This window comes from Gymnoscopelus microlampas, assembly GCF_963454915.1.
Source record: "Gymnoscopelus microlampas genome assembly, chromosome: 24".
NCBI lineage: Eukaryota > Metazoa > Chordata > Actinopteri > Myctophiformes > Myctophidae > Gymnoscopelus > Gymnoscopelus microlampas.
This window is the reverse complement of record NC_139961.1, coordinates 9117780-9261958: the sequence shown is the minus strand read 5'-3', so window position 1 is coordinate 9261958 and position 144179 is coordinate 9117780. Positions and strand designations below refer to the sequence as shown.

Below are 144179 nucleotides of genomic sequence, written 5' to 3'. Positions count from 1 at the left end.
CCTGGCATGCCAACGACTTGGCAACCCGACTTGTTTGTTTTTGTGTTTGGGATGAACATGGCACGTGAAGGACGGACATAGTGTGATCGAGACATGAGTGAAGTGAAAGTAACGGCCTGGGTGGAACAAAGGAGGTACGTAAGAAGGGGGGGGGGGGGGGGGGGGGTTGAAGCAAAGGAGCTGCGTGTGTGTTGGTGTGGAGGAGATGGGCAGAGTGCAATGGCGGCGCAAGCCAGCGCATACGTTACACCAGAAATGGTATCTGGAGAAAATGGTGACCAAAAAAAAAGTTTTGAAAAAAAGGAAAAAACCCCCGCAGCGGCTGGCAGCTGTTGTGGTGATGAGGTCGTGCGCAGGGTAAACGGTACGAAGCTGCCTCCCCTTCCGTTTTGTCCGACATTTGGTGAGTAGAATTAATTATGTTGCGCGGTGGAAAAGCTGTAGTGAGCAGTGAGATGTCCCCTACGCGAGGCGTAAATTCAGCGCGGCCGCCGTGGCGAGTCAGTTGCCGACATGTGGTCTGGCGGTGCGTTGTTTATTCGATAACAGAGCTGTGGGGTGTCGCACCCAGGGTGCGGAAGTTGCTCGCCATTTATATAGTTAGATAATCACTGAACATGATCCTGTACATATTATAATCAATGTAAAAACATCATTGAAGAGTTCAAACACAACTTGGAACTCACACGATTTAATTCCATCAAATGTTGCACACGTAACAAAATCACTCACAGAAAAGTGTTTCTGCCCTAAAAAGAAAAAAAAAACATTAAAACATTTCGGGGGGAAATGTCACAGCAGGTCATCAAAGTCCAACATAACATAACACACCAAATATTATAATATTTTAAGGCAGGGGTCTTCAACGTTTTTCAGGCGCAAGAACCCCTTAGCTGAGAGAGAATGAAGCAGGGACCCCCACTACGTATAGGATTCATGTTAAATGTGTGTTTTCAGACATTTAACCACTTCAACCCTCAATACTTCGTAAACGTGACATTTGGTACTTGGTCTGCTCTTTTTCCCCTCTACATCAAACCTCTTGTGTCACAGGCGCGTTGTGAGCTTATAGATCTGCTATTTTCCCCCCAGAATATGGATGCGAGGGTTCAAGTGGTTAATGTAAAATTAAAAAAATAAAGACCCTATCACACAAATAGTTGAAAACCATTAAATCATCTCTATAGTTACTGAGAAATATCCACTTGAAGCTTGTTAGCATTTTGTTGCAATGCTAGTGGAAATTAATGGGTTCAGCTAGCCAGTAGATAGTGTCAAGTTGGCTGCTGTGTCAGTCATTCTGTATAGTAATTTAAAGATGCGATGTATGTGGCAGCCGGGTATGGTCTTGGTCAGTGGTTCCCAAACTGGGGGTTGGGACCCACAGGGGGGTCCCCAAATTATTTTGGGGGGACCGGGGGGGTCCACAGATGATTAGCTTAATGTGCAACATTGTTTTCTCACTCAACAGTAAACAAACCAACACATAGTATACTGTACGTGTAAACACAGGGTATCTGCACACTTCTTTACAAGTTACAATTTAAGGACTTTTAAAAGCTTTTTAAAACCAAATTGGCCAAATTGTCAAATATTACGTAAGAAAGAGGCAAACATTGTGCCGAATATTTATCTGTGGAAATGAGTCAAACTAAATGTAATGCCTCAACTCCTACAATTCCAAGTGCTTGTCAGGGTGGGGGGGTCCCCAGTTCAAATATGATTATTTTGGGGGGGTCACAGCCTGAAAAGTTTGTGAACCCTTGGTCTAGGGGCCATCTGTGAGCGGGGGAGGCAGGGTGTCTGCAGCAGATCAGGTGATGATGTCACAGGGTCAGGTTATACTGTATATACTATTTATTGTGTGTTCTAGCCGTGTCTGTCTGTTGTACTGAGACTGAGGTTCTGGATCAGAACGCAGTAGCAGAGAGCTTTGGCATCATATTTAACCTGCACACTGACACAATGACCACTGAAAGGTCTTTAAGTCCACAGCAATGTGGTGTGGATGGACAGAAGAGCTAAAGGCCGTGCGCCTGTTACCTCTGCTATCTGAAGAGTTAGCAGAGCCTATACCAGCAGGCTTCACTGTGCCCTCTCCTGGTCCAGAAGGGGTACTGCAGCATACTACATACTGGTACTGTATGCAAGGGAGTAGGCCTACACACCAAGCTCTGATGGACATGGACTGTATGCAGACCATGATCCACCAGCGCTTGGTTTGTCCAGAGGCTTTATTGGAGGCTCATCAGGTAAAGTTAAGGTGCATGCACAGCACAGTGATACTCATGAGTATCCTTTGGTGACCTTAATAAAATATTTTGGTGGTGAAAAAGCATAGAAAAAGCGTGCGTGTGTATCTGACTGCAGTGTGTGTTGCTCACCTGTTGAGTGTGTGTTTTCATGACAGTGTGTGTGTGTGTGTGTGTGTGTGTGTGTGTGTGTGTGTGTGTGTGTGTGTGTGTGTGTGTGTGTGTGTGTGTGTGTGTGTAGAGAGCTGCTGAGAAGCCTCCTCTCTGTGCAGATGTCAGCAGACGGGTGATGACATGAAGACAAGATGGAAGGATCTGACACATGGAAGAACAACATGAGAGAGAGAGAGAGACAGAGAGGGATTAAAAACCTGTGACGTTACCATGAGTTGTTGTGTGTCTACATGGTACGCTCACTAGATCAGCCACCAGGACACGGTCACAAGCTCAAAGGAGCAGTTCAGTGAACATAGGAAGTGAATAGAAACAGTGAGAGGCATGCAGATGTCTGTAGGACAGCTGGTGACAACATGTACGTCATATGACTCTAGTCTAGTGTACCCTACTCAGGCCTATCTCATTACAACAGGAAGCATTGCAGATAAGTTGATGATGTCTAAAAAGACAAATCCGATCTGATCGCTCGCAAATAACAGTGTGGACAGTCAGTCCTAAAGACCAGAGTTGAGAAACAAATCAGATGCGGCAAACATGGGGATCATATTTAAGAGAGGAATAAAAGTCAACGTGTCGCTAGCTTAGCCGTTGAAACGGCGTGATGTATTATTAAATAACTGTGCTCTGTTTGTCACATGAACACAAATCGAGCAACACCACGCAACACCACATAGTTACTCATTTGGCAGCTGCAATGTACACACACACACACACACACACACACACACACACACACACACACACACACACACACACACACACACACACACACACACACACACACACACACACTCACATGCACGCACGCATGCATGCACAAAAAAATGAAATCAAGGCTTAATAAATGTCACAGGATGAAAAATAGTGCATTTCTGATGAACCATTAATCTGGGTTTACAGTAGAATCATTTCATAACTCATCAAGGCTAAACGTGCATTAATTCATCCACAGAACCCACAGGAGAACACAGACATTGTGACATTGCTCCTACTGCTGTAGATGCTTGGAATATGAACAAACACCAAGAAAGTTCAAAAGTGTGTGTGGTTGACTTCCATGTTTTTGTGTTGCTTTCTCTGCCTTCATCCAAAGCCACATCACCTCCGGCCCCTGGAAATTACAACGATGCGGCTTGTGCCTAGCCTGATTATCAGACAGAAGCTGAAGAGGAGCTCACTCAGAGAGTGGGCGGGATCTATGGTCTGGAACCAGGCTAGCTTGTGCCCGTAGTGTTGGAACCATGACCTGTAGGCTACAGAGAGGGCCTCCTACTGTCAAACCGTGCTTGGGAACTTATGAATGAAGGGTGCCAAAATAAAATGCTAACACAATGGTCAACACCAAGTGGTCTGGGACCCCTCAATAACAATGTCCTACATTGGCCTTTGCCCAAGTCTTTGATGGCACACCACTCACTCACTCTGCATGGGAGCTGACTGTCCAGGACGCGTGACTCCATAGTCTAAACCAGTTGTGCATGATTGGCCAATACGCTTGTGCAAGGACGCGCTGTGATTGGCCAGTAGCCACTTTGAGTGACAGTTGGGGCAAACGCTCTCACCAAAACATTATTATGGGGCCAGGCTTCCAGCATGGACCCATATTGTTATTCGCATTATTCCATTTCTTCTTCTTCTGCCACTTTTGGCAGTTCTGGCTGAACCGTGCAGTCGCTTTTTATGAAACTCGGCCATATGATAGATGGTCATGAAAAACGATCAAGAAATAATTCTCACAATCTTTCGTCAAAAGGTGGCGCTATAGCACTCAATTGAAAAATGCCAACTTTGAACAGGTACAACTCATGCCGTGTTTGACCTACAGCCATGAAACTTCGATGCACACATGCGTCTCCTCATGCTGAACAACTTTCACACTCTGACTTTTGACCTCTGACCTTTAGATCTCCCACCATTTGGAATTATATGAAAAACAGTTAAAACCTATCTCCTCCTGGGATTTTTGAGTAATCTGCACGAAACTTTTTACACATGAACTTTGGACCTATACCAAAAAACGTTTGCAAAATATCTTCCATAAGTGAAAAAATGAAGCTTTAATGAGCCAATGAATATTGCAGTTTTATGACAATTATTCATCTGCCCCTAACACATACATGCAGACTTACCATTCTTTGAAACTTTGCAGAAATGTAAAGGGCCATTCCAAATATCACTGAAACCAATCTTACTCCAATTGGTCAAACGGGGGCGCTATAGCAATTTTTTGAAAATTGAAACTTTAAACAGGCAAAAGTCATGCCTCGTTTGGCCGACAGCCATTAGACCTGCTTACACATGTGCCTTGACTAATGAGGAACACATCTATCACGTTGACCAGTAAGCACCGCCCTTAGATTGTCCGCAATCTTGAGCAGTTTGAAAAACACTTAAACCCAGGATTTTTCAGCTATTTGCGTGAAACTGTATGATCTGTGTGATCTCCTTTTTCACAGGTTCTTGTCTGTTGGTGGCTTCTCGCTTAAATGTGTGCCCCACAACCTGAAGGTCACCAGTTCAAGCCTCACTTGGTGCAGACTTCATCTGAGTTGCATTTCACACAACATGACTATCAATGAATACATCTGCAATTGTTAAAGATAACATGAAATACTTAATTGAGTGTTTTTTACATACAGCTGATCTACAATCTCACAACTTTTCAGATAGCAATGAGAGTATGTTTTTTCAATGTATAACATACTTCATTGTGAAAATAGCCAATGTACAATCTGACAACTTTTAATGGTTTGTGAGCTTGTAGATCGGGTACTTTCACTAATTTTGGTTCTGAGGAGATGTACAATTTCTTCATTGGTAAATGGTTTGTGAACGAGTGATCTTAGTGTTAGTGAAACAGGGGCTTGGGTCATGACAGAAGGCAAGAGTTTGTGATCCTCAACAGACAATATCAGCCTGGACAAAGATATAGCACTATAGGTAGTGTTGCAGCTACCTAAGAGTGCTTCATGACCGTAAGGTTGCCGGTTCAAGCCTCACTTGATGCAGACTCATTTAAGTTGAAATGCAAAAAACATGACTCAATCTATTCCGTTTCCATGGCGCTCTCTCTCTCTCTCTTCAATCTATTCCATTTCCATGTCTTTCTCTTCAATCTATTCCGTTTCCATGTCTCTCTCTCTGTCTCTTCAATCTATTCCGTTTCCATGTCTCTCTCTCTGTCTCTTCAATCTATTCCATTTGTCTCTCTCTCTGTCTCTTCAATCTATTCCGTATCTATCTATCTCTTCAATCTATTCCGTATCTATCTATCTCTTCAATCTATTCCGTCTCTCTCTCTCTCTCTCTCTCTCTCTCTCTCTCTCTCTCTCTCTCTCTCTCTCTCTCTCTCTCTCTCTCTCTCTCTCTCTCTCTCTCTCTCTCTCTCTCTCTCTCTCTCTCTCTCTCTCTCTCTCTCTCTCTCTCTCTCTCTCTCTCTCTCTCTCTCTCTCTCTCTCTCTCTCTCTCTCTCTCTCTCTCTCTCTCTCTCTCTCTCTCTCTCTGGCCATAGCTGAGTGGTTAGTGAGCCCGCCTAGGGAGCCAGAGACTCTGGTTGCCCCAGGTACGATTCCAGGCCAGGTCAGCAAATGTGTCGATGAAATGAAATTTGTCCCTGAGCAAGACTCTTAACCCCTAATTGCTCACAGGCACTCATTGGAAACAAGACCGCAAGGACTTTCATGAACTGACCTGTTAAAGGAATTATCATTTCTCTCTCCTGGCCCCATATTATCGCTGCTTGCAGCTATATTTTACTATTCTGTCCCTATCGGTACATAACTCGAACGGCGCTGAGTCGACTAGCAGACCATTGGCCGGTCGACGCGGGCACTCGCGCCTGGAGGCGCTCGGGCGCGTCTCCTCGGCCTCAAGGTCTGCTGAGTCGGCGCGCCTCCGTCATGGTCCAAAACTATACTTTATCGGCGAAAAGAAATAGTCTGCGGTTGTTTGAAAAAGGCACTTCCGCGTTGGCCACAGAAGGGGGCGTGTTTATAGCACAACTGGTTTAGACTTTGTAATGTCGCGTCCAGCACCACACCAAGGCCATTGGAACCGAAGCCACCAGGGAGTTATATGTCTCTGGAAATGTTTAAATCCTCCATGGGGGAGGACTTACCTGGGTCAGAAGAGAAGCTCAGTCTGGGCTTGGTTCATCTTGAGGTGGTGAGAAGATCCACTGTGAGGATGTCAGCCAGACGTGCAGCGATGTGCTCTTCCACCTGAGTGGCAGAGGGGGGGGGGGGGGGGGGCAGCCATAGAGTGGTTAGTGAGCCCGTCTGGGAAGCCAGAGCCCCTGGTTGTCCCAGGTTTGATTACAGGCCAAGGGCCAGCAACGTGTGTCCCTGAGCAAGACTCTTAACCCCTAATTGTTCCCTGAGCGCCGTAGAAGTGGCTGCTCACTGCTCCTAGTGCAGTGGTTCTCAAACTTTTTCATCTCAAAAGGACCCCCAAATTGACACTTATTAGCCCGCGGACCCCCATTTCAAAATGTATGCCAGGGACCCCCATAAGAGAAGATTTTTCACTGCCAGCTACCAGTGATTCTCAACCATTTTAATTTCAAGAGGACCCCCAGTTTACATGCATTAGGCTACGGACACCCATTTAATGGCATTTATATCCCTGGGACCCCAATTTATATTGTAAAATCAATGTTAATTTAACTCTGAGTGTACAAATGGAACCAAATGGACCCTAACGGGTCCATTTGGTTCCATTTGTACACTCTCAGAGTTACAGACACACAAGGGTCCATTTGGTTCCTAACTATCCTCCATTTAGCTGGGGACCCCCTGGAACCCCCTCAGGTACCCCTGGGGGTCCCCAGACCCCACTTTGAGAACCAATGTCCTAGTGGTTATAGGATGGGTAACTGCAGGGGGAAAATTTCATGAAAAAGTGCAAAAAGTGACAAAAGAAACCCCAAGGAGAGGGGACTATAATTCTCTCTATACGATAGCTTGTGAACAGAGATGATGAAAAGTACAGATCCCTGGGGGACCCCGGTTAGGGAGGATGAAAGCAAACATTCTCAAGAAACCTGGTACTGTAGGTCGAGTCAGTCAGGTAGGAGGAGAACCACTTTAGTGCCGTCCCAGCGATGCCGAGGTCAGCAAGGGTGTCCAGGAGCAGCTGGTGATAGATCTTGAACCCCAGCATCCATATTAAAAGAATGGCTGATCTACAAGCTCACAATGCTTCGCATTGTGAGCTTGTAGATCGGCAATTTTTGGCAACAGCATGTGGTGTACATGGGGGGGAAAAAGCTGTCCAATTACAGAGCATTGTGAGCTTGTAGATCGGCTATTTTTGGCAATATTTGGTGTAGATGGGGAGGGGGGGTCCAATTACAGTGTAGTTTACCAAGTCTGGACTAGAAGGTTTAAGTGGTTATGTTTTGTGTCAACCTATTACAAGTTGGGAGTGAGTAACAGGGAATGTTGGAAACGCAATAGGCCTACAAACAGGGTTCCTGAAGCATCAAATGTCTGACACCACTGCAACTTGCATGTATAAACAAGGACATACTCAACCTCACAAACAGACAGTCCAGTAAATAGCTGTGAGGACACACAATTAACTCAAAAGGTCACAGCTGGGAACCCCAGGTGGAATCACTAGTCCTTCAATCAAGGCACAGAGAGTGCAGAGGTGGAGCAGGAGAAGGCCAGGGAGGGGAGATATACATTGTATGGGGCTCTGTGGCTAATGCATCATACATTTTGGAAATTGAAAAAGGCTGAGATATAAATGAATGAATTAGTTTATTCAAACATAAATTGATTGGGTAAGGCACATACCACTCATTGGCTCTGATGCAGCCTGACAGTGAGTCGTGGGTTCGATTCCCAAGCCCAATGGCCTTTGCTGTGTGTTACTCACTGCCTCTCTCTCCCCCCTTGTTTCCTGTCCTATCTTCACTGTACTATCCTAAATAAAGGCAGAAAAGCCCCCCCCCCAACATAAATGAAAATACATGAACAGAAGCATAAAAAAACAACAGAGACACTTTCATTTACCTCAGGATGTGGACATGAGCAGAGCAGCCATGGTCCAAAAACAGTTTACACAGCTTTGAAGAGAGAAACAGTTCATACTCAACTATTTTAATCCTTCTCATATTACCCCCAATAACTATCACGGCAATGAGGAGAATTTACAGTACACTCATCACTCTTTGGGTTTGTTTCATTTGACTCTGTGTAAGTCAGTAACACTGAGAAATGCAAAGCCACACATGTATCAGTCACAGTATTTAAAGTGCCTGGTCGTTCAAACTATTTTCCTCCGAGGTGGAAAGACTGGTGATGCGAGGTTATTCAAACTCTACAGGATCACACAGATCATGTGACAAAATGGTAGGGTTTTCAGAGCCAGTAAGAAGAAATACAATCCAATGGTGCCCTCTAGTGGTTCATATTGTCCATGAACTTATTTAACCTGCCTGCACACATGACGACACACACACGCACAAACACACGCACACGCACACGCACACGCACACGCACATGCACACACACTATGTGCAATATTGTTTAGAAAAGGGAAATATCACCAAAATCATTTGGAAAGTAAAGCAGAGGTCAGTATTTAGTTGGTTTGGTATATATTAAAGCTGCACTATGTCACTTTCCTCTTCTACCCCGGATTTGAACCTGGTTTCCTGCACAAGTGCTGATATGTTTTACCACTGAGCTAATAGAGCCTTCCTGCTTGCTCAGGGGATAAATGTAATCTTTACCATCAGGTCAAAATTCATGTCAGATCCTGTGTCTAGGTGAGACATGACCTTTGACACGATCTAAACATCTCAATAGAAGAGCAGAGAGACAAAATACAACCACCCCAATTGTATAAGTCATACTATATTAACATACTCTACCATACAGACTGGACAAAATTACATTTTAATCATACTTTTTTTTTTTTACACGGTTCTGCTATACACTGTTGATACAAATGGACCCTTGTGCGTCTGTAACTCTGAGAGTGTACAAATGGAACCAATTTGGTTCCATTTGTACACTCTCAGAGTTAAATTAACATTGATTTTACAATATAAATTGGGGTCCCAGGGCCAGGGTTAAATTAACATTGATTTTACAATATAAATTGGGGTCCCAGGGCCATTAAATGGGTGTCCGTAGCCTAATGCATGTAAACTGGGGGTCCTCTTGAAATTAAAATGGTTGAGAATCACTGGTAGCTGGCAGTGAAAAATCTTCTCTTATGGGGGTCCCTGGCATACATTTTGAAATGGGGGTCCGCGGGCTAATAAGTGTCAATTTGGGGGTCCTTGAGATGAAAACGTTTGAGAACCACTGCACTATAGCACCTATGAGCTACAGTCCAACACCGGTCCTTCCCAAAAGTACACTGCTGCGGCCTTATGCTCCATCTACAGGAATTCAAGTCAAGTAGGAAATAAGGACATAATACAGCATAAAGGAACACAAGGAAATATTAAAGTAATATCAATTAAAGAGAACTAAGACACCAGGAAAGCACGATGAACCGTAGTCAAAACAGAACACATGCCATTTTGATGCATAGGCTAAATCTCTATTTTCTTTCTTTTTTTCTTCTTCCCTCAAGCAGGCGGCCAACCTGTACAGACATGCAGATGGACTAAAAATAATTAACCACGTCCTGTGTAGCATTTACCATTTCAGAAGGCACGTGAAGACGTTTAGCAGCATCCTGTCAACAAGAGAGAGGTGTGCATTTACTGTCAAATCACCTGATGATGATGAGATAAGACAACCGACACACACGTATGGGATGATAGCCGTGATAACAAGCCCATTCAATAGAATGAGAACGTGTGTATCGGCTGCATAAGGAGAGCTGACGTGACAAAAAAAACAACAACATTTGTTAGTCAGAAAGTGTCCAGTGGAGTTGTAGTTCAGACTAAAGTGTGACTGGATCCTCAGAGATGGTTCAAACACTGATGCTGTTCACCGTGTTGGTCTGGAGCTCAGGTACGACTCTGTTTTATTGACATAATTGTTGATTGATGTGGGTTTATTTTTTTTACATTTATTGGGAGGCCTCATACAGTGTGCCACCGATGTGACCTCAAGACATTATAAACATTACCAGTGGTGTAAAGCAGTGGTTCTCAACCTTTTCAGGCTGTCGACCCCCCACAAATAATCATATTTGAACTGGGGACCCCCCACCCTGACAAGCACTTGGAATTGTAGGAGTTCAGGCTTTACATTTAGTTTGACTCGGTTCGACAGATAGATACTGTATTGTGAAAATAGCCGATCTACAAGCTCACAGCGCCTCGTCGGCTATTTTTAAAATGTTTGCCTCTTTCTTATATAATTTGACTATTTGTCCAATATTGGCCAATCTTTATAGTATAGTTTGTTGATTACTTTTGATGCAGTCATGGTATTTTTCTTTTCTTTTTGAGGTATTAAAAAGGTCTTAAAAGTCCTTAAATTGTCACTTCACTGTCATCTGGGGACACCCCTCCAATGTACTTATTTTGAAATTATGAGCAGCAGGCGCTTGGAGCGAGTCAAAGGAAGGTCTCCTGAATCTCCTGTTGAGCTGTGAAAGTTTAAGTGGCGAAGAGAATGAGAAACTCCCCCCTCCTAGTAGTTACTGTTCAAGTGCCCTTGAGCAAGACCCTGTACCACCAAAATGTCTAGGCTACAGGTGCCTCCTGTTTCAGTAAATAAAAGACAGGTTGACGGCAGAAACCTCAGAGAACCATGACTTATATCACTTGTTTTCAACATCGGGTCTGGGGTCCTCCATCTGTCCAAATTAACCCTTACGGGTCTGTAACTCTGAGAGTGTACAGATGGAACCAAATGGGCCTGTGTACACTCTAGTTGAATTAAAACAGATACTTTTACAGTGTAGTTAGGGGTTCCAAAGAAAAAACAAAAACAAAAACATTCCATTTGTACACTCTCCATTGTGATTCATCCGTAAAATGAATACATTTCCTTATATTTACAGTAGAGGGAATATTGTGTATCACACAGGCGTTATGTTTTTGTGTTGTCCATCTGTCCGTCCGTCGCATTATTGTTAACACAATATGTCAGGAACGCCTGGAGGGAATTTCCTTACAATTGGACTCAAGGATGAATTAACTGATTAGAAATAGGTAATCAAATGTCAAAGGTCAAGGTCTCTGTGACCTAGACTGTATGATTCTGGACACACATGGGTGTAAACGGCAAATGGTTTGCGGAGGCATACAACTGCCATGCTTTCTATGTAAATGATGGTTCTGTCTTTGTAGTCAGAGCTAGCAACACTCTACCAAATACAATTATCACAAACTCTGGCTGTGTGACAAACAACAACATTTTCTCACTTTCAAGCCGTTTAAACTTAAAGGAATCACTTTGAACATTGAAACTCAGATAAAGGACATCTTCTCCCATATTTAAAGATATAAACTACCTGCTGTATTGATAGAGAGGATCCATATACTTCATGTTAGAGTGACACTGTTATTTTCTGATGTTACTCCCCAGCTCTCCAGGCTGAACAAACACAGAACTCAACAGGTAAACAACAATGACAGAAATTACTAAATATGTTACATATATTATATAAGATTTATTCTAATGAAAGCAATATTACTTTTGTACAGTTCACTCTCTTCTAGTGTCTGATGTTGTCAGGTTGGCGGGAGAAACCAACACTCTCTCTCTGTCTCTCTGTCTGTCTGTCTGTCTGTCTGTCTGTCTGTCTGTCTGTCTGTCTGTCTGTCTGTCTGTCTGTCTGTCTGTCTGTCTCTGTCTCTGTCTTTGTCTCTCTCTCTCTCTCTCTCTCTCTCTCTCTCTCACTCTCTCTCCCTCTCTCTTTTTTTTCTCTCTCTCTATCTTTTTCTCTGTCTGTCCGTCCCTCCCTCTCTCTCCCCAGACACTGTGAGGTTGGTGAATGGCACTAGTTTGTGTTCAGGCAGAGTGGAGGTGAAGTCTAATCAGTCGTGGGCCTCAGTGTGTGAAGGGGACTTTGACCAGCAGGACGCAGAGGTGGTCTGTCGGCAGCTAGGCTGTGGGGCTCCTTCAGTCCTCCAGGGGACGCTCTATGGAGAAGTGAGGGCTCCTTTCTGGACCAAAGAGTTCCAGTGTGAAGGCAATGAGTCTGTTCTCCTGGACTGTAGAACCTCAGGCTCAAATAGAAACATGAGCTTGCCTAACAAGGCGGTTGGACTCACATGCTCAGGTAAAAATACAAAACATTCTCTTGGTTTTAAATATTATTTCATAATGAGAGAACTTTTTGTTTTTACTGCTTACTCTCTTGTCTCTATACAGAGCCTGATGGTGTCAGGTTAGAGAGAGGATCCAGTAGCTGTAGAGGTATACTGGAAATGAAACACCAGGGAGAGCAGAGACCAGTGATTAGTTGGTCTGACTGGAACCTGAAGTCATCATCTGTTGTGTGTAGACAGCTGGACTGTGGCTCTGCTGTTTCAACAGAATGGTGGCTTGATGGGTCAACACATCGACCCGTGTGGTTGACTACAACTTCTTGTGTAGGGTCTGAGTCCTCACTGACAGATTGTGTAACGAAGGAGTCTGGTACATCCCATGCCAGCCTGGGGGTGGTTTGTTCAGGTAAGACAATTACTTCAACAATATCATTAATGTCTAAAGTCTGTTATTGCATCTATCTCTCGATCTATCTACTGAGTGAGCCATCGATGAATCATGATGGTGACAGTACTGTATCACTATCTTTTTTGTTTTTATAAAATATTTGTTGTAAAATTAATTTTTAACTTTGTTAAAAAGAGGAAGACACGCATGTACAACAATAGTAAAAACAGAGCTGCTAGTTCTATGCTGTATTAAAAATGTGTGTGTGTGTGTGTGTGTGTGTGTGTGTGTGTGTGTGTGTGTGTGTGTGTGTGTGTGTGTGTGTGTGTGTGTGTGTGTGTGTGTGTGTGTGTGTGTGTCTCTCTCTCTCTCTCTCTCTCTCTCTCTCTCTCTCTCTCTCTCTCTCTCTCTCTCTCTCTCTCTCTCTCTCTCTCTCTCTCTCTCTCCCCCTCCATCCCCAGACACTGTGAGGTTGGTGAATGGGACTAGTTTGTGTTCAGGCAGAGTGGAGGTGAAGTCTAATCAGTCGTGGGTCTCAGTGTGTGAAGGTGACTTGGACCAGCAGGATGCAGAGGTGGTCTGTAGGGAGCTTGGCTGTGGGGCTCCTTCAGTCCTCCAGGGGGCGCTCTATGGAGAAGTGGAGACTCCAATCTGGACCACAGAGTTCCAATGTGAAGGCACAGAGTCTGCTCTCATGGACTGTAGAACCTCAGGCTCAACTAGAAACACCAGCTCACCTGACACGGCTGTTGGACTCACCTGCTCAGGTAAAAGACACACTCTTGGTTTAAACATTTTTTTATAAAGAAAGTTTTATTATTTTTGTACTGCTGACTCTCGTCTCTATACAGAGCCTGATGATGTCAGGTTAGTGGGAGGAACCAGTAACTGTAATGGTAAACTGGAAGTGAAACACCAGGGAGAGTGGAGACCAGTGGACGGTTGGTCTGACTGGAACCTGAAGTCATCAGCTGTAGTGTGTAGACAGCTGGACTGTGGCTCTGCTGTTTCAACAGAAAGGATATCTGGTTCTACACGTAAACGTGGGTGGTGCATTATATCTTCCTGTGTTGGGTATGAGTCTTCGCTGAGGGAATGTGCGCTAAAGGATTTTGGTGATTTCACTGACAGACTGAAAGTTATCTGTTCAGGTAAAACAAATCTATCTATCTATCTATCTATCTATCTATCTATCTATCTATCTATCTATCTATCTATCTATCTATCTATCTATCTATCTATCTATCTATCTGTCTGTCTATCTGTCTGTCTATCTGTGCATGCATGCATGCGTGTGTGCGTGCTAACAGGACTTGTGGTTGCTGTTCTTACAGTGCAGTTATCATAGGTTGTCATCCTGATACCACAATGTCAGGCCATCTTTGCCATGTTTGAATCATGATAGTGTCACTTTAGCCCTGTATTAACCCTCTCTTTCTTTCTCTCTCTCTCTCTCTCTCTCCCCCTCTTTCTCTCTCCCCCTCTCCCCCCCCCCCCCCCCCCCCCCCCCCCCCCCCTAGTGAATGGGACTAGCTTGTGTTCAGGCAGGGTGGAGGTGAAGTCTAATCAGTCGTGGGTCTCAGTGTTTGAAGATGACTTTGACCAGCAGGATGCAGAGGTGGTCTGTAGGGAGCTTGGCTGTGGGGCTCCTTCAGTCCTCCAGGGGGCGCTCTATGGAGAAGTGGAGACTCCAATCTGGACCACAGAGTTCCAGTGTGAAGGCAACGAGACTGTTCTCCTGGACTGTATAATCTCAAACTCAACAAGAAACAGTTCCTCACTTAATATGACTATTGAACTCTCATGCTCAGGTAAAAGAAAAATGATGTATCTATCTATCTATTTTACAGTATATTTGAGAAAACAGTACATTTGAAAAATAAGTGCTTGTTTTGAGGCATGGGTTGCCGCCGCCGCCTGGACAGGGCTTACAGTCACAAAATGTCCCTCGGACAAAGAATCCTATTTATTTTTTATTTTACTTTTGTTCTCCCCCTCCCTCCTGGGGGGGTTCTAAGCTAAGGGAACTTTATAATGGAAGAAATATTTGGCCCAATGCACTAAGCTGGTCGTAAATAACGTGTAAATAAAGTGACTAGGAGGGTGTATTTTCTCTAAGCAAAAACCGACTGTTATGACCCCTAGTCTAGGGTTAGGGGAAGCAACTTAAATGCATAAGGACAATTGGAATGTAAAATTGAATATATATTTGTTACAAACAAATTCAGGAATAGTACCAAAAATAGACAATAAATTGCAAAGGAAACCTAATCTAACCCAAATAACTAGAGAACTGAGGTGGTCATGGCCCAGTCTTTCTCAAGGCTTCCAGAGGCAGGTTAGGAAAACACAGACTTTTGATTTGAGGTGAAAGGAGACAGAAGTGATTCTCTGCTGCCGAAGCTGACAGTCCTCTGATCAGCAATGTTTGAGAGCCAGGTTGTGTCAGCCAGCCAATCCACTGCCTGTGTCACAGGCCTGTGTCACAGGCAGTGCCTGTGTCACAGGACCAATTTCTCCACAGCAGCAGGCAGTCTCCAGCAATCAACAGTCTCATAACCCCACAGTCCATTATCTATTGCTCCACGCCCCATTTAAGACCATAAGGTGACCGGAAACAAACAAAAACCTACGCAACTCTCCAAAAGGGACATATCTACTGTACAAGCTTATAACGTGGATTAAACGTTTATAAATTAAAAAACCGACTCTCGCGTGAAATGACAAAGTTTGTTTACAAAGTTTAACTTCACGACCAAACACTTGAAATGGACATTATAAGCCTTTTCTACTGAACAATCGCTCACTCACCTTAGCCGAGGTAAAAAGATGATGCAGATGATGAAAGCCTAATTGCAAAAACGGTAAAAAAAAAAAAAAAAAAAAGGCAGAAGGAACTAATAATTCAGCTCTAAACGCATCATATCTATAATATGCATCCAAGCAATGGATCGTTGACATATTCTTCCTTTCTTTTTTATATGTGTTGACAAATGTTGGGCATATAAATATTTTATTTGAGGTTTGGCACTGTCGCAATAGATTTTTTCATGAAGATTAAGGCACAGTAATGACATATACGCAAGCTGTGTAAGTCAGCCTCGGAGCAGACTTAAGAAAGAGCAGACCTCCCACAAAATTATCAGACAAATAAAATTTGTGAATCAACTTGATTTTAGAACTTTTAATTTAGGAAATGCCGGTACATTCAAAATATGCTTAGTGAATCGGGCCAATTATGTTTTTGTCTCTGCACAGAGTCTGATGATGTCAGGTTGATAGGAGGAACCAATAACTGTACTGGTATACTGGAGATGAAACACCAGGGAGAGTGGAGACCAGCGGTTGGTTGGTCTGACTGGAACCTGAAGTCATCAGCTGTAGTGTGTAGACAGCTGGACTGTGGCTCTGCTGTTTCAACAGAAACTAGTTCTGGTTTTAAACTTCATCCTGTATGGTGGATAAGGTCTTATTGTGTTGGGTCTGAGTCTTCGTTGACAGAGTGTGGAATAAAGAAGTCTGCTACTTCCACTGTCAGACTAGAGGTGAACTGTTCAGGTAAAACAAGACATTGACAGTCTATGTATGTACAGTATACAGTGTATGTATACAGTGTATGTACAGTATGTATGTATGTATGTATGTATGTATGTATGTATGTATGTATGTATGTATGTATGTATGTATGTATGTATGTATGTATGTATGTATGTATGTATGTTGCACTGTCTGCTGTTTTTTTCTCTCTCTTTAAACTATGAATTATGCCTTTGGTATTTTATTTATACGTAGATTGTTATATATTTCTATCATTTATTTATTGGTACAAGCTTCAGAACCAGCAGTATAATACCCAAGATGCACTGTACCAACAGCCAGAGCTGAATGAAGCTAAATTGTTGGTTAAAATAGATGTGATAGACAATAGGTTAGAAATTGTCATGTTTAGTGTTATGTTGGACATGGCTAATTTATTTTCGAAGGCATATGGTCCTTTTTCAAGGCCATTTTGCCCCAAGACACTGTTCATTTTGAACCATGGTGTGAAGTTAGAAATGATTGTTGGACTCATTTGCTCAGGTAAAATACAAAATAAATTACTTTATAATGAAACTAATGTAATTACTAATTACTTACTGCAAACTCTCTTGTCTCTGTCCAGAGTCTGACGATGTCATGTTGGTAGGAGTAACTGATAACTGTACTGGTAAACTGGAGTTTGAACGCTTTGGAGCATGGATACTGCTGATTCGTTTGTCTGACTGGAACCTTAAGTCTTCATCTGTAGTGTGTAGACAGCTGGACTGTGGCTCTGATGTTTCAACAGAAACTAATTCTCCTTCTACACTTCAACCTGTATGGAGGATTACATCTTCCTGTGACAACTATAATAACAGTAATCTTTACAGTCTCTAATTTCATCTATCTATCTATCTATCTATCTATCTATCTATCTATCTATCTATCTATCTATCTATCTATCTATCTATCTATCTATCTATCTATCTATCTACAGTATCTATAGATAAAACCTCTCAGCTACTGCTGCCTACAGGCTGATTTCAGAGACTCTTATCTGGTTGCCTAGGTCGAGGGTTCCCTAACCTTTCAGGCCGAGATCCCCAAAATATTCGTATTTGAACTGGGGACCCTGACAAGCACTACAAGCTCACAACGCAACGTTGTGAGCTTGTAGATCGGCTATTTTAAAAAACAAATTCCCCTTTCTTATTTTACAATTTGGCCAATGTTTGACTGGTATTTATAGTATAGTGTGTTGATTACTTTTGATGCAGTTATGGTGTTTTTTCTTTTCTTTCTTTTTTTTTTTGAGGTATTAAAAAGGTCTTAAAAGTCCTTAAATTGCCACTTCACAAACATGTACTGTAGGGTCCCGACCCACAGGTTGAGAACCACTGACCTAGGTAAATGTGTAGGGGGAGTGCAGAAAACCTCTCAGCTGCTGCTGTCTACAGCCTAATTTCAGAGATTGTTATCTGGTTGCCTGGGTAACCGAGTAAACATGCCCTTATCTGGCACCGCTATCAACAGTACATCTGTTTTGATGCTCTTCAGCTTTTTGATGCAAGTCAGCAATTCTCAAATGCAGTGGTGGAAAAAGTACTCACATCTTTTACTTACGTGAAAGTATCAATATATATCAAAGATTCATGAAATCAAAATGCACTAACTATTGGCATTAAAATATACTTAGTACCAAAAGTAAAAAATACTCATTATGCAGAATGTCCCATTTTCACAAGTTATCATATGCCTACATTTTTACATTATTTTTTTTTTGAAAATAGCAGATCTACAAGCACACAACATGTCACATCACAACGTGTTGTGAGCTTGTATATCTGCTATTTTCAAATAGCCAAAGTTTAAGTAGGGCTGAAGTGGTTAATGCATGTTTTGTAATAATAATCAAAATCTAGTGACTAAAGTTTTCAAATAATTGTAGGCTAGTGGGGTAAAAGTATTTGTACATATATTGGCCTAACTCCCTAGTGTGACTTAGGCCAAATTATTTACTGATTTAGGCCATTTTGTAATTATTTTTGCTTTTTTTTTTGGTCTAAGTCAGATTTAATCCTATTTAAATCTATTTAAATCTCTTATGTTACATAACTGACAGACAGTGTTATTTCTATTTAAATAGTCATAATTTGTTATAAACATTTTGGGTGAAATGATTAATAAATATCATATAGTTTTGTTTTGGATCAGTTTTTTATTTTTCCTGAAAAACTTGAAAAACAATGACTTAGGCAATTAGTTTAGCAAGGCGACGATTTTATAATTGTCTTTCTACGTATATAGAGGTACAGTAAAACAACTTGTCTCTGATGAGTCCATACACATCTATAATGGATTCATCTAAACTTTGATACAATGTAATAAAGAGTGCAGACTAGCCAACACCAACTCGGGACTCCTGAATTGTTGCCCTCCAAACCCTCCTGTCTAGCATCAGGGACTTGAGCTCTGCCGTGTTGTTAGCTTTGCTGTCGCATAGTAGTTTTTATACGTAGGTGGTACGCCTCTTTCCTTTCCTGGCTTTGCCCTGGACACTGGAAGCCACCGAGTGTCAGTTTGCTTGCCACCAGTTCTGGGTGCCTAACGCACTACACAGTGTCCAGCCATCCTTCTCTCTCTGACCTTGTCTGTGACCCGTGGTAGGTCCCCATATAGTTCCACTTATCTGATGTGGTCCTCCCATGTGTCACCTAGTGCCATTCGCAGCATTCTTGTGTAGATTCCATCCAGGGCCCTTTCCTGCTGTGCTGTGAGTGTCCATATCTCGGGCCCATACGGCAGTGCTGACTCCACTGTAGCCATGAGCAGCCGCCGGGAGGTCTTCTCCCACATCATATTTCCACACTCTCTACAATTACAATTGTCTGTCTGTCTGTCTCTGTCTCTGTCTCTCTCTCCCCAGACACTGTGAGGTTGGTGAATGGGACTAGTTTGTGTTCAGGCAGAGTGGAGGTGAAGTCGAATGAGTCGTGGGTCTCAGTGTGTGAAGGTGACTTTGACCAGCAGGATGCCGAGGTGGTCTGTAGGGAGCTTGCCTGTGGGGCCCCTTCAGTCCTCCAGGGGGTGCTCTATGGAGAAGTGGAGACTCCAATCTGGACCACAGAGTTCCAGTGTGAAGGCAACGAGTCTGTTCTCCTGGACTGTGGAACCTCAAACTCAACTAGAAACACCAGCTCACCTGACAAGGCTGTTGAACTCACCTGCTCCGGTAAAAGACAAACTATTGTTTAGTGTGAGCGACATTGTATAAGAGACTGTAAGTGACTAGTTAGGGAGTACAGTTGTCACGCGACGTGAGGCTGCAGGCCAGGGCTTCTGCCCCTGGCTCTCTGCTGTTGCTATGATGCTGTTGATGATTGCTGAATAAACCGAATCATGATAGAACCTGGGAACCTGACGTCTTCTCTTCTCCTCCACTTCTTTATTACATCTACCAGCCTGCTAACCGCATTTTATGCCTCATCTGACACGACAGTTTGTATTATTTTATAATGAAATATTACTTTTTGTATGGCTTACTCCTTTGTTTCTTTACAGAGCCTGATGATGTCAGGCTGGTGGGAGAAACCAGTAACTGTACTGGTATGCTGGAGATAAAACACCAGGGAGAGTGGAGACCAGTGGTTGGTTGGTCTAACTGGAACCTGAAGTCATCAGCTGTAGTGTGTAGACAGCTGGACTGTGGCTCTGCTGTTTCAACAGAAATTAGCTCTGGTCCTACCCATGGATGGAGGATTACACCTTATTGCACTGGTTCTGAATCTTCACTGGGGGAGTGTGTCATAATGGAGACTTATAGTTTAACAAGGACACACTGGAATGCAGGTACACCAAGCGTGATCTGTTCAGGTAATGCAATCAACAATAACAGCATTTTTTACAATATGTTGGGCCTACTCCACAAGATCATATAACATGTAGATCATATATCATGAACGCAACATCCAGTCAAACCCAAATTGGAATGTCACGTGGAGGGGCTCCGGTAGAGAGCTTTCACTTCTGACAATTAGGGGCGCCAAGAATGTGCAAAGTTTAACCGTATGTCACAGAAATGCTATTTCTCCAGGCAGCTTCCTCAGGTCCTGATGGCTGCAACCCACAACTTGCACAGCTCTGATATATCCACTTCACTGAGCCCTAATTTCTTTATCTTTTATATTAATAATAATAATAATATCTCAAATGTATACAGTGCTTTTCTAAGCACCCAGAGACGTCTAATTGTTAATTTAGGAGTGCAGTAAAACTACCTGACAGTCACATGTGTTTAGAATTACATATACATGTACCTGTACATCCACAATGGATTCATGTATTCTCTATAGATTAATACAATAAACTTAAATTCTACCACCCCTCTCTCTCTCTCTCTCTCTCTCTCTCTCTCTCTCTCTCTCTCTCTCTCTCTCTCTCTCTCTCTCTCTCTCTCTCTCTCTCTCTCTCTCTCTCTAGACACTGTGAGGTTGGTGAATGGGACTAGCTTGTGTTCAGGCAGAGTGGAGGTGAAGTCTAATCAGTCGTGGGTCTCAGTGGATGAAGGTGACTTTGACCAGCAGGATGCAGAGGTGGTCTGTAGGGAGCTCGGCTGTGGGGCTCCTTCAGGTCTACAGGTGGCGCTTGAGGAGGAATTTTACGTTTGTAAGTTGACATTTCAATACAGACAAGTGGGGTGTCAAAGAACCCCCCACATGTTCTTTGATCATGGACAAATGGTAGCCTGTTGTCCCTCTATCTGATGTAAATGTAAATTAGACTTCACACGCACACACACACACACACACACACACACACACACACACACACACACACACACACACACACACACACACACACACACACACACACACACAAATCTATGATATCTTTCATCCTTGTCTTGATTAGTTTAACAGAGACTAGATGCTTCTTAATGTATTATATGATTGATAATACATTCTGCAATACCTTTGTTGGGATTATTCCCTCTGCTATTTGAGTGCAATTGTCAACCACATGTATTTGTTATATGATGCCATCTGTCATGTAGGTGTGAATTATCGGTCAACTCCCATTTAGGGGAGTAACCAAGCGGGTATAAATACTGTAACTTGCCATGACTCTGTATGTTGTCATTCTCGCATGTCAGCCTAGTGCTGACATGAGACTGCATCCGGCTATTATTGACCGTAATCAATAAACTTCTGATAGACCACTTTCGAGCTTGTCTGGTTCCTGAACATTCTCACATCATGCCTCCAAAAGTGCTTAAGAATTTCAGCCATATCATTTGGTGTCAGAAGTGCGTCCAGTGTTTGTGCGCTCAGGAGGACGAAACCGCATGGAACACTTCATCCTGTCTTTTGGTGACCCGAGCAGCCAGCGGATCTTCTGTCCTCCGAGTCCACAACGCCTGGAATTCAAAGAACCTGTGGCTACAGCACTAAAGCGGTGAGAATATTCTGTTTTCCAAACTTTTAAACAAGTTATGCTTATTTATCTTGATTTTCTTGAAATCTTCAGTACAATTGCAAGCCAGTTAATAGTGAATATATTCTAATATATCTACAAGATATTAAGTACAAGAAATTGACTGAGTATTTACAGAAAAGAAGATAATTAGCCTGGTTATCGTACCCGAAAGTGGTTTACTACGTTCCTCAATGGGAGTTATAAATAGTTCCTGCCAATTAAGAAGTTAAAAAAAAAAAAAAAAAAAAAAAAGGGGGAGGGTTAAGATGAGTGTATATATTTTTTGGGACAATGGTTATGTCCCTAACTATTGATTAGAGTTAACTATTGATTAGAGTGGCCTTTTGCAAATTAAATTTTTGATTTTTAGTTGGGCTAAAATAATAAGTTGGTGATCCTTATCACAGCTTTTAGGTCTGAATTTTTAGCTACCTGTATTTTGGTGTTCTCCCAGGCGCATGCATATACCGGTGTTGTGTGTGGGTGGGAGAATAATGAAATATAGAATACTTTTTAAATCTACATTAGTTAGGCCCCATTTGTTGTTTCACATGAATGGGGGCTCTGAACCATCACAGGTCGACAAACTGCAGTTGTTTATCTGTGATGTGAAGAGTTTTTATCATGTGCATACAATTTTAAGTGGAATTTGTTTTATTTTTATTTTTGAGTATTTAGACATAATTTAGAGATGAAGTGAGCGACTTTATAATGTTTTGTATATGGAGGGAAAATCTAAAAACACACACTCTCACAGGGCCCAGAGGGACAAAAGACTCTCCCTGAGTAACAGCCAGGAGTGGTGTAATTTTGTACTTGCAAGGGGAGAGGGATTTTTGTTTTGGACATTGATTACAGTACCTTCTTTCCTATACTTTTATTTTTTCAAAACATGTTTGTTTCATGTTTTGAAGGGGGGATGGTAATGTAAACTATGGATATATGTTATAGCAACAATATATCAAGTGGGTTTAAACAGTTATTTTGCTCATTTACACTTTGACAGAGAGTCAGCCGTCTAGTCTAAAAATCAGCAAATATACTCTGTTTGGACTTTTCAGTTCTGGTTGTGTCTTTGTCAGAGATAAATTAGTGATTTAATTTAGGATTTCTATTTTTCCCTTCTTTTCGGGCTACAAAACTAAATTTGGTATGAGAGTAAATGTGTTCTCGCTCTTTGGAAATTACTAAGAGTGGTTTAAAACATTAAGGAATTAGGGAAATTAAATTTATCCTTTTAATAATTAGGTTGTTCGACGATATTTTGGAAAACTCTTCCAAACAACAAGATCATTATTCAATTGATGTTAGGCTCACGTTTGTAAGAGCTGGATTCTTTCAATGGCCAGCCGTCACTGAGCATCTGCTTTTTTAGCTTAGTTATTATCTTGTTGTTTGTATTATAAGCACTTTAATTTGTGTGCTTGAAGTTTAAATTCAAGGTTTCTTTCTTTTAGACTAGAAATATAGTTTGTTTGAGCCATATCCTATGACAAAACAAACAGTCACTGGTGATTGTGAGTGTGTGTGAGACTGTGGGTGATTGTGTTAATTAGTGTGTGAGTGAGGGGAGTCAGGGGGGGGGTAGCTTTTGGCTTCTGCATATCTCTCTCTCTCTCTCTCTCTCTCTCTCTCTCTCTCTCTATAACTTTTCTCAGTCACTGGCTTTCACAAGGCCTTCTGCCTCCGATTTTAGCTGTGAAGCTTTACATCTTTTAAAAAACAGCATACAATTTCCTGGAGACCAGACTACAGGAGTACATTTTAGTAGCTTTTTTAACGTGACATTTTTCATTTTTGGACTCTCTCAGTATTCATGATGGGCCCGAAGAAAACTGCTTCCTTAGATAAGACACCAGTGGAATTTGTGAAGCAAAACAATCCAAATTTTAAAGATATTTCTGAAATTTCGAAGAAATTGTCCAAACATTGGCCTCATATTGATCAGCCATGGCCTCTGAATGGCACTTTTAATGAAGAAATTATTAGGACAATGAAGGTTCTGGTTGCTACATACAAAGCAGGACAAAAAGGACATGTTAGGAAAGAAAAGAGAGAAATAGAACTAGCAGTCTTCAGACTTGTTTTTTAAGGAAGGTCAGGTGCAGACAATTGGCTACTCAATGAGAGACAGGAGAAGATTATCGCAGCAACATTGTCCACAGCTATGCTTGACGAACTGGACGGCAGGAGTGAGACGGAGCAGCGGAAGGGGGCTGGAGCGTTACTCGACCTGCAGGGAACTTCTGGGATGACCACACCCCCACCCGGTGCCACAACTTTCACTCCGGGCACCTGCAAGCCGCACATCATGAGGATACTGGACGACCAGAGGGGACGGCCTGACCGGGACCATGATGCTGACAAACGGCGCCGAGGGGTGGAGGAGCAGACAAGCAGTACCATCTACTCTGAGTCGGACCCAGATGACTACAGCGGGGACTCGACAAGGTCTGCAGCAGGTTCTGATGACGACAATGGCATGAGGACATCATCCAAGAGACGTCGAGGACGTGGGCGTGACTCTACATCTAAACGACATGGACATCCCAGCCGTCTTGCTGACACCCTGCACTCAGTTAAGGACAGGTTGGAACGGGTCCGCAGCACAAAGGCCAATTTGGTCAGTGAATTGAAGAGAGCCGATCCTTCTTACAGGGAGTTTATACGCATCGTAAAGGAGCATTTGAGTGCCATATTTGTGGAAGAAGCACACCTGGTCATTGACTTGAGTGGCAGATCCTTCATTTCCGGAGCCACGGAAGGATGTGAAACAACAGGCTGATAATAGCCAGGATATAGACTATATTGAGCAAATGCCAGTGATTATCAGGGGAAGACATCTTGACTATGTGCCATGGTCTCATACAGACTTGTCTGATATGGCAGCCAAACTGCCCATGGATGGATTACTAGAACTTTCAGCGGGCACACAATTAGCCATGCTGGTGTATGTATGCCTTGGAGGACATTTTGAGTAGAGCGGGACTTCAGAGATACATCAACTCGAACTTATATGATGGACAACTTTTTGCTGCAAACCGAGATCTTCTGTGGCATACGTTGAGGAGCATTTATCCGACAAATGTCCACCCGGACAGTATTGTTATTGATTCATTGGCCAACACTGAAAATCCAATCTGTTTCCCTCCAGACAGGATTCCAGGTCATGTTTGTTAATGTGTTTAAAATATTCCTTTGTGGCAGAAGTTATAATTCTGCCATGGGGGGATGTGTGGAATATTTGTGTGTGGAATATTTGAACCATATCTCCCCTATTAAGTATTGTGTTTTGGATCACTGATGTTAGACTCGACCTCTCTCTACAGAGAGTCTAAAAGTTGACGTGTTTTCAGTCCCGTGGGCCAAGTAGATGAACGCCTTATTCCAACTCACATTCCTTATTGCTTTCAGCGATCTGGAGATATACACTCTCACAATGTGGGATCAAAAACTAATTGTAAAATGATTTTCAATGCTACTTACTCTTTAGAGTTCTTACAGGGGGGCCATCCTCTCCATAACAAGAACTCCCCATGTTTGCATGGTTATGTGGAGCAAATTCACCAATTGGAGTGGAATATGCACTCCTGTATTTCTCTGGCCCGCCCTAAATGATAGGTGCTGGCGACAAGTTTTTAGGGGGCCCGCTGCCATGAAAGCAGCCCGAATGATGATGGACCTTGACTTAATATTTGCATCTGAATCTGGTTGGTTAACTCACAGCTCTTGGTCTGCATGGTTGATAAGGCTTCTTGTTCCATTGGGAATGCTTTTAGTTATTTTAATAATTTTTGTTTGTTGCATTTTCCCATTGACTCACAAGTGTGTGAACAGTCTGATTCATGGCCAGCTACTCCAATACCAACTGATTCATGGCTACCGAGCCCAACTACGATCCATTTGAGAACACAAATGTGTAAACAATTTAGACGAACGAAAATTCTACACTTGTTGTTTGTTTAATTAAGATTGTTTAATTAACAAGAGGGTCGTTCTGAGGAGGAATTTTACGTTTGTAAGTTGACATTTCAATACAGACAAGTGGGGTGTCAAAGAACCCCCCACATGTTCTTTGATCATGGACAAATGGTAGCCTGTTGTCCCTCTATCTGATGTAAATGTAAATTAGACTTCACACGCACACACACACACACACACACACACACACACACACACACACACACACACACACACACACACACACACACACACACACACACACACACACACACACACACACACACACAAATCTATGATATCTTTCATCCTTGTCTTGATTAGTTTAACAGAGACTAGATGCTTCTTAATGTATTATATGATTGATAATACATTCTGCAATACCTTTGTTGGGATTATTCCCTCTGCTATTTGAGTGCAATTGTCAACCACATGTATTTGTTATATGATGCCATCTGTCATGTAGGTGTGAATTATCGGTCAACTCCCATTTAGGGGAGTAACCAAGCGGGTATAAATACTGTAACTTGCCATGACTCTGTATGTTGTCATTCTCGCATGTCAGCCTAGTGCTGACATGAGACTGCATCCGGCTATTATTGACCGTAATCAATAAACTTCTGATAGACCACTTTCGAGCTTGTCTGGTTCCTGAACATTCTCACATCATGCCTCCAAAAGTGCTTAAGAATTTCAGCCATATCACGCTCTATGGAGAAGTGGAGACTCCAATCTGGACCACAGAGTTCCAGTGTGAAGGCAACGAGTCTGTTCTCCTGGACTGTACAATCTCCAACTCAACAAGAAACAGCAGCTCACCTAACAATGCTGTTGGACTCACCTGCTCAGGTAAAAGACAAAACATTTGGAATATTATTGTCTCCGCCAGGCCGAAGGCATGGCGGAGACCCTCCGTCCGTCTGTCCGTGTGTGTGTTTGTCGGTCCGTGTGTTCACAGACGGACGGAATATTCCATCCTGATTGGCGAATTCCGAACATTGCTGGCCCACAATACCTGGCGGAGACCTGTGCTCCGATGACCACTTTTTCTAGTTGTCTCCGCCAGGCCGAAGCCATGGCGAGAGAGTATGTTTTACCCTCCGTCCGTCCGTCCGTCCGTGTGTGTGTGTGTGTGTGTCCGTCCGTCTGTGAACACCTAGACGCGCTGTGATTGGCTAGCGAGACGCATGATGAAATTAAAAAATATAAGCACCGTAAGCATGATGTAAGCATGATGAAATGAATAACTCATAAATAGCACCACTCATTTCACACCGGGTGTGATTTTTTATATTCCATCCTGATTGGCGAATTCCGAACATTGCTGGCCCACAATACCTGGCGGAGACCTGTGCTCCGAGGAGCACTTTTTCTAGTTTTATAATGAAATTAATAACTTTTTAATTGCTTACTAACTTGCCTCTAAACAGAGTCTGATTATGTCCGGCTGGTGGGAGGAACCAGCAACTGTATCGGTAGACTTGAGAAGAAACACCAAGGAGAGTGGACACCAGTGTTTGGTTGGTCTGACTGGAACCTGAAATCATCAGCTGTGGTGTGTAGACAGCTGGACTGTGGCTCTGCTGTTTCAACAGCAATTAATTCTGGTTTTAAACTTCAACCTGTATGGTGGATTAAATCTTCCTGTGTTGGGAGTGAGTCTTCACTGAAAGAGTGTGTCATCATAGCAGAGCAGACAACGTCCATTGGCAGACTGGAGGTGATCTGTTCAGGTACAGTAACAAACAATGACATCAATGACAGTGATGGCATTATCTATCTCACTCCCTCTCTAAATACTAAATGGTTTATGTACAACAACAACAACAATAATAATAATAATACTAATAGTAATAAGTGTAATAAGTGTAATAATAATAATAATAATAATAATAATAACTAGAAAATGTGCTCCTCGGAGCACAAGCCTCCGCCAGCAAATATTGGAATTTATTCCAAGATTGGAACTTTGATGATAGGCGCTGCGCCTTTGCTTCTTCATCAGTTTGCAGACAATGATTTGCTTCTTCAGTTTGCATAATAAGAGTTAGTTGCACTGTGTCATCAACTGTGACTGGAAAGTACTGTTCTTGATTAATCCTGTCTAAGCTATTTATATTACGTATTGTGATGACACCAGTGTGTCTACATAATGTATTGCTCCGCCATTTCTCAGCCATTTTGTGATTATTCCTGTCTTACCTCACTTTGAAAGAGGCTAAGACTCTTTCAAAGTGACACATCTATTTATAGGCCGGCTATACGTCATGCGTCTCACTAGCCAATCAGAGCACACTCTTTCAAAGTATTGTCACGTGTCACGTGAGGCTTGACCAATGTTAGCTTGGCCGAGGGGGGGGCGACGGAAAGTGAAAACATAGTCTTCTGGCGGAGACAATAATAACTAGAAAAAGTGCTCCTCGGAGCACAAGTCTCCGCCAGCAGACTTGTGTTGGGAATGTTGGGAATGTTCTAATTCTTATGTTCTAATTCTTACAAAAAATAGAACATGTTACTGTGTCATAGTAACATGACACAAGTGTCCTATCCGTCTGTATAACTGTCCTATCCGTCCTGTCTGTATAAGTGTCCTATCCGTCCTGTCTGTATAAGTGTCCTATCCGTCCTGTCTCCCTCCTGTCTGTATAAGTGTCCTATCCGTCCTGTCTGTATAAGTGTCCTATCCGTCCTGTCTATGTAAGTGTCCTATCCGTCCTGTCTGTGTAAGTGTCCTATCCAATTGTTACAGTATCCGCCATTTCTCAGCCATTTCGTGATTATTCCTGTCTTACCTCACTTTGAAAGAGGCTAAGACTCTTTCAAAGTGACACATGTATTTATAGGCCGCTATACGTCACTAGCCAATCAGATCACACTATTTCACCGTATTGTCACGTGTCACGTGAGGCTTGACCAATGTTAACTTGGCCGAGGGGGGGGGACGGAAAGTGAAAACAATGTCTCCTGGCGGAGACAATAATGATAATAAGGGTAATAATAATAATGATCATAATATACAACACACTTTACATTTGAGCAAATCTCAAAGTGCTACAGGTTTTAAAAACCAAAGACATACAAATAGCAAAGGCAAAAAAACATCGGTAACAAAGTTGATTTAAAACTAATTAATACATAGAAATAAATAAAGAAACTAAGCAAAAGCTCTGTTAAAAAGGGTAACTCTCTAAACTGTGGTTTGATCTCAGTCCCTCCCCGTAATTAGTTGTTTCACACGATCCCCTCTATCTTGTCACAGGTCTGCTTTTTAAGCCCAACATCACCTTTTCACCCTCCATCGACTGGGTTTCCGAGTACCAGCAGCAGGGGCTGCAGGTGTTCGAGGGATCCAACGTCACCATCAGCTGCTCCGCCCGGCCACAGTACCCAGGAGGCTCCTTCCACCTCGCCTTCACTGGATCCGCCGCCACGCAAAACCACACCCAGCCAGCTGTCAATCACTCGGCCAGCTTCCTGTTGTCTGCAGTGAACCACACCCACCAAGGGAAATACAGCTGTGTGTATCAGCTGCATGTCTTTTCTCACGACTTCTCCTCTGAGAGCGAGCTCTTCTCTCTCAGCGTCACAGGTATAACCTGAGTGAAATTAACTTTTCAAGGTCATGTGAAACTCAAACGACGCGTGAGCTTGTAGATCGGCTATTTTCAAGTAGCCTATTATATAGGGCTAAATTGGTTAATGTATTTTTTTATGTAATAATTGATATCTGCAAAGTAACTCAAATTTACAAATAATTGTACTGGAGAAAAAGTAAAATATTCGCCGATGTAGTGGAGTAGAAGTAAAAGTACAGAAAATTGGAAATACTCCAGTAAAGAAAAAAAACTACCTCAAAATTGTACTTAAGTACAGCACTTGAGTACATGTACTTAGTTACTTTGCACCACTGCAAATAAACATATTATGTTTTCAATGTATTTTCCTCACAGTCTATCATGTGACGTCCAACTTCATCAGAGTTACAGTTGCAGTGCTGGTGCTGCTGTTGATGCTGTTCATCAGAGTCCTCTATTGTACCTGGAAGGTAACGTATACATCTTTATTCAATAATAGAGTAGGGGTGCCTGCTTCTTCTCTCTCAGCGAGGGGATCCTTGGCCTGAAAACGTTGAAGACCCCCCAGGGGTCTTCAACGTTTTCAGGCCAAGGACCCCCTAGCTGAGAGAGAGATGAAGCAGGACCCCCTACTCTATATTGTATAAATTTGTGTTTCAGATTAAAGTTTTTTTTTACTTAGTCTGCTCTTTTTTCCCTCTACACCTATAGCCTCTTTGCCAAAAAATAGCAGACCTACAAGCTCTCAACGCCTCGCAGCGCTATTTTCGGCTAATGTTCCCCTCAGAAAAGGAATTCTAGGGTTCAAGTGGTTAATGTAAAAAAAACGAAATCCTATCACACAAAGATTTGGCGGACCCCCTGTAGTAGCGCTGAGGACCCCCTAGGGGTCCCGGACCCCCTGTTGAAGAACCCTGCTTTAACCCATTAAGACCTGAGGCCGATTCTACAAATGTCTACTAAATCCTAACAGTTTTCGGACAAAAAACTTTGGTCAGTGGTTCTGAAACTGTCAAATGTCAAGGACCCCCAAAATTATATGTATTTGGCCACGGACCCCCATCTAAAAAAATATATATGATGTTCCAGGGACCCCCAGAAGCAAAGATTTGAGTAAAAAAAAATAGCTTTAAAAAGTGTACATATTCAAAGATTTGCACACAATTTCACGATTTTTCAAAAATAGCAGATCTACATGATCACATGAACTCGTACGTCTGCTATTTTTGAATATCCAAAGTATAAAATAATGCTTTATAGCTACAATCTAAAATGCCACAGATGCTTAATGGGTTAAGAGAGCCAGATCAGATCCACTAAGTTAAATGTGGGTGTTGCTGTGTTTCTCCAGGCCACCACCAGAGGGAAGAAGAGTGCAGATGTGGAGAACATTGAGATGGATTACTATGACATCGTTGGTTCTGGTGCTGAAGTTGGGTCAAATGAAGAGGCGGGGGTCCAGGAAACAGAGCTGTAACTCCAAGTGGTTCCATTGCCACATAACTATTAATTGACCTAATAACCCCCCCCCCCCCCCCCCCCCCCCCTCCTCGAACTGTTTATTCTACATATTTCTTGTTTTTCGTACCAGTAACCTGTAAGCTGATTGTATGACATTCTGCAGTGTGCATAGCAGTGTATATCTGTCTGTTTTCTTATATGTCATCATGATTTGAGTGCGTGGGGATCTCATTTTAAATAAGCCATTGCCGGAGCCTGCCGGAGGCCCTGCAGGTCACCGAATCAGTTGACATTTTTAAAAGAAATCTTAAGACACACCTTTTTAGTGTTGCTTTTACCTAGGTGTCTGCATTAATCCAGCTTTATATACAAATACAGTATATATATATTTTTGCTTTGTTTTTATTGTTGTTTATTTTCTTGTTTTTCCTAGTCTTATTCTAAATGTTTTCTTTTCTATTGTGCTGTTATCCTCCAGGTTTTTTAATCTTTATTTTTAAACCTATTCTGTGAAGCACATTGAACTGTACTTGATGTATGAAACGTGCTATATAAATACACTTTGATTGATTGTGCTTTTATGAGCGATCCAGTTTAGAGGACCGTGTATTGTGAATTGTACTTGTACTGTTTCCATGTTTTTTCTAAATAAAGTATTCAATCGATCAATCAGTCAGTGGTGGAAAAAGTACTCACATTTTTTTTCTTAAGTAAAACTATCAATATTGCAATGTAGAAACACTCTGTTAAAAGTAAAAGTCCGGTATTCAACATTTTATTGAGTAAAAGTACAAAGGTATTGGCATCAAAATAAACTTTAAGTACCAAAAGTAAATACACTCATTATGCATAATGTCCCATTTCATAAGTTCATATGTATAAAATGTATAAACATCTTTTGAAAATAGCAGATCTACAAGCTCACAATGCCTCGCATTGCTGTCAGGAACTGGTGTTAGGACCCAAGTGCAGGGACTCAAACTCAGAACTCAAACAAAGGCAGGAGATGAAGATCACATAAACTTGACTTTACTTGGTGAATGACATAGGGCTCCCTCACACTTTTAAAGCATGCCACAACTCAGCGCATCAAAACCACATGACTTCCATAGGGAATTAATTGAAACGCCTTTACCCCCCCATGAGGCATGCGTAAAGCATGCGTGGCTTTAAATGTGTGGCGGAGCCCATGGGATAACAGTACATACTCGGAACATAGGAACTGACACTAACTTAAGATCCAGCACTAAATTAACACAAAGACAGAGTTTAAATAGTCACTGGAGCTCATCACCCAACGCGGCTCAGCTGGTCCTTACAGGTGACAGCGCTCAGGGCAATCAGAGTCTTGGCTGGAGATTGGCTGAGGGGAAATAGGAGCAGGGCAAGGAATAGTCCAGGGGCCAACACTGATATTTTCACAAATTGGTACCACCTAAGGTGACCGTAATTGTTTTGTATTTTTGTCTTCCTACATGTCTCTAGTTTATATTTGCATATGATAATCCTGCCAATCTAGTAGCTTAATGGCAGTTATCACTCTCTAAACAAACCTATACCCCCATATGAAACTGTGATGTGTGTGAATCATTTATATGACTTCTTGACAATACTTTTTGGATAGCAATGGTCTTATAAACAGTTGACCCTAATGTAATGTTACCAGTAGAATCAATTTCTGCTGAGGAATTGAGAGGTATTGTGCATATTTAATGAGACAATTGCATATTTGTGGAAATAATTACACGATAAATACAATTGCAGTTAGATATTTCAAAAAGTGTAAAACATGTGGGGGAAAATAGTGGAGATATGTCTGTGACCTACTGGCAATGTGCAAAAGCAATTTGGTGCTGATTGGCCCAACGGTTTGCGAGATTAGCCAGGACAAACTGAACATCGTAAAGGTTGTGCACTTAGTGACAACAAAAAAGGAAAAGTTGACATAGCTGGGAGGGAATATGTACAAACATCATAAAGATTGTGCACTTTGTGATAAGTGTTTGAATTTTGGCATGGTGTAGGCCACAGTAGTAGGCCTACAGTACATGGTTGTCCATATCTTCTGCAAAAGCAGCGGAGTGTCTTGTAGGCAGTGGAGAAGTTATTATGAATGACCTTGAATGAATATTAGTATAGACACCAAATCTAAGTTGAATAGTAAATAGTAAAGTGGCAAAACAGTCACATCATGTACACAACAGGGGCCGTGATTGTGACAATTGTGACACGTTGTGAGCTTGTAAATCAGCTATTTTCAAATGGTCAAAGTTTAAATAGGGCTGAAGTCGTTAACGTATGTTTTGTAATAATAATTCAAATCTACAAAGTAACTAGTAACTTAAGTTTTCAAATAATTGTAGTGGAGTAAAAAGTACAATATTTGCCTCTGAGATGTAATGAAGTAGAAGTAAAAGTATTGAAAATTGGAAATACTCCAGTAAAGTAAAAGTACCTAAAAAAAATGTACTGAAGTACAGTACTTGAGTAAATCTACTTAGTTACTTTACACCACTGACTATACGAGACCTATAATGGTAGACGATGCATTTATGTAGTGCCTTTATCCAAAGCCCTTTACAAACTGGATTGCTTTCACCCATTCAGTCACTGACGGCAGAGGAAACCATGCAAGGCTCCAACCTGCTCATCGGAAACAGTTAGGGGGTCAGTGCCTTGCTCAAAGACATGTGGACGCTAACCCAGTGGGACCCTTCTGATTCCCAAGTGGCCGCTCTACCACCTGAGCCACTGCCTCAGTCAAAACCTTAAAGGGATATTTCACTTTCAAATAAAATAAACATAAAACAAATATATTTGAAATTAAATGAAAAAAGTAACGGAAAAATCACGGCCCCCTCACGCATTAGAAGGACCTTAAACTCAGTCAAGGTTTTAACATTTAAACTGAACACATCTCGATAAAATCATACAGATTACAGGGGTCTTCAATGTTTTCAGGACCCCTTAGCTGGGAGATGAAGCAGGGACCCCCAGTACAAATTGTGTAAAATTGCGTTGCATATTCAACTTTTTCAAAGAGAGCCTCATAGATTAGCACTATCACCAGTGCTGTGAAATCTTTATGTTTGTTTGTTTATCCATCATCTTTTCTATTAATATGTTGGATTCATGTTAATGTGTATTTTCAGACATTTAACCACTTAAACCCTCAATACTTAGTAAACTTGACCTTTGGCTCTGTACTTGGTCTGCTCTTTTCCCCCTCTGTATCAAACCTCTTTGCCAAAAACAGCCATTCTACAATGGGCTATTTTCTGCAAATTTTCCCCTCAGAATAGGTAAGCTAGTGTTCAAGTGGTTAATGAAAAACAGGAGTATAGTTATTGATTGATTGATTGAATACTTTATTAGACAGAAATGTAAACAGCACGAGGTACAGTCAGACATTAGAGCTAAAAGTCATATGTCATATGAGTCATCCGAGTCAACATAGCATAACTCTGCCCGCCTACTCCCTCCTGACATAACATACCGATAGAAGAACCATAATCTTCTCCATTGTTTACTATGAGGATATTATTTATTGTGCAGTCAATGTAGACATTTGGTTGATTATCGGATGAAAACGTTTGGATGGCTGAATTAGAACCAGAATCGCTAGAACCAGACTCAGTCAAACATTTTTCCAAACCCTGTCACCACAAATATGGCGTTCCATAAAAGGCAAACTAAGAATGAAAATATGTACAGGTTTTGGTTGCAGAATGGTGTGTCTGTGTTGTTGTTGTTGTTGTTGTTGTTGTTGGTGGTGGTGGTGTTGGTGTTGGTGTTGTTGGTGGTGGTGGTGGTGGTGGTGGTTGATGTCGGGTAGTAGCTGGCTTTGTTGATTCCGAAGGTCAATCCATTTACTGTGGGGCAAAAGTTTTGAATTGTCACAAATGCTGAAATACAGTTTAGCATGCATACCGTATATAGCATTTATCATTTTGACATTTAGCTATATCATCTGGGTTTGGTCTTATCTGGGGTGTATATGAATGCCATCATATCCTCATCTCATTCGTTAATATGTGGGGTCCCTCAATGGAGCATTTTAGGTCCTCTTTTCTTCTTACTTATGACATGAGCAACAAGTAGGTACAATCCTGTGAAACATCCGTGAGAATAGTTCTCTTGAAAACATTCACGAATGCATAAGATTTCTTGGAGCACGGCTCCCAGGTCCAGCATTTAAATAGATAAAAGTACAACTGCGCTCTGGTGTCACAGTGGTAAAGTAGCCGCCCACCACCGTGGAGTATGGGGGTTTAAATCCACCGCGGTGCATCCGGCTTTGTCGAGCGTCTATACAGACACAAATGGCCTGTCTTCGGCCGGAGGGGGACCCTTCGGAGGAGGGATTGTCACAACGCGCATTCCTAGGGACTGGGGCAGCACCTGTCAGCGGGGATTGTTGGGCATGAGGAGTAGGAGGATGGCTCTAACTTCCAGTGGGGGCTCCTCACTGGCAGGTGACATTACACTGTTCTACTTCCAAATTACTACTAAACATAAACAGAACGCACGCACGCACGCACGCACGCACGCGCGCACACACACACACACACACACACACACACACACACACACACACACACACACACACACACACACACACACACACACACACACACACACACACACACTCACACACACACACACAGATGTGTGCAATCAATAACACTTACTAGAGGTGAGTACAGCAATTTCAATGGCAGCCACCACATACGTCGTGTATTTTACGCGGGAGCAGTTTGGGAAGCAGTGTTTCAGCCAAAGCACGATCATCATGGCCAACACAACAACTCCAAAGAAGCAATGCACGATGGGAAGGGCAGGCTGGGCAGTGCAGTCATTACTGTACTTTGCACCTGTATGGAAATATGAAATTGAAAATATGATCACCCTAAGCAGTGTTGATATTAAAAATAAAATGTTTCAAGACTTTGTAAAATTGTTTTATTATTTATTGTTACTTATATATAAGTTAGAGTACAATTCTTAGGTTTTGGATTCTCAACTTTGTAGCAGCAAATTGCTCTATATATTCTGGTAGCAATCATTGGTATATAGAGTTGCCTGTTATTCAGTAACAGGGGTCTCCCTGTCTCTCCAGCTCTTGAATATGGGATACCAATTATATCCAATCAGAAGAGTGAACTCTACAGGATACAGGATAAACAAGTGAAATTGTAAGTGATGACACAAAGAAATGAGCAGAAAAAAAACACCTAACTGTATTGTGTGTTTATTAAAGAGATGGAGAGAAGAAGAGACCCCTGTTACATAGTACCTCTCACATTAGTTAATTTCATTTGAGGTGGACACATTTTTGACCAAGAGAATACACTTTGACTCAAGTACTGGGGTTGTGTACTTCACCACTGGTTTTACTTGCCTACAAAACTGACTAACATGGAAGAACATCAAACATACTGTACGCAACTTCGCATATAAACAAAATCTGTAAAATGCACCAGCTTTAAACTATGGGTTAGTGGAGTTTATAATCAGGTCAGATTTTAAAACATGTTTTAAAAAGACTGACATGAAATGTAATTTACAGGTTGACCAACAATATAAAGAAAATGAGTGCATCTGTGTCGCTCTGTGTGTGCAGTGCAAGTGTGAAATCTGACATCGTTGTGCTCTGCCGTGTCCAGATCCCATGTTCTGAGAGGATGGCGAGCCCTCATTGGCTGGCCTCTTACCAAGGCCAGCCAATGATGAAAAAGTGACGAGAAAGCGATAGAAAGATGACTAGTGCAGGGTCTGTTCAAAGACAGGCTGGCTTTTCAAGCCAACCTGTAAAAAGGAGGGGAAGGATTTAGCCAGCACTTTGAACCTAGCCTGGAATTGGCCAGACTGATAACGTGGATTCACTCTCATGTTCCTCCCCGGTATCAGTCTGGACTTCGGCCCATAGGGAGCGCGTATGACAAATCAGAAAATGATCTGGCCAATCAGTGACTGCGTTTCAGCTGCTGTCCGTACAACAGTGAAAAGCATCAAAATCCTTTCCTGATTTCTCATACTTGCTCCCCATGGGCCGAAGTCCAGACTAGGGTTACCAACCGTCCTGTAAAATACGGAATCGTTCCTTAGTTGGAAATTAAAAGTGTTCCGTATTGAACTGTTATGGGACTCACTATGTTCCGTATTTTGGGGTTGTGGAATGACAGCGCGATTTTTTATGAGAGAGAGTATTTCTCACACACACACACACACACACACACACACACACACACACACACACACACACACACGCACCACCAGGCCAGGCAGTGCATCTGTCTGCCTGCCTATGTGTTTGTGTGCTGTATACGAAGGGCGCTACTCCGCGCTAGGACCCTGGGGGTGCCGCTCGTGCGTGTATGTGTGTGCCGGGGCCCACAAATACATGCGCTTGTATGTGTGGGCCCCGGCCCTTATAAAAAGAAAATACTTCTTGTTCTTAAAAACAAACAGTGGGAAGAACAACTACAGTATGTAAGCCTTTTGAATCTGCACCTTGTGTCAGACGGTCTGTAGCACCCGGTTAGAACTCCCTGCAACGCTCTGGACCAGAGCTACTGTATGTCAGAGGGAGGTTTCATAACATGCCGGCACAGACATGCTCAAGCGGGTGAAACAAAATAAAGGTGCATCTAACATTGCTCTACCGAAAATAAGTTGCTGCATCTGAGGTTACGTTAATATATCATACTAGCTTATAGTTAGTTAGACACGGACGGGGCTGCAGCATGGACTGCACTAACAAGCTGAACAGTCCAATGTTTAATGATTCAAATACTGCAAAGAAAATCCAATGCTGAGATGATAACAGCCCCAACACTGTGCTGGATATTCTGAAAGAGCAAAGTAAATGCACCCCCTGTGCGTGTGTGTGTGTGTGTGTGTGTGTGTGTGTGTGTGTGTGTGTGTGCGTGTGTGTGCGTGTGTGTGTGTGTGTGTGTGTGTGCGTGTGTGTGTGTGAGAGAGTCAGCTGATTAATGGGAAAATAGTGCTGGGAAAATGGTTGGTTGAACTGAAGGATAACATTAAGGCTAATAATGATGTACCGTGCATGTTCACATCATGTATCCTATAATACATTGCAGATAAGTCCCGTCTTCCGTCATCATTCACTCATTCACTGTCTGTGTTGCCAGATGTGCGCCAGAAACAAGCAACCACCTTCATGAAAAAAAAAAAAACTGCCGAAGGGGTCCGCGATGTTTCGCGGGGGTCCCCCAAATTACTATTTTTTAATTATTATTTTTTTTAACTTTTTTGGGGGAAATTTTTATCCCACGATTTTGGAACCCCAAAATAAGCGGGGCCTCGCTAGATCTCCGTGCGCGGCTAGGGGGACCTCTAGTACTTTACATTACTTAATACCATTTTTCAAATATTGTATTTTTTTACATTTTGGACAAAATAGCCAATTGTACATCGAGGTGCCCAGATGTCCCTAGTGCCCACCTATCCTGTATCCGATTTGAACATGCTGATGTACAATGTGATGTAGTAGCCTAATGCAGGTGTAAGACCATTGTGTTTGCATTTTGTTATAGGTATAATGCATAGTTTTGCAGACCGAGTGGGAGTGAGCGAGTGGCCGAGATTTTCGGTATTGGAATTTGGCTTATCTCACCCATGAGAAGATGGACCACACACATTGGACTGCTCCAGATGATCAGCAAAACTTTGGAATCACAGACAATAAACACAGAGTCAGCATATAAATCAGCATAAAGTGTGTTCAAGTTTGGCAACTTCTTAAAATGAATACAACTTTTCTACAACTAGGATGTCCACTGTTATTGTTCCTCACACAAGTAAAACTAGACTACTTATTCAAGTAAAAAAAAACGAATTAAAAAACTACAGAGGCTCTTGGGTGCTGCAGGGATAAAGTAACTGTCCACCACTGTGGAGTCTATAGGGGTTCGAATACATTATGGTGCATCCGGCTTGGCCAAGCCTCTATACAAACACAATTGGCTGTGTTCAGGGGAGGGAAGCTTTGAGGGAAGGGCAGGGCATTCTTTCTCTCGTACAATGTGTGGGGAGGGTTTATTGGCATACCAACTAGCTTGGGATAAATACGGGGGGAAAAAAAGAAAGAAACATTATACGTAGTACGTATAGCTATAGGCACTAGTGCACTTGTAACCATATATAACTATTTTTAATTGAACCAAATGAACCTTACCTTTGTTATATTTTTCAAATTTGGCACATTTTTCTACAAAGAGAAGATAAAAGAAGAATGAGATTAGTGTGTTCTATGTACATGTTACTGTATTTTACCAATACAGCATAAAATGAACTTCCTACTATCTAAAAAAAAGAACAATTTCAGATGTTTAAAAAAAACTCTTCTGTATTATGAATAAATAACAAAGAGAGAAACCCCCTAAATTATTTCACTTACACATTGCAACACACTGCAACACACGCGCGCGCGCACACACACACACACACACACACACACACACACACACACACACACACACACACACACACACACACACACACACACACACACACACACACACACACACACTTTTCATGCACTTTTACTTTTCATAGTGATAATAGCTAAAATTGTCAGTCTATCTGTCTGTCTATCGTGTCCTGTGATCAAAAAGAGGTTCAGAACAATTAGTCGCAAAACTGGCACAATGATGACATTCTGAAAGAACTTGGCAGTTTAAAGGGATAGTTCACCCCCCCCAAAAAACATGGGGTGACTAATCGATAGAAAAAAAGTCCTTTTGGGGGTGAACTATCCCTTTACGCTAATTTGTGTCATGATATTGAAAAGCTATTGCTTCAAAACATATCTTGTAAGATAAACCCAGTAGAACAGTATCGTCTTACCTCTGTCCATATTGCTTTTAGTTGCTGCACAAGTGTCACGGCTTTGTGAGAGAAATCGTCTAAACACACCCTGGTCCGCTGTGCTGATGTTATGCTCACCTGAAGCTCTTTCACTTTCACTGCAGCCTGCAGGTGAGAGTTCATTCTAATCTTGCCCCTACACACACACACACACACACACACACACACACACACACACACACACACACACACACACACACACACACACACACACACACACACACACACACGGTCACTTCTCTCTTATTTTATCTTTTTGTAATCAGTTTCCTCCCATACCGTGAAAAAAGGCAAGTAGTGTTAAAATATGAGATAGTTTCATGAGCCATGTGCAGTACAATACTGGTTTGTAAAACAGACCATAGAGGTCTTGCCCTATAGACGAATCCACGATGCACTGCCTGTAGGCAGCCATAGCTGCGGTGTCGCGGTGCGGACACAGGCACTATTACGATTATCATGCTGGGGCCCTTTATTTTTTTTTATTTTTTATTTTATTTGGATAGTATTTATTTGTATTTATTTGATTGACAGATGAGCTTTCACTACTACTTATTATTATTATTATTATTATTATTATTATTATTATTATTATTATTATTATTATTAAAAGAACTAATATGAGGGCCGCTGTAATTAATATTCCCAGGCTGACTTTTGTGCAGATGTGACTTATAAGCTTTCGGTCCACCCATGATGAAGTTGGTGATAAAATTGACCACTTCCGTAACTTAATCATATTTCTCTTTTTTTTCTCTTTTGTCTTCAGTTTTCTCCCATAAAGTGAAAAATTAAACAATGTTAAACAATTCTTTGTGTGTTTTTAATCAACCTCCAGGACTTTTTGGGCACCCCTTCAGCCAAAGGACACGTGTGCCAAATGTCATGGTATCCACCACGTAATGATTGTTCACATAATTCCCCCTAATGTCACTTATCTTTATTTTTTTTGCATTTGGAATCACACACCAGTTTGTTTACACAAGCCACCTGTCTGGCGCCGTGCCAATAAATGTTTTGCAGGCTGTATTTTAGTTGACAAAATGTTTTTATTTATTCTACACATTTGTAAAATATTTGAGAATGTAGGAATCATGTTTGGCCTACTACAGCAACGATAAAAATTAAGATGTGAAGAAAATAAATTGCTAATTTCCATATATTTTTTGTAAAGCTACTAGGGAGCCATGGGAGGGGCTAAAGAGGCACGTGCTGCTGACCCCTGGGTTAAACTGTGAAAAGATTCTTAGGGATTATCTATAAATCATTATCATTCATATTTTTAAGTACGATATAAACTATGTATTGTACACTTTTTTCTTGAATGGGTCTACATTGTTTATTTTCACTGTTTTCTAAATGTGCTACTGTCCTCCATGCAGTGTGGGTGGTTGTGTTGGGTAGTATTTGTTCTTTGCAAATAATATATCGGATTCATGCATATTTTCAGTCCAAATAAAGATATGAACAATATCTTGTGACTCTGAGGTCACGTCACGGACCCCCTGTTGAATACCCATGTATTAGGGCACACATGGGCAACATACGGCCCGGGGGCCGGACCCGAGTCACCGACCCTTTGACCATCTTAATCCGTCCCGCCAAGTCCTCAAAGAAAAACCAGATGACCCGCCCCCAAAAAATATACATTCTAAAAGGCTGCCGTATGTTAATGGTTTTGAGGAAAAAAAAAATTAACTCGAATCCAATTAATAGTAATTCATATTTACCATTTGAGTACCTGCATTCCTCCATCCGTATGTACTCAAATGTTTTATGTTGATAATGTAACAGTGGACCTATAGAGTCCATATTTATAACCTAATGCAATGTGTTTTATCAGTGACCTATGGAGTGGTGCATATCAGATAAGATAAGATGTATGTACTGTATACATTTATGGGCTCATTTAAAAGTTGACACGGAATTGACGTGGATTGTTTTATGCAAGTGATCTTTTTTATTGTAAGGCCAGGGTACACCAGAGTGATACAGTACAGTACAGCTGTAAAAAAATAAAAAAGTTTTAACTGAACAATTTTCAGTTTCATTTTGTAACTTAAACTAACAACTTTGTAAATTATTGGTGTGAAAGCAAGTACTTATTGTAAAGTAGACTGGCATGTCTACCAAATGTATGCAGTTTTATATCTATATAATTCTGCACAACAATGTGTTTCAAGTTTCAATTGTATGTGTGGCCCTTCACTCACTTTATCGAAGTCAGTTTGCCCCCCTGGAAATATATCTTAAGACCAATGCTCTTTATCAATGATAACTATCAGAATAAAGAGCTATTTAACATTTATGTTTACAAAAAAAATTAATAAAATAAAATAACACGAAAAGGTGAATAATTTCACAAATAACCAAAAAACATATTACTTAACTCCACATAACACCACGTAACAACACAACTTTGACACAAGGTTTGTCATAAGGCCAAGGGATAAGCACCTAAATTAAATAAAATCAGGCGTGGCCTATCCTATATTAAAATTGACGAATGCGTCAACGGTGGATGGTGAGTCGACGTCACAAACGTAATATCCGGTCTGGCGAGGCGCATCATTGCACCCCCTTTCAGAGGACCCCAACAGGTGACCTCACCAACACATTATGGAAGGGACCGCAATGGAAACAAGCTGTACGTTTTTTTGTGCGTTCTCCTTTTGATTATGGTGGGTCAGATCTATAGGTATCAAGAAGACTCACCCCAAAACCAACTCACCCCAGAGGTAGGAAAACTCACCCCGGAAGACTCACCCCAGAGGTAGGAAAACTCACCCCCAAGATTTTCGGGGGTAGGAACACTCACCCCAGGACCTGAGAAAACTCACCCCGGAAGACTCACCCCAACTTTGTGGAAAACTCACCCCAATGGTTTTTAACTTTGGAAAATGGTTTAAAAAAAGGTAGATCTACCGGCTTGTGAGCTTTCCATTTTCACAGAATGCTTTCATAATGTGAGCTTTCCATTTTCACAGAATGCTTTCATAATGATGTTTAATCCATATCTGGATTAAATTCTTTCTTTGAAGGTATAGAATTACCAAATTATGTTGTTCAATTACATTTAGCTAATTAAAGTGCTTTAAATACAAGGTAGATTTCATCAGAAAAGTGAACAAGGAATGCAAATAGCAAATAGCATCCACCTATTAGATATCAAACAATGAATCATTAAGTGGAATGGGATATTAGTGTTAAGTGGTCAACCCCCCTCCTCCCCTTCACTCCTGTGCCCCCCATCAAACAAATTTCAGTGCGTGTATGGCCAGGTAGGAACCCAGAGAAGTGAACATTCCAATGTCAAATTATGTTGTTAAATTACATTTAGCTAATTAAAGTGCTTTAAATACAAGGTAGATTTCATCAGAAAAGTGAACATTCCAATGTGTAGGCCTATAATGCAAACAAATACTTACTTAACAAAGAAAAATGAAGAAAAACTCCAGTGAAGGTAAAACACAGGTATAATGTTTTGTTTTCTGTGTGAACACATTTGTGAGAAAAGCTTTTGGTAAGCATTATTGAACTTTAGTTACTATTAGATATACATTTCACTATTGTAAGCATTATTGAACTTTAGTTACTATTAGATATACATTTCACTATTGTAAAACATGCATTAAACACTTTTCCCTATTTTTACCTAGGATATTTAGTTACCTACTACTTTGCTGGTATAAATGATAACATTATAGAACATTGCATTGCATACATACATTGTTTGAGAACTTTAGTTTTTAGAAATTGTAAAACATGCATTAAACACTTTTCCCTATTTTTACCTAGGATATTTAGTTACCTACTACTTTGCTGGTATAAATGATAACAGTATAGAACATTGCATTGCACACATGCATTGTTTGAGAACTTAAGTTTTTAGGGTTAGGTTAGGGTTAGTACAAAAGTATTGGCATCAAAATGTACTTAAAGTAACAAAAGTAAAAGTGGAAATTATGAAGTTGTTTTTTATTGCAATCCATGCAATCAAATACATGAACATTTGCTTCAGTAGAGCAGGGGGCAAACAGAAGCAGACTGAACCAGGAAAACTGGAATAGTTTAGAAGATTGTTTATTAAAAAAGGGTGGCAGGCAGATAAACAAAACAAATGCAGGGCAAGGCAGAAATTATGCCCCAAACAGGCAATAAATGATCATTAAACGTGTCATTTAAGAAAACATGCTGTTTGTAACTGAACGATTCATTAAAATCTATATTTTCAAATTATCTATCAAATCAAATATGCCGTTGATAACTTAATTGAGTAAATTGACATGGATGTGTGCAAGCAAATCAACATTTTATTGAGATATGATAGTTTATCTGCAAAATCAAAATGCATGAGACAAAAAAATAGGATGAAGAAATTCATCTATATATGTTGTAATTAATAGTTTAAACTATTTGGGCAGCACCTCTGCAGACCACTGGGTGGTGCTCTGAGGCTCAAAATGTTGAGAATGGCTGCCAAAACCAATGGTTCCCAAAATACTTAACTCAAGACAAGCGCGCACGTGCCCCCCCCCCCCAAAAAAAAAACATTTTTAATAAAAATGAATAAATACTTTTGACCCTTTAAAATTGGTCCACAGCCCAAACATGAGTCCCGACCCAGTGTTTGGGAAACACTGCTCTAAACCATAGTTACACAGTACATTATAAGTTTCATATCAAACAAGGCATTATGAACAATTAATCAAGGGCTTATTGTGGTTGTAAGTGAACCATTCATTTAAAAACAAAGATAAAAATGTATTTAAAAATGTTATCTATGCAATCTATATGAAATCCATTTCATAGGAGGAGAATATTCCTATGCATCCCTACTCTCAAGTGTGAATGATTTGGTGTTGTTTGAGGTTAGACGTTGTTGTGAAGCATTTCCCACATTGATCACAGCTGAAAGGCTTCTCTCCAGTGTGAGTTTTTTGGTGACTTAAGAGACGGCACGCTAAAACAAAGTCTTTTCCACAGACATTACAACAATAAGGTTTCTTTCCAGTGTGGAGGTACTGATGGGTTTTCAACGAGTCAAGACGAGCATAAACCTTCCCACATGTTTCACAGCTGAAAGGCTTCTCTCCAGTGTGTATTCTCATGTGTTTTACAAGGCGACTGCTGTCAATGAAGCTTTTCGCACACTGATCACAGCTGTAAGGCTTCTCTCCAGTGTGAATTCTCTTGTGGACTATAAGGCTAGATATAACACTGAAGTTTTTTTCACATTGGTCACAGCTGTATGGCTTTGCACCAGTGTGAATTCGTTGGTGTAATATGAGGCTACCACTTTGGGTGCATCTTTTCCCACACTGGTCACAACTATAAGGCTTCTCTCCACTGTGTATTCTTTTGTGTACTTTAAGATAGGACTTTGAAGTGAAACATTTCCCACACTGGTCACAGCAGTAAGGCTTCTCTTTAGTGTGAATTCTTTGGTGTATTTTGAGATGAGGCATTTGAGTGAAGCATGCATCACATAGGTCACAGCAGTAAGGCTTCTCTCTAGTATGGATTCTCTGGTGTGTTTGGAGATTCGACTTGTCAATGAACCTTTTCCCACATTGGTCACAGCAGTAAGGCTTCTGTCCAGTGTGAATTCTTTGATGTATTTTGAGATGTGTATTTTGGGTGAAGCTTTTCCCACATTGGTCACAACAATACGGTCTTTCTCCAGTATGTGTGTACTTATGCATTTTTAAACATGTAAGTGTAGAAAAACACTTCCCACATGTTTCACAGCTGAAAGGCTTCTCTCCGGTGTGAATGTTTTGGTGTTGTCTGAGACTACCAATTGTAGTGCATCTCTTCCCACACTGGTCACAGCTGTAAGGCTTCTCTCCAGTGTGAATTCTCTGGTGTGATTTGAGCTGATCACTTGTAGTGCACCTTTTCCCACATTGGTCACAGCAGTAAGGCTTCTCTCCAGTGTGAATTCTGTCGTGTATTTTGAGATGAGCAGGTGAAATGAAGCATTTCCCACACTGGTCGCAGCAGTGACGTCTTGGTTTAACCGAGGAAAGGGCAGGACAGGTATCTGAGATAGAAAATGCAGACAAGATAAAGTCGGCTTCATGCATACATTGGGCAATTCCAGGCAAAAATCCTTTTTTATTATTGGTAGTTGTTGGCAAATTTGGCAAAAACACATTATAGCCAATCATTAAACTCAACTCTTCCTTATTAGACAGCCTTTCCAAATATGAGTGTGTATACTGTCACTTTAACTCCTAGTTTATACCCCCAAAATAGCCTTAATTCACGAGCGTCATTACATAGCGTCACACCAAAACTCGTTGTGAGCTTGTAGATCGGCCATTTTCGCAAGCAAGTCACAAATTGAGGTGAGCCGTTGAGCTTAGTAATAACAATTCAAGCGGCACGTTGCGGTCAAAAATAATACAGCATTTAGAGTTATTATTAGCGCCATTGTTCCGTTAACGAGATTAGGAAACTCAAGACGTCAGTCATTTGTCATCAGACTGGAGTAGTACATTACATACCTATTCTGTACAACTTTACTACAGGTTGTAGCTTTGCATTAAGCAGTCCAGGTCCCTGGTCCATCTCTCGCTGTTCCTCTGACATCATTGAATATGTTTTGGAGGCCATCTCTCTTGTTACAGAAGATCTCTGGTCTGTGGAAAAAACAGTAGCAAATGTTTAATTAAGGCATCATTCAGCAACTTTGCATAAGATCACTAAACACATTAGCAGTGGTGGGAAAAGTACTCACATTTTTTACTTAAATGAAAGTATTAATACTGCAATGTAAAATGTAAAAAATATAGTAAGGTATTTAAAATGTACTTGAGTAAAAGTACAAAAGTAATGGTATCAAAATGTACTTAAAGTACCAAAGCGACGTGTTGTGAGCTTGTAGATCGGCTATTATCAAATAACCAAAGTATATATACTGTATATAAGTGGTGTTGTAATAATGATCAAAATCTGCAAAGTAACTAAAGATATCAAATAATTGTAGTGGAGTAAAAGTACCCTCAAAATTGTAATTAAGTACAGTACTTGAGTAAATGTACTTAAATGTTACTTTACACCACTGGTGTGTGTGTGTGTGTGTGTGTGTGTGCGTGCATGCGTGTCTCTACAGTATATAGCATGCTCTAGTTCATCATGGGAGAATCGGCAGATGTTAAAGCAGGTGACTTTACGGAGGAGTTTGTGTGCGTGTGTGCGTGTGTGTGTGTGTGTGTGTGTGTGTGTGTGTGTGTGTGTGAGTGAGTGAGTGACTATATATAGCTGATAGTGCTTTGCGGAGGAGTTAATCATTAACAGGGTTGGGGGGGGGGGTTCTAGCTGAGGTGAAATACAATAAGTACCTGTTTCACACTTTTATATGTGGTCATAATATTAATATGGAAAAAAGTCCCCAAAAAGATCACTTAATCACTTTGTGTATTAAGCAAAATGTGTGCTGTGTGATGATACAAGGAAGAACTTGTGATTACACATCAATCTCCCATGAGCAGCATGTTCTAGTTCATCATGGGAGAATCGGCAGATGTCAAGCGTTCTAGATAAGGTTTAACATAACATGGTTGTGTTTTTTGTTTGCTTTTTTAGCTGCTTATTCTGCAGTGGTGTAAAGTAACTAAGTACATTCACTCAAGTCCTGTACTTAAGTACAATTTTGAGGAACTTTTACTTTACTGGAGTATTTCCAATTGTCTATACTTTTACTTCTATTCCACTACATCTCAGAGGCAACTATCTTTTACTCCACTACAGTTATATGAAAACTTAAGTTACTAGTTACTTTGCAGATATAAATTACTACATTATAAAACATACGTTAAACACTTTGGCCTTCTTTTATACCTAGGCTATTTGAAAATAGCTGGTCTACAAGCTCACAACGCGTCGCATCGCGATCTTGTAGCTTGTAGATCTGCTATTTTCAAACATTTTCGTACCTTAACTTTTGGTACTTTAAGTACATTTTGATACCAATACTTTCGTACTTTTACTCAAGTACATTTTGAATTCCGTACTTTTACTTGTAACGGAGTCCTTCTACATTGCAGTATCGATATTGCTTAAGTAAAACAGTTGAGTACTTTTTCCACCACTGTTTATCTGTAACCGGATGATTCACTCTTGGCATACAAACTACACAACCTCGCTGGATGACGTTCAAAGGAACTAAACTGACCAACTATTAACCAACTTAATACACCAACTTATTAACCGCCTTTTTACAGTTTAACAAATAACCTAACCCAACTCACCAAGGGATGAAATAGCAGGCTAAAATATTAGGCTTACAATTCCTTCACAGCAAAATCCAGAGTGTTAATATAACTGTGAAAAGTGTTTCAGAGTCGTGTTAACACACTGGATGTGCATGTAATGTGTAACGTTACGTTACAAAGAATGAAGTGCTCCTTTACCTTTCAAATGAGAGTAGAGTTGTTTGATGAGGATGAATGTGTGTCAGATAGTTGATGTTGTCTGAGGGTGAATGACTCCTCTATTGAACAGAGGAGAGAAGAGAAGAGAAGAGAAGAGAAGAGAATGAGAGTGAGAGGAGTGGGCAAGAGGTGTGTGTGTGTGTGTGTGTGTGTGTGTGTGTGTGTGTGTGTGTGTGTGTGTGTGTGTGTGTGTGTGTGTGTGTGTGTGTGTGCATGCAACACACACACACACACACACACACACACACACACACACACACACACACACACACACACACACACACACACACACACACGTTGCAGGTCTCAGTTAGTCAGGAGTCTCAGGACAAGCAAGCAGATAATAATGTCCTGTTTAACGAAGCAAAAAGAAAGAAGCACACAGAATGTTTTAGTTGTTTTCTCATCAGAATGTATTCACAGAAATTACAAATTAACAATTCACTTCATTTCCCATTTCTTTTCTGACTTTGTATCATTCCAATGTCTTTTACTTTGTCTTCAACTCTGTTTTCACCAAAACACATCATTGAACCATAACTGTATCACTGGAGTTAATCACCATTACAATACTGCATGTTTTTCTCCTTTTTCTTTTCCATATATTGTCACATAGCAAACATGTTCACAACATCATCACTTCAAAACATACAATATAGTACCATCAGACCTTCATTAACTGTCTTGTCTTTCTCAGGAATATTCACCTTCAACTAAAAGCACTTTTTAGCAGTATTTATATAAGCAATTATACTTTTCTTCTTCTTAGTAATAGCAGCTTTAAGTTACTGTAGGCTACTCGATGTACATTGACCAATTCCTGAGAGTCTAACTCATATAACCATGCCAAACACAACAAAATAGCTTGTCAAACTTCTTACAGAACACACATAATATACGGGAGCTCTGGGAGACTGAATTAGGATCATACTTCCTATGTAAACATTGCGCACTCACATCACCATTTTTGCATTGATTGCTCCAGCCAATCTACTGTGTTCTGCACTGGATTCATTCACAAACAATCACCACATCTTGTACACTTTCAAGTTAGACTCCACCATCAGAACGTGTACTTAATGTTATAATGATCACATTGATATCATTCAATGAGTTGATGCACCACAACTAACCTGTTTAACAGGAGAAAGAGGAAGAACACACACAGAATGTTTTAGTTGTTTTCAGACTGGTTGCTCTCATTAGAATGACGTGAGCTTCCTGTCTGCAGGTAATAGTACCCCTTGAGGAAGAAATGATCTCACGTGGGCGTTGAGCTTGTAGATCAGCTATTTTCGGCAAAGAGGTTTGGTGCAGAGGGGAAAAAGAGCAGACCAAGGACAGAGCAAGTCAAGTTTACTAAGTATTGAGTGAGGGTGTATGTCTGAAATAAACAAAAACAAAACATTAATTTACACTGATACTCTATGAAGTTATCTATGAAAATTGTATTGTATAACACAATGTTATACAATATGTAGTGTGTGTGTGACGGGGGGTCCTTGCTTCGTCTCTCTCTCAGGCCTGAGAAACGTTGAAGGCCCCTGATGCAGACCATCCGTCCTCATCCTCAGCCAGCATTGTGTTACACTGACTTGTGTTTCTTTCCATGGTTCTGTCTGGGTTCAGTGCTTGCGTGACACTGTGGCATTTTCTGGCCAACTGCCCCCTCTTGTGGCAGCTGTGGCAAACTACATCTATGAATCTGTACTCAGCCCAGGCCTGTGATGATTGATTGAATACTTTATTTAAATACTTTATTTAGAAGTTTGCAGAAAAAAAGCACGTAAAAGTACAGTTCAAATATAAGGTCAACTAAATAGGATTAAAAAATGTCTTGTTTCAATTGGGGTCCTTTTGTACTCAATTCACAGTAACATTAATTGACAGACATATATACACTACTATGCAGAAGACCATATAAACCGTTTAAAAATGAAAAAGAAAAATGAAAATGTACAGTAGAAAAATAAAAAATAAAAAAAATGATGCGAGTCCACATGTGAAACATCCTGCAGCAGGTGATGCGACGCGTTGTGAGCTTGTAGATCTGCTATTTTCAAATGGCTGAAATGTATAGAGCTGAAGTGGTTTATGTATGTATGTATTGATAATCAAAATCTACAAAGCAACTAGTAAAGTACGTTTTCAAATAATTATAGTGGAGTAAAAGTACAATATTTGCCTCTGAGATGAGATCTACTTTTGGTACTCTAGGTACATTTTGATGCCAATACTTTTGTACTAAATTACATTGCAGTATATATACTTTTACTTAAAGGACGACTTCACCCATTTTCAACCTGTCTTCATATAATTGGTCCTCACTAATGTTCATGATAAAATGGTAAAAACATTTTCTACTCAGTCTGTGTCTCAGAGGAGGGCTGTGAGTGTGGACAGTTCAGAAACCCGTCTACCAGTGACATCATCGATGGGGGATCCAAGCTAATAAAAAACTGCAGGCTTTGTATTCCTGGAAAGTTGCTATGTAATAATAGAAGCCATTGTTCTCGGGTTAATACAAATCTAAACAAAAAAAATTGAAATCTTGTTGGGAAAAAAAAAAACCCTGCCTAACAATGATGTCACTGGTAGACTTTAAGTAAGAAATGTGAGTAGTTTATTTTCTAGTTTCTATCCAGGATAAAATTATAATAATCTTTGCTATTGTAGCCAGTTGCGCAAAGATAACGGCTATTCGTATACAATGGATAGATATATTGACTGAGTAGATACTAGGTTCGGTGGAGAGCTCAATGTGTGTAAAACCCAAGGAATTAGAAACAGACACAAAAGTTCAACTTAAAGATTGTATTAGAACAATATAATAGTTCAGAACAAACAGTTCATTTCATTTATAAAGAAAATAAAAAAATGGGGGCCCTTTAAAGTCTTAAGTGTCAGTGGATCTTTCAGGGGGGGTTTTCTCCTTTAGGGAGATAATTCAAGGGGAATGGAACCTTTCCTTTGTCCCTACCACACAGAGTGGAGGTAGGCAGTTAGGCCCCAGAGTCCGGGTCCGGTTGGGTCAGTTTGGGAGGCTTGCCATGCAGAGCTGGAGAAACGTCTGAACGAAACCAGTGACCTGCTTGACAGTAAGATAACGGAGATGTCTGCGTTGGAAGAGAACCACTCGATGGCCATGAAAACCCTTCAAGAACGTGTCATTCGAGTGTCTGCCCTATCAACTTTCGATGGTACGCTACGTGCTTACCATGGTGACCACGGGTAACGTGGAATAAGGGTTTTTGTAATTGCGTATAATGCATCCATATTATACGAGAGAGTCACTCGGGAGATGACGATTCTAACCAGGAGGAGTTGAACCGTCTGGCTCTGGAGAAACATCTGAATGAAACCAGTGACCTGCTTGACAGCAAGATAACGGAGATGTCTGCGTTGGAAGAGAACCACTCGATGGCCATGAAAACCCTTCAAGAACGTGTCATTCGAGTGTCTGCCCTATCAACTTTCGATGGTACGCTATATACGTGCTTACCATGGTGACCACGGGTAACGTGGAATAAGGGTTTTTGTAATTGCGTATAATGCATCCATATTATACGAGAGAGTCACTCGGGAGATGACGATTCTAACCAGGAGGAGTTGAACCGTCTGGCTCTGGAGAAACATCTGAATGAAACCAGTGACCTGCTTGACAGCAAGATAACGGAGATGTCTGCGTTGGAAGAGAACCACTCGATGGCCATGAAAACCCTTCAAGAACGTGTCATTCGAGTGTCTGCCCTATCAACTTTCGATGGTACGCTACGTGCTTACCATGGTGACCACGGGTAACGTGGAATAAGGGTTTTTGTAATTGCGTATAATGCATCCATATTATACGAGAGAGTCACTCGGGAGATGACGATTCTAACCAGGAGGAGTTGAACCGTCTGGCTCTGGAGAAACATCTGAATGAAACCAGTGACCTGCTACTCGGGAGATGACGATTCTAACCAGGAGGAGTTGAACCGTCTGGCTGGAGCTTACGCTAATCTTCTGGGACATCAGAATCACAGACAGAAGATAAAACACATGGTGAAGCTGAAGGACGAGAACCTCACGCTTAAACAGGAGGTGTCGAATCTGCGTTCCCAGGTGAGTCGGCAGAAGTCCCAGCTGGAACAGCTGAAGTCGGAGCTCCCTGTAGCCGCCCGCCGCAGGTTTGATCCCAGCAAAGCCTTTCAGCACAACACCAAAGAGAACACACAGCCAGAAACGCCGGTCGCCCTCCGAGGTGGAAATCATCATTTGTAGATGGGGTCTTCAACCAGTCAACATTTTTCATCAAACAGGAGGTGTCGAATCTGCGTTCCCAGGTGAGTCGGCAGAAGTCCCAGCTGGAACAGCTGAAGTCGGAGCTCCCTGTAGCCGCCCGCCGCAGGTTTGATCCCAGCAAAGCCTTTCAGCACAACACCAAAGAGAACACACAGCCAGAAACGCCGGTCGCCCTCCGAGGTGGAAATCATCATTTGTAGATGGGGTCTTCAACCAGTCAACATTTTTCATCAATGTTTTACAATTTTAATGTTACTTCATCTTTTAATTTAATTTTTGAAAATTATACCAATGTTTTTCAACGCAGGTTTGTAATTACTTTTTTTTTTTTTTATATATATATATATATATATATATTAAAAAAAAAAAAAAAAAAAATTATATATATATATATATATATATATATATATATATATATATATATATATATATATATATATATATATATATATATATATATATATATATATAATTATAAAAGTACTGAAAATTGGACATACTCCAGTAATATTATATACATTTATATATTAAAGGGGAATATAACTCATTTAAGTCAAGAGTGTTTTAAAAAATCTGTGAAATAAATGTGAAATAAAGGACACAACGTCAAATAAAGGACACAAATCTTTTCAGAAAAAAAAAACAATTCAATGGGTTTCACACTTATTGAGCTCCTATCTGGCTCGCCAAGCTGTAGCCAGTTGCACAACGATAACGGCTGTTAGATAGTAGATATAGATACTAGGTTCGGTGGAGAGCTCAATGTGTGTAAAACCCAAGGACTTAGAAACAGACACAAAAGTTCAACTTAAAGATTGTATTAGAACAATATAATAGTTCAGAACAAACAGTTAATTTCATTGCATTTATAAAGAAAATAAAAAATGGGGGCCCTTTAAAGTCTTAAGTGTCAGTGGATCTTTCAGGGGGGGTTTTCTCCTTTAGGGAGAGAATTCAAGGGGAATGGAATCTTTCCTTTGTCCCTACCACACAGAGTGGAGGTAGGCAGTTAGGCCCCAGAGTCCGGGTCCGGTTGGGTCAGTTTGGGAGGCTCGCCATCAACATCGGATCGGTTCTCCAGCCGAATCACTAAAACCTGACCTAAAAGGCCAGGTGAAATAAAGTAATCAGTAATCTATAGTTGTACAACAAGGTCAAGTTTAAACAAATTATTATTTCATGACTTTCATTAAATAATAAATTAGTGTCATTATTTCATGATTCATTAAATAATAAATTAGTGTCATTATTTCATGATTCATTAAATAATAAATTAGTGTCATTATTTCATGATTCATTAAATAATAAATTAGTGTCATTATTTCATGATTCATTAAATAATAAATTAGTGTCATTATTTCATGATTCATTAAATAATAAATTAGTGTCATTATTTCATGATTCATTAAATAATAAATTAGTGTCATTATTTCATGATTCATTAAATAATAAATTAGTGTCATTATTTCATGATTCATTAAATAATAAATTAGTGTCATTATTTCATGATTCATTAAATAATAAATTAGTGTCATTATTTCATGATTCATTAAATAATAAATTAGTGTCATTATTTCATGATTCATTAAATAATAAATTAGTGTCATTATTTCATGATTCATTAAATAATAAATTAGTGTCATTATTTCATGATTCACTAAATAAATTAGTGTCATTATTTCATGATTCATTAAATAAGTCATTTTATCATGATTTTCATTAAATAAATTCTCATAGAAAATAAAATACTAAAATTATACTCAAAACATGAAGTCATAACAAACTTCATCCAAATTAAACTCAAAATATTTCCAAGGCAAGTTCAGCCTTCAGTTCAGTTGATCTGCCATTTTTGTAGCTCCACTAGCCCAAGGCAGAAGCAGTTCAAATGGCAGACAACATGACAACATTGTACCACACAACATTTGTACCATGACCAAGCAACCAAACCATTGACACTGAACCAATGTACTTTAACTCACCGTTGAGTATGAAGCATAGGAGCATAAGATTAAACAGCACAGCAGACACACCATGCTGTAAACAACACTCAGGAGGGAATGGCAGGAAATGACACCAGGTAGCCAGACATTTATACTGATCTGACTGATTGAATGATTGTCTGGTTACCATGGTTACCTGGTCACCTTGGTTAGTTACCTGGGTTACACTATGCTGTGCTGTTGCCCCTGACAACTGATGAGCCAATCACAGCACGAGCGTCTCTCCCGGCTATAGGACGCAGAGAGGTGCACGTTGTGTTGATGTGATGTTTGTGGTGAGCAGTGTTGCCATGTCGGCTCATTATAAGCGACTTTGGGCTTTGTTTTTCTGTAAAGTTGCTTGTAAAAATTGTCAGTTGTGGGTTGCGGCTTTTGGGGCTTGTATAAAGTGTACTTGCTTATTTAGGCGTGTTTCACAATTTTTTTAACACTTTTTTAAACCATTGGTTTGTGCCCAGGGGAGCATTTTACATTTTAAAAAGGACACCAATGGAAACAAGCCATAGGCTTTCTTGGGTTTAAAATGAGCAGACCTTGTATTGAACTGTACTTTCCTGTGCTTTTTTTTTTTTTAGCAAACTGCCAATAAAGTATTCAATGAATCAATCAATCAATCAATATATATATATTGTTAGAATGTTTAAAAAAACTATTCCAAATATTCCACACATTTTTTGCAAGAGTTTTTGAAAATAGCAGAGCTCACCACATTGTGAGCTTGTAGATCTGCTGTTTCCAAATAGCCAATATACAGGTTTAAAGTGGCCATGTGGCCTATCATGGTTGCTTCTTTTGGGCTTGTTTTCATATACCCGGGTTGCTTGTTTCTCTCTGAAAGCTGGCAACACTGGTGGTCACGTGGTTGTAGTTTTGAAGAGGAGAGGATCAGCTGTGTGTCAGCAAGCTGACTGACCGACTGACTGGCTGACAAACTAACAACTAACTAAAAACAAACAAACAAACAAACAAACAAACAAACGGTAAAACAACTTTATACACAGGTATTGTGTTCATTTAATTACATTGAATACACTGATTGTGTTCATTTGTAGACATCATCATCACACTCACTGCTGCTGAAGATCATGCACATGCAGGTCGTTTTGTTATCATGATGATTGTTTGTGTTCAAGATGACTTCCAAACAGTGGTGGAAAAAGTACCCACGTTTTTTTACTTAAGTATAAGTGTCAATACTGCAATGTAGAAACACTCTTGTCTTTTGAAATCTGGAATTCAAACTTTACTTGAGTAAAAGTACAAAGGTATTGGTGTCAACATGTAAAGTACCAAAACTAGAAAGCACTCATTAAGCAGAATGTCCCATTTCACACGTTTTCAAAAGTATAACATTTTATAAAAAATAATTTGAAAATAGCCAATCTACAAGCTCACAATGCGTCACATTGTGAGCTTGTAGATCTGCTATTTTCAAATGGCCGAAATGTATATAGGGCTGAAGTGGTTAATGTATGTTTTGTGATAATAGTCAAAATCTACAAAGTAACTAGTAACTAAAGTATTCAAATAGTTGTAGTGGAGTAAAAGTACAAAAGTTGCCTCTGAGATGTAGTGGAGTAGAAGTAAAAGTACTGACAATTGGACATACTCCAGTAAAGCCTCAAAAGTGTACTCAGCAGTAAATGTCCTTAGTTACTTTACACTATTTTGTTTGTGTACAAAATGACTTCCAAAATATACCTGCATGATTCTCAGTCTTTTGGATGGACATGCTTGTATTTAGACCACCACATATCCCCGTTTGATATGTTTTATATCTGAGACCCCAACCTACACTAACATAGGTTTAATTGAACTCCAAGAGCCTGCAGTTGTGCAGATTGAACAAATGTGTGGATTGATGTGAATGTAACAAACAACTGGTTATTGCCCCCCCCCCCCCCCCCCATAATAAGGATGCCAGGGTTCAAGTGGATAAGTCTTTATGACTGGAGTAAATAAAGTGAAATCATTAATTTAGGACACATGAGCTTGTAGATCTATTTTCGAACATTTTTCAAAATGTTTGAAAACATTTGAAAATGTTCGACACATCAGCTGCATAATTAATTACAGATACCGGTGTTGTCAAAAAAGTTTAGTAATGACCAATGTAAAGTTCAGACTCTAGTATTTATAAGGACTATCTGTATGCTGCTGTGTTTATAAATGTTTGTGTGTTGAAATGGCTGTGAAAAGTAATCCCCCTCTGGGACGATAAAAGTCTAATCTAACCCATTAAGACCTGGAACGCATCTGTGTCACTTTCGATTTCTTTAGCTATTCAAAAATAGCAGATATACCAGCTCATAGATCTGCTATTTTTGAAAAATCTAGATTTTTTTTTTTAATATATTTTTCCAAAAACTGTTAAGATTTAGGATTATTTTTAAAGAATCGCCTCAGGTCTTAATGGGTTTTCTAATGGAGTCTCTGCTCTCCAGCAGCAAGTCCACTTAGCGGTGGACGATGGAGCGTGCGGTGGCGAGCGCTCGCCCGGACCACCCTGAGGACGGGACTGGCGGCAACCACGGCCGTGGAACGCGATCCGGCTCCCACGGGGGGCTTTACTTCACCCTGCCCGCCTTCCCCGGCGGCGCAGCCCCTGCTCCGCCGCATCCCGCGTCAAACCCGCCGTCCTCGCCGCGCCCTGCGGAGGAGAGGGACGTGGTGAGACGAGGGTACCTGAGGAGGTCTGAACGGCCCGGCAGGGCCTATTTCGTGCTGAGAGAGGGGAGTCACACCGGTCCCGGTCGGTTGGAGAGCTACGCGAGCGAAGAGGAGTTTGCCGTGGCGCGGAGGACCACCAGTCACACGCTGCCGTTTGGATCCGGCAGCAAAAGGTGGGTTTGAACCTTAATGAATGGGGATGAAGTCTGACAAATTCTGTGACTTGTGTGAGCTAGATGTGTTTTTGTAAATCTCATAACATTGGAGTGGACAGGGTTATTTCTTTTTGGATGACGTCATTTCCGGTTCTATCGCTCTCTCGCAGTCAAGGCATCATTCATAGGTTGGCGAAGAGCACCCTCTAGAAATCACTGATTTCTAGCATTTGTTAACCTGGAGACTGACTGTTAATTATAATGCTACTGTTAATTATAATCTAATCTCATTCTAGAAGAGTGGCAACTGTTCTTTCTCAATAGATCCAGGACCCAAGGAGTCCTTTTAAACAATGGATCAGATATTTTAGGTGGAGGCAGCTGGCTAAATAGACTCTTTTGGCCTGGCAATATCCTGTCTCATTTTTCAGTGAACTTATTCTAGGGTTGAGATCAAGTAGATCAGAGAATGTGATCTGTGGCTTTATACTAAGGTCAATAACCGAAAATATGGCACATTTAAGGAGATATGGTCTGTCTGAAATATACCACAACAGTAAACAAACCAACACACAGTATAAGTGTATACAGGGTATATCTGCACATTTCTAAAGTTACAATGTAATGACTTTTAAGACCTTTTTAATACCAAATTGGCAAATATTACAAAAAAGGCAAATATTTTGAGCTTGTTATAGTTTGGCTATTTTCACAATATTTATCTGTGGAACCGAGTCAAACTAAATGTAATGCCTACAATTCCAAGTACTTGTCATTTTGTCATAAATATGATTATTTGGGTCCCCAGTTGAAATATGATTATTTGGGTGGGTCGCAGCCTAAAAAGTTTGGGAACCCTCGAAACTATAAGGCAGAGGTCTTCAACAGGGGGTCCGGGACCCCTAGGGGGTCCTCAGAGTTGCTACAGGGGGTCCGCCAAATATCTTTGTGATAGGATCATTGTTTTTTACACTTGAACACCCTAGCATCCCTATTCTAAGGACAACTTTAGCCGAAAATAGCCGATCTACAAGCTCACAACGCCTCGCGCTGCGAGGCGTTGTGAGCTTGCAGATCTGCTATTTATATCTGCTAAGGTTGAAGACCCCTGCTGTAAGTAGATCTCTGTTCATGTTTCACAGGGTGATCGTTTACCTGTGCTATTGTCTCGGAGTGACCAAGAACGACAATTGCCTGAACGGCCACACGGTGACGCTCTACGCCAAGGGCCAGACGGTGGTGCTGGTGGCCGACGACCAAGACGATCAGTGCAAGTGGTACCTGGACATCAAGAGACTGGTGGAGGAGGAGAGGAGAGGAGGACGGCAGGAGACGGGAGACGGCGAGACGCCCGGCGGCCAGGGCGAGGGAGGAGAGTCCTTTGACAGAGAGGATGATGGGTATTGCACCCTCGCCTCTGACGCCTTCTTCAAAGAGGTATGGGACTGATCAGATTTAGCTGTTCAAACACCCTTTTCCCAACATTTATAAAACATATTTACAGTTTATTATAACAGTAGTACTGTTTTTTTGTTATTTTAGTGTTAGATGTGCAAGCTCACTTTGTTGTACATCTGCTATTTTTTTTACATTTTAGAAAAATCTTGAACGTGTGAGAACTACTGATTTAGAAGGCACTTTGTTTACTTTTTGGTCAAATTGACATTTTTGCCTAGCTCTACTCTCCTAACACTGCTGCAGAATGCTTGTGAAATTACTTGAAAGTCAATTTCTGCCTAAGTTTTGACTCAGGCAGAAATGATTTTGAATGTCACAAGCATTCTGATAGGCTGACAACATTGGCAATAAGGCAGGATGAATCAGCAATGTTAGGAGAGTAGAGTTAGGCTGATATAAATAAAGGCAGACAAACATGACTTAGGAAAAATGAGTTTTTTACTAAGTCATCTAGGTATCTTAGGCAGAAAGTGATTGTTTTTTTGTTTTGTCTCTCCTTAAAAGCTTAAAAATGTGAGTTGGGCAATAGGCTCTATGCACAGCAGCCATACTGTAAAGAAAGTGGGCCTCTTCCTTCGCAGGTTTTACCAATGATACTAATGAAGGCTCTGTTCCATTTCATGTAGCACAGTGGTTCTCAAACCTTTTAATTTCAAGGACCCCCATAACTCTGAGAGTGTACAAATGTAACCAAATGGACCCGTAAGGGTCCATTTGGTTCCATTTGTGAGTTACACACCTTTTTAAGGGGACATTTAGAATCCCCCCCCTCCCTCCAAGGAAGCATGAGGGTCCCTGGACCACACTTTGAGACCCACTGGTGTAGTGTTTCCAGTGAGCCAACATGCACAATATCAGCACCCTGACTCTGTTTAACCAGAATAGAACAGAGCCTTCATTAGTATCATTGGTAACACCTGTGAAGGAAGTAAGGAAGGGGCCCAAATTCGTTCCAAAAATGGCTGCTGTTCATGGAGCAATACTAATATTAGTATTATGCTATGAGGCTAACGATTTGTAGAATCGGCCTCAGGTCTTAATGGGTTCAAATGATCCTTTTTAAGGTCTGGTCCACCAGCGTGAAGCCGTGCGGTCTGGGTCTCTCCATGTCCATGGCGGGAGACGCCTGCCTCTGCCTCTCTGCCACCTCCATCGTCCTGCTGGCGGCCGACGCGGCGGGCGGCGACTCGCCGTCGGTGACGCTGCCCCTGAGAAGCGTGCGGAACTTCGGACACAACGGCGGCCTGTTCTTCCTGGAGGTGGGCAGCTCGGCGCCGTTCGGACCCGGGAAGATCTGGCTGGAAGCGAGAGAACGAGGTACAGTACAGTAACAACGGCTAGACATGTTTTCTCCTCTCCCTCTGCTCTGGAAAGGGGGATATTGTCAGAAACGGCAGATCTGCAAGCTCATAATGCATTGCTATGCAACACATTGTAAGCGGGTGGATCGGCTGTTTTTGAAAAGTTGAGTTTAAGTGATTCAATAAAATAAAGTTTGATTGTTTTGAATTTACTTGTTCATTATATAATTCAATTTTCATATAAGTTTAATATATATTTACTTGTATGTAAACAAGGTTATTTGTGTGTATTTGTGTTTATGCTTGCTAATAAGTTAAATGTTCTGAAATAGAAACATTTATCAAATTAATAAAAAAAAGTAATTCAAATGGATTTCAAGATCTAGCCCAGGGGTCTTCAACACCCCTAGGGGGTCCCAGAGCTACTATAGGGGGTCCGCCAAATCTTTGTGTGATAGGATTTCGTTTTTGTTTACATTAACAACTTGAACATCCTTCTGAGGGGAACATTAGCCGAAAATAGCAGATCTACAAGCTCTCAACGCCTCGCGCTGCGAGGCGTTGAGAGCTTGTAGATCGGCAAAGCTTGTAGATTGGCAAAGAGGCTATAGGTGTAGAGGAAAAAATAGCAGACTAAGTAAAAAAAATACTTTAATCTGAAACACAATAGAGTAGGGGGTCCCTGCTTCATGTCTCTCTCAGCTAGGGGGTCCTTGGCCTGAAAACGTTGGAAGACCCCTGATCTAGCCCCTCTTTTTTTCGCTCAATTTATCTGTGATGTCTCCAATTCCGACTGCTCTTTTTTTTTGTTTTCCCCCTCTTCTCCCCCGTCTCAGGGGACCCGGTGCAGGCCCAGCACATGCACGAGGCCATCCGAGAGGCCATGCGGGCGCTGCGGCTTCTCCCCGACTTCAGCTGCTCGCCCGCCGCCTCCAGCGGCATCCACGGCCAACAGAGCCAGCCCAGAGGCCAGCCGCCGGGCGCCAAATGGAGCAGAGACAAGTCGGGTTACATGACGATGCTGTCCTCTCCCGTGTCCCCGCCATCCAGAGGCCAGTCGGGGAGACCGGCGGCGGCCCGGGCCAGCAGCCCGTGCCAGACGCCTGCCGGTTTGAGCCCGCGTCGTAGACCCGGCCAGGTAATTAGGCCCGCCCGTCACAATTATTACATAATCTTCTAATCGCAATTATCTGGGATAATCGCTTTTTTTTTGTCATAATCGTTTCCATGTTCAAGAAATTTTCATACATATAAAAAAAACAGAAATGGCAGATCTACAAGCTTACAAACGCGTCACTTTGTGACGCGTTGTAAGCTTGTAGATTAGCTATTTCCGCTATTTTTACCATTTTGTTTTTAACCATTTCACTGCCAATCACGTAGATCTACGCAAACCTATTTATAGCCGCCACGTGCCAATCGCGTAGATCTACGTGAACTTTTTTTTTTTTTTCAATTTGACCCAAAGACCAAGGAGATATGATTTATCGAAGATATAGACTCCTATCCACTTCCTTGTTAACTTAAAACTTAAAAAATATTTATCTCGGCTCCTGAGTACTTTTTCTTTTTCAATGAAAAATCTCTGGCACTGGCTAGAAATATTCAGAAATACCTCTGGCAGTTAATGGGTTAAAGGGATTTAATTCATAAATGTCAGTAAATTCTTTGTATATGTCAGTTATTTGTCATATCTGCCCTGTACATTTTTTGATTACGAGGCAAACAAAAATGTATTTTTTATTCATACGTTCCAACGTTCAATGCCAAAAAAACACAATTGAATCGTTTATCGCAAATGATTAGGGTGACAATTAATCGTCAACTTACTTTTTTTTTTGATTGTGACAGCCCGACGGCCAGGCCGGAGCGGGCGGGGCTGGCTACATGGTGATGTCACCGGGAAAGCTACGCGAGTGCGGCACGGCCGCGGCGGCCAAAGAAGAAGGAGGAGGCTACAGCTCCTCCTCCCACGCTGCCGCCGGCGGCGAAGGCCGGTGCCCGGGCGGGAGGGAGGAGTACATGATGATGCGGCCGCAAGATGGCCGCCGCCGCCGCCGCCTCTCCCAATCCTCGGAGGACGCCTACGTCCCCATGAAGAGCCCGCTGGCGCCGCACGCTTCCCCCATGCTGCTGTTCTCCAAGTAGGTCTATAGTATAGAGGCTACTAGCAGCGCATCAGCATGCACGTCTGATTAGATCAGTTGTTCTCAAACCTTTTTCCAATGTCAAGGACCCCCAAAATGATATATATTTGGCTGCGGACCCCCATCTCAAAATATTCTGTTCCAGGGACCCCCCAGAAGCAAAGATTTGAGTTACAAATGTTTGCTTTAAAAATATATATATTCAAAGATTTGCACAAAATGTTCACAATTTTTCAAAAATAGCAGATCTACAAGCTCATAGCGCGGCACGAAGTGACGCGCTATGAGCTTGTAGATCTGCTATTTTTGAATGGCCAAAGTATAAGTATATTGCAATGCTATAGTAACACATTTTGCTGGGGACCCCCTGGAACGGATCCCTGGGGGTCCCCGGACCCCACTTTGAGAACCAATGGATAGCGCGGCACGCGCTATCCATTGATATACAAGAAATGATATACAAGAAATGAAAAATAAATGTTATTAAAACCCACAAGCCCTCAGTTTGAGAACGGTCGACAAAATCATGGCTGACGGAAAAGGTTCCAGTGTGATGTGTTTTAGTAATGTTTGTCTGAGAGACAGCGAACTCCATTTGCGACCGCGACGGGTCGCTTCGACTGGTGCCTGCTCGCTTCGACGGGTGGAGAGTCTAGTGTTTTTGTTCTGATGTGTGATTGTCTTTTGTTATGATAGTGGTTATTTCATGTACTTAGTTGTATTAGTCATGTTTATGTGACATGGAAATAAGTCCTGGACTCTGTTGTGTTTTATCCCCCCCTGGCACAAAAAAAATCAGATGGGAGGGGGGTCCGTGGCCAAATACATATCATTTTGGGGGTCCTTGGCACAAAAGTTTGAGAACTTCTGAATTAGAAGGCATTCGGCCTCAGATCTTAATGGGTTAAGTTGGAGATAGTTTTCTAAATGTCGGTCTCACTACATTTTCGGTTCATTTCACGGTCCTACTGTGCCTATATGTTTTATCCCGGTGATTAAGCACGTTCACTTAGCTCCTTCCTTTCTTCCTCTCTCTCTAGTGCCGCCAGCCACTCTGCTCCCCACCAATCCGATCGTCGCACCGCCGAAAGCAGCCAATCGGTGAGCGGCGCGGGGCGCTCGTCGTCGTGTCTGGCCCAGAGGGAGCCGGTATTGGTCCAGGACCAGGAAATAGCCGCCCTCGCCCTCGCCCACCTCCAGCCAGCCGATGGTAGGCACACCGTCCCTGTACGGGCCACGCCCGTTTCCGGTCCCAAGGAGGCCCTTGTCTGTTTGTCTGGCGTGACCGCTCCGCTCCGGTCGGGTCCGGTACCGAGCGGTGCGGAGCGGTCGACCGGTAGGAGATACCGGCTCTCGGCGTGTCTGCCCTCCTGCCTGCAGGCCAGGGAACGCTGATTTAGGTTTCCATTGCGGGCTAATAATCATTGGTTATTCTCATTTAACCCGCTGTTTCTCTCAACGTCTTGGTTCGGGGGGCCCCGCCAGCGGTCGGAACGGACCCGTGCGGGGTCTGTAACTCTTTGAGTGTACAAATGGAACCATTTTTGAAATCTTTGGGACCTAAATCTTACAGTGTAAAATACTCAGTGTTACTTTTGCTCAAATGGAACCAAATGGACCCTTATGGGTGTTGAGTGTACAAATGGGACCATTTTTTTAATCTTTGGGGCCAAAATCTTACAGTGTAAAATTGTCAGTGTTAATTTTGCTCTGAGAGTGTACAAATGGAACCATTTGGAACCATGCTCTGAGAGCGTACAAATGGAACCAAATGGACCCTTATGGGTCCATTTGGTTCCATTTGTACACTCTCAGACTGGCATACCCGTAAGGGTCCATTTGGTTCCATTTGTAAACTCTGACTGGCATACCCGTAAGGGTCCTTTTGGTTCCGTTTGTACACTCTCAGACTTGCATACCCGTAAGGGTCCATTTGGTTCCGTTTGTACACTCTCAGACTTGCATACCCGTAAGGGTCCATTTGGTTCCATGTGTACGCTCTTTGAGAGTTACGGACCATTTGGACCCTGTGGTGGACCCCAAACCCCATGTTGAGAACCAGTGATTTAACCCAATGATATTATTCCTTTCGACAAATTCCCTCCCGTTTACATGTTTTACACTTAGCGCCTGAGTCATACGTATAGCTGTTGCGTTTCAGTGTCTCGCACCGACAGCGTTTTCAGTGTGTGACACAGCGTTTTCAGTGTGTGACACAGCGTTTTCAGTGTGTGACACAGTGTTTTCAGTGTGTGACACAGCGCGCAACCGGGTACAAATGAGGCGTAAACAGAAAGCTCTTATCAGATTTGCTCTGATTCCAAACAGATCTACCTCGTAAGCAGATCGTTTCTCAGCTAACATTCCGAATTTATCGTTAAAGGAGTAGTTATACCAAAAAATTACTTATTTTCTATCAATTACACACCCCATGAAGCCGTGAATTCATGGGGATTTCTTTTTTTTCTCACATTCCGGAGCCAATAATTTGATGACTGGTCATCGGTCAATATCCATCAAATTATTGGCTTAGGAAAGTGACAAAAACAAACAAATCTCCATGAATTCAAGGCTTCATGAGTTGATGGAAAATAAGTCCTTTTTTGGGTGAACTACTCCTTTTTAAACACATCGACTGGACTGGAGTAAGCTCATTACCAGCCTAGAATAAAGCTGAATGTGAAAACGCGGTGCAATAAATCCTTTTAATAGGTCTAAACAGTAGTCCTCATGGTCTGACTGGGACTGTGATCTGTGATGCTCTGGTGCACATGTACATAGTTAACTGTTATTAGCCATAGCTAACGGAAACAAACGCGGAACTTGTGAAATAAGTAACGTTTCACAACCCGTTTCACGACCCGGTTCACTCAGTTCTTGTATGTGATAAGAGCCATTAGACGTTCAGGGATATGGGTTTGATTTCCTCCTGCAAAGAAGTTGATTTAGGGATGAGAATTGGGTACTGGCGAGGTGCCAGTGTCTGTAGATGCAAGTTAAAGCACAATGCCACTTTGGTAGAGGTTTGGGTTAGTGTAGTTAACCTTGCCAGGAAGTATCTCCAAATATTGGTGCGATATCTTCTCCAATAGTTGCTCCATTGGCTAGAAGTTGATATTCTTAAATGGCCTCCTCATTGACTTACATTGCAAGGTGAAACTGGTCTGAGTCACTCCTTTAGCACATTAACAAATGCAAACTAAGCAGCTTATGTCAATATCGGAACAATCCAAAACATTTGTTTTATTATGTTATAAAACATGCTAACTTCATGTTAGATTTTACTATTTGAATTGGGAAGAAGATCCGGACTGCATCCGTGGATCCAGATTGAGATCTTGAGATAGTAAAATCAACATGAAGTTGACATGTTTCTATATAAAAAAAGAAAATAACTTTTGTAATGTTACATCATTGGCTGAATCGGCTTTGTTTGCGTTCATTCGTGTGCTAAAAGAGTGATTTTGAGGGCTGTTTCACCGTACAATGAGGAGAATGTATTTGGAAAATTGATTTCTACTCGATGGAGCAGCTATTGATGTTTGATCTCACCAATATTTGGACTTGACATCATGGCAAGGTAACTACACAAGCCAAAACCTCTGCCAAAGTGTCATTTCCTATAGTTAACTCAAGTCAGTATTTAGAGAATACTAACTGTTTAGGGAGATGTGTTTGGTTTTCCTCCTGCAAAGAAGATCATTTGACTTGATTCTAGCTCTAAGGACAATCGTTACTGTCGGAAGTGCCAACGTTTACATATCAGTTAAAGTTAGTTAAATGGATGAGGACATGAATATTTCATTTTATTTGTATTTCTACCACAGTTTGTCAGGGTCGTTTTGCTGAAGCACTTTATGTGACATTGCATTTATAAAAAGAAAGAAAAACATACAAAATTTTGTTGGAAATGTAATGCCTTTGTGATCTAAAGATAGAAAAGGCTGGAATGTGTCTTGTTGGACTGTTCATAATAATAATATTGTTGTTGTGTGGTAAACTTTGTACTGTATGTCCAAAACTGTTACATTTCAGAAATGGAAAAAAAATATCCTGTGTTCCAATGGATCGTGTAGTTATTATAGTCACAAGCTCTTATAACTTTTTATTGGTTAAATATGTATACAAACCCACAGACACACTTAATCACTATCACTTGAAAAAGTTTCTAAAATAGTGAGAATTGGCGGCTTGTAGATTGGCTACATTTTGTGCGACGCCCGTGTACTACGAAGTAGGGTGTTACTTTTACGAAAACATGGAGATACAAGGTTTCTGACCGAAAAGCAACAATATTGCGGTGTTATCAGGCCCTGAGAGTTGTATCGCACTTTATGTTACTGAGGATGTGACTGTTGTAAAGCTATGCACACACGACTTTGAAGGATTTTCTTTTGTTTGTTTTGAAGAAAAAAGATATTTATGTTTGAGTTCAGAAGAATAAAGTGTTGTTGTTGATTTGCATGTCATCATCGTTTCAGTGTTAATTTGATGTTGATCGCAGTGTTGATTTCGTCGACTAAAACTATGACGAAAAATGTTCGGCGACTACCTTTTTTCACTGACAAACTAAATAAAAGCTAAACTAAAATCTTGTGGTATTTAGGCAACTAAAACTAAACAACAGGCGGACCCACCTGAATTGCAGACAATTTGGTGGTGAATGTTGAAAACCGGGACAGTTACTGTAGTGTTTTGCAGATATTTGTCAGCAGGACGCAGGGACACCCTGCTTGGAACCGGGACAATAGTACAGCGGTTCTCACTGTCAGTGTTTGTCCCTCCCTCTGCTGTTTTCCCCTCTGTCTGTCTTGCGGAGACTCTCTTTTCCCGGTGTTTCGCCCAGGTCGACGTGGTTTTGAGGTTCGGTTTAGGCATCATTTCTGTGAGGTTAGGTTTAAGGTTAGGGTTAGGTTTTACTGTTAGTGGGAGGTGTTTAAAAAGGCAAGTTAAATGCTCCGTTGCACTGGCCTATCCATTGCTCCTAAAACAGTTTCAACTTTAAAACATCTGTAGTTCATTCCTTTGGCCACCAGAGGGTGTCCTCATAAAATAGGAGCACACAGTGCATCAGATGGTTATAAATATATATGGTTAAAAGCAACGATAAAATACCAGTGGATATTGTGAGGCATATTCACTGGGGACTGTGGGGTTAAGGTTAGGGTTAAGGTTAGGCATGGTGTTTGTGAGGTTAGGGTTAAAGTTAGGTTTAGGCATAGTTTTTGTGAAGTTAAAAGCAGTGGTGTAAATTATCTAATTAATTAAAAATAGCAGTATGTTCAATTTTCAGTACTTTTACTTCTACTCCACTACATCTCAGAGGCAAATATTGTACTTTTACTCATCTACAATTATTTGAAAACTCTACTTACCTAGTTACTTTGCAGATTTAAATATATTACATTAAAATACACATTAACCACTTTAGCCCTATTTTATACCTAGGCTATTTGAAAATAGCAGATCTACAAGCTCACAACGCGTCGCGGTGCGACGCGTTGTGAGCTTGTAGATCTGCCATTTTCAAACATTTTAGTACTTATGCTTTTGGTACTTTAAGTACATTTTGATACCAATTCTTTTGTACTTTTACTCAAGTACGTTTTTTAATTCCGGACTTTAACTTGTATCCGAGTACTTCTACATTGCAGCATTGACACTTTTACTTAAGTAAAACATTTGAGTACTTTTTCCACCACTGGTTATAGGTTGGGGTTTTGGGCGCAACCTGGGCGACACACCAATGAAAGAGGGAGCCCCGTCTGTCTTGCGTTATTATCACTAGTTGGCACAAACACTGCCGTTGTTTGTTTGAAATCATGCGTCTGGATTCTATCCAGGTCCAGCCCATCAATCATTCCATCATCCATCAACTACTCCGCCTCACTCACCATCCGATTGGTTCTATACAATCTCCAGTCATACAATAATCTCCTCCTATCACCTGCAATAAATAACACCTATGCTATGCACCGACCATGAGTTCCCTTTCCTTTTCAACCATGACCAGAGATAGACTCTCTCTGTGTTTGTTTTGTCTTGATGAATTGAATACATACAGGACCACAATGGAAACAAGCCCTCAGGGCTTTTTGTGTTATCCTTTTAGCATTACTTGTACCGCTGTACTACTTTCAAAATTGTTCATAAAGTATTCAATCAATCAATCAACAACAACCCAGTTAAGGACATTTTTTCTGTCAAATGCCAAGGTTACCATACCAACAAATGACAGCAAAGGACATTACGGACTCTATAAAAGCCCCCTGGAACAAAATCATCAGTCTTGTCAGCTCGCTTCCTTAAACATAGGTAAGATTTGGGGTATGTACCTTTGCCTTTCATCACGTAGTTATTTTATGTTGAACACACTAGGTTAGGTGTGAGTGGCACAGGGACATTTGGGACAATTCCAGAAGAGCCACTCCATTCCAGGGCCGCACCAGGCCGGCCGTTTTTTATAGGCATACATCATTTCCAAGATACACAATTATTTACATTCACTGTCACCTCACCGCTCATCGGTTAGTATTTGGGGCCTCGCCGCGCGGCCAGAGGGACAAAAAGAATCCAGCACACAACCTTTTGCTGCGCACCTTGAGGGCCTCTCAAAATAATTTCCAGGGCTGAATTAGGGGCCCAGCACGTCCCTGGAGTGGCACCCCCTGTTTTCCTGTTTGATAGTTAGTGTAGTAGGTTTTGTTTACACAAGTTATACGGGGGGGGGGGGGGTAACATCATTCAAGCATGGATTCTGGATTTCAAGTGAAAATACGTGTGTGTGTATATATATAGAGATATAGAGATATAGAGATATATATATATATATATATATATATATATATATGTCTCATCCAGTCTTTCAGTTTTGGTAAAATAATATATTGATGAATTAAAATTAAAACTATGTAAACTATGTAACTTTTTTTTTAAATGAATACAATGTAATTTTGTCCAATCTGTATGGTAGAGTATGTTAATACAATATAATGTATATAATTGGGGTGGTTGTATTTCGTCTCCCTCGCTGTTCTATTGAGACATTTAGATCGTGTCAAAGGTCATGTTTCACCTAGACACAGGATCTGACACGAAGATTCAATGTATCCCCTGAGCAAGCATGCTGGCTCTATTGACTCAATGGTATAAAACAAAATCAGCACTTGCGCAGGAAACCAGGTTCAAATCCGGGGTTGAAGAAAGTTACATAGTGCAGCTTTAAAGCAGCACTATGTACTGTAGTTTGGGGTATTCGTGGCCACTTTGGACTCAAATAACATGGCAGCCAATGTCTTTGACTTCATTACCCAGGAGTCTCTGCGAGAATGTCCGTCGAGGACGCGCTGTGATTGGCCAGTCTTCGCTTTGACTGGCAGTTCTGCCTTGGCAAATGCCAGGATGAAACTCATTGTCTCCCCTATACAAAGTAATACAGTCAAGCCCCCCAAGCAAGCACAATGACGTCATGATGACGTTATGATGACGCCCGGTCATCACCCCGATGACGTTCAGGACTAGGCAGGACGTCATCACCGGGACTTCATATGGACATTTAGACAGCAATTTTGGGTGATGAGAAATGTGTTTAGATGACGTCCTGGAAGTGACGTTTTTGTGGTCGGGATTAATTTAGGTTGAAATCAGGTGATATTCTGGGCCAGATCTGACTTGTCTTGGTTTGACTTGATCTAGCCCCGATCGAGACGTCACTGATTGGTCCGGGTCCTGACTGTGCTTGCTGGGCCTAGCAGGGACCCCCCCTGAGTCTATACATTTATGGGAGGATGATTGTTATTGCTTAAACATGTAACTTTATAATTTTGTGGGACATAACATGCTATATGGTTGTTAAAAAGTTACATAGTGTGGCTTTAATATTTAATATGAACAAATACACCCAGAATAGCGCACTCAGACATTACATTTCCCAGAATAATTTACTGTACAGTGCATGTACAGTGCATGTATAGTGCATGTACAGTGCTGTATTTACATCTACACAACTTATTAAACTTACACTTGACTCCTAACGTATAAAAGCTAAGCATGTTTAGGGAGGTGGAGGAGGGCTGTGGTCTATTTCTAGAATCTAGTGTTATTTCCTCCACCTTTTCTCGTACGGGTGTCTGTTAACTACAAGTGCAAGGACACACACACACACACACACACACACACACACACACACACACACACACACACACACACACACACACGTAGGTACAGATGTTAGTGCTTTGCTCTCAGCACCTCGTCTCTGCATGCAAAGCCCTTGTTTTTTGTTAAACCACAATTGTCTTTGCACATCACACAGGATATGATGCACAGGCAGACACACACACACACACACACACACACACACACACACACACACACACACACACACACACACACACACACACACACACACACACACACACACACACACACACACACACACACACACACACACACACACACACACACACACACACACACCTCTCTCTCTCTCTCTCCACTCCAAGGACCGAGGTGAGAGTAACCCAGAAAGAAACACCAGCCCATACCATTCTGTAACGTTTCCCACCATTGTATGAATTTATTATATTAGACTGTATGCTTTATGATTATTATTCTCACTCTGCTGTCTTACACCTGCTGCTGCCTCTATAACGTTCATAGATGGCATCAGCAAAGCACAGCATCACTGTATTTCAATTTTACAAAATAAAACCAAAAGTAATTAATGTACAGTCATCAAACGCTTCATCTGTGAAGAACAGGGCCGGAATTAAGACTCACAGAGACTCTAGGGGGCAATTTAGCATTCATCAACATAATATCAACACAGATAGACACATTAAAGGACCGCAATGGAAATAAGTTCTCAAACTTCTTTTCTGTGTTTTTTTTATCATTTTGAAATGATACAACAAATACAGCATATTGTTGCTTTTGGGCAGAAACCTCTTATCTACATATTCTAACTTTTTGTGTTTTTTTCCCCCCGTAAATTAACGCCGTACTTGATCATACTACAGTGTCATACAAAAGCATCAAAAGTAGCTTTGAGCTTGTAGATCTGCTACTTTTGCTACTTTTGAATTTGAATCCTGAAAAGTAACAGTTTTATGAGGTTTCCACCCGACAGAGACGATTATGGACACGTCTAAAAAACATCAAACAATATTCTAGTCCTTCTGGACGGCACTTGAACCGGTCTATTATTAGTTGTTAGTTCTCTTCAAGGAACTACTACGGTATAACTCCAGGTAGTCAGAGGGCCCTGTTGGAGGGCCGGGGGCCCAGTTAGCCAGGATGAGGGGCCCACATAATTGAGCATTCACCTATATCTACATTTTAGTCAATTTCAAGAGGCCACTGATTCTCAAGGACCCGTGGACATGCAGTTTTGCAAAGTAATTTTACTCAAGTACTGTACTTAAGTAAAATGTTTAGGTACTTTTACTTTACTGAAGTATTTCCAATTTTCAGTAGGCTACTTTTACTTCTACTCCACTACACCTTAGAGGAAAATATTGTACTTTTATTCCACTACAATTATTTGAAAACTTTAGTTACTAGTTAGTAAACATACATTAATCCCTTCAGCCCTATATACATTTCGGCCTTTTGAAAATAGCAGATCTACAAGCTCACAATGCGTCGCGATGCGACGCATTGTGAGCTTGTAGATCTGCTATTTTCAAAAGAGTTTTATACATCTGAAAACTTGTGAAATGGGACACTCTGCATAATGAGTACTTTTTACTTTTGGTACTTTAAGTACACTTTGATACCAATACTTTTGTACACATTTTGAATTCCGGACTTTTACTTAAAAAAAACAGAGTACTTCTACATTTGCCATTTCAGTTCGTTTTTTTTTAGAGGACAAAAAGCAATACTTCACACATCTTCATACTAAAAAAAACATCCATATGGTTTTATTCGTACAATCTGTGGAACAGGCTTTTTGAAAACAAAGACTGTGAACCCTCAGAGGCAGCCATTGTAAAGGTCATAACAGTAGCTGCATGCTAGTTGCGTCACTGCTGTATTATGACACACTGTGCATAGTCATACTGTAATGAAATACCTGAGATAAACCGTAAAAAAACAACAACTATTTTTTTGGTTCTTGAAGCAAAATGTCCAACATGGTTTTAGCCATTTTATCCAATTGTCATATTGTCAATGTCAGATAGAAACCTTAGGCTATCTCCATATGCCATCTTTTTTAATGTTTTTTGTTTGTTTGAATGCCCTATTTTAAACTTTGTTTTATGCCAGTGTACAGCTATTTTGGCTGTTTTTGAAGAATTCTGAACATTTTTTGAATGTGTCCAACATGCCCAAAATAGGGCCACCAGGTTCAAAGCAGTTAAAAATAATAACTATTTGAACACAGATTCTTTTTTCTATTTCCTGAAAAGTAACAGACATGCAAGGTTTCCACGTAACAACAACGATATGCAGCAATCTGTTATATCAATGGCTGACAGATGTGGGAAGTCTGGTCCCATACCGAACGATCAATTCTTAATTAAAAAATAATAATACAAAATATAAACATTATTTTCTCCTTCACAACATCATGGTCTTTAGACACAGCAAAATAAATACAAGAATAACATGTTAAGAACGAAAGCACATGGTCTAAATGTCTCATTTGCAGTTAAGAATGAGAGTAAAATAATATCATAAAAATACAATAAAATATATACAACTCTGAACCCAATCCACTAGCCAGGTCTAGCAAACACAGCTACTCTATTGCAGGGCTCTTCAACAGGGGGTCCAGGACCCCTAGGGGGTCGTCAGAGTTACTACAGAGGGGCCACCAAATCTTTGTGTGATATGATATTTTTTTTTACATTAGCCACTTGAACCCTAGAATCCCTTTTCTGAGGAGAACTTAACCCATTAAGACCTGAGGCCATTCTTAAAACATGTTTGTACTAACAGTTTTTTGAAAAAAATAATAATTTCACGACTTTTCAAAAATAGCAGATCTACAAGCTCATAGCGCGGCACTCGGTGCCGCGCTATGAGCTTGTATATCTGCTATTTTTGTATAGCCAAAGAAATCTAAAGTGACACAGATGCGTTCCAGGTATTAATGGGTTAAAGTAGCAGATCTACTTCACGCTGATGAAGGCCTGAGTAGTAATTCAAAGAGACTTCACCTTGTGACTGCGGACTGTTTCTATGTTCTGTTTCTACTAAGCACTGGACAATCACAGTATACCGTTTGGATCGGTTAGCACAGTGGTTTTCAACCTTTTTCATGCCAAGGACCCCTAAATTGATATACATTTGGCCGCGGACCCCCCATCTGAAAATGTTGTGCCAGGGACCCCCAGAAGCAAAGATTTGAGTTAAGATGTTCGCTTAAAAAATATATATATATTCAAAGATTTGCACACATTTTCAAGATTTTTCAAAAATAGCAGACCTACAAGCTCAAGCAGATCTATGAGCTTGTATATCTGCTATTTTTGAATAGCCAAAGCTAAGTGGTTAAAATGATTGTGACGCTATGTTAACTAATTTATCTGGGGACCCCCTGGTACCCCCTCAAGGACCACTGGTGGTCCCCGGACCACTGTTTGAAAACCACTGAGTTAGCAGGTTTGTGTAAATCCAGCCCTACACAGCAAAGTCCAATTTCAATTAAAGCTTAAATCCGTAACTTGTCCGTCCTATACCTGCCCGGGATTCAAACCCTGGTGGTCTCCCACACGAGAGAGCCTATAAAGACCAGAGGCAGTCAGGGGAGATTTAGTATTAACATGCTCATTGGTTCAAATTCTGCTTTAAATGTTTAATTAAAAACATTTTGTTAATTAAAGATACGTTTTGGATTGCAGCTTTAACACTCTGGAAGTTAGATTAAAGGAGTAGTTCACCCAAAAAATGACTTATTTTCCATCAATTGCACACTCCATGAAGCCTTGAATCCATGGATTTATTTTTGTTTTTGTGGCATTCCTAATGCCTAATTCCTAATCAACAGCAACTTCATTTTGTAGAAGTAGGCACGGCACATTCATATCCTCAACAAAAAAAAAGAAAGAAGAAAAAAGAAAAGGCATTATTGTGGTAACATCATATTTACAGTGCAGGCATTTGGCAAATGCAACACAACACAACAACAACAACAACGGTTTCTATGTGAATTGTGCAAGCAGGTCTGCTTATTTCCTGTGAAGAACATAGGAAATACCCGCGGTGTTCTTAACAAAAGGTCGGGCAGCTAGTTTGACATTTTCACTTCCTGTATGGTGCGGCATAAACCTGCATTAGCTGAGAGCCAATAACACTGTGACTAAACAACTGACAAATAATGACAATAATAGAATGCTACAGGTTATTGTCCTGACACTGAGTCATAAAAAAGTTTGTGATGGGTTCCATCGATAGATTTGCAATAGTTTTTCTTTTCTTTTTTTACCTTAGGGTTTTAACCCATTAAGATGAGGCCGATTCTACAAATGCCTCCTAAATCAGTAGTTCTCAAACTTTTTTTGTGCATAGGTCCCCCACAATTATATGTATCCCCCCCACCCATCTGAAAATGTTTTGTGCCAGGGACACCAGAAGAGAAGATTTGTGATTAAAAAAAAGAAACACTTTCAAGATGGCAGATGTTCAAAAATAGCAGATGAACAAGCTCGGTACGAAGTGACGCCCTGTGAGCTTGTAGATCTGCCAACGCTAAAATCTAAAATGACTCCGATGCTTTCCCGGTTTTACTGGGCTAAATGCAATGCGGAAAATAAGGCTAATGTTAACCTGTGGTTACATAAGCCTACGTGAGCTTCATGTTTTGTCTACGACATAAATGACACTTATTGATTTAATACTGTATATCAACCATGACATCTTAAGCCATTGAGTGCATTTTTAAACAGAAGAGTTAACTTGTGTCTGTGGTTCACACAAGTGTTGATTTGTGGAGATGATCTTGCTGAACACATTATCACGAGCCTTAGTTAGTTGGACCACCTACAGACAGATGATGAATTCTGTACTAAATCTAATCTAACAACGAAAATCTTCTCTTATGGGGGGAAACAATATCTTTTCAACTGGGGTTCACCGCCTAATAGGTAATATGTACGTATATAGGTATCAATTTGGGGGTCCTTGATATGAAGGTGTTTTAAGATCCACTGCAATAGAGCAGTGGTTCCCAAACAATGTGTTGCGAACCATTTTTTGATCGCGGGCCCATTTTTAGGGGTCACGAGTAAATATCCCTTTTTTTAATTGAAAAAAAAAAACAAGAAAATAATCAAACATTTTTTAGAAATTAAATAAATGTCTCTTTTGGGTAAAAACAAAAGCTTGGGAACCGCTGCTATAGAGCATTGGTTCTCAAAGTGGGGTCCGGGGACCCCCAGGGGTCCTTGGGGGTGATTCCAGGCGGTCCCCAGCAAAATGTGTTAATATAGCATATACTGTTTGATCCACTTTAACCTTTTATGCCTTACCTTGGCTATTGAAAAATAGCATATATACAAGCTATTTTTTTTTAAATCGTGACCAATGATACCTATTGAATATATAGATTTTTAAAGCGAACATTTTTTTACTCAAATATTTGCTTCTGGGGGGGGGGTCCCTGGAACAAAATGTTTTGAGATGGGGGTCCGCAGCCAAATACATATCATTTTGGGGGTCCTTGACATGAAAAAGTTTGAGAACCGCTGCAATAGAGGGTATTCATTTCATACAACAGAACATGGATGACAAAGAGTTAATATCATTCACCATAGAGACACCCTGTTGAGCACAATGTACAGAAATAAACACTCTCCTCCAGTGACACGCCAAACACAACGGAAACATAGAAAAGGAGACTCCATTAGGCAGTGGTGGAAAGGAAAGTAACTAAGAACATTTACTCAAGTACTGTACCTTGCCTTAAGCACAGTTTTGAGGTATTCTTTCTTTACTGGAGTACTTCCCATTTTCAGTACTTTTTACTTCTACTCAACTACAACTAAAATTCAAATATTGTACTTTTTACTCCACTGCTGTTATTTGACGACTTTAGTTACTAGTTACTTTGCAGATTTGGATTATTATTACAAAACGTACATCATCCACTTCAGCCCTATTATACATTCCGGCCATTTGAAAATAGCCGATCTACAAGCTCACAATGCGTCGCATCGCGACGCATTGTGAGCTTGTAGATCTGCTATTTTTATACAATTTATACATTTGAAAACTTGTGAAACGGAACATTCTGCATAATGAGCACTTTTACTTTTGGTACTTTGATACCAATACTTTTGTACTTTTACTCAAGTAAATTTAGATTTCCGGACTTTTTACTCGTTTTTCTACATTGCAGTACTTTTACTTAAAGTTAAAAAAAAAGGGAGTACTTTTTCCACCACTGCCATTGGCGTGTGACTACCTGAGGCCAGCGTAGGGGTCCGGGCCCCCCCGCTGAGCCCGCGGAACCTTCTTCCTGGGCTGAGGAAGAGGAGGAGGCTGCTCTTCACCAGCCGCCTCCCCTGGCCGCGGTCCCAGGGGAGCGCCCTCATCGGTGGAGCACGGGTCACTGACCTGTGAGAACAACACACAGTGTGGCTTTAACTCACAGCAGATCAGCGGGGGAAAGTAACTAAGTAAATGTACTCAAGTACTGTACTTAAGTACAATTTTGAGGTTATTTCTTTTTACTTTACTTTGAGTATGTCCAATGTTCAGTACTTTTAATATTGTACTTTTACTCCACTACAATCATTTGAAAACTTCAGTTACTAGTTACTTTGTTACTAGTTACATTAACCACTTCAGCCCTATATACATTTCGGCCATTTGAAAATAGCCGATCAACAAGCTCACAATGGGAGCTTGTAGATCAGCAATTTTTTTACACATTTCCTACATTTGAAAACTTGTAAAATGTCTGCTTTCTACTTTTGGTACTTTAAGTAAATGTTGATACCAATACCTTTGTAATTTTACTCAAGTACCGTAAATGATGTGGTCTGGACTTTTACTTGAAACATTATAGTATTTCAACATTGCAGTATTGATACTTTTAAGTAGAAAATGTGAGTACTTTTTCCACCACTGTATCAGATTGGATGACAGGGGGAACCAAGTGTGTCATCTGTTGAATGTGAGTTTACTGAAACGTTGTGCTGTTACTACCGTCTTTCCTACTACTGTCACTCTCTCCTTTGTTGTCTTGCTGCAGCTTTCCTGTCTGTCTCTCTCCTACACGGTCTCTCTCTCAGCTTGCCTACTGCCTGTCTCTCCTTTGCCGTCTTGCTCTCAGCTTGTCATCCATTGAATGTGAGTTTCCTGAAAGTTTGTGCTGCAATTCAACTTTACTCAGCTGTCGTTCTCTCCTAAAGTCTCTCACTCTCGGCTTCCCTACTGTCTGTCTCTCCTTCGTTGTCTTGCTCTCAGCTTCCCTACTGTCTTGTCTCTCCTTCGTTGTCTTGCTGCAGCTTTCCTGTCTGTCTCTCCTACACTGTCTCACTCTCGGCTTTCCTGTCTGTGTCTCCTTTGCTGTCTTGCTCTCAGCTTTCCTACTGTCTGTCTCTCCTACACTGTCTCGCTCTGAGCTTTCCTAATGTCTCTCTGGTCGCTCCACTCTTGCCGCTTTCCTTTTAAAATTACTGTTTTGATCTCTGTAAAGCTTTGTTTTACTATTTTCACATTTCTCCAGCTGCAAGACATTACATGTCATGACATTACATGTCATTACTTGTCATGTAGGTATTTTCAATGTTCATCCCCCCCAAAAGATTCATTTCCGAATTAAATTCAAACATCTGACTTCTTAAAGGGCAAGACCACTGTGGTAGAGGTTTGGGTTGTGTAGTTACCTTGCCATGATTAAAATCCAAATGTGGGCGAGAAATAAAAAAATATTGCTCCATTGAATTGATTAGAAATTGATCATTCAAAATATGCTCCGGATTGACTTACATTGAAACAGCTCTCAAAGTCACTCTTTTAGCACGTAAACAAATGCAAACAAAGTTGATTCAGACAATACAGAACATTACAAATTCCAGTACGTTTTTTCTTTTTTATAAAAAAATGTCCCTGTTCATTTTGCTATTTTTATTAGGAAGAAAACCCTGACTGGATCCGCGGATCCGGATGCGGATTTCAAATAGTAAAATCAACAGGAAGTTGACATTTTTATTGAATAAACAAACATTACTGGGTTTGGTGATGGTCTATATTGTCTGAATCAGCTTTGTTTGTGTTTGTTTATGTGCTAAAAGAGCACCGTACAATGTAAGTCAACGAGGAGCATATTTTGAATTATCAATTTCTAATCAATGGAGCAATTATTTTGTATTTCTTGCCCATCATGGCAAGGTAACACAACCCAAACCTCTACCACAGTGGTCTTGCCCTTTAACAGTGCAATGATGTTTAGCCAACATTGAATCAACTATTCGGGTACGTTTGGCAACATCTTAAAGAAAGTGACACGTTAAAGAGTTCCTACCTCTGCTGTAGGTAACCGTGGGCTCGCCCGGGCGTTGGGCAGCTTGGGGGCAGAGAGGTCGCCTCCTTGTCCCTGGGGGTCGGGTAGTTTGGGGGCAGACGGATCGCCTCCTCTGGTTTTGGGCAGTTTCGGGGCAGATGGATCGCCTCCTCTGAGTTTGGGCAGTTTGGGGGCAGAGGGATCAACGGTTCCGCGGGGTTTGGGCAGTTTGGGGGCATCGGGGTCGACCTCCCTGGTACGCTCTCGCTCTTGGGCTGGTTTGGAGCGCTGCTGGCGGGGGCCGGTGTGGCCGGCGGGCTGCTGATGGTTGTGGTGGTGTTGGTGCTGGTGCTGGTGGGGTTGTTGTTGCTGCTGTGGAGCAGCGGACCAATCCAAACGAAGCTCCTGCTCCTCTGTAAGTGAGAATGAACAAATAGATGGATTACCAAATTGTAGGTAGGTAGGTAGGAATAGCACTAGGTAGACTGACTGACTGACTGACTGATTGATTCATTGATTGATCGAAAATCATGATGCCTATCAGAGGGGGTGATGTTCTAAAGAAACTGTCCCAGAGAGAAATGCAGTGGATATACACACTCACTCAGTGGTGGAAAAAGTACTCAAATTCTTTACTTAAGTAAAAGTACCAATACTGCAATATAAAAATACTCTGTTACAAGTAGAGAAGTCCACACTTCAAAATGTACTTGAGTAAAAGTACAGAAGTATTGGCATCAAAATATACTTAATGTACCAAAAGTAAAAGTACTAAAATGTTTGAAAATAGCAGATCTACAAGCTCACAACGCGTCGCGATGCGACGCGTTGTGAGCTTGTAGATCGGCTATTTTCAAACAGCCTAGGTATAAAATAGGGCTGAAGTGGTTAATGTATGTTTTATAATATAATCATTTATATATGAAAAATAACTAGTAACTAAAGTTCTCAAATAATTGTAGTGGAGTAAAAGCAAATAAAAACAATATTTGCTTCTGAGATGTAGTGGAGTAGAAGTAAAGGTACTGAAAATGGGAAATACACCAGTAAAGTAAAAAAAATCCTCAAAAGTTTACTTAAGTACAGTACTTGAGTAAATGTACTTAGCTACTTTACACCACTGCACTCACTACTATGACACCCAATGGACTGAATGACGAATAGCTTGACATACTTTTTGGGTTAAGACTGTCTTTGATGCCCCTGCACTGTTTATTGGATGCGTTACTTTGTGATATATACCTCAAATTGCCTGTCATTTAATTAATCAAATCAGTGATTGATTGTTCTTGCATACAAGTGATTGGACCTTGGTGATTGACTTGAGATTTCAGCTGTAGGTGAACTCTGACCTTTTGTATAAAGTGAGTTGAATCCATGTGATATGAAGGCTCTGATGAAGGCTCATATCCGAAACGCGTAAGCATTCGTTTATTGGTGTGTGTGCCAATTTAAAAAGTGGAAATGTGAGTATAATTGGTTTGAAATTTTGGATGTGCTACCTTTTTGGGGATTTTTTTCAATTCCCACTTTGATGTGCGACAGAATGGGGTGTTTGATATCAAAGGATGTTTTGGGTCTCTGAAGGCTTGATGTACAGTACAGTAGTTTCATCTCAAACCAACAACACAGACTGCAGCACGGCAGGCAGGGACGTGCACAGATACAGTAGACTCTAAGTGGTGCTAGAGCACCTGCCCTTTGCCCTCTTGACCAGAAGTGCCCTTTTGAAAAAAGGTTTACAGCAGGGGTCTTCAACAGGGGGTCCGGGACCCCTAGGGGGTCCTCAGAGTTACTACAGGGGGTCCGCCAAATCTTTATGTGATATGATTTTTCTTTTTACCATAACCACTCGAAACCTAGCATCCCTTTTCTGAGGAGAACTTTAGCCAAAAATAGCAGATCTACAAGCTCGCAACGCCTCGCGCTGCGAGGCGTTGTGGGCTTGTAGATCGGCTATTTTTGGCAAAGAGGTATAGGTGTAGAGGGAAAAAAGAGCAGACCAAGTAAACAAAAAAAAAGTATAATTTACTTGAGCACCTGCCCCTCAAAATGTCTGTGCACGCCACTGACGGCAGGCTGCCATGGACAGAGAAACCTTCAGTGAATGGGTACAGTGAGCTGGATCGTGTGACAGCAGCTTTCAGCGCTTGTGACGTTGGAGCCAAATCAGTGAATGGATCTACAGTACAGTATGGAAGCACAAAGTCCCTATCTTTAAACCGTGAATGCACAAGTGTGCCTCTGCTTATAGGCAGTGGGATCATTTTCGAGTGGATTCTTTTTCCTTTGTAGCGAAAAGTTCCTTTTGCACACCTACTGGCACAGGTGCGTATAGGAGCAGGCAACCAGTGCAACATGAAAAAAAATGTAAGTCCTGCACACTGTCGTCACTTACAGCAGTAGTTTATTAGGCTAATAAACTACTGCTCTAAGTGAAGGCAGTGTGCAGGACTTCCATATGATTTTTCCTGCCTGGAAGACCAGATTATGGAATGGCAAAGTGGAGCAGTTGTAACACCTCTGTTGGAAATGTAAAAAAGCCAAATGTGACACCTTGTGGATAATGATATAACCACAGGTCACTCATAAATAAGGGCAGTTTTCTCATACCATATCTTATCTTAGCCCGTTACCTTATGTCAGCTTGTCTCAAAAGCCTGTGTTTGCTTACCTATCAGCATCTTCCTCTTTCGGCGTCTGGCTCGGCTACAGCAGCAGATGGTGATGATGATGAGGGTTAGCAGCAGAGCTGTAGGGAGGAAGCAGTGCGTCAACAAACACATCTCTGTCTATTCACTGTTTTTCATGTCAAGGACCCCCACATTAATATGTATTTGATCAAGATTCAATCTGCAAGCAGTGTTAGAAAAAAAACTAAATGATGTTTCTCCTAGTAAAAGACAGCAGAATTCATGAAAGAATAAAAAGTGCAGAACATACTCTATCGATCTGAATAAATAAATCCTAAAAACTAGAAGAAATCATGTAGAAATCATGTAGAAATAAGCATACCCATATAAAAACAATATCAAAACGGAATGAATTTCATCCAGTGAGTTCATCTCATCTATTTCAATGCATAGGAATGCAATACAGGGAATAGATGGGTTTTTTATGAGATAGCAAACAAACCTCCTCCAGATGCCAAGATGCCCACCATGGTCCAGAACTCAAAGCCAAACAAAAAAGGGGGGAAAATGGATTCTGGTTCTGTGGCAGGGAGAGAGGAATGGAGGAGATGAGTGTATGGTTTTATTTCAGTCTATGAACCTGTCCATTAATAACACCACAGAAACATAGATAAATGGTGTCCTGTGGTGTCCTTCATTTTTTTGAAAAACTATTGTTGCTATGTCAGTGGTGCTCTAACTTTTTCTTGTCAAGGACCACCCAAAATTATATGTTTTTGGCCGCCGATCCCCATCAAAATATGTTGTTCCAGGGACCCCCGCCCAGAAGCAAAGATTTTAGTTAAAAATGTAGTTAAAAAAAACCCATATGTATTCAACACAAATATTCAAGATTTTTCTGAAATGGCAGCTCTATACAAGCTTGTGCCGCGCTACAAGCTTGTAGATCTGCTATTTTTGAATAGCCAAAGTATAAAGATAAACGGTGGTAGGTAAAATCTAAAATGACACGGCTGCGTTCCCGGTTTCATGACTTGGCAATCAGCTGTCCAATTGGGCGGATCACTTAAGCTCACCTAAATCTGTGTTCCTTCCGCTTTGTGTGTTATGGTTGTTGTCATGCGGCGTTTGCTCCCACCACCACCCCGGCACCACCAGTGGGCTCTGCTATTGGTTTTGTTCCCCATGGGGGGTTGTTATTGTCTCCGCCAGGCCGAAAGGCATGGCGAGAGAGTATGTTTTACCCCCTGTCCGTCAGTCCGTGTGTGTGTGTGTGTGTCCGTCCGTCCGTCATTCTGTCATTTTGTGTACAGCTAATCTCTGGCACCGTCGGCTTGATGGCAGTGAAACTGTGCACACACACTCCCTGGATGCCAGAGCAGAACCTCTGCCCCACATTTTTCACATGGGCCTGTTATAGCGCCACCAGGAGGCCGCTTTTTGCAAAACACATTTTTGGACAGTACTCCTACAGATTTTGGCCAAAAATCCCACAAATCGGTACACAGTATATCTATAGTCATTAAAAGAAACGGCTCATTTCAGATTTCTCATATTCCATCCTGATTGGCAAAAATTGACTTTCAAAGTTTGCAGGAGTACTCCGCCTCGAACAAAATGCCTCAAATCATTAACACAGCATGCCATTTCCGTGACATTTTGCACACACATTCCCATTAGGCCGAGGAAGAAATGCCATTTGAAAATGTTCAAATCAGCCTCATGGTGGCGCTGTAACAGGCCGATTCGTGTTTTTACCTATAACTGCACCGATCAGTGTAAAACTTTGTATGCACACTCTATAGAGGCCAAGGAAAAACCTTTTCCCTGCATTTTTCACATTTGCCTTTTATAGCGCCACCAGGAGGCAGACTTATGTAAAACACATTTTTTGATATTAAGCCTTCAGATTTGATCCAAATTTCACGTAAATCGGTACACATGATCTTTATAGTCATGTGATCAAGACGGATCTGTTTGATTTTTCATATTCCATCCTGATTGGCTAACATTGACATGTAATATTTGCCCGTTTTGAACATCATGAACGCCGCGTCCGATTGTGGTGAAACTTTGAATGCACATTTGCACTACGTTGAGGAACAAATGCCACCCTTTTAACATTGGCCTGTTATAGCGCCACCAGCAGGTCAAATTTTGCAAAACACATTTTTAGAACAAAATTTCTCAAATCATGCATGCAGTGTCCGATTGCTGTGCACGGCCTAGGAATAAATGGCACCCTTTTCACATTGGCCTATTATAGCGCCACCAGGAGGCCATAATAACCTACCTGACCTGGCGGAGACTTGTGCTCCGAGGAGCACTTTTTCTAGTTATATATCTATCTCCCTGCTCTTAACGGTTAATGATGGTTGTCTTAATTGTGCTGAGCAGGGAGAAAAATGTATCAGAGCCTGAACGCCAAGATCAAATATTACATTCACACTTGTATTCTCATTCTATAATATTGGTTCAATATATTCGGTCTATAATATTAGTTCAATCTATTCGTGAGTTATCTGACTGAACTCACCTTTGGGGCAGTTTGGTGTGACTGGCAGGCTGATCTCTGAGCCACCGGATTTGGACACAGTGCAGGTGTAACTGGGCCCAGTGTCCAGTTTGTCCACAGGTCTGGTCAGAGTTCTGGTCAGAGTCCTCTTGGTCTCTTTAGCGACATCCTTCCCATTCTCACTCCATTTAAAGGAAAGATCCTTTGGTTTACACACATACATACATTAAATAGATTATGTGGAAGATATAGATAGATAGATAGATAGATAGATAGATAGATAGATAGATACTGTAGATAGATATTTTAGCTGTGCTGGCAGTGTTTCTTTTATGTTTCTCACCTGTGAAACATTGCAGGTCAAGGTGAAAGTCTTCTTCTCACAGGCAAACGAAACTGAAGGCTTCGGGATCTTGTCTGATTAGATTAGATTACATTACATTACATTACATAAGAGCAAAACTTTCACAGGCTAAAGGGTCATTCACACCAAGCACTGTAACTACATCGCTCACCACTGTCGTTGTGGTGTGGACTCTGCCATCCACTTCAGTTAAAGCGTTTTTTTTTTTTTTTTTTTTTTTTTAAGCAAAGCTTTCCAAGCGGCCAAATACTGTGGTTGACCTTAACTACTGTAGTTCAGGCGCTCAACCAATGGGCTGAGCACATTGGAACATGCCTGGAGGGAGTTCCTGACAGAGAGGCATAAAGGAAACTAATGCACATGCGGTTATGAGTCCACAAATACTTGTCTAATAATGAATTACTTGGACCCCAGCATCCCTATTCTGGGGGGAACGTTTGCCAAAAAATAGCCAATCTACAAGCTAGCTAGATCGGGTATTTTCGGCAAAGAGTAGATTTGGTGTAGAGTAAAAAAAGCGTACCAAATACAGTTGCAACTGAAGTCTGTTTTACTGAGAGTTTTAAGTGGTTAGTACTTTAATACTTGTTTAAAACCACTGGTTGAACATCATATCATAACCGCTAAAAGTGTATTTAGTGCATACTACACTAGAACAACATGTCATACTGTATAGTCTGGGTCCAGACAAACCGAATAAACGTTGGCTGTACGGCTGTATGCATTGGGCTTAAGGGGGCCACATGATCCAATAAAGATTCACATTTTTCACATAACAGGGTACAAAACAAATGATTGCACCCATGCATGCGCTCACTTGCTCACTCGTTCGCTCACTCGCTCGTTCACTCACTCGTACTCACTCATTCATTCCCTCACTCACTCACTCGTTCACTCACTTGTACTCGCTCGCTCACTCGCTCGCCCACTCACTCACTCACACAGAGTCACACCCACAGACTCTGTAACGTACCAGTCACACATAGATTCAAAGACGTTCCAAGATCGTTCACAATTTGTCCATCAGCATTATACACCTCTGCTTTGTAAATCCCTGCACTAGTCTTCTTCAAGTCTTTCAATATTAAGGAGCCAGATTTATCGATATCCTCTGCTTTCCCTTTGGCGAAGACCTTTTTCTTCCTATTGACTAAGACTATGTCATTGTGTTTCCATGTCATGTCATGATCTATGGTGAGCTTTCCATATTCCAGAGGCAGTGTGTAGGATGATCCCTCTGGGGCACTGCGGTCACACACCTCCCCACCTAGAAGAGGAGAGGAGAGGAGAGGAGAGGAGAGGAGAGGGGAGGGGAGGGGAGGGGAGGGGAGGGGAGAGGAGAATACATTTTGTGCGTTATAGTGATATCTGGCCCACAGTATGCTTATGGAACAGAATTCTAAGCGTGTGTGTGTGTGCGCGCGCGCGCGTGTGTGTGTGTGTGTGTGTGTGTGTGTGTGTGTGTGTGTGTGTGTGTGTGTGTGTGTGTGTGTGTGTGTGTGTGTGTGTGTGTGTGTGTGTGTGTGTGTGTGTGTGTGTGTGTGTGTGTGTGTGTGTGTGTTTTCATTGTCTTTTCCTCACCGAACGCTTGGAAACAAACAGGAAATGATGAATTTAGACTGCAGCATTATTCCAACCCTCAACACACACTTTCAGTGTCGTCAGGGCTGCCACGAACAGTGTTCCTGAACAGTGTAATGCTGCAGTCTTTACCCACTAAGGTGTTTGAAGTGGATTGATATTACAACCACAGTTTAGCTGTGGTTGTGATTATAATAGTTACTGACATGATAGTCGCTTTGTCGCTTTGGATAAAAGCGTCTGCTAAATGACTGTAATGTAATGTAATGTAATGATATAATAACAGAGATTATATGTCTGTGTTATAGTATCTGTAATCTTGATGCAGTTCATTGCATGTGTAAACAATTTGGTGCATTCCCATGGATTAGTGAACGATGTGAGGCCAATAATCTGTGAAATGTTACAATTCAATTGCATTTAGAAAAGAAACATGTGCAGGCAAAACTGTCTGTTCCTGCAAAGAGCAGGCCTCTGACAAACGTAGGTTTAGACATGAGGTTACTCATCTTATCTGCTATACATCCTGTTAACGGCTTCACAGAGCCTAGTTGTTGAAACCACAACATGCTAAGAGGCCACGTAGCACTAGTATACTGCACTGCACTGCATGGCACACTGCTGAGACAAACTGCTTGGTCTATTTTCAGTAACAATTTAGTTGTTTTCCATTCTAAAACAATGAGTAGTATATACATTTTCTTTAATTTATTTAATTTAATAATTGTTAAAAGATTCAAACATTTTCAAGATTTTCCAAAATTCAATGTATATAGGTTTAAAGTGGTTAAAGTAGTTCACCACAAAAAAAAATGCTTTTTTTCTATCAATTACACACATCCCCATGAAGCCTTGAATTCTTGGGGATTTCTTTTTTTACATTTTTATTATTATTATTATTTTTTGTCGCATTCTTAAAGGATTTTTTACAACCAAGGTTTATGTTTTAGCTTGTAATTAAAGTAAATAAAAGATGAGTGTTGAAACATTTTCATTTGCTGCTTTCAATAGTTTTAGCAATTTTCGCGATCTTTTTTACAGTGGGCGGGGGCATTCTGTCCGGTGGCTAAATATGTATTTTTTACACAATAAAAAAGGTCCCATGGTTTTTGATGGCCAGATGTGAGTTATTGGGGGCTAGAAGAGCTACTGTAAATAATAATAAAGAAATCATCGGGTTATTGTGTAAAAAAAAGACATATTTAGCCACCTGCCCAAATGCCCCCGCCCACTGTAAAAAAAAATCATGAAAATGTACACTCATCTTTTATTTATTTAATTACAAGCTAAAACATAAACCTGGGTTGTAAAAAAACAAAGTTGTCCTTTAAGCCAATGATGACCGGTGGAAAGATGCTAATATCTCCGGTAGTAGACTCCGCAAGTCTCCTACCGGAGACTCCACCGGTCAAAAAATTATTGTCTTAGGAATGCGACAAAAACTAAAATTTCTTCCAAAAAAATAAAAATAAAAAGTTAAATTCTAAATTGTAAACGGCAGCATTATGATTTGTTTTGAGGTCAATTAATTTTACTCAACTCCAATTCATAGTAATTAATGTTGCATTTCATATTCCATACATTTGTACTTAAATGTTAAACGTTTATAATATAATGTTAAACAGTCAGCCTTGAGTACATAATATGATATAATAAAACAGATTACATAATAACATAATGCAATCTGTTTTATCAGTGACCTACTGTATGGAGTGGTGTGGCGTCAATTCAACAAAAGGCTATAAAGGTACGTCGAGGTCACCTGGCTGACAGCATCAATATCAATGGTCAGCAAACACTCCTCTCATAGGCTATAGCAGGGGTCTTCAACCTTTTCAGGCCAAGGACCCCCTAGCCGAGAGAGAGATGAAGCAGGGACCCCCACTAAAATTGTGTTGCAGATTAAAGCTTTTCATAGATGTTGGACTCATGTTAATGTGTATTTTCAGACGTTTAACGACTTAAACCGTCAACACTTAGTAAACTTTCACTCGGTACTTGGTGTGCTCTGTTCCCCCCTCTTTGCCGAAAATAGCAGATCTACAAGCTCACAACGCCTCGCGCTGCGAGGCGTTGTGAGCTTGTGGATCGGCTATTTTTGGCTAAAGTTGTCCTTAGGATAGGGATGCTAGGGTTCAAGTGGTTAATGTAAAAAAACAATGATCCTATCACACAGAGATTTGGCGGACCCCCTGTAGCAACTCTGAGGACCCCCTAGGGGTCCCGGACCCCCTGTTGAAGACCTCTGGGCTATAGCAAAGGCTACAATGTAACATGACACATTTGCATAAATGCCTTGCCATTCTTTTTTTTTATTATTGAAGAATGCGTCCAAAGACGACCGCTCCTTTTTCATTTCTAATATTAATATGTAATATATAAACAACTATCATGAGAGAACGCCGCCACTATACCTGATTATTAACAATAATGCACAGCACTGGCCTGACCCCACTGGTGGAACATGTACATTTGATAAACGCAGGGGGAATACAAGTGATGTGGAAAATAGTGTAACATCTAGTGAAATCTGTCATTTTGTTCTGATTTGCATTTGCAGTTTCTTTACAATCATTTAATAACACAATAAGCAATACGGAGACATTTCATGAATTCATGTATTTTAACAAGTGAATCAAAATGTTTGTCTAGCGAGGCCTGGACCGCTGGCCTAGCGGTCCAGGCACCTAGGCTCCAAAGCAGCCTGACTAGCGCGTCGCTGGTTCGAGTCTCGATCTCACCGGCCTATGCTGCATGTCACATCCCCATCTCTCTCCCCCCATTTCCTGTCAGACTACTAGCCTATCAATAAAGGCTTAAAAGCCACAAAAAAATCTTTGTTTGATCAGGGAGCCAAGCTACGGCAGCCAGTGGTGGAAGAAGTACTCAGATATTTTACTTAAGTAAAAGTAGCAATACCATGATATGAAAATAGTCTGTTACAAGTAAAAGGCTTGTGTTCAAAAATGTTACTTGAGTGAAAGTACAAAAGTATTGGCATCAAAATATACTTAAAGTACCAAAGGTACAGTAAGAGTCATAAAATATTTGAAAATATAGCAGATCTGCAAGCTCGTCGCAACGCGCCACATCGTATTTGAAGCTTGTAGATCGGCTATTTTCAAATAGCTTAGGTATAAAATAGGGCTAAAGTGGTTAATGTATGTTTTATAATGTAATCATTTATATCCGCAAAGTAACTAACTAGAAACTAAAGTTTTTAAATAATTGTAGTGGAGTTAAAGTACAATATGTAGTGGAGTAAAAGTGAAAGTACTGAAAATTAGAAATACTCCAGTAATGTAAAGCACAATACTTGAGTAAATGTATTTAGTTACTTTACACCGCTGACGGCAGCTGCCATACCTTGCCATAACCAATTGATGGCCTGAGTGGTGCACGTCGTATGAATGTGTAATTCAAAAGTTAATACTGCATTCAAGTGTTTTATGCAAGTCATGTTTCATTGTGACCTCAGAGTACACCAGAGACAGAGACAAAGTAAAAAAAATGTCAACATGTATTACGTATAGCCTACTCAGAAAGTATTGTGTTGTGAATCAAGTGCCCTATTGTAAAGTAGTCTGTTCATGTCTACCAAATCCATGCAGTTTTAACGTAATTCTCCGTCGGTGTGAGTGTGTGTGTGTGTGTGTGTGTGTGTGTGTGTGTGTGTGTGTGAGTGAGTGTGTGTGTGTGTGTGTGTGTGTGTGTGTGTGTGTGTGCGTGTGCGTGTGCGTGTGCGCGTGCGTGCGTGCGTGCGTGCGTGCGTGCGTGCGTGCGTGCGTGCGTGCGAATGGAGAAAGGTGTGTTTAAAGTTTCAATGCAATTGTCCAATGCAGTGGTTCTTCAAAGTGGGGTCCGGGGACACCCAGAGGTTCCTGTCCCTGAGGGGGTCCCCAGCTAGATTAGTTAATATGGCATCAGAATCAGTTTAAGCACTTTAACTTTGGCTATTTTCAAAAAATATTGAATTTGTGTGAAAATGTTATATTTTTGAATAATTTTAACAACACACATCTTGCATATTCTTTTCCTGGCACGAAACCACTGGTCCAATGTGTGGCCCTTCACTCACTTTATCAAAGTCACTATGACCCCCACTGTAGTGGTGGAAAGTAACTAAGTACATTTAGTCAAGTACTGTACTTAATTTTGAGGTATATTTTTTTACTTTTTAAAATCTTTTTGACTTCTACTCCACTACATCTCAGAAGCAAATATTGTACTTTTTACCCCACCAAAATGATTTGAAAACTTTAGTTACTACTTACTAGTTACTGTACATTAACCACTCCAGGCCTATTTATTCTTTGGCTATAGTATTTGAAAATAGCAAATCAGATGGGTTACATATTTCATCCAATTAGGATGATTACCCCACAAAGATAGTTTATCAGATTCAATTTTATGGTGTTCCAGGTGTTCCAATTTTGTCTGCCCATTTTCTTTCATTCTTTCTTTTTTTAAATATATATGAGGTCTCTCTCCTGGTTGGATAAAATTGCTATCCTGAAAATGTATTTGCTGACTAAAGAGATGGGAGACCCCTGTTACTAACACTATATCAATAGTTAGTATTGGAATATTATAGAGCCATTTAACACAATATTAGAAAATCACTCACGCAAATTTACTTTTTTATCTAAAAAATTGGATGAATAAAGTAGCCTAGTTTGTATTAATTGTCCTATTATAAGCTAACGTTATCAAGGAAACAATATCTGGATAAAACTATTTAGCTATTTGCTATTTTTGCTATCATTTTGCATCTTGTACTACATGTTGTCATTGTATTTTTAACAGAAGTTACTGTGTGTGTCCAGGACAAATTTAATTTCCCCTGGGGACAATAAAATGTCCTATCCTGTTCTCCACATTTTGCTAGTATATAACACACAATCAAACAATTCACTTTGTACTTTACTTTTACTTTTACTTTTACTCTTTCTGTGGAAATGCCATACTTTGCATAATTATACATGAAAGGCACCGAAACCACACACTAGCAAAAATTATCTGTTATGTTTATGTATATTTTTTACGTCAGTTTCTTGTAACATTATGCAAGTTATTTTAGAAATAAACGTATATTATGCAAGCCAAATGAGGGACTGTATACCGTATTTGGGCAAAAGATTCATATCTGCTTCTGCTTGTGCGCCCACACACACACACACACACACACACACACACACACACACACACACACACACACACACACACACACACACACACACACACACACACACACACACACACACACACACACACACACACACACACACACACACACACACACAGAAAAAAAGCTAAATACTTCTTGAAATGAACATGATGAATATAAAGTTACAGATGAATAGCCAGAGGAAAGCAAAGATTTCAACATTTCTACTTTTACTACAATTACCGTGTCAGTGTAGATGACATTCTTACTACCACCTCCACCTGACTCAGTCAGAAATATTAAATGAACTTTGACAGAAAACAAATCAACCGACCGATCATCCAAATAGCTAATTACTGTAACTAACCAAATATCAGCCATGCTTCATAACGTCTTCACAGGGATTGGAACCCATTACTCGGGTGATATTTGAGAAAATAAATAAGGTGAAATTGTAAATAAAGCTAAATAAATGAATACATTTTTCTCAAAATAGTCGCTACAGAGTTAAAGGTTAACTGACGATTCATCCAAATAACTAACAAATTACCAGTGGTGTAAAGTAACTAAGTACATTTACCCAAGTACTGTACTTTACTAGCCAAAATTTTCAGTAGTTTTACTTCTACTCCGCCACATCTCAGAGGCAAATATTGTACGCTTACTCCAAGACAATTATTTGAAAACTTTAGTTACTACTGTAGTTACTTTGTTGATTTTGATTATTATTACAAAACATACATTAACCACTTCAGCCCTCTGCAGAAAATAGCAGATCTACAAGCTCACAATGCGTCGCATCGCGACGCATTGTGAGCTTGTAGATCTGCTATTTTCAAAAGATTTGTATACATTTTTATACGTTTTATATATTTGAAAACTTGTGAAATGGGACATTCTGCATAATGAGTACTTTCTACTTTTGGTACGTTAAATACATTTTGATACCAATACTTTTGTACTTTTACTCGAGTAAATTTTGAATTCCGGACTTTTTACCTGTAACAGACCTGTACATTGCAGTATTGATACTTTCACTTAAGTAAAACACGCGAGTACTTTTTCCACCACTGCAAATTACCGTAACAGAGTAATGAACAGACCTAACAAACAGACTAATAAACAGTACATTAACAGGTAGTGAGTGAGAGTCAGTTACCTGTGGAGATGATGAAGCAGAAACACAGCAAAAGGAGTAGTTTTGTCGACACACACACCTTCATCCTCTCCATCAGCTTCATCTTCTACTACTGACAGACGACAGTAGACGCGCCGTGTCGTCTTATCGAGGTCGTTTCCTCTGTGTGTGTGTGTGCGTGTGTGCGTGTGTGTGCGTGTGTGCATGTGTGCGTCTCTGTCTGTCTGTTCCTGTGTGGTTGTTTCACGAGGAAGTGATCCAGTCAAAGAGGCCCCTATAATAAACCATATCGCTCTTCATCTCCACACAACAAATGGTGTATTTATATACCACCTTTCTCCACACACACACACGCACGCACGCACGCACGCACGCACGCACGCACGCACGCACGCACGCACGCACGCACGCACGCACGCACGCACGCACACACACACACACACACACACACACACACACACACACACACACACACACACACACACACACACACACACACACACACAGATGGAGGAGGCAACCAGGCACCCACCTGCTAATCGGGGGTTATAGGGGTTCAGTGTCTCACGCAACGACACTTCAACACTAACATGGGGAGCCTGGGATTGTGTGTGTGTGTGTGTGTGTGTGTGTGTGTGTGTGTGTGTGTGTGTGTGTTTGTGTGGTGCGTATTAGTAACCCGGTGCAGCTCAAATTCTGACAGAAAACATCAACCTTTTCAACCCTATACGTTGTTGACCCTAGGGGTCATATCTTAAAAATTGCTGATCTACAAATCTCACAATTTCACCCACCTTACTTGTGATGTGACAATAAGTATTGAATCTGATTCTGATTCATTTTGTGGCTCGTTGTGAGCTTGTAGATCTGCCATTTTTTTTGCTGAATGTTCGTCTAATCAAGACATGCCCAGAATCAGGACACTTGCGTCCATGTGGTTAATAATGTCAGAAGTGTAATGAACAACAGGAACTTAAACAACGTTCCAGACATTGAACCCTCGTTAGTTCGGCAACATTTGATTCCAAACACACAAGCTGTCGAGAATCACATTTCCTGGGAAATGAATCACAAAGTGACACCCAGTGACGTCATTCTGAGTGGGTTTAATTTCTCACACAGTGAGAAATGAGTGAAGACAGTCACATGGTGACTAATAGTTGCACGTCATTCGGCTGGCCATTGACAGTTGAGGAACCGGCCACTGTTTTTTCCACCTGTGGGTGATCTGTGTCGAGTCCCTTACGGTTCTCTCCTTATAGGACAGACCTGTGCTGTTGTTGGTCTAGACTAGAGCAGTGGTTCTCAACCTGTGGGTCGGGACCCACATGATTTTGGGCGGGTCCCCAGATGACAGTCAAGTGATAATTCAAGGATTTAATACCTAAAAAAAGGGGGGGGAAAAGAAGGGAAAAAAAGACCATTACTGCATCAAAAGTAATCAATGAACTACACTATAAAAGCTGTTCAAACTTTGGCCAAATTGTCCAATAATATAAGAAAGAGGCAAAAAAGATTATAATAACCGATCTACAAGCTCACAACGCCTCGCGACATGAGGCGTTGTGAGCTTGTAGATCGGCTATGTTCACAATATTTATCTGTGGAACCGTCGAACTGAGTCAAACTAAATGTAATGCCTCAACTCCTAGTTCGAATATGATTTTTTTTTTGGGGGGGGGGGGGGGGCGTGGCATGAAAAGGTTGAGAACCACTGTTCTAGAGCAGCGGTTCTCAACGTGTGGTCCAATAAGGACCCTCAGGGTTCCTTGAGGGGGGGGGGGGGTTGTTCCATTTGTACACTCTCTTAGTTATGGGGGTCCGTGAAATAAAAAAAAAACGTTTAAGAACCACATGGTCTAGAGATGGACAGGTTGGAGGATTAGTGGCAGAGGAGGAGGAGGAAAAAGGACAACTTCAAGTCCATGGTGGAAAACCCCTCCCACCCACCTCTATATATGAGCTGTAACAGAGGGAGAGCACCTTCTGTCATGAGGCTCGTTCTCTCCAGGTGAAAAACAGAGTGGCTCGGGCGTTCCTTTAGGCCGACAGTCACCAGCCAAAGAAATGCTTATAGAAACCTGGCAGGGGCCAGTCGCACACTAAGTTCAAACTAAGCCTAGTTATAGCTTAAATGGCTTTTAAAAAGCCATTTAAGCTATAACTAGGCTTAGTTTGAACTTAGTGTGAGGTGGTGCAACTGGCTCTCTAGGAGAGTAATTCTTTCTCCACCACAATCACAGACTGTCTGTGAGCGAATATGATTTATCGTTGCATTTATTGTTGCGTTGTTATCGCGTGTATGTGGGAGTGCGTGGGGGGTATGCGAGTAAGTGTATCGAGTACTGTGTGTGTGTGTTTCTGTGACTGGTTTATTGCAGTGTGTATTGATACATTGTTGCACTGTTTTACTCTTGGCTGTTGCAAGATCCTGGATATCCCTCCTGGGGCATTAATAAAGTGTTATCCTATCCTATCGTCGCTGTCGAGCAGAAACCTCTTATCTCCATATTATAACCTTTTGTGTTTTTTTGTAAATGAACGCCCTACTTGATCATACTACAGCGTCACACAAAAGCTCCAAAAGTAGCAGATCTAGAAGCTCATAACGCGTCGTTTTGCGCCGCATTTTGAGCGTGTAGATCTGCTTATTTTTCTGTTTTTGAATCCTGAAAAGTAACAGTTTTGGACATATGAGGTTTCCACCCGACAGAGACAATATCCTTGTACAGTAGGCCTATGATATAGTGTGACAGGCCATGTCTAGCTGCTTCCAGGTCATACAGAGTGGGACGTCCCTTACATTTGGGGTGTAGTTCTGCTATCTACAGTATGAGCTAGCGAGCTATTGAAATGTTGTGTATATTTATAAGAACTTGCACTGCAGCATAGAGTTCCTAGTCATGGCTGCTTTTTTTGGTTCCACACAAAACATACAGTTATTTCTCAGTTTTTGTTTTAGTTCCTTGAACTAGTTGCATATCTGCTTCTGTGTGGCACCAGAGAATTGAGCATGTCTCTGTACAGTTTGTTCATAATCTAAGGCAGTTATGAATTATAGGCCACAGAACCCAGCTTGATAAGATATTTATTTCTCCCAACACACAAACATTTTAATTGCTTGTCATTGTTTGGTGTGATTATGGTCTGTCATTTGGTCCAGAATTAATTCACTATATACTGTATTAGATAACAGTGAAACTCTGATATAACCATTATTGTACGTTCTCTAGTTGTATTTGCTAGTTTGTACATGCAATAATGCAATAACCACTGATCTTAAGAGAAAGCCATTTTCATGTGCAACGTGTGGGATTGTGCAGTGAGGTACAAAGCCTTTGTAACATTACGTTACTGGCCCTTTTTGCCATCACAAAAAGCCTCAGCTCACTTGCCATGGACTCAAGGTCGGCTACAATATTAAGGGACTATAGTTCACCCAAAAAATGACTTATTTTCTATCAATTAAAGACCCCATGAAGCATTGAATTCATGGAGACTTTTATGGAGACAATGCACTGCGATGCGACGCATTGTGAGCTTGTAGATCGTCTATTTTCATTTGAAAACTTTAAATGGGACATTTTGCATATGAGTACATTTACTTTTGGTACTTTAAGTACATTTTGATGCCAATACTTTTATACTTTTACTCAAGTATATTTTGACTTCTGGACTTCTGCATTGCAGTATTGATACTTTTACTTTACATTTGAGTACTTTTTCCACCACTGATTAAGGGGTGAATATGTTTCAGTGAACACAGATAAAGAAAGTGAAGTCATTTTCAAGGAAATTAAACGTAGGTAGCCTGAAATAAAAGTGAATGTAATTCAGTGGTAGCTGTATGCATGTCCAGCCCAGTTGGTTCCGGCTTAAAGGGAAGCACAAACTCACACTTACCAAGTTACCACAGTTTGTGCAACACCTCTGCAAGACACAAACGGTTCACCTTGTCAAACCCAGTGGCAGGAATATTACCGTTGCATTAATCAAACAAAAACAGAATGGGAGGTTAATTTAGACTAGAGCATAAGATGGAGGAAACCAAAACTCAGCAAAAGTAACAAGCTTAATGTAGTTTAACAAGCTGGTGAAAGGCAGTATGTCATGCAAAGCCAATGCTTATAGACAGCATAACTTAAAGTATGGAGGAATTATCTTTACATTTAAATAGGCCTACATAGACTACAGTACCACTGCAAAATAAGTTTGAATTTAGCAAGTATGATATATTGGAAATGAGATTACCTGGCGTAAACACTGTATGAGTTACTAAGCTTGTTACAATATGTTATAATTTTTTTACATTTTGACAATGGCTAGCCAGGTATGGTCCAAGAGTTCTCAAATTCATTGTCAGACGAGCTGAATTCTCTTGGCCACAATTGCCAATCGAAGAATGCAGTCTTGAAATAAAGGACAGGTCATGAAGGTGGTGATTCCAAACACCTATCTACGATTAAATGAAGTTAAACATACATTTCAGTATCTATTCAGACTATGCAAAGTTTGAAAAAGACAGTTTGTGTCTCACATTGTACTGTAGGAACACTAGTTTTAGAACAAAAGAAGACCAGTCATCTTTGCTTATGCCAGTAATATCTACTATTAGATCTACTGTAGTACGATAGTGGGCGTTCAGACTCCTTCCAACCAGTAGGTGGCAGTCATAGACCAACAATAGGCTCTATATGCTCAACAAGACAAATGGACAGCAGCAGAACCATAGATATATCTACAGTATGAGCAGAAACCCTTCCTTACTTCCTTCACAGGTGTTACCAATGGTTCTAATTGCCTCTGTTGCATTTAGTGTAGCACAGTGGTACTCAAACTTTTTAATTTCAAGAACCAATACAAATGAAGAAAGGTCGCACAGGCACAGCTCGTAGCCACAATGCGGAAATGTATTTTAATATGAAACCAACTTTTCGACCTTTCACAAGGACCTTTCACAAGGACCTTTCAAGGACGCCCATAACTCTTGAGAGTGTACGACTCCATTTGGTTCAATTTGTACACTCTCTGAGTTACACATAGATTATACACACCTGTAAGAGTCCATTTGGAACTGAACTCCCTTAAGGAACCATGAGGGTCCCTGGACCTCCTGGGCCCCTGCTTCCCCTTTAAGGACAGTTAGAAAATGAAACAAAACTGCACTGATGGGAAATGTTCATGGATATTATGAAATTATCCATACCAGACACAGGAAGAGAAAATGAAACAGTCTTTTTTTAGTATGAGAATCGGAACGAAACTGCTGACAGGAAAAATATTTACGGAGAAGAGCTGACATGTTATTAAGTTAGAAAACCCAGACAGAAGACCATATCTTTGCATATGGTTATGTTAAGCTGTTACAAACACAGTGGTTGTAATGAAAATAAGATACATCAACCCCAATACTGTCAAAATAAGGGGGGGGACTTAGTTTTAATTACATTTTTTGTTTTTAGGGGCGATTGAGCACTTCTAAAAGGGGTCTAAAAGCACCCCTGATCAAAAACAGATATCATAACTTTGAAATCTACCCTTGAATAATAAAGATATTTTTGCATAGTTCTACATTTCTCTGGCTGGTTATGAGAGATGTTTTACTTTTCTTGACTGGATCATTCCCTCTTGAAACAACCCCACACAGGCAGGGGTGGATTATCCAACGGACCTGTTGGGCCCGGGGGCCCAAGGGCTCAGGCCTGGGGGCCCCTATAAGCCAGAGCCTCATGCGTGAAGTCGCTGTTCTTAACTTTGAAAACAGATGCTATGGTTTGTTGTTTACATCAGAGGCTCTCAAACGTTTTCATGTCAAAGGACCCCCAAAATCATATGTATTTGGCCGCCGACCCCATCTGAAAATGTTTTGTGCCAGGGGCCCCCAGAAGAGATGATTTGTGTTACCTTGACATTGTCTGTTTAAAAGATAAAACAATCCCTCTACAGTTGATGGGTAAGGGTTAAACATTTAATAATCAAGTTGCAACACATTTGGACAAACATGGCCTTTCAGTAAAGGGAAGTAGCCTAAACCACTTGCAATGAGCTGTCAGCAATATTTTAAGTATTTCTGTCTCATCAGCAATAGCCCCCCCACACACACACACACACACACACACACACACACACACACACACACACACACACACACACACACAGACAGACAGAAAAAAACCTCGCTAAGACGGCACGGCACGTCTACTGTCGTCTGTCAGTAGTAGAAGATGAAGCTGATGGAGAGGATGAAGGTGTGTGTGTCGACAAAACTACTCCTTTTGCTGTGTTTCTGCTTCATCATCTCCACAGGTAACTGACACTCACTCACTACCTGTTCATGTACTGTCTGTTAGTCTGTTTGTTAGGTCTGTTCATTAGTCTTGATTGATTGAATTTTGATTGAATATTTTATTAGGCATGAATGTAAAAAAGAGCACAAGTACAGTTAATAACAGGTCCGTCCCAAAAAGTCCCTTGCGGTCTTGTTTCCATTGAGGTCCTTGGTATTCAATTCATAGACATATATAGTAGCACCAAACAGTTCAAATACCAACACAAAAATACAGAAAGAGAAATCACGTACAAATAGAAATACAGAAAAAAATAACACTATTTACAAACAATAGGGGGGGGGTGAGAGTCAAAGCAAAGGGGGCGGGGGTCGTCTGTCTAACATTTACATTAGTCCATTACAGTATTCGGTTATTTGGATGATCGGTCGGTTGATTTATTTTCTGTCAAAGTTTATTTCATATTTGAAATGAACACATTTCAGTCAGTAGAAATGTTGAAATGCTTTGCTTTCCACTGTCTATTCATCTGTAACTTCATATTTCTCACGTCTCAGTGATTTATGCCACTTCTACACAAACACTTAGAATGAGACGGTTTTGGATTAAGTGTGATTTTTTTTTTACCCATTAAGACCTGGAGAAGCATATGTGTCATTTTTTTATTTGAGCTAAAAAGCGAGTGCCGCGCTATGAGCTTGTAGATCTGCTATTTTTGAGAAATCGTGAAAAATTGTGCAAATCTTTGAATATGTATTTCTTTTCAACCGAACATTTGTAACTCAAATCTGTGCTTCCGGGGGGTCCCTGGAACAACATATTTTGAGATGGGGGGTCCTTGGCCAAATACATATAAATGTTGGGGTCCTTGACATGAAAAAGTTTGAGAACCACTGCTATAGTAACTTACGTTTTTTTCAAAAACACTGTTAGGATTTAGAAGACATTTTGTAAAATCGGCTTCAGGTCTTCAGGGTTAAGGAAACAAGTGAATCGGCGTGAAGTGCATTCAGTGGTGATGGCGTGATATGCAGGCGGGTCATATATTGTACTAATAGACATTTATTAGCTCTGGACATTTCATGGATGAAAAGCCTCAGAAACCGACGTCCTTGTGCAGAGTTGTCTGCACAAATGTTTTATTGAGTAAAGACTGAAAGATATCGGCATAGGCAAGCTCTGACGACACTGAACATCTGAACTGTCTGTGTTCAGAAATGCTGTTAGGTATAAACGGTTCCTCTGTTTCTTGTTGTAACTTTGAAGTGCACGCACGCACGCACGCACGCACGCACGCACGCACGCACGCACGCACGCACGCACGCACACACACTCACACACTCACTCACTCACTCACTCACTCACTCACTCACTCACTCACTCACTCACTCACTCACTCACTCACTCACTCACTCACTCACTTAAAATGCAGTTATATCAGCGAACTGTGCCAAAGACCAGAGCTATTGCACAATACTGACAAAATGCTCCTCTCCTCTCCTCTCCTCTCCTATAGGTCAGGAGGTGTGTGACCACAGTGTCCTGGAGGGATCATCCTACACACTGCCTCTGGAATATGGAGAGCTCACCATAGATCATCCACTGCAATGGAAACACGATGACACAGTCTTAGTCAATAGGAAGAGAGGGAGATTCTCCAGAGGGAGTGCAGAGGATATCGATCAGTCTGGCTCCTTAAAACTGAGAGACTTGCAGAAAACCAGTTCAGGAAATTACGAAGCAGAGGTGTATGGCGATGATGGCACATTAGTGGGGCAAAAACGTTGGACATTATGTGTCACTGGTATGTCACAAGTGTGTGTGCGTGCGTGTGTGTGTGTGTGTGTGTGTGTGTGTGTGTGTGTGTGTGTGTGTGTGTGTGTGTGTGTGTGTGTGTGTGTGTGTGTGTGTGTGTGTGTGTGTGTGTGTGTGTGTGTGTGTGTGTGTGTGTGTTTGTGTGTGCGCACGCGTGTGTGCGTGCGTCCTCTGTTTTGTAGAGAGTTAATCTAATGCAGTTTAATCTAATGTAATCTAATGTAATATAACAAAATGTAATGTGTATATATATGTGTGTGTGTGTGTGTGTGTGTGTGTGTGTGTGTGTGTGTATATATATATATGGGTATATTATAATGTAATGTAATATAATACACTTTTATGTAATCCAACATAATGGAATGTATACAATTTATCCAATACAATTTTAGGTCACCTATTGTAATCTAAACTAATGTAATCTAATCTAATCTATTCAGAAAAGGTCCCAAAGCCATCTGTAAACCGTGATTGTTCCGCCATGACTGTCACCTTGAGCTGCAATGTTCCACAGGTGAGAAACATAAAAGAAACACTGTTAAATAACAGTAAATAAAACAAAGTAAATGAAAGGGTAAAAGAAACATCTTTCTACCTGCCTAATTCAATCTTAACACATCTAATGGACTTGATGTATGTGTTTTTCATGTATGTGTAAACTCCAGCCACAGGGCCTTTCCTTTACATGGAGTGAGAATGGGGAGGAAGTTCCTGACGTGAACCAGATGAATGTGACCAGACCTGTGGACACTGAGAGCACTTTCACCTGCACTGTGTCCAACCCCGGTGACAACGAGACCAGCGACCCCTTTAAACCAAGCTGCCCCAAAGGCCAGTCCCCAGGTAAACATTCACCTTTTTAATGTCCACATAGTGATCTAAATGTAATTATGTGTGTTGTGTTGTTATCCTTAGTTATCTTATGAACTAAATGGTCTTTTGAAGTGGCACTATGTCACTTTCTTGTTATCTGACACGAATTGTATCTGACACGAATTTTGACCTGATGGTCAATATTCAATTTATCGCCTGAGCAAGCAGGCAGGCTCTATTAGCTCAATGTATAAATTCAGCGCTTGCGCAGGAAACCGGGTTCAAATCCAGAGTAGAAGAGGACATCAACATAGTGCAGCTTTAACTCTGGCTCACCTTTGGCACCCCAGTCATCAGTGTTATTTTTGACATGTGTCTGTACAGAGTTAAGCAAAGTTAACTCCTCTCCTCTCCTCTCCTCTTCTCTTCTCTTCTCTTCTCTTCTCTTCTCTTCTCTTCTCTTCTCTTCTCTTCTCTTCTCTTCTCTTCTCTTCTCTTCTCTTCTCTTCTCTTCTCTCCTCTCCTCTCCTCTCCTCTCCTCTCCTCTCCTCTCCTCTCCTCTCCTCTCCTCTCCTCTCCTCTCCTCTCCTCTCCTCTCCTCTTCTCTTCTCTTCTCTCCTATAGGTCAGGAGGCGTGTGACCACAGTGTCCTAGAGGGGTCATCCTACACGCTGCCTCTGGAATATGGAGAGCTCACCACAGATCATCCACTGCAATGGAAACACAATGACACAGTCATAGTCAGTAGGAAGAGAGGGAGATTCTCCAAAGGGAGTGCAGAGGATATCGATCAATCTGGCTCCTTAAAACTGAGAGACTTGCAGAAAACCAGTTCAGGAAATTACATAGCAGAGGTGTACGATGGTGATGGACAAATTGTGAAAACTAGCAGGTGGAATCTATGCGTGACCGGTACGTCATAGAGTGTATTGGCGTGAATCTTTGGGTGGGTGGGTGGGGGGTGGCGGGGGGGAGTGTAAATCAATCAATCAATCACTCGACACATGAGTACTTTTACTTTTGGTACATTAAGTATATTTTGATGCAAATACTTTTTTACTTTAACTCACGTAAGGTTTGATTGCCGGTCTTTTAACATTCACCCTTTTAATGTCCACATAGTGATCTAAATGTAATTCTGTGTGTTGTGTTGTTATCCTTAGTTATCTTATGAACTAAATGGTCTTTTAAAGTGGCACTATGTCACTTTCTTTTTATGAATTCAATGTCATTTTGTCCAATTTGTATGGTAGAGTATGTTAATGGTTACATGTCACCTTTCCGACGTGAACGAACCCTATACCTAACCCTAACCCTAACCCTAACCTTAACCGCACGCGGAAGCCACTTGTCGGAGTGGCGAGATGTCGGAATGGAAGGCGGTTACCTATGTTAATACAATATAACTTTTACTATAGGGGTGATTGTATTTTGTCTCCCTGCTCTTTATATTGAGACATTTAGATGGTGTCAAAGGTCATGCCTCACGTAGACATGGGATCTGACACACACATTTTGACCCGATGGTCAAGATACAATTTATCCCCTGAGCAAGCAGGCAGGCTCTATTAGCTCAGTGTATAAATTCAGCACTTGCGCACGAAACCGGGTTCAAATCCAGAGTAGAAGAGGACATTTATTACATAGTGCTGCTTTAAAGGGTAAGACCACTTTGGTAGAGGTTTGGGTTGTGTAGTTACCTTGCCATGATGTAACTCCAAAGGTGGACAAGAAATCAAAAATAATTGCTCCATTGATTAGAAATTGATAATTCAAAATATGCTCCTCATTGACTTACATTGTACGGTAAAACATCTCTCAAAGTCACTCTTTTAGCACATAAATGAACCCAAACATAGCTGATTCAGACAATATAGAGCATCACCAAACCCAGTACTGTTTTTTTTTTAAATAAAAATGTCAACTTCCTGTTGATTTTACTATTTGAAGATCTGGATCCGGATCCGCGGATCCAGTCCGGGTTTTCTACTTATTAAAAATGGCAAAATCATCAGGAAGTTGACATTTTTATTTAAAAAAAAAACAGTACTGGGTTTGGTGATGCTCTATATTGTCTGAATCAACTTTGTTTGCGTTCGTTTTTGTGCTAAAAGAGTGACTTTGAGAGCTGTTTCAGCGTACAATGTAAGTCAATGAGGAGCATATTTTGAATTATCAATTCTCTTCTCTTCTCTTCTCTTCTCTTCTCTTCTCTTCTCTTCTCTTCTCTTCTCTTCTCTTCTCTTCTCTTCTCTCCTCTCCTATAGGTCAGGAGGTGTGTGACCACAGTGTCCTAGAGGGGTCATCCTACACACTGCCTCTGGAATATGGAGAGCTCACCACAGATCATCCACTGCAATGGAAACACGATGACACAGTCATAGTCAATAGGAAGAGAAGGGTCTTCTCCAGAGGGAGTGCAGAGGATATCGATCAATCTGGCTCCTTAAAACTGAGAGACTTGCAGAAAACCAGTTCAGGAAATTACGAAGCAGAGGTGTACGATGGTGATGGCGAATTAGTGGCGCGAAAAAGTTGGATATTATGTGTCACTGGTATGTCACAACGTGTGTGTGTGCGTGTGCGTGTGCGTGTGCGTGTGCGTGTGCGTGTGCGTGTGCGTGTGTGTGTGTGTGTGTGTGCGTGTGTGTGTGCGCGCGCGTGCGTCATCTGTTTTGTAGAGTTAATCTAATGCAGTTTAACCTAATGTAATCTAATGTAATATAACCAAATTGAATGTGTATATACTGAATATGTGTGTGTGTGTGTGTGTGTGTGTGTGTGTGTGTGTGTGTGTGTGTGTGTGTGTGTGTGTGTGTGTGTGTATGTATATGGGTATATTATAATGTAATGAAATACACTTTTATGTAATCCAACATAATGGAATGTATACCATTTATCCAATACAATTTTAGGTCACCTATTGTAATCTAAACTAATGTAATCTAATCTAATCTAATCAGAAAAGGTCCCAAAGCCATCTGTAAACCGTCATTGTTCCGCCAAGACTGTCACCTTGAGCTGCAATGTTCCACAGGTGAGAAACATAAAAAAAAACACTGTTAAATAACAGTAAATAAAACAAAGTAAATAAAAGAGTAAAAGAAACATCTTTCTACCTGCCTAATTCAATCTTAATATATCTCATTTATTTAATGTATCTAATATATGTAATGCGTGTAAACTCCAGCCACAGGGCTTTTCCTTTACATGGAGTGAGAATGGGGAGGAAGTTCCTGACGTGAACCAGATGAATGTGACCAGACCTGTGGACACTGAGAGCACTTTCACCTGCACTGTGTCCAACCCCGGTGACAACGAGACCAGCGACCCCTTTAAACCAAGCTGCCCCAAAGGCCAGTCCCCAGGTAAACATTCACCTTTTTAATGTCCACATAGTGATCTAAATGTAATTCTGTGTGTTTTGTTGTTATCCTTAGTTATCTTATGAACTAAATGGTCTTTTAAAGTGGCACTATGTCACTTTCTTTTCATGAATTCAATGTCATTTTGTCCCGTCTGTATGGTAGAGTATGTTAATACAATATAACTTTTACAATCGGATCCGATTTGCCTGCTCTTCTATTGAGACATTTAGATCATGTCAAAGGTCATGCCTCAGGTAGACATGGGATCTGACACAGGAATTTTGACCTGATGGTCAAGATTCAATTCAATTCCCTGAGCAAGCAGGCAGGCTCTATTAGCTAAATGGTATAAATTCAGCACTTGCGCAGGAAACCGGGTTCAAATCCAGAGTAGAAGAGGAAAGTTACATAGTGCTGTATGTGTTTGTACAGAGTTAAGCAAAGTCGTGTATCTGTAAACGTTGCAACACTGTGGTTGCCAAACAATTTAAAATCTGCAATGATCTAGTTTGTTCGGCAACCTAATGACGTGGTAAGACTATATGGGTACTAGCTACAATTGTATTGTTTGCTTGATAACATTACCTAATTAAAAATGTAATTCCGAATCTATAGGATATATGCTATTTTATAGATTACAATTGGTAAAACATTTTTATAGATAGGATATAGATAGGATATTGGAGTGAATTGATGCACTACCTATATTTCTATTTCAGCTACAGACAAAGTACTTTATTGAGAACCAGGTAATTACCGTTTTCCACAAATAAATGCTGACCTTTTATAAATTGAGGTTGTTTTAACTACACACATGCTACTCTAGATCATGCACCTCTAACTGTCATTAAAACATTTTAAGGGATAACTCCTCTCCTCTCCTCTCCTCTCCTCTCCTCTCCTCTCCTCTCGGTCAGGAGGTGTGTGATCACAGTGTCCTAGAGGGGTCATCCTACACACTGCCTCTGGAATATGGAGAGCTCACCATAGATCATCCACTGCAATGGAAACACAAATCCTCTGCACTCCCTTGGTCTCGATCAATCTGGCTCCTTAAAACTGAGAGACTTGAAGAAAAACAGTTCAGGAAATTACATAGCAGAGGTGTACGATGGTGATGGACAAATTGTGAAAACTAGCAGGTGGAATCTATGTGTGACTGGTATGTCATAGAGTGTATTGCCGTGACTCTTTGTGTGGGCGGGGGTTGGGGGGAGGAGGGGGGTGTAAATCAATCAATCAATCAATCAATCAATCAATCAATCAATCAATCGACACATGAGTACTTTTACTTTTGGTACATTAAGTATATTTTGATGCAAATACTTTTTTACTTTAAATCATGTAAATTTTGATTACCGGTCTTTTACTTGTAATAGTGTTTTTCTAAATTGCGGTATTGATACTTTTACTTGAGTTCAAAAAAAAAATGTTGGGCACACCCACACACTTCTCTCTTTCTCTGATTGTTGCTATCAAATAAAGCAAAAATGCAAAAAACAAATGTTTGCATTTTGATTTATTATTGTACTGGTCAATGAATGTATTCATCATGGTTTCACTATAATTTAATCATATAGTAGCCCTATCCGGATGGGTTATGAGCTATACTGGGATTTGTCCGGTAATATAAATCGGGCGTAATTTTGGTGCTGTGCAGGTCAACAACATTCGTGATTATGAATTCAGATATAATTGTCTACATGAAAACAAAACAAAGCTCACTTAATGCTTCATTTTTTTCATTTTCACAACACATTAAAATAAAAAAAATTAAGCATTAAGTCCATCATCTTTGGAGTGTGCATGCGGTCCCTTCCTGAAAGAAGAAAGTGGGAGGGTTTATTTTGTCTTCATGTACATTATCTTTCCTACCAGCACCTCCACCTCTGTCTGGATGAGAGCTATTCCTGACCAGATATATTTGTGTTGTCTATTCTGTTATGGCCGCCGTGAAGCTTGTCTCAAATCTCTCAACTTGTCAACAGACATTGATGAGTTAAATCCGATAAATATGGTGAGCTAGCTCGGAAAGCCTCTTATCAAGTTGCATGAAAGGCTTAAAAAAAACTAAACTGATGGGAAATGTTTATGGATATTTTGTTTTAATTACATTTTGCTTGAGCACTTCTAAAAGGGGTCTAAAAGCACCCTTGATAAAAAAAAAAAAAACAGATATCATAGCTTTAAAACGTACCCTTGAATAATAAAGATACGTTTTCATAGTTATGAGAGATTTTGACTTCTTGACTGGATCATTTCCTCTTGAAACAACCCCACACAGGCAGGGGTGGTGTTTTCGGCAAAGAGTAGAAGGAAAAAAAGAAAGAAAAAAAAGACCAAGTTATAGAGCCCTGGGAGACCCCGGTCAACTAAGTATAGTGGTTAAAAGATAAAGCAATGGAATCACTTTCAAGCTATAGTCTCAAACCCCTCTACAGTTGCTGGGTAATGGTTACACATTAAATAATGAAGTTGCAACACATTTGGACAAAAAATGGGCTTTCAGTAAAGGGAAGTAGCCTAAACCGCTTGCAATGAGGAACATATTTATGCACATATACACACAAAGCACCCCTCACAATACCCCATATACCCCACTGGCACATGACACTTTCATATTCATATCAGACTGCACACAAAAACATATGCACACATACATTATACATACAGTAAATACATGTAGATACATATTCTAGCCACATAATGTGCAATGCGCTCATACACATATGGACACTATTTAGATAGGAACCATGCACAGCACCTTCAAGCACTTTAAAGTGTGCCATGATGATTATATAGTGTGTGCCCGCACCTGCGTGCGAGTGCATAATGATATGAGTGCATAGTGTGTATGTGTGATGATGACCACTGTAGGTTGTGTTCATCTGTTTGTACCGTTTATCCGTTTGGTTTGTATTTGGTCCTAATGTTCTTTTCTGTCCTGTAGGAGGAGAGGGCCAGCCTGCCAGGGGTGAGTATGGGACGAGATACTTCCGATGCTGTCAATGCACTGAATGGGACATTATCACGTTTAATCAGACTATTGATTGGTCTAAGTAGGTGAGATACTGACCTACCCACGTTTAATCAGACTATTGATTGGTGAGATATACTGACCTACCCGTGGGCAAACGCTCGCCCCAAAACATGATATACGATTCTGTGCCTAAAGGTACATAACTCGGACGGCGCTGAGTCGGCTCAAGCGAACTTGGCAGCGTTCGGCACGGCAGCGCGCTCGCTTTAGCTCGCTCGGTGGTGTCTCTCGTGGCTCAAGTACGCTTGAGACGGCGCGCCTCCGTCCAAAACTATACTTTATACAAAACACCTACTGAGCCCCGTGGCTAGGTCAGTATCTCACCTACTTAGACCAATCAATGGTCTGATTAAACGTGATCATGTTCCATTCAGTGCATTGACAGCATCTGAAATGGGTGCACCACTCGTCCCTGGAGTATTTAAAGCAGGCTTGCCAAGACCATTCTGTCTTTCTCTCTACTACCAGGCAACAGCTTGTTTGTTTGGTTGCTTTTGGATTTGCTTTTGCACTTGCACCTACACTACACTTTCACACATCCATACAGGCACTACACTACTGATACCACTGACTACTCACACTAATGTGTATGTTTTGTAAAGTTTGTTGTTTTTAGTTAAAATAACTTTTAAGTTACTCCTGTGTGTCGTCTCCCACCTTTGTCATGATTGTAACCCAGTTCATGTCAGTAACACTCTTAATGACGCACGGCAGCATAAGGAAACTGACACATTTCTGAAACATAATGTGGGTGTGAAGTCTGGTTTAAACTTTAGGACATTGTGCATGTCACACCCAAAAAGTGTGAACTTGCTAGGTTCCGTTAATAGGCTTTTTGACGTGTTTACCGGGCTTTATATATTGGTTTGTAGATGTTATTATATTCTAATGTATCTCACACACACGCACATGCACGCACGCACACGCACACACACACACACACACACACACACACACACACACACACACACACACACACACACACGGTAAATAACCTCTATAAAAAAAGAAGAAAAAGAATGACATATGCGCAGTGTTGCAATGCTGAATTGGGACGTGGTTGCACTGTCTTTTAATGACGTGACACGCACGTCGCTTAACACCTACACTACAGGTCACACAATGGACAATTGATATGCATCTAGGCTTATTCCTATCTCCTGGTCAAATAGGTTCCTGCACGGCGTGCAAGGCCGTCCCATGAGCAATGCAACCCCGCAGACGCGCGTCAGCCGCTCCCTGTGACCCCGTCTGAAATGTATTTCAGTTCCCCGTAACTGCACATTGATGGGTTAAAAAAGGGGAACTTGGAAATACCCAAATTCAAGTGCTGTCACACACACACACACACACACACACACACATGCGCGCGCGCGCGCACACACACACACACAAAGACTCTTACACAGAGAAAAAAAAACCTTGCAAAGACGCCACGGTGTGTCTACTGTCGTCTGTCAGTAGTAGAAGATGAAGCTGATGGAGAGGATGAAGGTGTGTGTGTCGACAAAACTACTCCTTTTGCTGTGTTTCTGCTTCATCATCTCCACAGGTAACTGACACTCACTCACTACCTGTTTATGTACTGTTTATTAGTCTGTTTGTTAGGTCTGTTCATTAGTTGTCTCCGCCAGGCCGAAAGGCATGGCGAGAGAGTATGTTTTACCCCCTGTCCGTCCGTCCGTCCGTCCGTCCGTCCGTCCGTCCGTGTGTCATTCTGTCTTGTCTGTGTACAGCTAATCTCCGGCACCGTTGGCTTGCTCGCAGCGAAACTGTGCACACACACTCCCTGGATGCCACAGCAGAACCTCTGCCCCAAATTTTTCTCATGGGCCTTTTATAGCGCCACCAGGAGGCCGATTTGTGCAAAACACATTTTTGGACAGTACTCCTACAGATTTTGGCCAAAAATCCCACAAATCGGTACACAGTATCTCTATAGTCATTAAAAGAAACGTCTAATTTCAGATTTTTCATATTCCATCCTGATTGGCAAAAATTGGCTTCCAAAGTTTGCAGGAGTACTCCGTTTCAAACACAATGCCTCAAATCATGAACACAGCATGCAATTTATGTGATTTTTTTCACACACATTCCCATTAGGCCGAGGAAGAAATGCCATTTGAAAATGTTTAAATCAGCCTCATGGTGGCGCTATAACAGGCCAATTCGTGTTTTTACCTATAACTGTCCCGATCTGTGTAAAACTTTGCATGCACACTCTCTAGACGTCAAGGAAAAACCTTTGCCCTGCATTTTTCACATTTGCTTTTTATAGCGCCACCAGGAGGCCGACTTATGTAAAACACATTTTTTGATATTAAGCCTTCACATTTGATCCAAATTTCACGCAAATCGGTACACATGATCTCTATAGTCATGTGATCAAGACTTATCTGTTTGATTTTTCATATTCCATCCTGATTGGCTAAGAGTGACATCTAAAGTTTGCAGGAGTGGCCCGTTTTGAACAAAATGCCGCAAATCATGAACGCAGCCTCCGATTGCGGTGAAACTTTGAACGCACATTTGCACTATACGTTGACGAACAAATGCCACCCTTTTTACATTGGCCTGTTATAGCGCCAGCAGGTCAAATTTAGCAAAACACATTTTTAGAACAAAATGCCTCAAATCATGAATGCAGTGTCCGATTGCCGTGCACGGCCTAGGAAGAAATGCCACCCTTTTCCCATTGGCCTATTATGGCGCCACCAGGAGGCCAAAATAACCTACCTGACCTGGCGGAGACTTGTGAGACTTGTTACTTTTACTCCACTACATTTATTTGAACACTTTAATCACTATAGTTACTTTGTAGATTTTGATTATTATTATTACAAAACATACATTAACCACTTCAGCCCTATATACATTTCGGCCATTTGAAAATAGACGATCTACCTACATGAAGATCTCACAATGCGATCTTGTAGATCTGCTATTTTAGAAGATTTTAAGAAGATTTCAAGATTGTAAAACCTTGAAAGTGTTTGAATTTTGAAAAGAAAAGCCTCAGAAACCGACGTCCTTGTGCAGAGTTGTCTGCACAAATATTAATAATAATAAAATACTCCAGCCAAACACAAACTTTGATCTGCATCGGCAAGTTCTAACGACAACTGAACTCTCCTCTCCTCTCCTCCCCTCTCCTCTCCTCTCCTCTCCTCTCCTATAGGTCAGGAGGTGTGTGACCACAGTGCCCCAGAGGGATCATCCTACACACTGCCTCTGAAAAAGGGAGGTTTCACCACAAATCATGACCTGCAATGGAAACACGATGACACAGTCTTAGTCAATAGGAAGAAAGGGAGATTCTCCAAAGGGAGTGCAGAGGATATCGATAAATCTGGCTCCTTAATATTGAAAGACTTGAAGAAGACTACTAGTGCAGGGATTTACAAAGCAGAGGTGTATGATGCTGATGGACACATTTTGAACAATCTTGGAACGACTTGGAATTTCTGTGTGACTGGTACGTCACAGAGTCTGTGGGTGTGACTCTTTGTGAGTGAGTGAGTGAGGGAGCGAGTGAGCGAGTGAGTGAGCGTGTGTGTGTGTGTGCGTGCATCTGTATGGTAGTAGAGTATGTTAATACAATATAACTTATACAATTGGAGTGGTTGTATTTTGTCTGCCCACTCTTCTATTGTTACATAGTGCTGCTTTAACTCTGGCTCACCTTTGGCACACCAGTCATCAGTGTTATTGTCTCCGCCAGGCCGAAAGGCATGGCGAGAGAGTATGTTTTGCCCCCTGTCCGTCCGTCCGTGTGTCATTCTGTCTGTGTACAGCTAATCTCCGGCACCGTTGGCTTGCTCGCAGTGAAACTGTGCACACACACTCCCTGGATGCCACAGAAGAACCACTGCCCAAATGTTTTCACATAGGTCTTGTATAGCGCCACCAGGAGGCCGATTTGTGCAAAACATATTTTTTGACAATACTCCTACAGATTTTGTCCAAAAATACTGCAAATCGGTACACAGTATCTCTATAGTCATTAAACGAAAGGAGTCTTTCAGATTTTTCATATTTCATCCTGATTGGCTAACAATGGCTTCCAAAGTTTGCAGGAGTGCTCCGTTTTGAACAAAATGCCTCAAATCATGGACACAGCATGCAATTACCTTGAAATTTTGCACGTACATTTCCACTATGCCGAGGAAGAAATGCCAATTGAAATTTTTCAAATCAGCCTCATGGTGGAGCTATAACAGGCCGATTTGTGTTTTTACCTATAACTGCACCGATATGTGTAAAACTTTGTAAGTGCACTCCCTAGAGGTCAAGGAAAAACCCTTGCCCTGCATTTTTCACATCTGGCTTTTATAGCGCCACCAGGAGGCCGACTTAAGTAACATTTTTTTTTTATATTACTCCTTCCGATTTTATCCACATTTCACGCAAATCGGTACGCATGATCTCTATAGTCATGTGATCAAGACGGATGTGTTTGATGTTTCATATTCCATCCTGATTGGCTAAGATTTACATCTAAAGTTTGCAGTAGTGGCTTGTTTAGAACAAAATGCCGCAAATCATGAACGCAGCATCCGATTGCGGTCAAACTTTGCACGCACATTCACACTATGTTGAGGAGCAAATGCCAACTTTAAACATTAGCCTGTTATAGCGCCACCAGCAGGTCTAATTTAGCAAAACAATTGTTTTGAACAAAATGCCTCAAATCATGAATGCAGTGTCCGATTGCCGTGCAAGGCCTAAGAAGAAATGTCTACCTTTTCACATTGGCCTATTATAGCGCCAACAGGAGGCCACAATAACCTACCTGGCCTGGCGGAGACCTGTGCTCCGAGGAGCACTTTTCCTAGTTTTTGACATGTGTCTGTACAGACTAGAGTTAAACAAAGTTGTGTATCTGTAAACGTTGCAACACTGTGGTTGCCAAACAATTTTAAATCTGCAATGATCTAGTTTTAATGTTGTGGTAAGACGATATGTGTACTAGCTACAATTGTATTGTTTGCTTCATAACATTACATAATTCAAAATGTAATGCCGAATCTATAGGATCTATGCTATTTTTTTAGATTACAATTGGTAAAACATGTTTTATAGATAGAGGATATTGGAGTGAATTGATGCACTACCTACATTTTTATTTCAGCTACAGACAAAGTACTTTATTTAGAACCAGTTGACCGTTTTCTACAATTAAATGCTGAGCTTTTATGAATTGAGGTTATTTTAACTACAGGCATGCTACTCATGCTACTCTAAGTCATTGCTACTCTAACTGTCATTAAAGCCTTTTAAGGGATAACTCCTTTCAATCAATCAATCAATGGACACAGGAGGGAGGTGGCTGTCTTGTTATCTGAAGGTTCCTAGTTCGGTTCCTGGGTCCTCCTGGTTTTGTGTCCTTGAGCAAGACATTGAAGTTGGTGCCTTGAAATGGTGCCTTCAACGCTTTCATCAGTGTATGAATGTGTGTGAAGGGGTGACTGTAATGCACATTGTAAAGTGCTTTGGTGAAAGGCACTATGCATGCACATGAACCGTTTACCTTGCAACTTTTCTTTAATGCAGTCTAATCTAATCTATTCTAATTCAGACAAGGTCCCAAAGCCTTCACTAAATTTGACCTGTTCCACCAAGATCACCTTGACCTGCAATGTCCCACACGTGAGAAATATAAAATAAATACTATCATCTATCTATCTATCTATCTATCTATCTATCTATTTAATGTATGTATGTGTAATGTGTGTAAACTCCAGTCCCAGGGCCTTTCCTTTAAATGGAGTGAGAATGGGAAGGAAGTTAAAGAGAACCAGAGGACCCTGACCAGACCTGTGGACACTGAGAGCACTTTCACCTGCACTGTGTCCATCCCCGGTGGTTCAGAGACCAGCGACACACTCACACCAAGCTGTCCCAAAGGTGAGACCACGAGTAAACATTCATATTTTATTGCCCTCATAGTGATCTAAACTAAGTGGTGATTGAACACAGCCTCGCCTCAAAGCTAAATGACATCAGTCATAAATGTTTCTGTACTATAGTGTGTATATATAAATGCACGTGTTCACAGCCTAAAATACAACCATTCACTCACCTCCCCGGTCCTCTCTCCCTGTCACACAACCAGAGGTCATTTCCCGCAAGGAGTTGTTTGGCTTGGACTTCTGCCTGGTGGTGGGCATCTTTGCATGTGGAATAGGTTTGTGTGCCAGTTGCTATCTCATATAACCCATCTGGTCCCTGTGTTGTTCAAGGGCATAGAACTGTAGTTTACTAACCGGTGCAACTGTGTCGTACAATGAAGTATTCATCAGCCTGTTAGTAGACAGTCGATCAAATCATATCTGTGACTGTGAGTCTGTGACAGTCTTATAGGCTCATGTTTTCTTGCCGCTCTATTCACTTGAACATTTAAGGTGTCTGTTCTACACACTTCCATGTTGTAACACTATTTGCCATTGTGAATCTGGTCATGAAGCTACATACTTACTATAGGTGCAACAGAGATGTGTTTGTTGATGATGGCTATTTTATCTCATGTGTTTAAGAAAGTAGGTAGCTGATATATTGCACTTTTACCTTAGCGCTAGGTATACTCTTGGTTGCTTGTTTTTACAGGAAATGCACTTAAGACTTCTGGTGATTAGTAGTTTCGTTCCCTACCTATGTTGAATGCACTTATTGTAAGTCGCTTTGGATAAAAGCGTCTGCTAAATGACTGTAATGTAATGTAATGTAATGTAATGTAATGTAATGATCTGCCTTCTCCCTACAGGTCTGCTTCTAACGCTCATCAACATCGCCATCTGCTGCTGCTGGGCCAGACGTCAGAGACAGAGAAAGACGGAGGGTAAGCACACAGAGGGAGGTTTTTTAGAGATAAGATAAGGTAAATGGATAAGGTACGGTAATGGGGTAAGATAAGATTATAGGATAAGAGAAAACAACTGATTCATGAGGCACTTTTGGTTAACATTATGATGTGAAACTACACAACTCTGTTTAGTGTCATGTGTCCGTCCCACTTATGCATTGTCTGTCTGTCTGTCTGTCTGTCTGTCTGTCTGTCTGTCTGTCTGTCTGTCTGTCTGTCTGTCTGTCGGTCATCCATCCATCCATCCATCCATCTGTTCATGCATTCTTACTTGCAGAGAAGGGGGGGCTTTGTTTGGATCCGATCAATCAACAGGAGCAGCAGCAACAACAATGAGCTGATACTGTATGTCTTTGCACTTTAATCTCATGTACAATGCGCTGGTACTCTATTTGCATCTGTAATTTCTAGATACCTGCTGCTATGTTCATGCAGCTTATGTCTAGCCTCATGTACACACTGTACCTGCTGGATATGGTATTATGTATAATATACTGTATATCTTTTTTTTGATTGTTCTCTCTCTCCTTGACATTGTCGACCAGGTGTCCTACCCCGACACCAAGGTGGACATAAGGAAGAGCAGGGTCAGGAGAACACCTCTATAGCTACTGCAGATATGCTAGTTATATTGTATTTACACACAGATTGTTTGAAATAGCATTTTATTCATAAAGGGATAGTTTACCTCCCCCAAAGCTGAATGGTTAGTGTGCACATAACTAAGTATATTTACTCAAGTACTGTACTTAAGTATAATTTTGAGATACTTTTTCTTTACTGGAGTATTTCCAATTTTCTATACATTTTTTTTCATACCTGAAGAAGGCCGTGCTGGCTGCTACGCATGGGTTATCCCCGTTTTTGATTGATTGATGTACTTTATTTAGTAAGACATGAGAACATATCAGTACATGGAAGTACAAATTCACAATACAAGGTCTACTAAACTGGGAGACTCATTAAGCACTGAGCTTGTTTAAGATGAGATCCCCATGCACACAAATCATGATGAGTGATGATTTTAACAACTTCTATTAGCCACATCAATAAAGGCTTTTTAACTTCTTTCACCAGAAGAGTGCCTTGTTTTTTTTCCCTTTAGTTGCAAGTTTTCTATACTTTTACTTCTACTCCACTACATCTCAGAGGCAAATATTGTACTTTACTCCACTGCAATTATTTGAAAACTTTAGTTAGCCTACTAGTTGCTTTGTAGATTTTGATTATTTTTACAAAACATACATTAACCACTTCAGCCCTACAGTATGCACAGATCTACAAGCTCACAACACGCCACTTTGAGAACCACTGGTTTACATGATATCCTATGGTTTCAATGTACAGATTATTATTTTGATAGTATATTGTTTAGACTGATACTAGGTTCTTTGTTTACATTTGATCCTAGTTTACTGAGGCACTACACTGTCTCTCTGCATTTGATGTACAGATGTAGTGATGAGAGCGTCTGCTAAATTCTACATTTCTGGGGTCCTCAGTCACTGCAGGGCACCAAATTAGTTTTCATCAGTGGTGTAAAGTAACTAAGTACATTTACTCAAGTACTGTATTTAAGTACAAATTTGAGGTACTTTTAGTCTACTGGAGTATTTCCAATTGTCTATACTTTTACTTCTACTCCACCACATCTCAGAGGCAAATGTTGCACTTTTACTCCACTACAATTATATGAAAACTTTACTTGCTAGTTACTTTGCAGATATAAATTATTACATTATTATTTTGATACCAATACTTTTGTTCTTTTACTCAAGTAAATTTTGAATTCCGGACTTTTACTTGTAACAGAGTACTTCTACATTGCAGTATTGATACTTTTACTTAAGTAAAACATTTCAGTACTTTTTCCATCACTGCTTTTCATAGGAAGGTTGTTTAATTTTTCAAAATTTTAAATGTCTGAATAATACACATTAATATGGAATCTAACATATTATTAGTAAAGATAACATGTAAATAGTAACAATAATAATTTATACGACACTGATGAAGATGCTACCAAACCAATCTACCATATGAAGCCATGACAGCTGCAGCATCACTAAAGAGACAAGCCATAGTCACATGATCACATTAACCCTTGGATACGCTGTGGTGAATATATACTGTACAAGCTTGTAGATCGGGTAGATCGGTCCGGACCTAAATGCCAGGGCTGAATTTTGGTCCCAGTCCGGCCCTGGTGTCACTTAAGATTTCTTTGGCTATTCAAAAATAGCAGATATACAAGCTCATGGTGCGGCACCGAGTGCCGCGCCATGAGCTTGTAGATCTGCTATTTTTTGAGAAATCGTGAAAAAAATATTTTTTATCTTTTTTTCAAAATGTTAGGATTTAGAAAACATTTTTAGAATCGGCCTCAGGGTCTTAATTTAAAGTGTGCCATAGTGTGTGCCCGCACCTGCGTGTGAGTGCATAATGATATGAGTGCATAGTGTGTACGTGTGATGATGACCACTCTAGGCTGTGTTCATCTGTTTGTTCCGTTTGAAACTTTGAATTTGGTCCATAATGATTTGTTCTTTTCTGTCCTATGTAGGAGGAGAGGGCCAGCCTGCCAGGGGTGTGTCTATGGGACGAGACACAGCTGACTCCACTCGTTACTGGAGTATTTAAGCAGGCTCTCTCTCTCTCTTCGACTGTCAACAGTTTGTTTGGTTGCCTTTCACCTACGCTACACTTTCACACATCCGTATGGGCACCTAGGGCTGCCAACAGTCCCGTATTAGCCGAGAAGCCCCGTATTTTAACCAAAAGAGTTCTCTGTGCACCTCTGCACAAAGGAGCATAAGTTAGGCTGAGGGTGTGCACCTGTGCAAGCAAGCAGGCTCTGTGTCCCATGCTGCATCACGGGCCACAGGGAGCCCTCTGTTCTAATGACAGCAACTGGAGGACAGTTCTGCTTTGATTTGCTATAATTGTTTAGTTTACACACAACAGAAACTAAGGATCAGCGGTGGAAAAGAAAGTATTTCTTTACTTGAGTAAAAGTATCAAAATGCATGGGACGGCATGGAAGCAATTGGTTTTGATGTTAAAATGTAAATCATTCAAGTACTTTTACATGGCATTTTTTTTTTACCAAAAATGTGCTGGTTTGAATATGAACCCCAGTGAATCATATCATACTGTATGTGAAACTGGATCAAGTGCTGTCAGCAATATTTTAAGTATTTTTGTCTCATCAGCGATAACTGCACATATGGCGAAAAGGAACTACACTAACCACACGCACACGCACACGCACAAAAACAGAGAGACAGAAAAAAACCTTGCTAAGACGGCACGGTGCGACTACTGTCGTCTGTCAGTAGTAGAAGATGAAGCTGATGGAGAGGATGAAGGTGTGTGTGTCGACAAAACTACTCCTTTTGCTGTGTTTCTGCTTCATCATCTCCACAGGTAACTGACACTCACTCACTGATGTAATGTTTTCTAGTATTTTGTTATAGAACACAAAAGACTCCCCGTCTCTATAACTCCCTGTTTCCTGTCAATCTCCACTGGTACTACTACTATCAATAAAGGCAGAAAATATATTTTAAAAAATGAAATAATTTAAACAACATTTAGCCTATAGACTGACTTTAATTAACGGAAAACAAACACATTTTTACTTAAAATCGGCTTATGGGCCAATCACTTTGAGTGTGCTGTGCTGTGCAGTATAAGTATAGTGCGTTGTGGTTTCACCAACTAGCCTCTGTCAAGCTGTTGACAGGATGTAATAGATAAGATCACTAACCTCATATCAAAACACTATATGGATTTATCAGAGGCCTGCACATTGCAGAAACTGTCTTTGCATACCGAAATTTCTGTTCAAAATGTTAAATTGTAACATTTAACTGATTATTGGCCAGAGGTTGTTAAGTTAAGTCACTCTAAATCAGTGGCTCTCAACCTTTTCAGGCCGTGACCCCCAAAATAATCATATTTGAACTGGGGACCCCCCATTTTGTTTGACTCCGTTCCACAGGTAAATAATGTGAAAATAGCCGATCTACAAGCTCACAACGCCTCGCAACGCGAGGCGTTGTGAGCTTGTAGATCTGTTATTTTCACAATTTGCCTCTCTTATATAATTTGACAATTTGGCCAATGTTTTATAGTATAGTTTGTTGATTACTTTTGATGCAGTAATAGTCTTTTTCTTTTCTTTCATGTCTTTAAATTTGTTGGGTTAAAAATGTCTTAAAAGTCCATAAAATGTCACTTCACTGTCATCTGGGGACCCCCCAAAAATCATGTGGGGACCCCCCTGGGGGTCTCGACCCACAGGTTGAGAACCACTGCTCTAAATGATAGTCTGATTAGTGGTTGTTTTGAGTACAAAATCTAATATGCACAACAATCACCTTATTCAACTTCACAAAATGAGATATAGGAATACACTGTAACACGGTTGCAGAGATTACAGGCATACAGTGTAACTGCTAGATTGTGTTTGTGTCAGTGATCTCAATTCACTTCAAATGTTTTAGTGAGGAAAGGCTGAAAGAGTACTTCAGCCGAACACAATCTTTGATCTGCATCAGTTAGCTCTGACGACACTGATCAAAGTTTGTGTTCAGATGGAGTAATGCTGCAGTCCTCATTCAACACTTCCTATGTGTTTCCGAGTGTTCAGGCATTCTGTTAGGTATATAGGTATTCTTGTTGTAACTTTGAAGTATTAAATCTGGGAAAAGAAGAACACACACACACACACACACACACACACACACACACACACACACACACACACACACACACACACACACACACACACACACACACTTAAAATTCAGTTCTATGACCAAACTCTGCTAAATATAGAACAGACATATTGCACAACACTCTCCTCTCCTCTCCGCTCCTCTCCTATAGGTCAGGAGGTGTGTGACCACAGTGCCCCAGAGGGATCACCCTACACACTGCCTCTGAAAAAGGGAGGTTTCACCACAAATCATGACCTGCAATGGAAACACGATGACACAGTCTTAGTCAATAGGAAGAGAGGGAGATTCTCCAAAGGGAGAGCAGAGGATATCGATCAATCTGGCTCCTTAATATTGAAAGACTTGAAGAAGACTACTAGTGCAGGGATTTACAAAGCAGAGGTGTATAATGCTGATGGACAAATTGTGAACGATCTCGGAACATATTGGAATCTCTGTGTGACTGGTACGTCACAGAGTCTGTGGGTGTGACTCTGTGTGAGTGAGTGAGTGAGTGAGTGAGTGAGTGAGGAAGCGAAGCAAACGAACGAGTGAGCAGACGAGCGAGTGAGTGAGTGAGTGCGTCAGTGCTTTATTGCGATCATTTGTTTTGTACCTTATGTGAAAAATGTGAATCTTGATTGGATCATGTGGCCCCCTTAAGCCCAATGCATACAGCCGTACAGCCAACGTTTCTTCGGTTGGGCTGGACCCAGACTATACCCTATGACGTGTTGTTCTAGTGTAGTATGCACTAAATACACTTTTAGTGATTATGATGTTAAACCAGTGGTGTTAAAGTATTAACCACTTAAACACTCTATTATCTATGCTATGAGCTTGTAGATCTGCAATTGTTTGGGAAACATCCAGAAAATGTTTGCAAATCTTTGAATATATATTTCTTAAAGTGAACATTTGTAACTCAAATCTTTTGCTTCTAAATCCTAACAGTTAGGGTTAATGTTAGGGTTGCTATAATCAGTGGTTCTCAAACATTTTCATGTCATGGACCACCATTATATGTATTTGGCCAAGGACCCCATCTCAAAATATTTAGTTCCAGGGGCCTCCCAGAAGCAACATTTTGAGAAAAAAAGATATATATTTAAAGATTTGCACAAATGTTCAAGATTCTTTCAAAAGATAGCAGTTCTCCAAGCTCTCCAAGCGCTATGAGCTTGTATATCTGTTATTTTTGAATAGCCAAAGCGTTCCCGGTCTTAATGGGCTAACTCAAGAGTATGGCAGAGTCCGATATAGTTATAGTGCTTGGTGTGGATGACCCTTTAGTTTAGCCTGTGAAAGTGTTTCTCTAATGTAATGTAATGTAATGTAATCTCATCTAATCAGACAAGATTCCGAAGCCTTCAGTTTCGTTTGCCTGTGTGAAGAAGACTTTCACCTTGACCTGCAATGTTTCACAGGTGAGAAACATAAAAGATACACTGCCAGCACAGATATAAAATATCTGTCTGTCTGTCTGTCTGTCTGTCTGTCTGTCTGTTTATTAATCTAATCTAATCTATGAATAAACCTCAGCCAAAGGATCTTTCCTTTAAATGGAGTGAGAATGGGAAGGATGTCGTTAAAGAGACCCAGAGGACTCTGACCAAACCTGTGGACAAACTGGACACTGGGCCCAGTTACACCTGCACTGTGTCCAAACCCGGTGGCTCAGAGACCAGCCTGCCCGTCACACCAAACTGCCCCAAGGGTGAGTTCCCTAAACATTCACCTTTAATACCCTCACTGTGATCTAAGCTTTATTCTGTGCTGTGTTGTTTTACATTATTATGTTACCTTATTTACATTATAACCTAAATGGTGATTTAAATCGGACTCACTTGAAACTCACTTGAAAGCCACAGGACACCATTTATCTATGTTTCTGTGGTGTTATTAATGCACAGGTTCATAGACTGAAATAAAACCAGGCAGTCATCTCCTCCATTCCTCTGTCCCTGCCACAGAACCAGAATCCAGTTTCCCCCTTTCTTTGTTTGGCTTTGAGTTCTGGACCATGGTGGGCATCTTGGCATCTGGAGGAGGTTTGTTTGCCATTTGCTATCTCATAAAACCCACCTATTCCCTGAATTGCATAGGAATTAAGGCATAAATGCATAGCCTACTTTGTTATCAGTTCCATTGCCTTGTGGTTAGAGTGTCCGGCCTGAGATATGGAGGTTGGTGTTCAATCCCTGGCCGGTCTCACCAGATAAGAGCACCGACTGCACTGCATTACACACAGGGCTGGTCCCTGGCATATAGAGTACCGAAGTCTGACGTAATTTACACATCCTACCTGGTTCGCGGTTTTCCACCCCTGTTCTGAATTCCCATAGACGTCTTTGATATTGCGTCAAATAAGAACTGTGTTCCAAAAATATGGATATGAAGCATCAACTGACGGTGAGACAACGGTAATGTTACTTCCGCCGAATTAGTTACATTTTCGCCAGAAACACACTGTATCAAATATAAGTGACTGACTATCATAAACGATACAGAACCTCCTCCCTGACAATATCGCCGAGACCACAGTTCTTGAGACGATTCTAAGATGACCCAATGTTATTCTGCATAGAGAAATGACTTTACGAACCAGGGGATGAACGAGTGACGTCAGGACTTCTGTACTCTATGCTGTGGTTGTTAAAGGGATAGTTCACCCAAACAATTACTTATTTTCTATCAATTACACACCCTATGGAGACTTCTTTTGTTTTTGTCGCATTTGAAAATAGCCAATCGACAAGCTCGCGACACACTGCGATGCAACGCATTGTGAGCTTGTAGATCTATTTTCAAAACATCTTACAAAAATGTGAAGATTATTGACACACTTTTTCACAACACAAATCTTGTATGGGGGTCCCTGACACAAACTCTTTTCAGATGGGGGGCCCGTGCGGGCCAAATACATATTAATGTGGGGGTCCTTGACATGAAAAACAGTGAATAGACAGAGATGTGTTTGTTGACGCGCTGCTTCCTCCCTTCAGCTCTGCTGCTAACCCTCATCATCATCACCATCTGCTGCTGTAGCCGAGCCAGGCGCCGAAAGAGGAAGACGCCGATAGGTAAGCAAACACGGGCTTTTGAGACAAGCTGACATAAGCAGTGGTGTAAAGTAACTAAGTACACTTGTTTCACACTGTGGCCATTCAACCCCCGTCCGCATGCGCAGTAGCTACTGCTCCCGTAAGATTGCATTGGGAAAACGTGGCCACCGGCTGACATTTTAAGCGATTTAAACGCTTGTTTCAACCCGTCAGTTAAGATTTAGAGAGTTAAAACATCTGAGAGCAGTGCAGAAAACCTTTACTTTTTGGATACAATGTGCGGAAAAGGGTAAGAATCATGAATTGTAGAAGATGTTCGAAAATGTCCTGCTCAAAAGGCACGAGCTGCGTGGAACCTCGTCTAGGAGCGGTAGCGGAGGGAGAGGTTCCGTTTGGAGCTACAACCGTCCCACTTATGCATTGTCTGTCTGTCTGTCTGTCTGTCTGTCTGTCTGTCTGTCTGTCTTTTTGTCTGTCATCCATCAATTGATCCATCCATCCATCTGTTCATGCATTCTTACTTGCAGAGAAGGGAGGGCTTCGTTTGAATCCGATCAATCAACAGAAGCAGCAGCAACAACAACAACAACAATGAGCTGATACTGTATGTCTTTACACTTTAATCTCACGTACAATGCGCTGGTACTCTATTTGCATCTATAATTTCTAGATACCTGCTATGTTCATGCAGCGTATGTCTCATGTACACACTGTACCAGCTGGATATGCTATTATGTATAATATACTGTATATATTTTTGTTTGATTGTTCTCTCTCTCATAAAAGCAGACGCTTTTATCCAAAAGCCAAAAGCGACTTACAGTAAGTGCATTTAACATATGTAGGGAACAAAACTACTAAAAACCAGAAGTCTTAAGTGCATTCTCTTCTTTACCTACTTTCTTAACCAGATTAGACAAATAGGAAAATCAAATGAGCAAGAGCTAAAAACAAATAAGTGTATCGAATAAACAGGATCCAATAAAACAAGAGCTCGTACAAATAATTGACAACAAGTAGGCAAGGCTAAGAGGAAGGGTCAGGGTAGAGTTTCCTGAAGAGGTGGGTTTTCAGCCTGCGGCGAAAGATGGGCAGTGACTCTGCTGTCCTGACATCAGTGGGGAGTTCATTCCACCACTGTGGGGCCAGAACAGAAAAAAGCTGTGACCGTGTAGATCGGCCAGAAGGACCACTGAGCGACGAGGCAACCAGTCGCCCCGAGGTGGTAGACCGAAGTGGTCGAGCAGGGGTGTAAGCCTCGACCATAGCCGAGAGGTAAGAAGGAGCTGTTCCTTTCACTGCCCTATAGCACCAAGGTCTTAAACTGGATGCGAGCCGCTACGCGGAGCCAGTGTAGAGAACGGAGAAGGATAGTTATGTGGGAGAACTCAGGGCGGTTGAACACCAGACGAGCTGCAGCTTTCTAAGCGCAGCGCTCTCCTTGACATTGTCGACCAGGTGTCCTACCCCGACACCAAGGTGGACATAAGGAAGAGCAGGGTCAGGAGAACACCTCTATAGCTACTGCAGATATGCTAGTTATGTTGTATTTACACACAGATTGTTTAAAATAGCATTTTATTCATTCAAGTTAATCTGCAGCTTTAAAGGAGAAATCCGGTCATTTTAAGTGTTATGTTTGATGTGTGTCAAATCACTTACCAACGTATAAATGAAAATCGCGTAAATCCACAGAGCCCCCTATCGACCCCCACCGTTGTCATTGTAGGAGGATATAGAATAGCCCAAATTCGCCTATTTTAACCAATGCAAAGTCTGTTTTTTTGCTTCTAGTACTCATTGTTGAGTCCCATGATAATGTAACAGGCGCTAAAACTCCCGACAAGCTAACGGCTAATAACAGAACGAGCTAATGCTGGTTGCTGGTTTCTCTCCCGACCTGGCAACCTGGGGCTGCCATTCAGAGAGATAAGCAGCCCCAGCGTTAGCTCGTTTGTTATTAGCCGTTAGCTTGTCGGGAGTTTTAGCGCCTGTTACATTATCATGGGACTCAACAATGAGTACTAGAAGCAAAAAAACAGACTTTGCATTGGTTAAAATAGGCGAATTTGGGCTATTCTATATCCTCCTACAATGACAACGGTGGGGGTCGATAGGGGGCTCTGTGGATTTACGCGATTTTCATTTATACGTTGGTAAGTGATTTGACACACATCAAACATAACACTTAAAATGACCGGATTTCTCCTTTAACATAAAACAATATCCTTTCTCAGAACTTGTACATTACTTTCTGATACAGTGTTTGTAAATGGGGGAGTGTAGTGGTGGAAAGTAGTGGAAAGTAAATGCCCTTAAGTACTGTACTTAAGTAAAATGTTTAGGTACTTTTGCATTACTGGAGTATTTCCAATGTTCTATCCTTTTTTTTCATACCCTGCAGAAGGCCGTGCTGGCCGCTACGCGTGGGTTATCCCAGTTTTTAACAACCTCTATTATGAACTAGCCACATCAATAAAGGCTTTTCAACTTTTTTCTATACTTTCACTTCTACTCCACTAAATCTCAGAGGCAAATATTGTACTTTTACTCCTCTGCAATTATTTGAAAACTTTAGTTAGTCTACCAGTTACTTTATAGATTTTGATAATTATTACAAAACATACATTAACCACGTCAGCCCTATGTACAGATCTACAAGCTCACAACACGTCGCGATGGGATGTGTTGTGAGCTTGTAGATCTCCTATTTTCAAACGTTTTTTTAATACATTTTAGACATAATGATAACTTGTGAAATGGGCCATTCTGCATAATGAGTACTTTTACTTTTGGTACTATAAGTATATTTTGATGCCAATGCTTTTGTACTTTTTCTAAAGTAAATTCGAATTACCGGTCTTTTACTTGTAACCGAGTGTTTCTACATTGCGGTACTGATACTTTGACTTAAGTAAAACATTTTAGTACTTTTTCCACCCCTGATTGGCACACACACACTACTTCAGTGTGTCCTCGGTTCGATTTCCCGCTGGCCGGTATCTCTCTTTGTATGTTTGTAGCTATCGAAATCAAGCAGAATTAAATGCAACAAAACAAAAAATCTCTTTTAAAAATGTTTGTGTTTGAGTTATTATTGTGTACATGGTTTCACTATAATTTCATAGTAGCCCTATCTAGATGGGATATTAGCTACTGGGATTTGTCCGGTAATGTAATTTCGGGTGTGATTTTCGTGCTGGTGAAGGTTAACACAATTTGTGATTATGAATTCAGATTATATTTGTACATGAAGACAAAAAAAACTCCCTCTCGCTTCTCTCAGGAAGGGACCGTACACTCCAAAGATGATGGACATGAGTCACTTAATGCTTTATTTTTTAATTTTATTTTGCAACAACACGTTAAAATAAAAGAATGAAGCATTATAAGTGAGTCCACTCCATCATCTTTGGAGTGTGCGGTCTGTTCCTGAGAGAAGCAAGTGGGATTTTTTTTGTCTTCATGTACATTATCTTTCTTACCAGCACCTCCACCTCTGTCTGGATGAGAGCTATTCCTGACCAGATATATTTGCGATGTCTATTCTGTTATGGCCAACAGGAAGATTGTCCCAAATCTCTCAACTTGTCAACAGACATTGATTAGATAAATCAGCCAAATATGGGGAGCTAGCATGAAAAGCCTCTTATCAAGTTGCATGAAAGGCTTAAAAAAAAAAGTTGAATATGCAACACATATGTGAGGGTTCCTGCTTCGTCTCTCTCTCATCAGTTAAGGGGTCCTTTGCCCGAAAAACGTTTTAGACCCCTGGCCTAATATACTATGACAGATATGAGACTCTTTTCATCCAGAGGAGGATTACCCAACGGGCCGACTGGGCCCAGGCCCAGGGGCCCCTGAGCTAGGGGGGCCCCTGAGCTTGAGCCTTTTTTTTTATATATATAAAAAAAAATGTTAACATATTTTTTTAACAATTTTAACATTAAAAAAAACTAATAATTTCCCTTATTAACCGCAATATAACCGAACAATTTCTTTGTATTTAAGTTATAGATAAAACATGCATTATATTAGCCTATCTGCCGCCGTGCACAGACGTTTTTAACCGAAAAAAAACCCTATTAATTTCCATTATTAACCGAGATTTAACCGCAAAAATTTCGCGCGCGCGCTTCGCGCGCACGGGGGTGGGTGCGTGCACGCGCGCTGCGCGCGCGTGCACCCACGGAAGGGGGCGGGGGGGCCTTTTGCGTGTCTCGGCCCAGGGGCCCGTTTCTTCCTAATCCGCCTATGTTTTCATCCAGCAGGTGGCAGTCATAGATCAAGAACAATGGTTGCCATGAATAAACAGTAGTGTGTACAGTAGTTCGTTTCACTTTAAAAACAAAACTAGTCTGTGGTCTGTATACTGAACCTAGGAGATGTACTGGACAAGATAAAGTATAGTGGAAACAAAACAATGAGTAAAAAACAAAACAAAAGAAGTAGAAGCAGAGGCATGCCCCCCACATTATTGTATGTATAATATCTACCCTATATGAACACAGTGCATACTCCATAGTTAAAGCTACACTATGTAATTTCCCTCTTCTGACCGGATTTGAACCCGGTTTCCTGTGCAAGCTCTGAAATTCCCTACCATTGAGCTACAGTAATAGAGCCTGCCTGCTTGCTCAGGGGATACGTTGAATCTTGACCTTAAGGTCAAAATTTGTGTCAGATCCTGTTTCTAGGTGAGACATGACCTTTGACACGATTTAAATGTCTCGGTAGAAGAGCAGGGAGACTAAATACAACTACCCCACTTGTATAAGTTATATTGTATTAACCAGTGGTGGAAAGTAACGAAGTACATTTACTTAAGTACTGTACTTAAGTACGATTTTGAGGTATTTGTACTTTACTTGAGTATTTCCAATTTCCAATACTTTTTTTTCTACTCCACTACATCTCAGAGGCAAATATTGTACTTTTACTCCACTACAATTATTTGAAAGCTTTAGTTACTAGTTACTATTCAGATATAAATTATGATATTATAAAACATACATTAACCACTTTAACCCTATTTAATACATAGGCTATTTGAAAATAGCCGATCTACAAGCTCACAACGCGTCGCGATGCGACGCGTTGTGAGCTTGTAGATCTGCTATTTTCAAATATTTAGTACTTTTACTTTTGGTACTTTAAGTACATTTTGATGCCAATACTTTTGTACTTTTACTCAAGTCAATTTTTAATTCTGGACTTTTACTTGTAACAGAGTATTTTTATATTGCAGTATTGGTACTTTTACTTAAGTAAAGAATTTGAGTACTTTTTCCAGCACTGGTATTAACATACTCTGACCCACAGCCAGAGTTGATCAGGACCTGGCCTGTGTCCCAGCAGCATCGGCCCACTGATCTCTCCTCCTGATCCAAAGCCACTCTGAAGACTCTCTCTGCAGCCTCCATGGTGGACTTGATGGCTTTCTTTTTGCAGCCCCCGTGAGCAGTGGTGGAAAAAGTACTCAAATTCTTTACTTAAGTAAAAGTACCAATACTGCAATATAAAAATATTCTGTTACAAGTAAAAGTCCAGAATTAAAAATTGACTTGAGTAAAAGTACAAAAGTATTGGCATCAAAATGTACTTAAAGTACCAAAAGTAAAAGTACTAAATATTTGAAAATAGCCGATCTACAAGCTCACAACGCGTCGCGATGCGACGCGTTGTGAGCTTGTAGATCTGCTATTTTCAAATAGCCTATGTATAAAATAGGGCTAAAGTGGTTAATGTATGCTTCATTATATCATAGTTTATATCTGAAAAGTAACTAACTAAAGTTTTCAAATTATTGTAGTGGAGTAAAAGTACAATATTTGCCTCTGAGATGTAGTGGAGTAGAAGTAAAAGTATTGGAAATTGGAAATACTCAAGTAAAGTACAAATACCTCAAAATTGTACTTAAGTACAGTACTTAGGTAAATGTACTTAGTTACTTTCCACCACTGCCCGTGAGTATATATGTCATTGCTGTCAGACTCGGGCAGAAACCGCAGAAATCTCCATCTTCTAGTGTTTTTTTGTAAAGTAACGTCCTACTTGATCATACTACAACGTCACACAAAAGCATCAAAAGTAGCAGATCTACAAGCGACACGTTTCGAGCTGGTAGATCTGCTACTTCTACTCGATATTTATTCATTTGAATCCTGAAAAGTAACAGTTTTGGATATACTGTATAGAGGTTTCTACCCGAGTGCTTGTTTCCATTGTGGTCCTGCATGTGTATTCAATTCATGAAGACATATTCATCATACTTTTATATTTATCTGCTGGTTATGTATAGCCAGTCGACGCAGAGATTGTAAGTGTTTGAGAGGCTTTCACTTCTTGACTGGACCACTTCCTCTGAAACACACACACAGGAACCTGTGTGTGGTTGTCGTACACACACATACACACACAGGAACATACGTGGTTGACACACACACACACACACACACACACACACACACACACACACACACACACACACACACACACACACACACACAGGAAACAACCTCGAGAAGACGACACGGCGCGTCTACTGTCGTCTGTCAGTAGTAGAAGATGAAGCTGATGGAGAGGATGAAGGTGTGTGTGTCGACAAAACTACTCCTTTTGCTGTGTTTCTGCTTCATCATCTCCACAGGTAACTGACACTCACTCACTACCTGTTAATGTACTGTCTGTTAGTCTGTTGTTAGGTCTGTTACTTACTTTGTTACAGTATTCATTATTTATTTGGATGATTCGGTTGATTTGAGTCAGGTGTAGGTGTTAGTTTTGAAGCACGGATCTAAACCTTGAACTGAGCAATTGTCATAAGGAATCACAGATGAAACATTAATTGTCAGTTGAAATGCTTGGCTTTCCACTGTCTATTAATCTGTAACTTTAAATTTCTCACGTCAGTCATTTCAAGCACTTAATTCTATTTCACACAAACACTTAGAATGCAGCGCTTGTGGCTTACATGCGATATTTTGTTGGAACAGGTGAATCGGCGAGCACAGCGCAGTCAAGGGCCCGTGGCTGGGCCCACAGCCAGTGATATATTTTACTATTAGACGTCTATTAGATGTTTGTTCTTTTTCTGAACTCTTCATAGAAATAAAGTCCCAGAAACATAATTTCTCACGCGATCAAACTGACGTGCTTGTGCAGAGGTATCAACTACAAATGTTTATTACATTATCGCCTACTCGCAATTATTTGTGATTTTGCATAATCGTCATGATCGTTTCCATGTCGAGAAAGGTTCATACATTTTGAAAGATTTTCCAAAAATGGGGAAATAGCAGATCTACAAGCTCACAACAATCGCCATGGACACGTTGAGAGCTTGTATATCAGCTTTTTTCCACACATTTTGAGTATACAATATTAAATATGGCGTATTTTGACTATTTATAGACATGACATATAGTCATGTCTTTGTGAATTTAAGTTCTTGTCATATTTGCCCGGGTGCAACTTAAGAAACAATTCAATTGTTAATCGCAATTATTTGTATGACAATTAATCGTCAAGTAAAATGTCATAATCGTGACAGCCCTATAGCTACCACCAAGAGCAGATGATGTAAAATGATCTCAGGAGGAATAATAATCCTATAAGAAGTGTTCCTCAGACCCGCAGTAAGACCTGAGGCCGATTCTACAAATGTCTTCTAAATCCTAACAGTTTTCTGAAAAACTTATGTTAGTACTGCAAGCTTTTTAATTTCAAAATGATATGTATTATTTAGCCACGGACCCCCATCTCAAAATATTCAGTTCCAGGGAACCCCAGAAGCAAAGATTTGAGTTAAAAAAAAATTGCTTTCAAATATATAGTCTATATTGAAAGATTTGCACAAATTCTCAAAAATGGCAGATCTACAAGCTCTGCTTTTGAATAGCCAAAGTATAAAAAAAGGAGTTAAAATTATTTTAATGCTGTATTTACTACAGCATACTTTTGCTGAGGAGCCCCTGGAAGCGTATCGGCTACAGTATGTTCGCGTGAGCTGACCATAGTCCATGAAAGACAAAATCAGTGGACTCCATTCCTGTATGTGTCTGCTCCCTGTTTTTAACAGTTTTCACATGGCATCCTTATATTGCCCATGTCATTATAGACACAACTTTTCAGAATTGTCAATTCTTTCTTTCTTTCTTTATTATTTTAGCTATTTTCAGAAATAGCTAAAATGTACAATATCGTAACACATCGGATATTTTCACACGACACCGCGACAAAGTAGAAAATAGGCCAATTGAATCCTATAGCATCCCTGTTCGGGTCCAACAGGTTCAATGTTGTGTGGTTATGATAGCCAAACAAGAACACGGGTAATAATATAATCTAGTAAACAAGTGGAAAAAGTGCGCACATCCAAAATTGTACGTGACAGGTGCAGGGCAGAAGCCAACATCAAAGTCTACTAAATGGGTCATGCTCCAAAACATGTCTTAATTTGTATTACCAACATGGAACTAGTGACCCAGTGTGCAGACTCATTTTTTAAATATATCTAGTTCATCAATAAGCACGACTAAGACTGTGAATCGTATGGCATGAGTATTCTCTATGCGTCAAGAGGCACAGTAGACTTTCTTTATTGAAGTTTGTTTGTTTATACAATAATGAAGAATTGTCATATTTTCCATGAGGCTGTTTCAATACATTTCATATTCATCACAGGAGTCACAGGCTCATACCTAATAGTGAACATAAACCTGCATGTACAGTTTTCATTATGTCCATTCTAATGTTAATTGACATAAATGGGTGTTCTTTTGCTCTAATAATGTTTTAATACCACCACATAATACATGGTCAGGTTGGGAACCCATAGGCTTATGCATATTTCTCCTTATATTACTGTAAAGGTGGTTACACACCGGGCGAATATGCGAATATACGCAAAATTCGGACTCGTTCCGAATAATTAAAAGACGCTTTTTCGCTTCGCTTTTTTGCTTTTTCGCTCCATGTACGGAGCCATTGACTTTATAAGGTTTTAAAAAAAAACACATTATTCGCACGAAAGAATCGCCCCGGTGTGTAACAACCTTAATTGTGTAATAATTATTACCAATGTGTTTTGACTGTATGCGAGCAAGGTTAATATCCCGGGATAGTAGCTTAAATTCCTGAAAATGTATTAAACCGTGTGTGTGTGTGTGTGTGTGTGTGTGTGTGTGTGTGTATAAATGATATATACTAATAAGCTCCTCTCCTCTCCTCTCACCTCCTAGGTCAGGAGGTGTGTGACCACAGTAAAGCAGAGGGATCATCCTACACACTGCCTCTAGGAGAGCTCACCCTAGATGTTCAACTAGTATGGAAACACTATGACACAGTCTTAGTCAATAGGAAGGGAGGGAGATTCTCCAAAGGGAAAGCAGAGGATATCGATCAATCTGGCTCCTTAAAACTGAGAAACTTGCAGAAAACCAGTTCAGGAAATTACATAGCAGAGGTGTTCAATGTTGATGGCAACTCAGCGGGGAAAAAAAGTTGGACATTATGTGTCACTGGTATGTCTCAACACGTTTTTTTTTACCGGGTTTGTCACCTTTTTGGGTGTTTTTGTTACATTAATTTGGTTAATTCGGTACACAAAATGTACTCCATGAAGTGTAGATGTCGGAGGTTTCCAAAAGTGGGGGGGATATCCTTCCCCCCCATGAAACTGATCCCCCCCCCCCCCCCCCCCCCCCCCCCCGTGTGTGTGTGTGTGTGTGTGTGTGTGTGTGTGTGTGTGTGTGTGTGTGTGTGTGTGTGTGTGTGTGATCATCTGTTTTGTTCTGTTAAATTAGTCATGTTATATTAGCTTGTTTTTAAGACAGTCTGTGAGAATTTGAGAGTTAATCTAGTGTAATCTAACCACATTGAATGTATTATCATAAACTTTTATGTAATCTAATGTAATGTAATCTAATGCGATTTTAGATAATCTTATCTAATATAATCTAAAGTAATGTAATGCAATGTAATCTAATGTAATATCATATAATCCAACCAGAAAAGGTCCCAAAGCCTTCTGTGAACCGTGTTTGTTCCGCCAAGACTGTCACCTTGAGCTGCAATGTTCCACAGGTGAGAAACATAAAACAAAGTAAATAAAAGAAACATCTTTCTACCTGCCTAATTCACTCGTAACACATCTAATGGACTTGATGTATGTGTTTTTCATGTATGTGTAAACTCCAGCCACAGGGCCTTTCCTTTACATGGAGTGAGAATGGAAAGGAAGTTCCTGACGTGAACCAGATGAATGTGACCAGACCTGTGGACACTGAGAGCACTTTCACCTGCACTGTGTCCAACCCCGGTGACAGCGAGACCAGCGACCCCTTTAAACCAAGCTGCACCAATAAAGGCCAGCCCCCAGGTAAGCATTCAACTATGCAATGTACAAATGTGTGATCTAAATGTCATTCTGTGTTGTTTTACATCGGTTTTATATTAGTTATTATTATAAACTAAAATGGTCATTTAACTCGGGCTCACCTTTGGGTGACCAGTCACCAGTGTTATTTTCGACATGTGTCTGTCTGTACAGAGTGAGGCAAAGTGTTGTTTCTGTAAAAGTTGCAACACCGTAGCCAAACAATAAAAAATAAAAAAGCAGCATAAACACGGAAGAGCCAAACACCTGTATCTCAAATGAAAGACAAAATACAACCTTTTCACCTCCTTGACCCTGGTCACTTAAATTTAGCCTACAGTATAATAATGGAGTATGTTTAAAGTGTGAATATATTGTGTGTGGTTTATTGTCCTCTCAGTGTGATGTTTGTGAAAATCTAACTTTAGTTCAATAGTTGTTTGATTGATTAAACATTGATTGAATATTTTATTAGGCAAAAGATTTAAACATCACAATTACATGTATAATACTTTGTTTAAAAGGTCCGTCCAAAAAAGGACCATTGAGGTCCTTGGTATTCAGTTCATATAGACATATATAGTAGCAACCAAACAGTTCAAATATCAACACAAAATACAGAGAAAATAACACTATATGTACAAACAAAACAAAGGTGCATTAAAAAAACAAAACAACATATGTACAAAAAATGGGGGGGTCGTCTGTCTAACAGGAAAATGGTACTACCTCCTCTTTTATCACCCATACAATAATGCCCTATATTGGGAAAATCTTCCCCTATGATGACATGCCCAAAATAAGAACACCAGGTTGAAAAGTCTGTCTTTGGGTTTTTATAAATATGTACAGTAACCAATGAAAAGTAAGGTTGAATAATAACTGCATTTGGAGTCATTGCAACCTCTTTTTTTCCATTTCCTGACAAGTTACGTTTTGGACATGAAAGGTTTCCGCGACGATATGCAGCGTAAAACAACAATGATACAGAACATGATGAGAAACAGGATGTTCTGAAACCACAGTTTCAGGGGGCTTTACATTATGTCTGCTGCTCTAGAATCGCATCAAGGGAAGTTGTTATACTGGTAGCAGAGGGGTCTTCAACAGGGGGTCCGGGAACCCTTAAGGGGGTCCTCAGAGTTACTACAGGGGGGTCCGGCAAAAACTTTGTGCGATGGGAAACATTCGCCCGAAAATAGCCGATCTACAAGCTGACAACGCCTCGCGCTGCGAGGCGTTGTGAGCTTGTAGATCGGCTATTTTCGGAGAGTTGGTGTGTAGAGGGAAAAAGAGCAGACCAAGCACAGAGCCTAACGGTCAAGTTGACTAAATATTGAGGATTTAAAAGGTTAACTATCTTCTAAATCTTTTTGTCTGCAACACAATTTTATACAATAAGTAGTGGGGGGGGGGGGGGGGGGGGCTGCTTCATCTCTCTCTCAGCTAAGGGGTCCTTGGTCTGAAAAACGTTGAAGACCCCTGATGTAGCAGCTGGCCCGTGTGAACATAATATCGTTGTTGTCAGGCAGAAACCTATTATCTCCATATTTGAACTTTTTGTGTTTTTTTTTCGTAAATTAATGCCCTACTTGATCATATTACAGCGTCACACAAAAGCATAAATAGCAGATCGGCAAGTGCGGATTTTGCTAGTTTTTAATTTGAATTCCAAATATTCCACATTTTATTGCAAGAGTTTTTGAAAATAGCCGATCTACAAGCTCACAACACGTCGCATCTCAAAATGTTGTGAGCTTGTAGATCTGCTATTTTCAAATAGCCGATGCATATCGGTTTAAAGTGCTCATGTGGCCGAAGTTGCTTCTTTTGGGCTTGTTTTCTTAGACCTGGTTGCTTATTTCTCTCACAAAATGTGGGCAGCGGTTCCTGTAGGAGACACAAAGGAGACTCTTTGTGTCTCCTACCGGAACCACTGCCTGTCATCAAATTATTGGCTTAGGAAAGCGACAAAAACAAAGAAAATATCTGTGAATTCAAGTCTCCATGGGGTGACTAATCGATGGAAAAAAAGTCATTTTGGGGGTGAACTATCCCTTTAAGCTTGAGCCCATGCCCCACAAAATGTGTGCGCACGACAACCCTGCATGTGGCCTCTTAGTACATTGTGGTTTTCAACAGCGAGGCTCTGTGGGAGGCTCTTGACAGGATGTACGAAATAACAGGTTAGATGACTAACCTCAAGTCAAAACCTACGTGTAGGTTTGTTGCAGGCCTACTACACTCATGGCAGGAACAGTCTTGCATGCAAAGTTTTCTTTTTTTAAATGCAAACCGTAACATTTTACGTGCTTATCGGCCTGAAGTCGTTCCGTAAAATATTCCACAGGAGCGCTCGAAGGTGATAATGTAGTCCGATTACTTTCAGCTACCCTAATGGTTATTTTTGCCTAATATGCAGTGCACACATCCTATTCAACTTCAGAATATTATATTTAAATCATTTGTGTAGGCTACCTGTAAATTTGCTATTCCGTTTTTCCCTCCTTTAAATTGAAATGCAATATCCATCCTGAAAATATTAAAGTCCCACCTTGGATCAAACATTTTATGAACTACAAACAGTTAGACATTTCACATCTTCATAGTGTTTTTATTTGCACAAACCCAACCATACAACTTGCTGTCACAAAATGCAGCTAGTATGTTTTAGTTTTTATTTAAGAGATGATTTGTTTATTCTAACTATGAAAGTCATTCAAAGGATCTAGTTTGTGTGTGTGTGTGTGTGTGTGTGTGTGTGTGTGTGTGTGTGTGTGTGTGTGTGTGTGTGTGTGTGTGCGCGCGTGCGCGCACGACTAATTTTGTTTTGCACACTGATGAATTAGTCATGTTCTATTAACCTGTAGTTTAGATACCCCGTGAGAATGTAATGTAATAATCTCATTTAATCTAATCAGACAAGATCCCGAAGCCTTCAGTAAGCCATGCTTGTACCACCAAGAATGTCACCTTCAGCTGCAATGTTCCACAGGTGAGAAATATCCATCCATCCATCCATCTCTATCTTTCTGATGAGACAATGTATCTAGTCTATTTAATCGGCTTCAGGTCTCAATGGGTTAAATTTTAACCCATTGAGACCTGAAGCCGATTCTACATGTCTCCTAAATCTCAACAGTATTCTGAAAAACGTATGTTTCTACATCAGTGGTGCTCAATCTTTTTCATGTCAAGGACGGACCCCCAAAATGATATGTATTTGGCCCATCAAAATATTTTGTTCCAGGGACCCCCCAAGAAGCAAAGATTTGAGTTAAAAATGTTCGCTTTAAAAAATATATATATTCAAAGATTTGCACACATTTTCACGATTTTTCAAAAATGGCAGATCTACAAGCTCGTAGCGCGGCACTCGGTGCCGCGCTACGAGCTTGTAGATCTGCTATTTTTGAAAGTGTAAAATAATGCTTTTTAACTCAAATCTAAAAATGACAGTTCCACGTCTTAATGGGTTAATGTACGTGAGTGTAATGTGTGTAAACTCCAGCCCCAGGGCCTTTCCTTTAAATGGAGTGAGAATGGGACGGATGTCGTTAAAGAGACCCAGATGAATCTGACCAGACCCGTGACAACTGAGAGCACTTTCACCTGCACTGTGTTCAACTCCGGTGGCTCAGCGACCAGCGACACCCTCAAACCAAGCTGCACCAAACGTGACTCCCCAGGTAAACCTTCATATTTTATTGCCCTCATACTAGTGATCTAAACTGTGTTGTTGTTTTACATTGTTAGTGTTATCTTACTTATCTTATAAACCATCCATGGGCAACTGGCGGCCCGGGGCCCCCACCCTCACTTAATGCGGCCCACAGGCTAATATGGGAATACTGATATCATATATTGTTGATTTCAGCTGTTACAATTCCAAACACGCAAACATGACCCACTTTAATTACTTCAGTTTAGATTAGTAGCTTAATGACTAGTATTACAATTCTATTGTCTTTTTTATGTCCAATGTATTTGTATTTAAGTTCATAAAGTTAACATAAGTATAACTAAATGCATTTGAAATTAAATAATAATGTTACTTTTAAGGATTCCAATGAAAAAAAAAGCAAAAGAAAAATCTGGATTCCAATTCAAAAATAGCAGAAATAGCAGATCTACAAGCTCAAAAAGCGTCGCAGTTTTGAGCTTGTAGATCGGTTATTTTTGCTACTTTTATGTGACATAGAATGGCCCGACAGTATATGCAATGTGTCCCTCTGGAGTGAGTGTGGAAATATAGTGGCCCTCTCCATCATCAAAGTTGCATCACCCCTGAAGTGGTGATTGAACACGGCCTCGCCTCAGAGCCGAAGGACACCAGTCATCATAAATGTTTCTGTACTATATAGTGTAATCAAATGCACGTGTTCACAGCCTAAAATACAACCATTCACTCACCTGCCCCCTCCTCTCTCCCTGTCACAGAACAAGGGTCCTTTTTCCCCGAGAAGTTGTTGGGCTTGGACTTCTGGCTGGTGGTGGGCATCTTTGCATGTGGAATAGGTTTGTTTGCTATTTACGATCTCATATAACACATCTACAACTACGTTATTCCCTATATTGTTCAATTAAGGGCATAGAACTGTAGTCTACCAATGGCCAGTTTATGCTTTGACAGACATTTTGACATACAAGCGTTGATCACGGAAAAGAACAGTGACACAGATGTACTGTACAATGAAGTACCAATTGGCCTGTAGCAGTGGTGTAACTAAATAAATGTACTTAAATACTGTACTTTTTTTTTTACAATTTTGAGGTATTTGCACTTTACTTGAGTATTTCTAATTTCACTGCTTTTACTTCTACCCCACTACATCTCAGAGGCAAATATTGTGCTTTTACTCCACTACAATTATTTGAAGACTTTAGTTATTTGTTACTTATAAATGATGATATTATGGTATTAGGAAACATACATTAACTACTATAGCCCTATTTTATACATAGGCTATTTTCAAACATTTTATTACTTTTACTTTTGGTACTTTAAGTACATTTTGATGCCAATACTTTTGTACTTCTACTCAAGTAAATGTTGAATTCTGGACTACTTGTAACGGAATACTTTTACATTGCAGTATTGATACTTTTACTGAAGTAAAACATTTGAGTACTTCTCCCACCACTGCTTTTCAGCAAGTGACGCAGACGTACAATGATTCAATGAAGTATCATTTGGCCTGTAGACAGCCAGCCAAATTGAATCCCTGACCGTGACAGTGTTAGCGTCATAATGACAATTGTGTCCCCCGTAGTTGTGTGTGTATTTGCCACAGTACAATTTGCACATAATGTAGAATTTATCCTCTGTACTTACCCATCCTAACTATTAGGAGAAGTGGCTGCTATTATATTAATACAGCGCCCGGGGAGCAGATAGGGGTTAAAGGAGTAGTTCACCCAAAAAAATGACTTATTTTCTATCAATTGCATACACCATGAAGCCTTGTTTATTTGTGTTTTTGTCGCATTCCTAAGCTAATCATTTGATTCCTGTCTCCTACCGGCTAATGTATCCGGTATAGGAGACACAAAGTAGACTCTTTGTGTCTCCTATACCGGAAATACACCCGGGCATCAAATTATTGGCTTAGGAATGCCACAAAAAACAAAATAAATCCATGAATTCAAGGCTTCATGGGGTGTCCAATTGATAGAAAATAAATCATTTTTTGGGGTGAACTCCTCCTTTAAGTGTCTTGCTGCGTTTTCTCTGATATTCAATTCAATTCAAACTTTATTCCAGACACACCATAGGGTCCATAGAGTACATACGACAAATAAAAAACATTACCGATGAACAGGGTGATTAGGCTCTTCCTGTGTTCATTTGGTTCAAATGTGATGTAAGTCATAGTGATGTGCTTTCAAAAAATGCTAAAGCGAAAGGATGTTTATTTGTTGACGCATGCTAGGTTTCATGTCTATGTTCCAAGTTACATTGTAAACATAATGCTCACTCTCAAGTTAGTGCTATAGTGACAAAATCTGACATTTGACATGATGGAAAAAAAAAACTGTCCCCAGGATGTTGCATCATTTGTCAAGCAAGTCTCATTTGTCAAGCAAGGTCACAACCAGTGTTGCCAGATTCTATGAGAGAAACAAGCAACCAGGCCCAGGAAAACCAGCCCGAAAGAAGCGACAATGGGCCACATGAGCACTTTAACATATACATCAGCTGTTTGAAAATAGCAGATCTACAAGCTCACAACGCGTCGTGACGCGTTGTGAGCTTGTAGATCTGCTATTTTCAAACAAAATCTTGCGGGGAGAATTATAATTAGCAGATCTGGCAACCCTAGTCACAACACGTTGCAATGTGAGGTGCTGTGATCTTGTAGAGATGTGTTATTTTCGAGGTCTGCTGTAGAGGTGATTTGTGTTTGCTGATGAGCTGCTTCCTCCCCACAGCTCTGCTTCTAACCCTCATCACCATCTGCTGCTGTGGCCGAGCCAGACGACGGAGGAGGCAGAGAAAGATGGAGGGTAAGCAAACAGAGGAAGTTTTTTTCTTTTTTAACCCATTTTTTAACCCAAGACCTGAGGCGATTCTTAAAAATCCTAACAGTTTTTTTGGAAAAAAAATCTGGAAAATATTTATTCAAGATTTTTCGAAAATAGCAGATCTACAAGCTCATAGCGCGGCACCGAGTGCCGCGCTATGAGCTTGTAGATCTGCTATTTTTGAATAGCCAAAGAAATCTAAAGTGACACAGATGCGTTCCAGGTCTTAATTGAGTTAAGATAAGGTGTATTGGTATGGTATGGTACAGTAATGGGGTAAGATAGGACATGATAAGATAATAGAAAACAACTTATTTATGAGTGACTTTTAACATTATGGGAGAACTACTGTATACACAATTCTCTTTTCACATATTTATAGCTGACACATTATACCAACCAGTGTTGATTTCATTGACTAAAACTATGGCGAAAAATGTTCGTCGACTACCTTTTTTCACTGACGAAAACTAAAGAAAAACTAGATAAAAACGAAGCTATGATGACTAAAACTAAGACTAAATATGTTGACAATTTTGTGAACAAATAAAAACTAGACTAAAATGCTAGGGAGGGTCTAGTGGAGAAGAGATCCAGTAGAACTAAAAGTCATTTCATGTTTGGTTGCGCTCGGGTGTTGCGCTCTGAAAATAGCAGATCTACAAGCTCACAACGATGCAACCAAGTGTAACATGAGCCATTACGACGCCATCAAGGCCCGCCAAAATACATTTTAGTCGACTAAATCAGCTCTATATTTAGTCGACTAAAGCTAGACAAAAACCAAAACATTTCAGGTGACTAAAATAGACTAAAACTAAATGGAATTTTATTCAAAAGACTAAATCAAAATGTGCTGTCAAAATCAACACTGATACCAACAGAAGTATTCTGTATTGTGTCAACTGTCCCAAATATACTGTATGTTGTCTGTCTGTCTGTCCATGCATCCTTCTGTCTGTCTGTCCAACTGTCTTTCATTCATTCATTCATTCAGGGACGTGCACAGATAGACTCTAGGTGGTGCTAGAGCTCCTGCCCTTTGCCCTCTTGACCAGAAGTGCCCTTTTTACAGCAGGGGTCTTCAACAGGGGGTCTGGGACCCCTAGGGGGTCCTCAGAGTTACTACAGGGGGTCCGCCAAATCTTTATGTGATATGATTTTTCTTTTTGCCATAACCACTCGAAACCTAGCATCCCTTTTCTGAGGAGAACTTCAGACAAAAATAGCAGATCTACAAGCCCACAACGCCTCGCGCTGCGAGGCGTTGTGGGCTTGTAGATCGGCTATTTTTGGCAAAGAGGTATAGAGGGAAAAAAGAGCAGACCAAGTAAACAAAAAAAGCATAATTTACATGAGCACCTGCCCCTCAAATATGTCTGTGCACTCCACTGCATTCATTCATCTATCTATCTGTTCATTTGCAGAGGAGGGGTTCCGGATGGATCGGACCGATCAACACCAGCAGCAGCAACAAGAACAACAGCAACAATATATCCGTTAATAGCTTCATTTTCAGTTTTCAAATCGGTTACAATTGTTTCCAAAGTCATTAAAGGAGGAGTTGACCCAAAAAAATGAGTTCACCCAAAAAATTACACACCCCATGAAGCCTTGATTTCATGGATTTATTTTTGTTTTTGTGGCATTCCTAAGACAATTATTTGATGACCGTGTGTATTTCCGGTAGGAGACACAAATAATCTACTTTGTGTCTCCTACCGGATACATTAGCCGGTAGGAGACGGGAATCACATTATTAGCTTAGGAATGCGACAAAAACAAAAAAGAATCCATGGATTCAAGGCTTCATAGGGTGTGCAATTGATAGAAAATAAGTCATTTTTTTTGGGTGAACTCCTCCTTTAAAGCTACAATCTGCAAGGAAGAGTATGGTCAGGAGAACACCTCTAGCTGCTTTATATACGTTATATGTTGTATTTACACACAGATGTTTTTAAATAGCATTTTATTAATCAAGGTGCATACATCCTTGTAGCTTTAACATTAAAAAATGTCCTTTGTCAGAACTTGTACATTAATGTTTCTAATGTTTGTAAATAGGTCCCCATTTCACAAGTTCAAAATGTATAAAGAACTTTTGAAAATAGCAGATCTACAAGCTCACAATGCGTCGCATCGCGACGCATTGTGAGCTTTAGATCTGCTATTTTCAAATGGCCGAAATGTATAGGGTTGAAGTGGTTACTGTGTGTAGTTATAATCAAAATCTACAAAGTAACTAGTAACTAAAGTTTCCATATGATTGTATTTGAGTAAAAGCACAATATATGCCTCTGAGATGGAGTAGAAGTAAAAGTATTGATAATTGTAAATACTGAAGAAAGTAAAAGTATTTCAAAACTGTACTTAAGTACAGTACTTGAGTACATGTACTTAGTTACTTTCCACCACTGGCTGTGTGCCATCCCCTGCTCTCTGTCTGCCTTTCCTGTCGCTTTTGAAATGGAGCAGAAATACCAAAAACAACCATCTTTGAATAAATGTTTGTAAATAAAACAAAAAGTTGTCATTGATTCATCATGGTTTCACTATCATGTCATTGTACTATATTATAGACCTATCTGGACAGGACACATTTGGGGGGCATCTGGTATTACGATACGATACGATACGATAATACTTTATTGTCAGTTTGCACTGAAATTTGTCTTGCGACCCAGAAACAGCCATGTATGCGACATATAACAGTACACACATTTGACATGACACAAGAAAACAACAAAATACAAATACATACATAAAGACATGCAAAGACAAGAGCAATGTCCACCACTCAGCCTACCCCTGGCTTATAACTCCTGATTAAGCCTCAATGTCGTCTGATGGACAAAGGACCTCTTCAGTTTGACCTTATTGTATGTAGGAACACTGTATCTCCTTCCTGAAGGCAGCAACCTATATTCTCCATACAAAGCATGGCTAGTGTTTGAAGTGATATTCCTTGCCAACCTTATCATACTGTTATCATACGTAGATGTATAGAGCCTCTGAAGTGGTTGTCCAACAATCTTTGAACAAATGTTCACTTGTTGCAGCAGTTGTGACTTTAAAGCTACAGACAGACATCCATACCAGGTGGTACTACAGTACTGCAGGACACTCATAATAACAGAAGTGAAAAACAAAAGAAGAATCTGTCTACTAGCACCAAAAGATCTCAGACGGCGAAGGAAATAGACTCTTTGTTTTGTCTTCTTACCCACTGATTCAATCTGGTCTTTCCATGACAAAAGGTGGTCTATTACTACTCCTAGGTATGTATACGAACATACCTGGTTGATCTGTTCACTATGAATAGTAATAGGGGATCTGTGTATCTCTAGTGGGGCACCAAAAACAATCTCTTCTGTCTTTTTTGTGTTAATGATAAGAGCGTTGTTATCACTCCATTCCACCACCTTATTTACTCTGTGTTGGTGCAGTCCAGGATCACTGGAACTATCCAAAAGAGAAATCAAAACTGTATCATCAGAGTACTTTAGAATGTATTGGTCTGGCTTGTCAGTGCGACATTCAGACAGACATTTCTCAGTACTACAGCTGTCAGTATAAAGGGTGAACAATACAGCTGAGCTTACACAACCCTGGGGAGCACCAACATTAGTGGTTAATGCTGAGGAGAGGGTTTTGTTCACTTTCACCCTCTGTACTCTGTTAGTAAGGAAGGAAGCATACCAGTGAATTAAGTATGGATTCAGTTCCAACTGTACCATCTTTGACACCAGAATATCAGACTGTATTGTATTGAAGGCTGAAGAGAAGTCTAAGAACAGCACCCTTGCATGATTCTTATTAGACTTATCTAGGTGTTTTGTAATGAAGTGGACCAGTGTGACAACGGCATCCTCTGTACCGCAACCTTTCTTATAAGCAAACTGACAGGGGTCAAATTTGTCTTTAGTTATACTCACAAGATGTTGCAACAGTATTCTTTCCAGTGATTTCATGGTCACTGAAGTAAGAGCTATGGGTCTATAATCCTTATGTTCTTTTGGACATTGGATTTTGGGTAATGGTTTTATGTGTGAGGTTTTCCAACACAGAGGAATTATATGTGTGTCTACAGAGGTTTGAAATATTGGTTGCCACACAGGAGCCAACTCGGATGCAAAGTTTTTGAGGAGAAAAGCACTGCACTCGTCCGGCCCATTAGCTTTCCTTGTGTTAGTACACCGAAACACTTTCCTGACATCCTCTTCAGTGATGATAATTCTGTCTGAGGGGGCAGGTGTTACAGCCTTAAGTATTTCAGTGCACTTAGAGGAATCGCCCAATGATTCGAATCTGGCATAGAAAGTATTTAGGTCATTGGCAAAGCCAAGTTCATTGTCTGTCACAATAGGTTTGGTTGGGGCTGACATTCCTGTCATGGATTTCATAGTATCCCACGCCTTTTTGTGATTTTTAGCTTTGAACGCATTCTCTAGGTGCTGTCTATGTGCCAATTTTGCCTGCCTCATTTTTGTTTTTAGCTTATTTTCTGTCAATTTGAGTGCACCGAAATCTTTGTTTATGAAGGCTGTTTTCCTTTCATTTATTATATTCTTTGAAAGGAAAACAGCCTTCATAAACAAAGATTTCGGTGCACTCAAATTGACAGAAAATAAGCTAAAAACAAAAATGAGGCAGGCAAAATTGGCACATAGACAGCACCTAGAGAATGCGTTCAAAGCTAAAAAAAATCACAATAATGTTCATTGGTGTGACTCTGTGATTTTGGTCATGGTCAGCATAATTTGCGATTATAAACTAATTTAGAAATATTTGTGTGGTCTAATCTGGCCAACATTTGCTCCTATAGATCGTTCAAACTCCCAAAAGGAATGACCCTCATGTTTCCACAGTAGAGTATTTGTTTTTTAATTCATGTTTTTTTAGGATTCAGAACGATGGTGTTATTAACTTAAATTCTAACCTTTCTCTTTTTACTCTTTTAAAGCAGCATGTAAACTTTCCTCTTCTACCCCGGATTTGAACCCGGTTTCCTGCGCAAGTGCTGACATTGTTATGAGCTAATAGAGCCTGCCCGCTTGCCCGGGGGACATACATGTAATCTTGAAAGTTG

At 40.7% G+C, this 144179-nt stretch overlaps 4 protein-coding genes and 1 long non-coding RNA gene across 10 annotated transcripts in view; 3 read left to right on the top strand and 2 right to left on the bottom strand.

Annotated features, from left to right (window-relative positions):
- The window catches only part of LOC311040362, an 8404-nt gene extending 7587 nt beyond the window's left edge, over window positions 1–817 (bottom strand). The window contains exon 1 of the long non-coding RNA XR_014600262.1: window positions 687–817. This is a non-coding gene — a long non-coding RNA (uncharacterized lncRNA). The remainder of the gene's footprint in view (window positions 1–686) is intronic.
- A 12131-nt stretch (window positions 818–12948) lies between these two features.
- LOC311040531 (scavenger receptor cysteine-rich type 1 protein M130-like) lies at window positions 12949–17571 on the top strand (the record flags this gene model as incomplete). Its single annotated transcript, XM_084050862.1, has 6 exons — window positions 12949–13033; window positions 13477–13782; window positions 13867–14089; window positions 14564–14826; window positions 16274–16573; window positions 17178–17571. Coding segments are annotated over 6 exons (1431 nt in total), but the record flags the coding sequence as incomplete, so codon positions are not given.
- A 467-nt stretch (window positions 17572–18038) lies between these two features.
- LOC311040530 (scavenger receptor cysteine-rich type 1 protein M130-like) lies at window positions 18039–31054 on the top strand (the record flags this gene model as incomplete). The annotated part of the gene is made up of 10 exons (XM_084050861.1): window positions 18039–18104; window positions 19253–19307; window positions 19461–19766; window positions 20096–20407; window positions 21014–21179; window positions 26679–26818; window positions 27400–27702; window positions 29229–29558; window positions 29920–30014; window positions 30896–31054. 10 exons carry the CDS (start codon window positions 18039–18041, stop codon window positions 31019–31021), a joined length of 1899 nt encoding a protein of 632 aa, XP_083906987.1. The 3' UTR covers window positions 31022–31054.
- Window positions 31055–76647: 45593 nt separating this feature from the next.
- Window positions 76648–92315, bottom strand: LOC311040346 (uncharacterized protein). 2 transcript variants are annotated; one of them, XM_084050575.1, is made up of 8 exons: window positions 92235–92315; window positions 85301–85594; window positions 84307–84380; window positions 83985–84171; window positions 81951–82028; window positions 81490–81567; window positions 78837–79228; window positions 76648–76921 (listed from the first exon to the last, which is right to left on the bottom strand). In XM_084050575.1, the coding sequence occupies exons 1-8, from the start codon at window positions 92305–92307 to the stop codon at window positions 76766–76768; spliced, it is 1332 nt and encodes a 443-aa protein (XP_083906701.1). In that variant the 5' UTR covers window positions 92308–92315; the 3' UTR covers window positions 76648–76765. The 2 variants fall into 2 exon arrangements, with proteins under 2 accessions (XP_083906701.1, XP_083906702.1); XM_084050576.1 differs by having other exon boundaries at window positions 83985–84165.
- A 6066-nt stretch (window positions 92316–98381) lies between these two features.
- LOC311040340 (titin-like) lies at window positions 98382–140756 on the top strand. Of its 5 annotated transcripts, XM_084050560.1 has the most exons (16): window positions 98382–98519; window positions 100017–100304; window positions 100756–100829; window positions 100981–101158; window positions 101753–102040; window positions 103396–103683; window positions 104092–104165; window positions 104319–104496; window positions 110715–111011; window positions 120476–120549; window positions 120665–120839; window positions 135487–135560; window positions 136077–136254; window positions 137006–137083; window positions 138998–139072; window positions 140518–140756. In XM_084050560.1, exons 1-16 carry the CDS (start codon window positions 98438–98440, stop codon window positions 140592–140594), a joined length of 2478 nt encoding a protein of 825 aa, XP_083906686.1. In that variant the 5' UTR covers window positions 98382–98437; the 3' UTR covers window positions 140595–140756. The 5 variants fall into 5 exon arrangements, 4 of the variants coding, with proteins under 4 accessions (XP_083906686.1, XP_083906688.1, XP_083906687.1 ...); XM_084050562.1 differs by lacking the exon at window positions 101753–102040 and having other exon boundaries at window positions 140518–140755; XR_014600257.1 differs by lacking the exons at window positions 138998–139072; window positions 140518–140756 and having other exon boundaries at window positions 135487–135637; window positions 136056–136254.
- The last annotated feature ends 3423 nt before the right edge of the window (window positions 140757–144179 follow it).

What these genes read in the sequence shown, in the direction of transcription:
- LOC311040346 (XM_084050575.1), bottom strand. Translation starts at nt 92,307, where the DNA reads ATGGAGAGGATGAAGGTGTGTGTGTCGACAAAACTACTCCTTTTGCTG. An exon ending in CATCTTGGCATCTGGAGGAG is followed by an intron (nt 81,568 to 81,950) that starts GTTTGTTTGCTA and finishes TCCTCCCTACAG; the next exon opens with CTCTGCTGCTAACCCTCATC. An exon ending in CACGGTTACCTACAGCAGAG is followed by an intron (nt 76,922 to 78,836) that starts GTAGGAACTCTT and finishes TTGTTCTCACAG; the next exon opens with GTCAGTGACCCGTGCTCCAC.
- LOC311040340 (XM_084050560.1), top strand. Translation starts at nt 98,438, where the DNA reads ATGAAGCTGATGGAGAGGATGAAGGTGTGTGTGTCGACAAAACTACTC. An exon ending in TGAGCTGCAATGTTCCACAG is followed by an intron (nt 104,166 to 104,318) that starts GTGAGAAACATA and finishes TGTAAACTCCAG; the next exon opens with CCACAGGGCTTTTCCTTTAC. An exon ending in TCAGCTGCAATGTTCCACAG is followed by an intron (nt 135,561 to 136,076) that starts GTGAGAAATATC and finishes TGTAAACTCCAG; the next exon opens with CCCCAGGGCCTTTCCTTTAA.